General features: G+C 43.2%; 2 protein-coding genes across 10 annotated transcripts; one reads left to right on the forward strand and one right to left on the reverse strand.

Moving 5' to 3' along the window:
• The first annotated feature begins 1154 nt into the window (after window positions 1-1154).
• On the forward strand, window positions 1155-48271 carry PDE6C (phosphodiesterase 6C). Its single transcript, XM_058671592.1, has 22 exons — window positions 1155-2303; window positions 9780-9932; window positions 10031-10120; window positions 11001-11141; window positions 14817-14891; window positions 15998-16062; window positions 16163-16229; window positions 19078-19125; window positions 23436-23585; window positions 24111-24254; window positions 25694-25762; window positions 29132-29278; window positions 29522-29629; window positions 29986-30095; window positions 34044-34131; window positions 40774-40874; window positions 42380-42487; window positions 42571-42638; window positions 44030-44100; window positions 44188-44271; window positions 44883-45039; window positions 48210-48271. The coding sequence occupies exons 1-22, from the start codon at window positions 1824-1826 to the stop codon at window positions 48269-48271; spliced, it is 2586 nt and encodes an 861-aa protein (XP_058527575.1). The 5' UTR covers window positions 1155-1823.
• Window positions 48272-52300: 4029 nt separating this feature from the next.
• On the reverse strand, window positions 52301-100388 carry LOC101531161 (protein FRA10AC1). 9 transcript variants are annotated; one of them, XM_058672055.1, is made up of 14 exons: window positions 83566-83673; window positions 82761-82830; window positions 81216-81292; window positions 79560-79655; window positions 79396-79441; window positions 77036-77112; window positions 75963-76046; window positions 75429-75513; window positions 70300-70345; window positions 68336-68449; window positions 63469-63587; window positions 58286-58321; window positions 55111-55192; window positions 52301-52755 (listed from the first exon to the last, which is right to left on the reverse strand). In XM_058672055.1, the coding sequence occupies exons 3-14, from the start codon at window positions 81290-81292 to the stop codon at window positions 52589-52591; spliced, it is 1029 nt and encodes a 342-aa protein (XP_058528038.1). In that variant the 5' UTR covers window positions 82761-82830; window positions 83566-83673; the 3' UTR covers window positions 52301-52588. The 9 variants fall into 9 exon arrangements, with proteins under 9 accessions (XP_058528038.1, XP_058528039.1, XP_058528037.1 ...); XM_058672060.1 differs by lacking the exons at window positions 82761-82830; window positions 83566-83673 and adding exons at window positions 66576-66618; window positions 81508-82047 and having other exon boundaries at window positions 52594-52755; XM_058672059.1 differs by lacking the exons at window positions 52301-52755; window positions 82761-82830; window positions 83566-83673 and adding exons at window positions 54728-54885; window positions 66576-66618; window positions 81508-82053.
• Window positions 100389-108779: the final 8391 nt, after the last annotated feature.

Consider the following 108779-nt stretch of genomic DNA (forward strand, 5'->3'; position numbering starts at 1 on the left):
TTAGCACGCTGATCTGATAGGAGGGGTGACCTGATTTCTCCTGTGGGTAGGAGGGACCCAAGACCTTGAACCATCTTCCGCTACCTTCCCAGTAACATTGACAGGAAGCTGAATTAAAAGATGACTAGCTGAGGCTGGCACTGCCCAGAATCTACCCTGAGGTAAAACTTCTAGTTAAGAAAATTAAGTGAAACACATGGGGTTGATGGCTTCCAGGTAAACTTACATGAGGCTATAACAATGTTTCAGAGTCACTATCACGTGTTGTGTGTTTTCATTTAAGAGAATTTGTCTTATTAGGTGGGAGCTTTCTTAAAATCTTGAAAAGATGTTTATTAAGTTTGAAATCAGCCTTTAAATATTCAGGGCAATTGGTTCATGAAATGTGTAGTTTGACTTATTAGTTACTTAGCGGTGTTTAAATATTTGGGGGGAAATCTGCTTAATCAGAAGTAAAAGCTTAATAAACTGAACATGAAGCAAAGCTAAACAGTAGCAAGTGTTCTTTCCATGCCAGTAGCCCTGAGATGTTAGGAATCCTAGCAACGGCCAATGCAGCTGTTATCCAGGGGATTTAATTGACCATATCTTAGAGCAAAAATGCATGATGTCTGGCTACTACTATTGAAAACAAAATCCAAATTAATATGCTTAGCAGGAAAACCCAGTTAGCAACTACATGGGCTGCCTTTGTAATTATGTCTCCTGACAAGGGTCAAGGTTCAATTGGTTGCATGGGTCATAGGCAAGGGGTTTTCAGTGTTTGTCTCTCAAGTAGTAAGCCTGAGATATATTCTTTTAAAAATGCTTTCAGGACTGGCATTGTGGTGTAGTGGGTAAAGCTGTCACCTGCTACATTGGTGTCCTGCATAGATGCTGATTCATGTCCCGGCTGCTCCACTTCCTTTCCATCTCCCTTCTAATGTTCTGGGAAAGCAGTGGAAGATGGCCCAAATATTTGGGCCCCTGCCACACATGTGGGAAGCCCAGATGAACCTCCTGGATCCTGGTTTCAGCTGGCAGGTATTGGCTGTTGAGGCCATCAGGGGAGTGAACCAATAGATGGAAGATTCTCTTTCTCTCTCTCTGTAACTGACTCCCAAATGAGTAAATAAATCTTTTATGAAAATTTAAATGAAAAGTGCTTCCAAGGCCAAGCTTTCTAAAGTGAGGGGAGTTGGGTGGTGAGGATTTTAGAGAAAGAATTAGCTCTTAGCTAAAACCTAGGTGGTCAGATTGGTTTCTGTTGTGTTCGTGTGACCCGCTTCCAACTCTCCCCAAATGCTTGTTAGAGATGCTGTATAAGCAAATGCTGGGTGAGGGAGGGGGAAGCCCAGGTGTTCTGAGCTCTGAATAGTGCCGCTTTATATACCTGTCCTGCAAGAACAATTCCAGTTGCCAGTTCTTGCTGATGCAGTGTACCGAACATGTGTGTCAGTGACTCTTGGCTGCTGGAACCAGTGGCTGACAGTCTGTCCTTTTTCTGGAACAGACACTTGGACTTGACGCTTGCCTGGCTGATCTCAGATGCCCCAAAGATTCTCTGAGGACTTAGGAGCTAATAATGCTCAGGGATTTGGTGTCCTCTTGAATTCCTTAATCCTCTGCTTCCTGAATCCCACCCTAAGCCAAGGCCTTCTGTCACGTCCCAAGAGTTACAGGGCTGGTAGACTCCACTCTACCTCTGGGGGTCCTGAGGAGGTACCCCTAGGGTTTTCTCTGACATTTTCACCAAGATGTGTTTCCTTCTTGGCTCTCGGCCTCAGGTGACGCTCTGAAGATTTTGCTTTTTGACCAGCTGCCGCAGCACAGCAAACCATATCATGGGTGACCTCAGCCAAGACGCCGTGGAGAAATACCTGGAGCAGAACCCACAGTTTGCCAAGGAGTACTTCGACAAGAGGCTGCGGGCAGAGGCACTGGGTGAAATGTTCAAGAACAGCCAGGCTCCAGTCCAGACCAGCATGTCATTTGCTGAGCTGACACAGGTGGAGGAGGCAGCCGTGTGCCTGGAGCTGCTGCTGAGCGTGCAGGAGGAGGCAAGCAGCATGGAGCTGGCAGCCCACAGGGCCCTGCAGAGGCTGGCCCAGCTGCTGCAGGCCGAGCGCTGCAGCCTGTTCATATGCCGAGCCCGCAATGGCACTTCGGAGGTAGCCTCCCGGCTGCTCGATGTGACTGCCACCTCCAAGTTTGAGGACAACCTGGTGGTGCCTGAGAGAGAGGTTGTGTTCCCACTGGACATCGGGATAGTAGGTTGGGTTGCTCACACGAAGAAAACCCTTAATGTTCCAGACGTGAAAAAGGTAGGTGGCTTTATAATGGGAGGGAGTGTGGTCCATGAGGAACCAATGGGACAGACAGAGATGGTGCCATCCATGTGGCACTGGTTTGGTTTGGCTCTCACCTGAAGAATGCAGGCACAGGGGAAGAAAATTACCCAGGCTTAACATTACTACTTTCAGAAAAAAAAAAAAATACAAGGTGCTCAGTTAAACTTGAATTTCAGATAAACTTTTTTAAAAGATTATTTATTTGAAAGGCAAAATGATTGTGTTTGAGAAAGAGAGATCTTCTATCTTCTGGTTCATTCCCCAAATGGCCGGAGCAGCCAGGGCTGGGCCAGGCTGAAGCCAGGAGCCAGGAGCTTCTTGTGGATCTCCAAAGTGGGTGCGGTGGCCCAAGCACCTGGGCTGTCTTCAGCTGCTTTCCCAGGTGCTTTGGAAAGCTTGATCAGAAACGACACAGTATCGCTTCTCGGCCTTTTGGCTAAGATCAAATGCAGAAATGACGCAGCTGGGACTTGAACCAGTGTCCTAATGGGATGTTGGTGCCGCAGCGGCTTTAACCACACACCACAATGCAAAGTCCACTGCACCTCCCCCCACTTTTAAGTATCAGTATGTCCTGTGAAATGTTGGGCATTTTGTCAGGCGGTCTTGCCAGAGCCTGGTGCATGCCACACCCTCTCATGGGTCTGAGGACTTGTCTTCTGAAGAAGCTCATCAAACAAGTCCCCCCCAGAGGAGCTCAGCTAACCTGCTCACTGCCAGGACTTCTGAATTGCTCGCCAGGCCTCCCAAGCCCACTCCCCTGGAGACTTTGGGTTCTCGGGGACAGTCTGGCTCACAAATTAATATATATTATCTACCAATCAGATGTGCAAAAAGAAATATTATATCATCTGAAGGTTCAGGTATTTTAAACTTGGGCAGTTACAGATGTGACCCTGGGTGATGGCAAAGGGTGACTAACTGCCCAACATGTCCATAATGCAGATTTCTCAGGAAGGAATTCCAGTGATGCAGATGGGACACTCAGACCTTTCCAGAGACCAGGAGCACACTGTCTCAATATAAGGCATCACCCTTTTTAGGAGCAGAAGAATTAACTTTTCCTTCTTTTTTTAATATTCATTTATTTATTTTTATTGGAAATTCAGATATATAGAGATGAGTAGAAACAGAAAGATCTTCCATTCGTGTTGATTATTCCTCAAGCAGCTACAATAACTGTAGCTGAGCTGATCCAAAACCAGGAGCTTCTTCCTGGTCTCCCACATGGGTGGAGGGTCCCAAGGCTTTGGGCCGTTCTCTACTGCTTTCCCAGGCCACAGGCAGGGAGCTGGATGGGAAGTGGGGCAACTGGGATTAGAACCGGCACCCATATGGGATCCTGGCACATTCAAGGTAAAGACTTTAGCCACTAGGCTACACGCCAGGCCCAAATCTTCCTTCTTAATTATGAGAATACACACACACTTTTAGAAAGACTGTAAGATGCAAATAACATTATAAAATGAAATGCAATAAAAATATATATAGATATATAAAAAGATGCAAATAAGCGAAAAAGGAAGATGGATGATTCACCTATAAACACTCCACTTCACAATAGCCGGGAGTAGCAGCCAGTTTCTCCTGGCAGCCCTGTGCCTCTGTACACATCACAGCAGTGCGATTTACTACTAACAAAAGGGCGAGCTGGGCTGTGAGGCACCAGAGGGGGATGGGAGTGGTTGCTCATGGGCTTTCTGAGCAGGGATCTGTGGCGGTCTTGGGAGCAGGGGCACTTGGAGAGGCAGCAAGATAATCTCCTAAATGCCTCCTAAAGCTGATTACAGGAGGAGGCTGACACAGACCCTGCAGGTGCCAAAGCTGTCAAACATCAGTCAACACTTGACAAATAACTGCAGGATGCCCCGTGGGTGCAAGGGTTGCTGTGGGGCGCTCCTTGTCCTTTAGCTTTGCCTTTAAGGCCGCAGCTGCTTCAGATGCTGAACTGATGCTTGCCCTTTCCGCAAAACTCTTGGCCCCCAGCTGGAAGACTCTGAAGTTTTCTCTTGATGGCCTCAATACAGACTATTTTAAAAATTACTAGAATATCAACCTTAAGGTAAAGGACAAGATTTTTTTATGGAAAATGTTTGAAGGAAAAGATAGGAAAAATAACCTGTGTAAGAGTTCATGAGGTAGGGCCCGGCGGCGTGGTAGCCTAGTGGCTAAAGTCCTTGCCTTGAAAGCCCCAGGATCCCATATGGGCGCCGGTTCTAATCCCGGCAGCTCCACTTCCCATCCAGCTCCCTGCTTGTGGCCTGGGAAAGCAGTTGAGGACAGCCCAATGCATTGGGACACTGCGCCCCGCGTGGGAGACCCGGAAGAGGTTCCAGGTTCCCGGCTTCGGATCGGCGCGCATCAGCCTTTTGCGGCTCACTTGGGGAGTGAATCATCGGACGGAAGATCTTCCTCTCTGTCTCTCCTCCTCTGTGTATATCTGGCTGTAATAAAATGAATAAATCTTAAAAAAAAAAAAAGAGTTCATGAGGTAGACCCAGCACAGTAGACTAGTGGCTAAAGATCTCACCTTGCACGCACCTGGATCTTACATGGACGCCAGTTCTAATCCTGGCAGCCCCACTTCCCATCCAGTTCTCTGCTTGTGGCCTGGGAAAGCAGTCAAGGATGGCCCAAAGCCTTGGGACTCTGCACCCTTGTAGGCGACTCGGAAGAAGCTCTGGGCTCCTAGCTTCAGATCAGCTCAGTTCTGGTGGCTGTGGCCGCTTGGGGAGTGAATCAACACGGACGGGAGATCTTCCTCTATGTCTCTCCTTCTCTCTCTGTATATCTGACTTTCCAAAATAATAATAATAATAATAATAATAATAATAATAATAATAATAATGTCTAAAAAAAAAGAGTTCATGATGCTAGTTATTTTTGTAGAGGAGAAAAATCACAGAATGAAGCTGCTTGAGTGGGAAAATAGATTCCACCTGGTGAGATCCGAGGAGAACCTCTCTTCCTGTGTGGGGAAGATTCATTCTGAGCGGCTCCTAAGGAGGACTCCTGGCCTTGTGGTGGGACATAGAAGCATATGTGGAAGACAGATGCCCTCCTGAGCTCCGAGGAGAAGCCAAGGCCTCTGCTGGGTTCCATCCAACTCTGGCTGACTGGTAGTTGCTTTAAAAACTCTTGTCTACTGTACTCTCAATTGGCCAGTTCCACCTCACTCCTTGAGATTGGGACACCATGGGTTCAGTGCTTTTATAAAAGCTGCGGGTGATTCCCATATGCAATCAGAATTAAGAGCTTTCAGGGATGGGGTAAGAGCTTCCTGTGGCCTGAAGGGGTGGGGAATGTGATTTTCAAAACAGCTGCTGGCCAACAGAGGTGGGCAGGGCGTGGTGAGTCTAGCACTGCTCTGTGCAAGGGCGGACAGGGGGTCGTGGTGTCTTCTGTCTCCACCTGACAATGAGTGGGCTAGGCTGCGGTAGGATCAAGGCCTCACAGGGCTTTCCTGCTGACCCCACGCCCTCCCCTCTCTTCGTGTCTCTTTGCTGGGACAGCTTTGCTGTGGTCTGCACCAAGCTAGGGGGTAGAAACTAATGTTTCCGCTGAACTCTCTCATCCATTCTTCACCTTGTCATTTTCTTGGGATTGACTAAGTATTCTCTCATTTATAATCTTATTTGGTTCTGCCAAAGACCTGGACAGAAGGCAGGAGTCACAGTTTTGTTCCCTCTTAAGCAGGACCCTGTTTAAGGTTATGTAGGCAGAATGTGGCTGGCCCGGGATGAGAACTGGATCGTTTAAAAACAAGGCTTTTTTTGGGGGGGGTGGGGTGTTGTTTGTTTGTTTTAACTTGAAAGGCAGACAGATTTTCCATCCACTGTTTTACTGCTCAAATGTTTACAACAGCTAGGGCTGGGCCAGACTGAAGCCAGGAACCCAGAACTTCATCCATATCTCCCACATGGATGGCAAGAACCTAATAATGACTGAGCTGTCTGCTGCCTTCCAGGGTACACATTAGCAAGATGATGCATTGGAAGTGGAGCCAAGGCTTGAACCCAGCACCCCAATATGGAATATGGGCCTGCCACATGGCAGCTTAACCACAGTGCCACCTGTATCTGCCAGGACTCCCTTTCCTCCTCCCAGACCACTAAGCACCCTTGCCTGTTCTCTGGAAAGCAGTGTTGGCACAGGCGAGGAAAGGACTTCTTCACCAGGGCAGAGTCAGCCGCATCTTCCCAACGGTGGGGGTCTGTGAATGTGGCGATGGGGAGCCACATGGGATGGGACGAGGGCTTTTGCTTCAGCCACACCGGGCTGGGTCTGGGTCTGGGTCTGAGGCTTAGTAACTGTGGGCTGTGTTGACTTTCTGCATCTGAGACACGGAGAAAAGCCAGGACAGAGACTAAATGAAATTAAGGGCCTGCCTCACCACAGATGGCTTTGCTAAGGTGCAAAGGACCCTGGGCACGTGTCCAGGGGCTTGGACCCTGGACACGGCAGGAGGCGGACAGAGTCGGGCTGTTATGCTAAAGGCAGGAAAACTGTGACAACAGGAACACAGATGTCCCCTGAAGTTAATGGTTTCTTCTTCTGCTGGGGGAAAGCTGTTCATTAACTGGGTGGCCCTGGTTCTGACAACAGGTTCTGAGAAAGCCACGGGAGAAGGTTGAGGCTTTCAATAATTAACTGGTGCCTAGGACACCTCTTCCTTCCACCTGGCTCTGCTCTGACCCCCAAAGCCAGTGGGATTGGATCAGATCAGCAGGGAGCAGGCTCCTGCCCGCTCTGAGCAGTCTTCTCCAGGGACTTTCAGGGGCTTCTCTGGAGAGAGCCACCAAGGGAGTTTGGGAGTTGGAAAAGCAGGGGATTTACTCAGAGAAGCTGCACTGAGGTCCGTTTGAGCTAGTGGGAAAATCTAGAAGGCCTCATCTTCCTACCTAGGAATCTATGGTATGGTTTATCCAGGGTTTCAGAAGCTTCAGTAAGCAAGTATTGAAGTTTTAAACAAGGCTTTTTTGCTTTTTAAAAAGATTGATTGATTTGAAAGGCAGATTTACAGCGAAGGACAGATCTTTCATCTGCTGATTCACTCCCAAAATGCCCACAACAGCTGGAGCTGGGCTGGTCTGAAGCCAGGAGCCTGGAGTTTCTTCCAGGTCTCCCACATGGAGGCGGTGACCCAAGGACTTTGGTCATCCTTCATTCTTTCCTAAGCATATCAGCAGGAAACTTGAAGTGAAGCAGCTGGGACTCAAATTGGCACCCACATGGGATGCTGATGCATCACAGGTAGAAACTTAACCTACTATACCACAGTCCTGGCTCCATGAGTATCTTTATTTATAATGAAAGGCTTACTTATTTAACTGGTGGAGCAACAGAAAGAAAGGGAGAGGTCTTCTGTCATCTGGTTCATTCTGCCAAAGACCCACAGTCAAGTCAAAACCAGAAGCCTAATCTGGGTCTCTCATATGGGTGCCAAGGCCCCCACAGCTTGCTCTGTTACCTGCTGTCTCCCAAGGTGGACATTAGCAGAAAGGAGTAATTGGGATAGAGGTGGGACTCCAACCCAGCAACTCAATGTGGGATGCAGTTGCCTGTAGTGGCATCTTAGCCTCTACACCAAATTCCTGCCCACAAATATTTAATTTTGAAACTTAAAGTCATTTTCTCAAAATATCCCACTGACCTTAAGGACATGTTTGTATGTTTAGAATCCAGAATAAAATGGCACCAAGTGTTGCAGGTGCTGAGAGAAATGTGTTTGGAAAGCAATGCTGCCTGACCTCACACCAGGGTGCCTGTTTCTGGATTCCTGTGGATGGAGGTGACTCCTCCAAGCTGCAGTGCCTAACAGGAGGAAAATGGAATCAGTGGCCTAAGCAAGGAGTGAATCCTTGAGAAAACATCTGAAGATTCTAATGGCATTCTGTCCTAAGGGTCAAGATGCTGCAAGAAGCAGAAGTAATAGGTTGTGGTTGGGAAAGAAATACCTCCATTGGTGGCAGAGGGGGTAAGTGCTGGGCCTCGAGGGAAACATGCACAGGGGGCCTGCATCTGGCTCAGGGCATCTCACTTATTCGGTGATGGGAAATGTTTAGAAACGATAGAATGCAGAGGAAGATGGGAGTCATGCAACGAAGCTGCTTTTATTTCGATGGGGCTAAACCCACCTTGGGCTTCTCTTGCTGATCCTTTCTGAGCATGCCCACTGTGTCACTTCCCTAAAGGCTCTTCCCTTCCCATGCTGTCCTTTCCTCACAGCAGGAACTCTACGCTGGAGGAGATAGCCTCCTTCCGCCTGTTTTAAGGTTAGAAGATGAGGATACTGAAGATAAGGAACACACCCAGGACCACATGTTAGTGCACCAGGCCTGGCTGTAATCCAGGAAGAGTGTGAGTCCAGAATGTTTTTTTTTTTACCATCGCATGAGGCTGCCTGAGAAGGATCTAGTTTTTAGTTTGGCAAAGACATGGGGGAGAGCTGGTATGCAGGGTTGCGCTTGGCTCCCGTAGCATCACAGTTTCTTTGAGAAAGGTCCCGTTTCTAGGATCTGTCTGTCCGTCTCTCTTTCACTCTGCCTTAAATTAGTAAAATAAGTCTTCAAGAAAATATCTGATGCTGGCAAGAGGTGGTCCTCTCACACCAGCTCAGTAAGAATTTCAATCTTTTGTAAAACTATGCTATGTAAATAAGAATTGCTCATACGTGTGGACCAAGGAAAAGAGATCTATACTTTGGGGATGCCGTCATATGAAATGAAAGCTAAGGAATGATGGTTAAGGTTCTACTGCTTGTCAAAGGGAGAACTATAGACAGCTGAATGAACAGAGATTTGTGTGGATCACTGAGCACTCACAGTGTGGAGCAGATGTGGGCATGTAAGAGGTGGGTTCTCATCCATAGCCATTGGTCTGGAGAGAAGGACATAGACTCTGGTAAGTGAGCAAAGTATCATATAAAATGAGAAAAGGACTCTGCATCTAGAAAAACCTACACAAGGGCATGGAAAGAGGGATATCAAGCAGTTAAGGCTGATCTCACATTGGTGAGTTAGGAGTTTGGCAAGAAAAATAGTGATTTTCATTACATTGGGATGTGTAGATGACCAGTAATAGCACTTGCATATTTTCTTTTGTAGTTAAAGATAGGAGCTCTTTGAACTACGTGATCTCTGCTTGTTCCTTCCCTCACACACTTTTTGTCCATTATAGCCCCGTTTCTTCCCCACCCTTCCTTTAAACATCTCACTTTGTACCTGGCCATGACATCACTTCTGTCCACTTGATTCATCAACCTAAGCTAAGTGGACCATAGCTCACATGAGAAATGCTCTTCTATGCAACTTCATAATGGTGGGCGGTATGGAAATATAACCCTTGCACTAGGGCCCTAGTTACCTGCTGATATGATTTGGATTAGAAAATATTTTGTCCCCATTTCTACGTCTATTGTTCCCTGACTCTATGCCACTTTTTCTTCAGAACAGTCATTTTTCTGACTTCATGGACAAACAAACTGGATATGTTACTAGAAACCTGCTGGCAACCCCGATTGTGATGGGCAAGGAAGTTCTTGGTGTGGTTATGGCAGTGAACAAAGTAAAAGCACCTGAATTTTCCAAGCAGGATGAAGAGGTAAAGCTAACCCTGAGCATTCCATCACAGGCTCTGGAAATGTATGTGTTTTACAACTAAGGGAAAGGCATAATTATTTTCCTTTCTGCCATCTGTAGGTCTTTTCCAAGTACATCAATTTTGTTTCTGTCATCCTAAAGCTTCATCATACTAACTACCTGTACAACATTGAATCCAGGAGAAGCCAGGTAAGGGGAAGGTGATGTCAACCTTTGCTGACCTATCCTGACAAAGTGACCCAGAGGGAACAAACTCAGACTGTCTCCCAGCCCTAGTGAGTAAGCCACATGGACCAGGGTCCAAGATTTAGTGCAGGTGTTCCCTCATGGTATCCCTTCTTCCTCCTCCCCATCCTGCATCAGTGTGTGTAACTGCTTTGGTTTTCTACACTCTACATCCTGGGCAGCCTTATTTTTTCCCTCTATGAAATGGTGATGATGATGATGGTACCTATGTCACATGATTGGCATAACTATTAACTGGTCATTAGCTCTTACGTAAAGCTCTTAGCAATTTCTGGGTAAGGGAAAAACTGTCGATGTGATGAGCAAATCACACCTCTGAGAATGGCATTCATAGCCAGAATACTCTAGTCTATACCGCTGGGAACCTATTTTTTCATCAGTGCAGAAGAGTGTTTCCCCCAGCCCTTTGCATGCTGTCCGAATGGGCCAGGTCATCTGTGACTAGCTTAGGACATGTGAAGGAGTCATGTAGCTCTTCCCTGTGAGGGTCAGTGGAAGCCAGTAGGCCACCAACACTGGACCGTTTGACCGATGGTCTGCTTCTGCACCCACATTTTGGACATCCTTTAGATTCCAAACATTCAGAGATGGGAAACAATTTGGGGCTTTTTCCTCCCACAAACTCATAGCTTTGCATAGGTCTTCTCATCAGCACCCTTGAGAGTCTGGGTAGTGGTTGGATACAGACGTGCCCAAAACTAGATTGCATATCTAGTAATGTGTGCACATTAATTTCATATGCTTCCTATCTTTTTTTGGCCAATGTTCTATCTCCCTGTAGATAACTTTCTATGTTCTAATGGTTTTCAATCCTGGTTTTCAGATCCTCATGTGGTCAGCCAATAAGGTATTCGAGGAGCTCACGGATGTAGAACGACAGTTTCACAAAGCGCTCTATACAGTGAGAACGTACCTGAACTGTGAACGGTACTCCATTGGCCTTCTGGACATGACCAAGGAGAAGGTCTTGTTATCCCATATGTCCTGTCTCACCTAAAACCTTCTATCAGATACGCACCACCTGAGACATGATTCAGTGAGAAATAGATGCACAGTGAGAGTGAGTGAGCCATCAAAGCCAGATTGTGCAGGAGAGTTGCAGAGAACTGTAGACAGAAATATCATGGAATGATTACATCAAGATAAGTAACATCTAACATCTTGTATGATTTTTTAATAGTGAAAACATTTAAGATATTCTTCCAGCACATTTAAAATATGCAACACATTATTAGATATGGTCACTTTTTAATGTAACAGATCTTGAAATTGTGTTTACCTTGTCTAATTGGAATGTTGGTCAACTTTTCCCCATCCCATCCCTTCGTCCACTAATCACTATTTTATTTCCTACTGCTATTTCACTGTTTCCTGGTGTTTGTCTTCAGGTACCCTACTGTTTCACTTGGCATAATATCCTTTAGTTTCATTCACATTGTTACCAGTGACAGGACTGGTTTCTTTTAAAAGGCAGAATCATATTCCACTGGGTATATAGTCTGCATTTTCTTTATTGATCCACCAAAGGACATGGGTTGATCCCTGTCTTTACTATAGCTTATTTTTAGTTGCTGAATAATGCTCCCTTATATGGCAGTTTATCCATTCATTTATTGAAGGATATCTTGGTAATTTCTCATTTTGACAGCATGAAGTAAAACTGCTATAAACATTGTGTGTAGGTTTGTGTATGTGTATAAAATCTTCTACTCATTTGGGTAAATACCAAAAAGGAGTAATTGCTGCAACATGGAAGGCTATATTGTATTTCTTCGTAAGAAACTGCCAGACTATCCAGAAGTGATGGTGCCAGCTGCATGCCTCTGGCGCTAGATGAGCACTCCTGTTGCTCCACGCCCTCACCAGCAGTTGGTGATGTTGGTATTTTGGGTTTCAGCCACTCTAACAGGTGCATTTATACCTTGTTGTTTTCGTTCACAATCCCCTAAGACATATGATGCGGAGTGTCTTTTCATATGCATGCCATCTGTATTATAGTTTTAAAAACAGATTTATTTATTTTTATTAGAAAGGTGGATTTACAGAGAGCAGAAGAGACAAAGAGCTAACATGCATTGGTTCACTCCCCAAATGGCCATAATGGCTGGAGCTGAACCAGTCCAAATCCAGCCAGGAGCCAGGAGCTTTCCTTCAGGTCTCCAACACAGATGTAGACTTCAGGCCGTCCTCCTCTGCTTTCCCAGGCCATAAGCAAGGAGCTGGATGGGAAGTTTAGCAGGTGGGGCACAAACCAGCACCACTATGGGCTGCCGTTCTTGCAGATGGATATTAGCCAGTTGTGTCATCCCCCATTTGTATTATCGCTTTGACCATATGTCTGTCTGGATCTTTTGCCCATTTTGTAATTGAGTTGCATTTGCTTATTGTAAGGGTTCTGTACATAACTTAGATATAAAACTTTTATTGCATGTGAGTTTTTCAAAAATTTGCCCCTAGTCAATGGCTTATCTCTTGATTATCTTAACAGTGTTATTTATAGCATAAAGTTTTTAATTTTAGTTAAGTCCACTTTTTTACTTTTTTGGACTGTGCTTTTGGTATGGCATCAGGGAAGTCTTAAAAACCCAAGTTTGCCTGGGTTTTCTTCTGTGCTGTCTTTTGGAATTTTTGTAGTTGTTTTAGTTTCACTTCTTGGTTCATGATCTATTTTGAGTTACTTTTTTTCTATAATTTTCTTGTCAGGGATGATTGTGTACTATTTTTAAAATTTTATTTTTGATGTTTACATAGTTATCTTGGATCTTGCATTTCTTTGACAAGAGGTATAAAATCTGTGTATAGATTTATTTTCTTTGCATGTGGATGTCCAGTTATTCCAGTATAATTTTTTGGTAAGATTGGTCTTAACATTGCCTTAGTCCCATAACCAAGGACCAGTTGATTATATTTGTATAGGTCTGTTTCTGGATTCTATATTCTGTTCTACTGACTTATTTGTCTCAGTTTTCTTGGAGGAGAAATCAGGACATCAGTTTTTTATCAGTTGTGAATTTTGGAGGTTATATGTCTATGTGCATAATGTCATTACCAGTTTAATATTTTGTATTCTAAAATTTAAAAAAATTATCTTGAAATAGAAATTATGAAATTTTTGGTATTCACACTGAAATGCTTATTTCTCATCTTGTTTCATTATTTCTGTTGTACTTCTCCCAGTTCAGTTATAACTCATGACATCATATCATTCGTATTTCTTAGGGTACCTGTGACTGGTAGTTATTTTTTCTGAGTAATGGCCACAAGGAGGAACATGGGATTGCCTGTTGGGAGGGCTGGGCTCTCATCCTGACTGCACCTTCCTGTCGGAGACAGGCTACCTTGCTTTTGGTATCTTTTTTTTTTTTTTAGCTCACAATATGTTTAACTAACAGTGAATATGTCTTTAACAGGAAGTGGTAGGACTGACTAACTCAGAGTTCAGTATATTTACCAGACTCTCAGAGGCTTTCCATCATTGGCTGGCAAGGTCTTTGGCACCTGCAGCATGTTGATGATGCTTCCTCTTTGGGGTGGAAGAGGGTTATGGAAGCTCAAACTGAAGTACGCAGAAACGTGACAAAGTTGGGAGAGGCGTTTCTTCAAATGCCACTTTCATCTGAGGGACATCTTTCCCTAATGGCCCTCCCGTGGGCTTCTCTCCCTTGCTTGTCCAAAACTGAGCCACATCCCTGCCTTTAAACCAATCCAGGCAGCCTAATGCAGGCCACTCGTGGGTCAGGTAGTCTGTTTTCCCATACAGGTTGCCAACTGATACTCAAATCAAGTTCTTCTAACAAGAAGAGAGAAAAAAATGGTGGGGTATGGCAGCTAATGCTGTTCACCATCTTGTGTGACCTTGCCCAAGCCTCTTAACCAATCTCAATCTAGTAGTTACTATACATTGAGTGCTTTGAACTGAAATGCCAGAGTAGTTTGATGTCTGTTATTTAATCCTTATGATTATACATTAGCATAAAGTTCATTATTATCCTCATTAAAATATTTATTTATTTATTTATTTGAAAGAGTTTGTAGAAAAGGAGAGACAGATTTTTCCATTTGTTGATTTACTGCTTAGTGATTGCATTGGCAAGGGTTGGGCCTGCGAAAGCCAGCCTGAAACTCCATCCTGGTCTGTGTTCAGGAGCACAAGATCCTGAGCCATCTTTCATTGCTTTCACAGGCACATTAGCAGGGAACTGGATCAGAAGTGGAGTATCCAGGGTTCAAACCAGTACTAATACAGTGCTAATATAGGCAGCAGCCTAACTCCCTAAGCCACAACACTTGTAAAATAGTATCCCCATTTTACAAATGAAAAAAAGGTTAAGTAACTTACTCAATATCAAAATTAATAAACCAGGAATTTTATGAGGATACTTCCAAAATTCTTGGGAAAATGGAATTAAAATATACTACCTGGTTTAAGAATTTTTGAAATCCATGTTTTTTCATAACATGCATCGTCCATGAACTTTATAAAATAGATCTTCTCAGTTTTAATATTCCAGAACTATATGGACAGACACATACACGTCATATACAAACATTCACATACATATACAGGTCACACAATTTCTCTTTGGAGTGGCAGGTCATGGGAGTTTTTAAAATAATGTTTAACTTTAATTGCCTCCAGGAATTCTACGATGAATGGCCAATCAAGCTTGGAGAAGTGGAACCTTATAAAGGACCAAAGACACCAGATGGCCGGGTAAATGCAAATATCTGCCTTGATGCTCTTTAAGTACAGGTGTAGCTGCAAAAACTCTTGGCTATAGGGCACAGAGCAAAGGGCACTGGCTTAGAAAGGCCTGGGGTTTCAAATCTTTTTATTTGAAAGGCAGAGTTACAGAGAGAGAAGGAGAGAGAGAAAGCTTCATCCACTGGCTCATCCCCCAAATGGCTACAGTGGTTGGAACCAACCAAGCTGATACGAAGCCAGAAGCCAGGAGCTTCTTCCAGGTCTCCAACATGGGTGCAGGGGCCCAGGGATTTGAGCCATCCTCTTCTGTTTTCCTAGCTGCAAACAGGGAACTGAATTGGACATGGAGCAGCCAGGACACACAAGGCTAGCAAACCTCTTCAGATAATCCAGTGCTGAAAGGGGTTCTGCACTATCTGTACAAGATGTGCCATTAAGTAGAGTTAAGGAGTATCATGACTTGATCTAGTGAAGTAACTAGATCTCACTCAAATATGCATAAATACTCATCTGTGTACTTGAAAGGAGGAGTGACAGGGAGCTCCTGCATCCACTGGTTCATCCCCCAGGTATCTCCAGCAGGTAGAGCTGGGCCAGAAGTAGGAGCCATGAATGCCATCTGGGTCTCCCATGTGAGTGGCAGGAAGCCAAATACTTGGGCCTCCATCTGCTGCCTTTCAGACACTGGCAGGAAGCTTAACTGGAAGCACAGAGCAGCCAGGACTCAAACTAAGGACTCTGATATGGATGCCAGCATGCTAGATGGTAGCTCAAGCTACTGTTCCACAATGCCTGCCCCAGCACACACGCTTCTGGAGAACCAAAGGAATCGTTTAAATGTAAAATGGACTTGAAAGGTATAGGCTCCCCCTCAGAAGCTGATGTGTGCATTCAACTCTTCAAAGACAGAGTTTACCTCAACCTTGGCCTATGTGCAGGAATATTTCTGATTTTATTACAATTTTGTAATCGGGTTATGAGTATTGTTAATTTTTGCAGCACATGTGTCTAGGAAGTAAGGGACTCTTTATAAGTTTTAAAGTCTTAGTTTTTCACTGAAAAAGTGTTTCCTTTGTGCAATAATACTGGGCTAAAACCTTCCCCTTCTTTCTTAGGAAGTCATCTTTTATAAAATCATTGATTACATTTTACATGGAAAAGAAGAGATTAAAGTAATCCCGTGAGTATTGCCATGGTGTCGCCACCCGAGTTGTCTCATTTGTGTGCACGGTGCATTTCTCTGTGGAGCAGTGATCTTTCCTCTTCTAATCTGCCCTAAGGTCGCCTCCTGCAGACCACTGGACACTCGTCAGTGGGTTGCCAACATATGTTGCTGAAAACGGATTTGTAAGTTGCTGAACAAATGAAAATCCTAAATGATATTGCATTAAGCTCTTACTAGCTAAGGCAAAGATGTGACTGTGAATGTAAGAATGACCAGGTAAGGGCCCAGTGCTATAGCCTAGTGGCTAAATCCTCACCTTGCATGCACTGTAATTCCATATGGGCACCAGTTTTTGTCCCAGCTGCTCTACTTCCTATCCAGCTCCGTGCTTGTGACCTGGGAAAGCAGTCGAGGATGGCCCAAAGCCTTAGGACCCTGTACCCATGTGGGAGACCCCGAAGAAGCTCCTGGGTCTGGCTTTGGATCAGCTCAGCTCTGGCCATTGCAGCCACTTGGGGAGTCAATCAGCAGATGGAAGATCTTTCTCTGTCTCCTTCTTTCTGTAAATCTGACTTTGCAATAAAAATAAATATTAAAAAATAGAAAAAAATGACCACATAAAGGTGAGGTGACCATGTCCATTAGCACAGCATACACCAAGAAGAGTCTTAGCAGTCACAAAAGTAGGTTAACCAGAAACTTCTGAACTCTTCATGAAAATAGTCAACATGAGAAGGGGCCATCCTTCCGTAAACTCCGGTTTTTAAAGTGTTAAGCTACATTTTATGAATTGTATCCTAGATAGGCAGCTCCCATCCACTGGTTCACTCCCCAGAGGTCCTCAATGGCTGAAGTTGGGCCTGCCAAAGCAGAAACTGGGAGCAGAAGCCAGGTTTCTATGTGGGAGGAAGGAGCCCGATCATGCCAGCCATCAGCACTGTCCCCCAGAGTCCACGTCAGCAGCAAACTGGAGTCGGGAGCTTGAGCAGGAAATTCAACTCCTGCATCTGATGTGACCAGTGGGCATCCTAACCTGCTTCGTATCCACTAGGTGAGGTGCCTGCTCTGTTCCTCAACTTCTCACTCTGCAGCCAGAGATTTCAGACATCTATGAAAGTCAGTGACTGAGATCCATGCTAGGTTTAATTCTCTCAAGTAACAGGGTCAGTTTTTTGAAGCATGAACTAGTCAGAGGGAAGGAGAGAGAGAGAGAGAGTGAGCTCTCTGAGTATGGTGGAAAGCAAGGTGTTCTAGGATTTCCATCCATCCGTAGAGGTTCTCTGGAGGCCCCAAGGTATGACTGCCACGACTACCTGCTGTGAGGCCAGTCAAGAAGAGTGAGTTTCTTTTGGCCCTTTTAAGACACCCAAGGGATGTCTAACCCATTGGATAATGCACAAATCTAATTCAGCTTAGATCAGGAAATCAATGAATGGCACAAAAGATTCTTGAAATTCTTAGAGTATGTATGCCTTGGTAAACTTTAGTGGGTGGGCGTGATTAGCAGTTGGGAAGCCAGGTACACCCATTGTGGAATGTCTCGGTTTGACTACGCACTCTGCTATCAGGAGTGATGGCTCAAGCGCGTGGACTCCTGCCACCCACTTGGGAAGCCCGGGTTAGTTCTTGGCTCCTAACTTCAGCTCAGTTCAATTCTAGCTCTTGTGGGCATTTGAGAAGTGAATCAGTGGTTAGGAACCACCCTGCCCCCCCCATCCCCCTTTGCCTTTCAAATAAATATACTGAGAGATTGTCACCTTTTCTTTGTACAAAACTAAGTGGTTCAGCGACTTTTGGAAAGCACGCGGGGATAAGGTGAGGTTTATTGAGGCTGCCCACTCACACCTATTCACAAGACTGGTAGACTTTTAGGAATTTAGGGAAGCGCATTTCTAAACTTTTGGCAGTCCAAAGTGCCTACTGTGGAACTTGGGCACAGACACAGATACGCACAGAGCTTTGTCCGACTCCTGGCCAGGGGTAGAGTCCGCCAGCATCCTCTCCAGAGATCACTATTCGAGCTTCTTCCCATAAATTTAAACAGAACATTAGGCTCCAATTTCCTCATGTTTAAAACAAAAACTTTAATTTAGAAGGCAGTGTTCCTTCCAGCTTTTTTTAAGGTTTATTTATTTATTTGAAAGGCAAAATAACAAAGAGAAGGGGTTCACTCTCCAAAAGGCTGCAATAAGCAGGACTGGGCCAGGCTGACGCCAGGAGCCTGCAGCTCCCTCCTGGTGTCTCACGTGGGTGCAAGGGCTCAAGCTTTGGGGCCACCTTGTTCTACTTTCCCAGACACATTAGCAAGGAGCTGGACCAGAACTGGAGCGGCTGAGACTTGAACAAGCGTCCATGTGGGATGCCAGCATGGCAGATGGCAGCTTAAGCCACTGTTTCATGACCACGGGCTCCCTGGAGTTTATGGTTTTAAGTATGTCATTTTTGTGGAGAGATAAAGCACCTTTTATGAAAACTTCTGTGGAGATGACTGAAGATCCAACTCAAAATGATTGAAAAAGGAGGGAGCAGGAATCTGTAAATTTCAGTAATACAGGTGGCATCGTGAGTCCTCACTTCTATGTTACTAAAAGGCTGCCTGGCGGCTTCCTCCTGCCCTTTGTTATAATCTTGGGCTCCCCTTGAAAAACAGTGATGCCCTCCCAGCATCGCTGCTCCTACCTGTCCCTGCCACCAGGGCTTCCCACTCAGCCTCCTCCCCTCTGCTGCCGGAACAGCCCAGCTAGCTGCTTTGAATTGGAAACAGAGCCTTAGAGACAGGGCCATTAGGGAGGAGCAGAGATGGTGCTCCATCCATCTGGGGATTCAGCCACAGAGAAGCTGCCTCCAATGAGTCCCTAGCAGGTGCTATGCAGCCAAGTGGTGCCATGCAGCCATACAGGGTGACTTGCTGAGCTGCTATCAGCGGCGAGCTGTGTCCATGGCTCTCATGCCTGGTGAACGGTCCGAGTCTCCTCTGTGGCTTCTGTGACCCCCACATGATGACTTACAAGGTCTCGTCTTGCCTTCCAGATATGTAACATGCTCAACGCCCCTGCAGACGAATACTTCACATTTCAGGTAACTGCCATTGGGCCTCCCTCTCACAGCAGGTGTGTGTGTGTGTGTATGTGTGTGTGTGTGTGTGTATCTCCCCTCATCCATCCCCAGAGTCTGCCTAACACGCAGGTGTGTCAAGGAGGCACAGGTCAAGTAGCAGATTTTTCAATGAAGAACCTGACTTGGAAAGAAAAGAGAGATAAGAGAGGAGACAGAGTGGCCCTGCCACCTGCCATTGTTTTCTCCCACTGGCCCGTGGAGGGGGCTGCTCACTGAACACTGTTTGGCATGCACTGGTCTGGCCGCATCTCAGCACCTGCTACCAGTCCTCCTGCTGAGTTTCGCAGTAGCCCTTCCCTGCAAGTCATTGCAACAAAACCTCCCTGGGGCTCGGAGGCCAGCCCGCCTCTGTCCTGATTTATCTTCTTTCTCCAGCATGCAGATTTGCTTCAACTCCCAACTCCCAGACAAGACCCCTGAACCAGCCCAGCAGGCTCACTTCTCTCCATCATGGCTGCTGTGGTTTGAATGTGGCTCCTCAACTTTGACTTGCTAGGCACTTCACCCTCACATTCCCATGCAGATGGGATGTGAAGGTGGATACTTGGGGAGGTAGGTAGATGGGGGTCATAGGATGTGTCCTCTGCGAGAGCACCAGAGGGCTTTGTAAGAGGGGCAGGATAGTGTGGAAGCGGCACGCTCTTACATTCTCTCCGTGGGATGCCTTCCACCCATTAGGACAGAATAGTGAGATAGACATAGCTCCTTGTCGTTACCAGGTGTGTCATTCTGATACAGTAGCAGAACACGGCAGCAGGAGGGCTTTCATCTTGAATTTGGCTATAAGACTTGGAAGTCCATTCTCCCCACGTCCAAGTTCATCTAGTTCATCGAAAGAGTCCCTTGCCACTTCTTCTTCACCCCTACCCACCCACCTGCTCCCCTCTTGCCACCCACCTCTCCTCCCAGTTGTTGAAGATAAGCCAGCCTCACCTCTTCTGGCTTCTGGCACATGTCGTTTTGTGTCCTGCATTTGACACATATCCAATTAGATCCCTGATCCCCATCAGAAATAAAGACTGCCCTTCATGGCAGGCAGCTTTCTGGCTTTCTGTCTCAGGCACACGCACATGCACACACACATACACACCCAGTCCTATCTGTGCTTGGACGGAAAAGCCGGCCTCCCTGGGATGTGAGTGGCTCGTTGCTAGCTACAGACTCAACCCAGGCCTTGGAGAACCTTGTCCATGCTTGCTTGGTTACCTGGGCAGTTTCCCTGGGGTTCAACTGCCCATCCCTTTGCCCACTGACATGGAAAACACGCAAACACCATATGCTTGCATTTGCTCTGGCTTCTGCTTGCAACCAGAGTCTGCAGGTGACCATGCTGTGCCTAGCACAAGCCCAAGCTTATGGTCACTGCGTGTTGAAAAGAACGCACAAACAGGAAACCGAGGGCAAAGGTTGTCTAAGTGTCTGCAGCTCCAGCAGTCATGGTCCAAACGGCAGGGGCGGTGGAACCAGCCCAGGAGAGGCCCGGGCCGCAGCCTCTGCCACTGCTCTCCAGCTGTGGCTGTGTACTCCAGGGGGCTCTGTGCTCTAACACCCATTGTTCCCTGCGCTAAAATCATTATCTCCACAGCACTCTAGGCTAGAGACTGAGCAAGAGCAGTACTAGGGAAGCAGCTCACCTCAGCAAATAACTGGACTCCACTGACACCTTGCATTGGTCCTAGGAAGCTCCAACAGCCTTGCAGTTTCCCTACTATGCGAGGATGCAAGGGCCGAATTCCAAACTTGAGTCCTTTAACCTTGCTGCTTCGCCTGGCTCAGGGCTGTACCTTGCTCTGACAGCCCTCTAGGCCCCTTCCCACCTTTTCCCTCAGGCCTTGCTCAGGTGTCCTTCCACAGGGCACACTCCCTCCCCTGACTCCACCTCCTCCTTGCCCTTTCTCTGCCTGACACTTGCTATCCCCTGTGCGCCTGGGCAGTTGCTACAAGGAGATGCTAGCAAGAAGTAGTGATTCTCAGATGCTGTCCCTTGGGGACACAGAGCATCAGCATCTTCTTGCTGCTGTCACTAACGACTAGCCTGTGGCTGATAACCACACAAATGCATTGATCTGACTCTTCTGGAAGTCAGAATTTTACAGTGAGTTGTCTTGGGACTAAAGTGGAGGTGCTAGCAGGACTGTGGTCTTTTCTGGAGGTCCCCTGCCTTTTCCAGCTCCTAGAGGCTACCTGTACTCTTCGGCTCCCACTCCTTCATTTTCCAAGCCAGCCATTCCTGCGACCTTGCTTCCATCATCTTAGCTCCCTGTCTCTGATTCCGACTTCAGTCACTTTATTGCTTTCAAGGATCCTGGCTGTTAACACTGGGTCCACCTGGGAAACCAGGTTGATCTGCCGACTTTCAGAGCAGCTGATGAGTGACATCAACTTAATCCCATATGCCAGCTTGAGTCCCTTGTCCCATGTAAGATAACACAGGTCCAGGGACTTGGAGGGGGGCGCGGGGAAGGGCACAGCTCTACCTGCCACCACATTCCTTGAAGCAAGTTAAAGGGTTCTTTCTTTAATATCAGGTAAGGAAATCTGAACACACAAGGGGAAATGTACACAGGATTTTCTGGCTTTACATTTTTTGTCCTATTAGTTTTTGTCACATCGTAGTCTTTTCCTACCACTCTGCTATCACCAAGTCCCAACAAATAGCAAAATCTTAAGTATAAAAGGGGGCAGGTGAATCTTTATGGAAAAGTTGGGGGATGGTCAGTAAATCTTATTTTGGAAACTTTAAGTAACATACACCTGTACTTATCGTTGTGAAGTTATTTTGCACATGTGATATATTTCTTGTTATTGCGCCTGTGCCCGGTCTTTGTAAGTGCATAAATATTTCTCAGTGTTTTCCATGGAAGAAGGTTTGAGAACACTGTGTGATGCACTTTGTTTTCTAAAGCTCTGAACATCAGGACACATAAACTGAGGTTCGTTTTCTCTGCTTTTCTTTCCAAATGTAAAGGCCATTACGAGATAATAAATAGGTTTCCTGCTTATGTGATAATTACTGAGGACCTATTGTCTGCTCAGCACAGGTCTATCATTTATATGAAACTTAATTTATGAAATAGGACTTATTCCTGGGTAACTTTAGGAAGAAGGCTCAGAAACCAAAATCAGCAATGCTAAAGCATTCAGAAAATGCCTGAATGGTAACTTGTGTGGTCGGAGCTGTCATTGCTGTTGGAATCTGGAGAAGAAAAGTCTCTTAGGAGCTGCAGAAGTTAGAGACAGCTTCATGGCAAGTCTTCTCATGGGCCACTGAGGATGACCGACTACGGCAGGGGAAGCTTAGTATGTGGGGTCTTGACTATGCAGGAAGCAACAACTACTCCTTGGTTCTCATGTGCAGAGGACATCCGAGTTACCTGGGCATGTACTTAGAATGTGTGCCCAGAGACCAGGAAACAAGCTGAAAAGAATCTGCACGAGGCCCTTGGGCTGCACTTTGAGAAATATTCCTGAGCTTTCATGGTCATATCCCCCTGACCACCAGGGTCCTGTAAACATCTTGAGGATAAAGTCTGTGGCTTTGTTCATCTTTGACTCACTCTCAACAATTAGTCCACTAGGGTCTTGAAAGTTGTTTTTGAAGCTCAACACACCAAAGAACGAAAGGAAATCAGAAACCATACGAAGTATTTTAGTGTAGTATTTTACTACAGAGAATTAGCTCAACCAGTGTTGGTAGAAAAAATGAAACCAGTGAAGTAATACAGGGGTCAGATGCATTCCCTGTACCTGGGACTGGGGACAGAGGGAAATTCCAATGTTTTCGGATCAAAGACCCTTGGTTCTAGGACAGCTGCTTGGCTGATGTAAGTATATATAATACTGACATCTTACGTTCTGACACTAAGGAGGAATTGTACATCTCACAATCAAAGATTGCTCTTTCTTTAATGATAAATTGAGTGGTGAGAAGTGGGGTGGTAGCTCTGAAGAGGGGTGTGAGGAAGCCTTGGAGTGAGGGAGCTACTGTACATACTGAGTATAATGGTGGCGGGAAAGGTACAGAGGGGATAAACTTGCGTGGAATCTCACATGCGTGAGCACACACAGAGGAACAAAAAGTATATGTGAATCTGGTGAATTCAGAGAAGCTCTGTGGCTTCTTCACCAGTTACTTCCTTATTGGGATACTGTATTGTTGTCACACAAGGTGTCGCCACTGGACGGACCTGGGTGAGGGTATGTGAGACCTCTGTAAGTCTATAATTGTTTCCATACTTTTTCAAAGATAACTTATGTTCTCTTGTTTTTAGAAAGGAGCAGTGGATGAAACGGGTTGGGTCATTAAGAATGTCTTGTCGCTGCCCATTGTCAACAAGAAAGAAGACATCGTGGGCGTGGCGACGTTTTACAACAGGAAGGATGGAAAGCCTTTTGATGAGCATGACGAACACATTACTGAGGTGAGCGCATTACCGAAATAATGGAGGTAAGTGCATGAAATAATAGAAGATACAGAATTGTGAATATCTTTCTAAGAGCAATTAAGACAGTTGCAATTAGTTTTTATTATGCCATTTATTTGCTGACCTCTGGCAAATGGCAACATTTTCTACCAAAAAATGCAGTTTGAGCTTAATCAAAATTCTTTATAATGAGAAAACAGGAAAGAGTTTTCTCTTGATGCTTCTGTTTCCTCTTGTTCTTGTCCTCAGCCATTTGTCTGATTCGTAGATCCTGCCTTATTCCCCTGGAGTTTGTAAGTCTTCTCCACTAAAAATATTTTGGGTGCATGATGCACTTGGAAATGCAAGGGCTTAGCCAGCTTTGCTTAGTAAGGGCCAACTATTAGTGTAATTATTTTTCTTCAGTTAAAGAACAGGGTTGTTGATGGTGGAAGGGAGCCGAGTTAAGAAGGCGTGCTGTGTTGCCTCACTAAAAGCTTTTCTTCACCTTATGGGGACTGAGTCAGCATTTTTACTTTCCAGACTCTCACACAATTTCTTGGCTGGTCTCTTTTAAATACTGACACCTATGAGAAAATGAATAAGCTAGAAAACAGGAAGGACATCGCTCAGGAAATGCTCATGAACCATACCAAGGCCACTCCGGAAGAAATTGAGTCTATTTTGGTAAGTGGAGGAATCAGGCTTGAACTGCCTAACCACGGCTCCTAGAAATCCTGTAACTGCCCAGGATGCTGACAGATGAGGTTAGGTTTAGTCAAGAAGGATGGAAGGAGAGGCAGAGAAGGATGAGGACCAGGGGTCCAGCAATACACATACCCTTACTGCACAGCCAGGACCTTTGGTTGGAAGTAGCAGCTTGTTACAAACAGCTCCTGAGCCTGCAGGGAATGAGGTAGTGACAACTCAATTCAAGTGCTTTAGTCAGTAAAATTCCTAGTAAGGGACATGTGTCAGTCAGCTACTATGATATAATGCTGTGTAACGACTGTGGCGGATATAATGAGTATCTGATACTCCTGCGTTTGTGGGTTGACCAGATGTTGATGCACCTGAGCTGGACATGGCTCCCAGCTGTGAGTGTGGTATGCTCTGTGGCTCTCTGACTTCTTGAAGCAGCAGGCACCTAGTAGCTGTTTTTGTCACAGTGATGATAGGAATGCAAGGACCCAAGCCACACCATGCAAGCACGCTTCAAGTCTTTACTCCGTCATGTGCCTTAACAGGCTGTTTGGACAAAGAAAACTCACATGACCAACACCAACATTGTGGATGATACGAAAGCATGTGGATTTTTGCTGGCAGGGTTGTAATCTGCATAAAATGAAGAGAAAATATTACGTACCCACTGTCTCTATTCCTTTTATTCTCTGGGCTTTTAGAGTGTATCAGTACGTGTAGCTCTGTGGGCTGCCTTTCCCTTTTGGATTTTGTTGGGAGGTTGGAGGCATTTGACTGGTGGAGTGGATTAAACTGCCACCTGAAACCTCCGCAACCCATTTGGGTGCTGGTTCAGGTCTTGGTTGCTCCACATGCAATCCAGCTCTCGGCTAGGGGCCCGCAGAAGCAGCAGAGGATCGCCCACATGCTTGGACCCCTGCCACCTGACTGGGATGGATCTCCTGGCTGTGGCCTGGCCCAGCCCCAGCCCTGGCAACCGTCCTGCAGTGAACCAGCAGGTGGAAATCTCTCTCTCTCCCTACCTCTGTAACTCCAATATCTAAGGAAATCTTACAAAGGCTTGAAGTATTAAAACTGAGAGATGTGGGTGGATGTAAGGGAGGAAATTGTTATGAATTATTAGAAAAATGGCTGGAGGCCCCCAGTTTCCCCCTTTGTTTCTGACATACAAACAGCCCCTCTCTCCCTCCTCTTTTTCCTTCTTTCTGAAAGACAGCTACTATTCTATTCTGGGAGCATGAATAAATTGATTATATTAGATGATTTTTTTACATAAAGCTTTTCCTAACTCATTTCTAAAGGGCATGGAACTAACTACAGTATGTTTTAAATACACGTATATCTTCACTGACCTCAGCAGAAGAAAAATCAGGTAGAACTCTCCTTGACGGGAATTTCATACCTCAGTTGCTTTTATGTTTTAGAAATTTAGGGAGAAGCTAAACAAAGATGCAATTGAAGACTGCGAAGAAAAACAACTTCTCACGATTTTGGTGAGTGCAGCCTTTCTATCCTTAATGCCCGGTTGGTCCAGTAGTTGTGTAGCAGCAAGTACTTCCTTGTTTTTTTAAGGAAGGTTGAGTTTGCGCTGTCCTGGCACCTTTCAAGGCTAGAAGGAAAGATTTCTTCTGAATGTGGACCCCTCCCCGTTGCCTGTTAGCCTTATCTTCAACTCCTCTGGTTCAATTCTTACAGAGCATTTAGAATCGTGGCTGAGCCTGACCAGTGCATGCCGGATGCCAGGCCCTGAGCCTGGGGCTGCCTTGGTCCTGGTTATTTCGGCAGCTTGGATAGTTGTCAGGCCACCCTGGATATGACAGGAGTGTAGTGGGACACAGACCTTCCCAGGCATGGCTGACTGTCCATCTTGGGCTTCCCTTCAGATTCAGGGGAAGTCACTGTTTTCCCGTAGCTGCTGTCAAGCCAACCATGGGATTTGGGGTTGACGTTTCCTGCCTCCCCAGTTTACTGATTATGCCCTGTGCTGTGTCTCACGCGCTGCCAAGCCCACTGGGTAAATTTGGGCCCAGTGATGGTCTTTTTCAGTCCTAGAATGTGCATTGGAGTCTTTAATGTTCCAGATCTATGTTGAAATTCTCTATCACTTTATTTGACTATCTTTCACTCAGTTTTTTTTTTTTTTTTTAATTCTTGGCCACAGTTGGTGGGCTCCTCTTAATGCCCGAGTCTCCCCTGGGTCTGTTTTTGCTCCTGGATTTCAAACATTTGCTCCTGCTTTATTTCATTTTTTTTAAAAAGAAATTTTTTTTGAATTTGAAAGTCAGATATACAGAGAGGAGGAGAGACAATGAGGAAGATGTTCCTTTGGCCAGTTCACTGCCCAAATGACCGCAGTAGCCAGAGCTGAGCCAGTCTGAAGCCCGGAGCCGAGAGCCTCTGCTGGGTCTCCCACATGGGTGCAGGGTCCCAAGGCTTTGGGCCATCTTCCACTGCTTTCCCAGACCACAAGCAGAGAGCTGGATGGGAAGCGGGGTCGCTGGGATTAGAACTAGCACCCATGTGGGATCCCAACACATGTAAGGCGAGGACTTTAGCGGCTAGGCTACCGTGCCAAGCTCATTTACTCCTGTTTTAAAATATGCTTCATCATTTTTAACTGAAAAACTAGAAATTTAGGTAGTTAGTAGTGGCTTTGAGTGCCGTTATCTTTCTTAAAAGAGGATGTGGCTTTCTTCTGGCAAATGAAGAGCTGGTTTTGATTTTTACTGAGTTTGGCACTTTGTGTTATTCTGGGACCCATATTTCTAGCGTGTGGCTCTTCTGTGAGTCTCTAAGCTCCTGGGGACATTGAACAAGATTTCCAGAGTTTGAATTCCACCTGATTGAAGTTTAAGTATGACATTTCATTGCCTGCCTTGCTGCCTCACTCTAGTCTCCATGCCCCTTTCCGGTTGGTAATGTAAGTGTTCCTTCACGACTCAGGCTCACTGCCTAGCTCATCTGCCTCCTTTGATGGATGGCTTTATCCCACTGGCCAGTGACTGCCCATGGAGGGGTTAGTTTCCTTGTGTTTGGGGCCCCTGAGGTGCTCCCACCTCCCGCTTTCCTTGGCTCCAGGCGTTGAGGTTGGAAGGGGAAGCAGGAGTTAGCCAGATGGAAGGAAGTTGTTGGTGGGACCGACCGTGGCTGGGGATGGGAGTGGGGAGCAAGGCCACTGCAGACCAAGCCAGATGACAGATGACAGATGGAGCATTGAATGATCAATCTCCAGAGACTAGCGTAGCTGGGGTGGGAGTGTGGCTGTAGCAGCAGGGCAAAGCAAAGCTGCCTGCAGGACCAGGCAAGGAGGCAAGACAAGGCCAGCCTAGCATGCTGGGGTCAGAAAGTCACCTGCTCAGACATTCGCAGGGATAGCTGGGGAGCAGATGGAGCCAGCTGGGCAGGCACACTCAGACTCACGTGATGTGGAGCAGCTTCCTCTGTGCCATCAGTCCTCTCCTGTATAGTTCCTGCTGGGAGCAGAGACCCAGCCCTGCGAGGCCAGAGTCCCTGCTTATCAGATCACTAAGAACCTTTTATCAGTCCTGGCGCATCACAGACTTGAAAGCTGTTCCTTTGCAGGGCTGGTGATTTCTGTATTAGAGGATTATCAGCTCACCCATAGCTGCTACTCACAGGGCCCGAGAGTAAGAATTGGAAAGTTCTTCCCTTGTTTCCTGTTAGAGCGCACATTGACAGCTGCATGTGTCTGCACCTGCCATGCATTCAGAAACAGCTCCATGGCTGTACTGGACAGAACACTCAGAGTGGGGAGGCCGGGAGGGCATGGGCACCCCACCCTGCAACTCGCATCCTTCCAGCTCATCAGTTTTACAGGTGAGAGAAACACCGGGGCTATGTCTGCATCAGCCAGTGCTTCATCCAAATCCCTGGGACATGCCTGCACGCCCAGACTATTTGGGCATGAATACATGACGAATGAATAAGAAGGAAAGGCTCCCCCTCACATTTGTTGACAAGGGTAGATAAAAGTGGGATTCTTTTTTCATTAAAACAAAGACAACAAGGCTGTTATTGTCCCATTTCATGGAGGAGAATACTGAGGCTTCTTCATGCCTCTAATCAGAACCCACGTAGCCATTACCTTGCAGGAAGAAATAAAACCATCTGTGGCTGAAGTGAGCAGTCGGAGAGTGGCAGTGCCAACAAGGAGGTGAAGGAGACGAGGAATGCCCCAGGAAGGGTCAAGGGAGGAAGCAAGCCCAGAAGCTGCAGGCCAGGTCTTGGGCAGAGCTGGCAGCGGGAAGGGAGGAGACACATCTATCGGGGCAGGGAGAACCTCAGGGGAAGCAATCAGCAATGGCTCCCGGGGGCTACCAGGTGGCCCTGAAGGGGGACAGTTCAGCTCCACTACTGGTTATTGTAGATTGTGCTGAGGAAGGCACCAAAGCGGGGATGGGCAGGTCACTCACTTCCTCCCATAAGTTCAAGATTTCCCACGGGAGACAATTCTTGCTCTGTTTTTATAAATTTCCTATCAAATGGTGTGTGCCTAATGTAAGTAAAATCATGGTTTCCAGCTTCCCACCCTCACCTTTCCCCCGCTCCTTATGGGTGTGGCCTCTTGCACCTCCTTGTGTATTGACTGTCTTACATCAGAGAGAACCTATGATAGTTGTTCTGTGGGGTCTAGCTTACTTCACTTAGAAAGTTTTTCAGTCTAGCTGAACCTCAGCTGTATAGACTGGGAGACCAACCAATATAAGCAGCTGACCCTGAGCTTTGCAGCTAGTGGCTCAGTGGCCGCAGGTGGTAGTCTTTAATGATGATTTTGTTTTACATTCCATGTTGTATCCAACATAAGCCAGTATAACCTGAAATAATCATTTTTGTTTCAACAGAAGGAGGACTTGCCTGACCCAAAGGCGGTAGAACTATACGAGTTCCGGTTCAGCGACTTCCCCATCACAGAACATGGCTTGATTAAATGTGGACTACGGCTGTTTTTTGAGATAAATGTAGTGGAAAAATTCAAAGTACCTGTAGAGGTCAGGTGGTGTTTTTGCTGAAACTACTGAGGGATTCTATTGGTGCACTTTACTAATGTTTTCCGTGGTTCAAAAGATTAGCTTCAGTTTAGATCTTAAATTATTATTAACTTTGTAAATACGGTAGCTTAACCCCTGTCAACAAGGCCAGCACATCTTTTTTAGATAAGATCACCACTAGACCGTCTAACCTTTGGCATTTGGCTCCAAAGTCTGAATGGTGTTGTCATCTTTGGGTAACAGGTTCTTACCAGGTGGATGTACACAGTGAGGAAAGGGTACCGTGCAGTCACTTACCACAACTGGCGACACGGATTCAATGTTGGGCAGACCATGTTCACCTTGTTGATGGTATGTACATAGAACAGCGAATCTTTGCAAACCTGTTGGTTTCCTGCTTGGATGTGATGAGACAGGGTCATGAGCCATCCCTGGAGATCAGGAATCTCCCTGCAGAGGATCCCAGGGAAATGGATGTCCATTGGCCCTTAGTTGGATTATCACTCACACATTCATGTACTTGACCTTGAAGCAAAATTCAGCCACTTGCTAGGTTTTGTCATTACTGAATGTTACACTGGCAGTAAAGACAACTTTCTTTAAAACGTGGTATGTCCCCTTTCTTGATTGCAGATAGATGTAGTTTCACTTGGTTTAGAAATCTATTAATTCCACTTATTAAGTCAATGTATACACCTATCTTTTAGACAGGAAGACTAAAGAAATACTTTACGGATCTCGAAGCCTTTGCCATGCTTGCCGCTGCCTTCTGCCATGACATTGACCACAGGGGCACCAACAATTTGTACCAGATGAAGTAAGTGAACACAGACACAGGGCTGGCTAGGATCAGTGGGCATTCGCAGACACCAAGTGGGGATGAAAACTTTTTCTACTCCTTTAACCCGAGCCATGAGGGACTCTGGGGAGACATCACTCTTTCTCTGCAGGAGTCCTCATCCCTCTCTTTGTTGACACCTCCACCTCTGCCTCCTCTGTATACAGCTTCACACTTTACAAGTTCACATCATAAAAGTATTGAATTCATACATTAAGTTGAATTAATCTTTAGCTTACACATGGGGCCTTCAAGCACTTTGTGCAACATGGACATTCAGAACAAGCTATGCATGGATTTCAAGAATTTTCTGGACCAGGAGAAGCTTGTATCTGAATTCCACTTTCTGTGAACATTCTGAGGTACCCTGATACATCTTTGGAACACCCCCCAGTTCAACCTAAGACATACTTCTTCAAGACTCACTACTCTTTGGTTCCATAGTCCTTTTGCCTCCAGCTAGTTCTCCTTCAGCTAGTCTTTGATTTTAACATCAACACCGTCTTCCTGTCTTGCCTGAGAAAGGAAGTTCAATAATAAGGGAATAGGTTCTGAGGTCATCAGACTTGGGGTTACTGGTCTCACAAGTTACTTCTCACAAGTTACTTTCTAAGCCTTAGTTTCCTGTTCTGAAATACAGGAAGGATAACAAGACTTAAATTGTAAGGCTGTTGGAAAGATACAATGAGATCACAAATGTAGAGTCCTCAGGTCACAGTAGGCTGTTGGCAGTGGATATGTATTAGTAATCATTATGATGTCTTTGGAATGTTCCAAAATGTATCGGCAGCATAGGCATGAGACCTATTTGTCAGGATACCCACATCTCCATCAGTGCATGGGTTCACTAGCTGCCTCCAGCTGCTGACCCCAACTTTCTGCTGATGGAAGCTGGGTTAGTAGGAACAGGTAAGGATGGGAGGGGTTGCTGACTGCAGTCTCTGACGGAGCCTATCTTTCTGCCTTTGCATGGATCTACATCCTCCGGGCAGCTTCACTAAGTTCTTTCAATTATAACACTCAACGAGTCTCTTTAGGGGTTCCTATCATGTTGAAAGAATTGCCCAGGAGTCCAAAACGATATTGTGATTGCATTGGCACATGAGCCAGTGAGACTGGATTATTAGTCTCGCACTAGGGGTAGCAGTGAGGCCATTGTGGAGTGATTGCTTTCTAACTTGACCTTGTGCCCTTGACCTGACTACCTGTCTCCAAAAGGGCTGACCTTGGTTCTGGCCTCCAATCTTATCTCCCAGCTCTAGACTGTGCCCTTTGACACTATCCCAAACACCTCGTAATTTTCCAGTTTTTCATTCTTCCTTCAAGTCCTTATATTCTCTGTATCGTTCCAATTTTTAGTATATGTGCTGCCGAAGCGAGCGCAAGTCCTTATGCTCGCTTTACTTCATTTCTCTGGCCAGTCTGTTTTATGTTTTCATAGATTTCATTTTCCCTTGCATCCACATTTCCTTATTTAGTTTTTGTTTTCTGATCTCTTTCATCTTACACTTGGAAAAATCCATTTATCAGGAATGTTAGAATTTATTTTACCATCCAAGCATTGTAGACTTTCTTTTCTACTGTCTTCATTCCTATGGTCAACATGTGATTACTTCCATCATGAAAAACCACTTGTTCACGAGGGAGAACATTCCATTTCCGAATGATTCTCACAGTTGAATATTCTGTATGATATTGACCTGAAATTGGTCTCAGTCAGCTCTCTGGATGTGCTAGAACAAGTTTACTTTCTCATCCAGAGGGGGTTCATTCATACACTACTGAGGACTATCATGTCCCCGCCCCTTAGCACTCTTTTCTGTGCTGGACATATCAAGTTGCCTTAACTATTTTTAAAATGATTTTGTCATTTTCCTGGATCCAAAGCAGAATTTTATGTCATTTTAAAAAGATTTTTAATGTTTTTTGAAGATTTTCTTTTTATTTTTTTAATTGGAAAGTCAGATATACAGAGAGAAATATCTTCTGTCCACTGATTTACTCTCCAAGTGGCTGCAACGGCCCTGGAGCTGTGCCAATCTGAAGCCAGGAGCCTGGAGCCTCTTCCGGATCTCCCCCACAGGTGCAGGGTCTCAAGACTTTGGGCCATCCTCGACTGCTTTCCCAGGCCACAAGCAGGGAACTGGATGGGAAGTGGTGCTGCTGGGTTTGGAACCGGTGACTGAAACCTCCATTAGACTGCCTGCAATTGAATTCCTTTTTTCCCCAATTTTTAAAAAATTTTATTTTATTTTCTTTGCAAAGGCAGATTAACAGAGAGAAGGAGGAGCAGAGACAAAGATATTCTATCCACGGGTTCACTCCCCAAGTGGCCACAATGGCCAGAGCTGAGCCAATCTGAAGTCAGGAGCCAGGAACTTCTTCTGGGTATCCTCTGTGGGTGCAGGGTCCCAAGGCTTTGGGCCATCTTCCACTGCTTTCCCAGGCCACAAGCAGGGAGCTGGATGGGAAGTGGAGCTGTCAGGACATGAATCAGTGCCCATACGAGATCCCAGAAGATGTAAGGCAGGCATTTAGCCATTTGGCTACCATGCCAGACCCTTTTCCCCAATTTTCTTTTTATCATCTTCAAATTAGATAGTCACTTTCTGTTCATATTCCAGTCATTGCATATTACGCACTGAGGCATAACCAAGGACAGTTTTGGGGTGCCGGGCTGGAAGCCTGCTTCCAGGGAAACAAGGTAGTCAATGAGGCATCACACTTTCCAGGCCCTGCTTTCCAGTATCTTGAGTCAATAATGAACACACTGAATATTTCAACCTGCACAGAAGGAAAATCCCAGGAGGCATCTTCCCAGTTGCCTTGCTGGAATCTAGCTGCAGGCACTGCCTGGCCGTGCTCTGCCGAGTGCTGGCTGGCCATAGCTTTTCCTTTTCAACCTATTCTGAAGTGCCTACTGCTGCTTCTGTAGGTGCTCGCAGCCATCTGCTGAACCCCTCCCGTCTCCTGGCTCTCTCATCCACAAACTGCACCATTTGCTACTTAAGTTGTAGGGAGACATTCACTGTGTCCAGTCTTGGATCATTTCAGAGTTGCCGGAGCCTGCCAGCATCAGCCCCATCCTGAGGAATTTGGGGGTTCACTAAGGTAGGCTAGAAGAACCCCCAGTGTTTTCTTACTATGGCCATCCACTGCTGTAGTTTTACTTTTCAAAAATTATTCTTAGAAAGATGGGGAAATGGTAGGTTGAATGATCAAATCACACATCGTCGCTATTTGCTTGAGGTTCTGTTCTTTGAGCGTTTTCGGAGTGGCTGGCAACTATTGTGAAGCGATTGCAGTAATTCAAGTTGGCCATTGCCAGATTGTCTACTTATAGAATATTGCTCAATGCTGTGCTTTGCTTTTCTTTCCTCAGTATCTCGTTGAAATATTTAATAATGGCTCTACAAATTACCTTTGAATGTGTTCCTATTGATTTTCAGGGCAGACACCTAAAGGGAGCAGGAGACACTGGAGGGAGAGGGAGCCTGGAATATCTTCCATCTAGTGCATTTTCCAGTCAGGGCTGGGCCACAACAAAGCCAGCATCCAGGAACTCAATTTAGGTGCTCCATATGGGTGACAGGGTTACAACTGCTCGAGCCGTCACCTGATCCCCATCGGAGTACACATCGGCAGGCAACTGGACCAGGGAGTCTAATTGAGACTCAACCCCGGGCACTTCACTGTGGGGATGGGAGGGAAAGGTGGGGATGGGGGCTGTTGCCTTTTTTCCAGAAGGAGCAAATTCTCATCTTTTAAACCTAAACATTTCCCCCCCCCAATATGTCCTTTCTAATGATTTCACAAACACTGGTTGGGGAGAGCAAGGGAGACATGAATGTCAGTAAAGATTACGTATTGAGTGGATTTATGTGCAACTTTTAAATGGCTAAAATCATGGCCATTATTTCCTCCTAGATCCACATCTCCCTTGGCAAAGCTTCATGGGTCTTCCATCTTGGAGAGGCACCATCTGGAGTACAGTAAGACTCTCCTGCAGGACGAGGTAGGGGAACCCCTTGCTAGCACAACTCACAGGCTCTGGATCAAAGGGCAAGCCACAGAGAATGCTGGGGAAGAGCCTGGAGTGAGTGCAGTTGGCAGCATAGATCTTCATCGAAGACAACTCAGAGAAACTGCTATATTGCAGTCAGTTTTGACCCATCAAATAGAACATGGTGGAGATAGTGGTCAGCAAGCATGGGAAGTCAGTGGGCTCTGTTGAATCTGGGGGGGAAGAAGAGCAAGCTTCCCACGCCAGGGCTCCGTGTGCCCTACTGCCTGGATGAACCTACAGGGACTGGAAGCTGCCTGGGCCCTGGGTTTGTGGTCCTTGACAGGGCCTGCACTAGAGGGCACAGTTGACCCTTGGTGCAAGGCAGGCTGTGGTTGTGGAGGTGGACGTGAATCAGGATAGAAAGTAGAATCAGACAGGTGCCATCAGGGAGGCACCCCCGAGTTCCCCAGGAAGGGGCCAAATTCAGGGCAGGGCTGGGGCAGGAGTAGGGTAGGAGGTGACTTCACTCAGGAAGAACTTTGAACTTGAACTCACGATGATTTGTGCCCGTTGTGTAGGATTCCCTGCCCATCCCCCCACATACTTCAATTGTAAGGAGGATGTGGGCTTGTGGAAAAGCTGTGGGTGTCATCCAGTTATACTTTAGTCCAAGCCCAGGAGGACGAACATCAGTCACTGTTAGATGGCTTAGTCTGTGGCGGAGAGCTTGCTCAGGATCACCATCACGAGGACCCCCAGCGCCCTCTTCTCCGCTTCAATAACAATGGCTCATTAAAGGTCCAGGGAGGAAATTGAATGAATCCAAGTTCAGAAATGACACTAGAGACTTTGGGGTAATGAAAAAAGTCAAAATGGTGCCTGCAAAGCCAAGGAGGGATCCCCCACAAGGCAGAGGGACTGGGCAGAAAGGTGCAAAGAGAAGAAAACGGCTGTTGTAATCAAGTGATGCGCAGCCAGGGTGGTGCTCATCCGAAGTCTGCAGCATTTGCAGTTCTGCAGTGCTCAGGGCCAAGCCCTGGATCGACTCCGTCCATTTTTGTTGTTGTTGTTGTTCTGGCAGCATAATACAGGACACGAGGGCATTTGTGAAGAACAGAAGCACATTTTGGCTGTGGTTCTGGAAGCTGTCAGTTCAAGTTCAGGCTGTTAAAACTGCTTGGTTTCTGGTGAGGCCCCATGGTGGAGGGGCAGGTGGGTGGATGCAAGAGTCAAAATGTGACGGCTGAGTGCTTTGTCACAACATGCTCTCCAGAAAAAGGCATTGAGTTGTCTTAATGCCATGATCACCACTGCAAGGCCACAGTCCTCCTCAACACCAGTGTATCGGGAACCCGAAGTCAGCAGGAGTGTAGAAGGGCACAAATCATGAGCCCGTTGTGACTCCAGATGGGGGTTTTCAGCTGTGGGTGTGTAGACCAGTTGTGTTACGAGGGCACAGATCCCAGGCCCCCGCCAACTTCCATTAACACCAATATGCTGGCAGAACTTCCTCTGCTACAGCTAATAGCATACATGCTATTTGTCCTATGACAATGAAGAGTGGAAGTGAAAATAGTTCAGGAAGATATAGCAGGAGTCCGTTTTACTGATTTGGAAAATCTCTGGTTTCTCACTAAGAATTTTCTGTGCACTCTCCCATTTCTGTGATACCACGAGTACTGATTGTAACCTATCAACAAAATGTTTACCAAATGAATCAAAATGCGTGTTAGGAACTACCGTAGCCTGGTATCTTGCTGCTTAACACTGATGTCTCGTATGTCTTGGTTGCTGGGCTTGGACTGTGTGTAATAGAGTCATGATTTTCCATCTTAAGTTTTTTTTTTTTTTTTAATGTTATTTACTTTACAGTTCAGAGCAGCTACATAGACCTAATACGCTTTCTAAACGGGCATATTGCCAGTTGGTAATCCGTAGCATCTTTTCAAGGGCCCCTCTACAGTACCATTCAGTCTGCTAATTGCAGCCCTGGAAAGCCCTGTCAATAGAGTCGCTAGGTAATGCATTCACACAGCTCTTGTTCATGAACAAACTGTGTGCTGGAAGCAATGGACACTTTGAGCCATCGGACATGCATTTTGTATTCTTTAGAAACAAAGCAGTTCTTTCATCCCATAAAATGTAACTAACTTTCTTAATTTATTTACATGAGATAAATCCTTGGGATTTGCCTGACAGTTTAGACATCAGTGGTTGCGACTCAGACATTTTGTGTTTTTATATTCTAAAACTGAACTGAAGCATCCTTATGCGTGGGTAGAGTAGGGTTTATTGCTTTAAGGAATAGAACTGCCTGAGTTCTAAACCAAACAGTGACCAGCTCCCTCACCTGAATAAATAGGTGGAAACTTTGCTAGCCAAATTTGCAGGAGTATAAATTTTAATACTAAAATATACTGTAGAAATGAAAAAAAATAAATCTGCTAAGCACAGGTAATAGAACACTTTTGTTATTCAGGATGTCTCTTTGCAAAGCATATGAAAATTGTATTCATGCTTTCTCAAACGAGCCCCACCATTCCAGTCCACCTTATACAAAGCGGTGAGAAAGAAATTAAACACCATGTGTTAGGCTGCCAGCAAGGCAGTGACGGGAACCGCTTTGAGGAGCAGAACTGCCTGTGCTTTGGCCTCGCCCACAACACTCCAACCACCATGAATTAAAGCCATGGCTACCTGTTCTACCTGAACTTATGTTTTCATGGCCTTTTTAATAGGGAAGGCCAAAAATAGATTCCTTCTGTGAGCCAGTGAAAGCAGCTGAGCAAGCAGGCCCCGCTCTTACTCAGGCACACCTGTCTCTATGTACTGTTTTCAGTACAGACCTCAGGCAAACAAATGAAATTCCATGTACTTACAAGGTTTTAAAATGAATGACCTGTGCCTGCTCTGAACATTCAAGCTATAGAGAAAAGACCAAAGACAACTCGGCCCAAGAAGCAGACATTTCACCTACGTCTGGTGAATGGCACTGCAGTCACCCTGCAAATATGCACAGAGAGCATGGCCAGCAAACGTGTTCTTCAAGTGTGACTGTCCTACTCCAACTATTTGTTTAGAGTCAGAGTTAGGTTTTAAAACAACCTCACTGAAGTCTAATACATCTACAATAGGCTGCACCCCCCTTAAAGCACAGAATTCTGTACTTTTTTTTAGATGATTTTACACACCTGGGAACCACTACCACAATCAAGATGCATGTTTTTCTTACTCCAAAAGGCTGCCGGAGCCCCTTGGCCAGTCAGCATTCTCTCCTCAATGAAAAGGGAGTTTTTGTTTGTTTTGTTTTGTTTTTAAATTCAAAGTTCTGTTGGCAGTTTTCCCTATGGGTTGACTGCCAGTGGGCCCAGGAGCCTTCTCTCTGCTCGGGGCCACCTTGCAGCGTTTCAGGCCCTAAACAACCACCTGGGCATGTCTAGATTTCAGTGACATCTCTTGTCTCTGTTTATCAGGTACTTATTAACATTAGTATTTTTACCATCATCAATATTTATAAAATCTACATTTTACTAATTTCCAGCATCATTATTATTTTTTAAATTATATGTACATAGAGAGGGAGTGGGAGAGCACTCCAGTCTGCCAGCTCACTTCCCAAACACCTGCAGCAATCTCAGTCCCGCCCCAGGGCCGCAGCTGGGAGCCAGGGAAGGCCGTCCAGGTGTCCAGCATGGGGAGAAGCCCAATGACGGCATGAGCCACCCCCCCTGCTTCCCAAGGCCTGCCCGCACCGGAAGCTGCAGTAACGACCAACACTAGCTCCACACTGCTCATTCATTTTTAAAAAATGAATTTGAAACAGAAACAGGGTGAGAGAGCTTGATCTCCCACCTGCTGGTTCACTGTCCAGGTGATTGCAACAGCCAGAGTCAGGAGCTTCTCCCAGGTCTCCCATGTGGGTGACAGGGCCCCAAGTACTTGGGACATCTTCTGCTTTCCCAGGAGTATTAGCAGGGAGCTGGATAGGAAGCAGAGTAGCCAGGACTCAGACTGGCACCCAAATGGAATGTTGGCATTAAAGGTGGTAGCTTTACCTGTCATGGTTGGAGCCCTCCATTATTGTTTGTTCTTTTAAAAATATACTTATTTTTGTTGCAAAGTCAGATATACAGAGAAGAGGAAGATCTTCCATCTGATGATTCACTCCCTAAGCAGCCTCAACAGCTAGAGCTGAGTCAGTCCAAAGCCAGGAGCCCAGAGCCTCTTCCAGGTTTCCCATGCGGGTGCAAGGTCCCAAGGATTTGGGCTATCCTCGACTGTTTTCCCAAGCCACAAGCAGGGAGCTGGATGGGAAGCAGGGCTGCTGGGATTAGAACTGGTACCCAAATGAGATCCTTGGGTGTTCAAGGCAAGGACTTTAGCTACTGGGCTACTGTGCTGGGCCCCTATTGTTTGTTCTTTATTGAACTTTTACTTTAGTCACATATTGTTGATGCTTTGCAAGTTTTCTGAACAGTTTGTCAAAAGCAATTACATATGAGCAAACTTATTATTTGTTAGAATGGCACTGAGATGAGATGAAGTGTGGAGGAAGTAGTATATGACCAAGATATATATGCAGTGAGATCCAAGTGTCTGCTGGACACTGGCTACACTTGTGGCCAGGAGTGTTCTAGGCTCACACAGAAAAAGGTACAGCATCTTTTATATGAATCTGTAAATGTAACCCTTAAAAAGAAATGACTTAGAAACTCTTTTAAGAACCTCATGTGAGAAAGAAAAGAAGAAAGAGTTAAAGAAGATGTTTTAAACTTGGAGACTTAAACAGGTTTTCAGGTGACAGTGTAATTGAGTAAGTTCAGGCGTGCTGTGTTACACAGGAAGCAATTCTGAAAGGTTTCCACTCCATTTTTATGGAACTTTTAAATTATGCCAGGTTTTTAAGATTCCAGTGTTGATTCATTTTTATAAAGTAAAATGTTTTTCGATAAACACTGTAGTAGGGTTTTATTATTTTGGATTATAAAAGGGATATGACACATAGATTATTAGTGTTATACTTTTTCTTTTACACATTTGAATACTTGCGAAATAGTAACAGGTGTCCAAGTTTACAAACAAGCAACTGTTGCATAATCACTGCTGATTGACTTGGCCAGTGGTTACATAGTCTGTCCTCTGTGCAATCCTGGCAAGAAGTTTCTGTTCCAGGACTTACTGCTTTGAATTTATAAATGATTTCCTGGTCTGTATTAATCCATCAAAGTTTAAGGCACTTTCATAAATTCCCTGGCCACCTGTTTTTTAACTTTGGTGCAGCCATCAAGGTTGGCTTTAACTGCTATTGAATCTGCAAGTAAGACACTGAGTTAGATACAGTCTTTCTGTTTAGTGTACTTTGCAATGTTCAACAGAAGGTAATTTTCTATTAACATAGAATGCTGATTATTTTAATAAAAAGAAATCACAGCTTTCTGTTGCTTCCAAATGTTTTTTACAAATACAATCGCATGCCAGTGTATATTGCTAATATTTCAGTCTCCAGGGATGGCTGAGAGCCATATTTATTCCTAGGCTTGAAATATTGCTTGAATCTGGAGCTAGCTTCAAAAACTTGTCATGATACAGCTTCCTGTCGCTTTCCAGTACACTCCCAGTCAGGATCTCACTTGACTTAACATTCCACAATGATTTATTTCAAGTTGTTGCCTTCCCATTTGAGGAAACAGATACAGATGTACAGTGTAGTGTCTGAGCTTATACCAAGTGGTGAGGCCAGGAATAGAACCTGGATCACGGCCGAGTGAGCTACTTCACCTCTCTGTGCTGTGGCTTGCTGTGGGGAGATTCAGAGCACTCACACAGCACAGAGAGCCTGGCAGGTACTAAGAGCTGAGTACATGCCATCATTACATGGTACTTGGCCCACCATTCCCCTCCATCCCCGCACCACACCCCGCCCTTGCATTTTGCTGCCTCTGTCTCTACATAGGTCAAGAGACCATATCCTCTTTGCAGGCAGTGACGTGTTCATGTTTTTTGTAAACCACCATACGTCTATCCTTTGGTCTGCATTACAAAAAATGTGGAGTATCTCAGCTTTAAAAACTCCTCCCAGTTTTATATGCTGTTTTTCGAAAGCAGCTAAGAAATGCAGCTGCTTAGTCAGCTTCTTAAAAGCTTAGTCAGACTTTTTAAAATGTAACAGGAAAACCCATAGGAGTAACATGGGAGCATTCCATTGTCTTCCCCCAGATCCACCGCTCTGCCAGTCACACTCTCCTAGCGTGCAGCTTCTAAAAGCACCGTGTTTTCTGGGATCACTTTGAAGTTACCTAGTGGATGATGCAGCACATTTGAACAACTGAACATCTCCCAGAAATACTTCAATAAATCCCAATTAATACAAATTTTTAATCTACTGATTTGCTCAGTGGTCCTGAAGGAAAGCACTTTGACTCCCCAAATTTTAACACTGGTTGAATATTTGCTCAGAGGATCTGCCCTCATAGTTTAAATTGTCCTACTCAAAGTACAATAGACGGATTTACTTAATCTATGAGATAAAAACTGAACTCAAAACAGTGTTGAAAGACCTAGATTTTCTTTTTGCTAAAGCATGGCTTAGTTTGTTTGTTGAATCGAAGAAAAGTTAATGATTGCACCTGACTGCGCATTTTCATCTTACAGAGCTTAAACATCTTCCAGAACCTAAATAAGCGGCAGTTTGAAACAGTTATTCATTTGTTTGAGGTCGCTATAATAGCCACTGACCTGGCTTTATATTTCAAGTAAGTGCCTAACTGTGCAACACAATGCTGTTATGCTCTGTATGCTTCACTTCTCCATAACTTGTCTGTCATGTTCAAGTTAAAAAGCAACATATAGCTTATGCTTTGATTTCCTTTGGAATGATCGATTAGACTCCCCTCACAGATGTCTGACACTGAACTTGTTAGACCTCGCAAGCTGTTTTGGAATTCCAGCTCCTCGCTTTAAGTGGCTGGTTGATCTGAAGTTGGAGATGAAGACTGCACGCATGCAGTGAAGTTTGTTGTTAGCAGGTGGATTTTGTCCTCGGATTCACTCCATCACGACAATCCCTTCTGTTCCCTCTCAAACACATCACCATTTGATGTGGATATGTATTCGTCTTCCCCATATGTTTTTAAATATCTGTTTAAAGGCAGAGTGACAGAGGAGAAACAGCTTCCAGACACTGATTCATTCCTCAGATGGCAGCAGTAGCTAGGTCTGGGCCAGGCCAGAACTCCATCCTGGTCTTACATGGGCAACAGAGTCCCAAATACTTGACCGTTACCCACTGCCTTCCCAGGTACATTAGCAGAAAGCAGAGCAGCCAAAACCAACGCTCCAATATAGGACCCTGGTGTCCCAAGTGGCAGCTTAATCCACTGTGCCACACCGCCAGCTCTCATCTGTGTTTTTATGTAACATTGTTAAATGTTTTATATTTTCCTATATATAGTATTACATTCTCTTTATGTACACTTCTATCAACTTGCTTTTTTTCATGCAACATTATTATTAGAGATTTAGTCTTGAGAACAAAAGAAATTCAACTTACATGGCTTAACTACAGGGCTGAATGTCATAATGCGTTTACCATTCCTCTGTTCATACGTGTAGACTGTTTCCCAGTTTTCACCCCTACCTGTGGTGTGGCAGGGTATGTGCTTGTGTACATGGTGTGTACACGGAAGTACACACCTAGAAATGGGCTCTTCTTATCTTCAACTGAGGTCAGTGTGCCGCTGCCCTCGTGCCTGCCGAGTGCTTACACTCCCAGCAGCAAGGGTGGCTGTTATCCCCCTTCTAGAATAATCTCCTTGATCTGGGCATAATGGAAATTTGTTTTTGCTAACAAGCAAACCTAACCAGCAGGAGATGGTAACTGTTCTCAGGAGATGGTACTTTCCCGCTTACCAGTGAGCCCACGTACCCACATCCTTGGGGTTCTAGCTTGTTGGTTATATGTTGTAATATCTTTCACAGCTTAAGGCGTTGTTGTTTATGTCATGGCTTCTTCTCACGCGTAACTTTGAGTTCTGATGTAATCAAGCTGCTCTGGGTTTTCTCCTGTGTTGGTCCTTTTCCACGGCGAACCCTTTCTGTGTGGAAGTTTGACAGCTGCTCCCTGTCCTCCTGCCTTCTGGCCCCTTAGATGGCTTTGAGCTCATCCCCACATCAAGTGGACACATGAAATCTGAAAAGCGTGTATCTTCTATCCCTGCTTTTCTATGCAGAAATTGTTACACTGCTGTATCTTTTTTAGGAAAAGAACGATGTTTCAGAAAATTGTTGATGCCTGTGAACAAATGAAAACTGAAGAGGAGGCTATCAAATATGTAACCATTGACCCCACCAAAAAAGAGATAATCATGTGGGTAGCCAGAATTTTATTTCTCTTTTGGTATAAAAAGCATATACTGTACTTCTGTCTTCACGGTTTCTGTTTTTCCTAAGGGCAATGATGATGACTGCATGTGACTTGTCTGCTATCACCAAGCCCTGGGAAGTGCAGAGTCAGGCAAGTCCAGTCGGTTTTGTTTCCTGGCATTCTCAGGTACTGTCCTGGGTCTTGTATCAAAGTCCATGGAAAGACTAAGGGCAACCTCAGAATTCTGTTCTGACAAATTAGAAACATTACAACCAAGGGCTACTTAAACAAGCCTCAGAATAAAGCACATAGAAACCGCTTTCATACTGAATAGGCTGAAAAACAATTACTTCACGGAGCATCTGAATTTCTTGATAGAGAACAGAACAAGATCAGGGTGTGCCTGCCAACCTAGGGTAGTGGGAGCCTGAGAGGGCTCCCTGCTCCTGGGTCACGTCCCCAGTGTCAGCCATGGCAAGGCCAAGGCATTCTAGATATCCACATGGCGGCTGGAGTGATCACCTGCTTACCAGGGTGCACATCAACAGGACGCTGGGATGAGAAGCTACCACCAGGGACCAAGAGAGGCGCGCTCGGGTGCAACTCAGGTGTCCTCTCTGCTGGGTTAAATGCCCACCCCTCAATTCAGACTTCCACATATTTTTATCAGAACCATGTTGGCAGCCTCCTCCGGACCCTCCCTCATCGTTTGCTCCCCCCACATTCCTGGGCCTGCTGTTGGGATTGTTCATAAACACAGGTGAGACGATAGCAAGGATGACACACAAAAATGGTTTTGAAATGACTAACATAAGCTCTGTTTAGCCACGCTTCTGCCTCCCAAATTCCCCATCAGCAATGGTTTCCATTTTTTTTTTCCAATAAGTTCATTTTTATCCCACGCACCTGTCGGCAGTGCACTTCAGAGGCATCCGGAGGCTCAGCCTGGAGAACCAAGTTCAAGCTTTCAAGCGAAGCTTAAAATGCCTCTCACCACCTGGCCTTAACTCCCCCTCCCAGGGTCACCCCTGCCCCTTGCTCCCAGTCACTCCTGAAGTGGGGAGCAGGTCTGGATACCCCACGTAATCTCTGCACACAGCCTTCCTTCCCTCCTTTACCTAGTGAGTTAATGTAACAGCTTTCCTTCCTTCTCCTGACCCAGGGGACCTGCCATATTGTTTTCATGACCGTTTTGCCTAGACTGTGAGCATTTTAAAGAAAAAAGTTTGCCCCTGTGCACATGTGTGTGTGAATATGTGCATACAATATATGCTTGATGCCAACAGAAGTGAAAGACAGAGGAGGCTGTGGGGAGTTACAGCTTGAGACATCCTCCTGTCCCGCTGCAGCCGCAGTTAAGAGATGGACGCTGAACCTGACGTAGGGAATCGGCCTCCTTTTCTCAGTTCAGGGTGATCCGTGGGCATCTTTGTAAAACGGAAGAGCGGATGACCTCGACTCTTAACAGCCCTCATAGTAATGAAGTGGAAGCTCTCTGTCAAGGAGCGGAGTTAGTGAAACCAGGCCTTTCTTCTCTATAGGTAGCACTCATGGTTGCAAGTGAATTTTGGGAGCAAGGAGATCTGGAGAGAACAGTGCTGCAGCAACAGCCCATTGTAAGATCATGAAACAAAATCATCTACACAATTCAGTTTTGTTCTCTGACTCTTAGAAGACAATGTTAAAAGACTTTTTCTTTCTAGCCTATGATGGACAGAAACAAGAAAGATGAACTACCTAAACTTCAAGTTGGATTTATTGACTTTGTCTGTACTTTCGTATATAAGGTAAGTAAACCAATCACTTCAAACATGAGAATGGGAGTGGTCTTTAAATGTTGATAGAAAAATCTCATTAGCTTTTTTTTTTTTTTTTTTTTTTTTTTTTTTTTTTTTTTTAAAGATTTATTTTATTTCCATTACAAAGTCAGATATACTGAGAGGAGGAGAGACAGAGAGAGGAAGTGGAGCCGCCGGGATTAGAACCAGCGGCCATATGGGATCAAGGCGAGGACCTTAGCCACTAGGCCACGCCGCCGAGCCCTCATTAGCTTTTAATTCCATTTTTAACAAACTTGTGGAAGTGCTCTTGTATATGATCATTTGAGAATTTCTTTCCAACTGTGACAAAAGTTACCAAAAAAGTCACCCACACGGAAGGCCATGAGACGTGTCATTGTGTCTGCAGCGTCTGAGGTCCTGCCTCGCTCGGGTGGAGAGCACCTCAGTGGGCACAGCTTGCTGCATTCCGTAGGTGAGCAGGAGACTGCAGGCACCGACGGGCCCGCAGCCTGGCAGCTCTGGGCACTCTATCACTTCTTACAGTGCCTTCTGCTTTTCAAAAATACTGAAAATCAGCCTAGTGCTTTAAGAAGTTTTTGACCTAAAATTTCCTCTAGGAGTTCTCGCGATTTCACAGAGAGATCACACCTATGCTGGATGGTCTTCAGAATAACAGAGTTGAGTGGAAAACCCTAGCTGATGAGTATGACGCAAAGATGAAGGTCATAGAAGAGGAGGCAAAAAAGCAGGAGGAAGGAAGCCCAGTCCAAAAAGGTAGGATGGAATTGTAGTATTAGACACAGAACTCGCTGGTCTGGACGAGGCTGCAGCTCAGTGGCCTCTCTCTGGAAGGTGGCTCCCGAGACCCCTGGGGCAGAACACTGCTTTTTGAGAAATACTGTGAAAATCACACTGGGGATCATGCCTAGCAGTTTTAGTCCTGACATTCTGCATTTGGGCAACTTGCTTACCTTCACCGAGCTTAATATATTTGATGAGATTTTTCTAGATTTCAACCTAAAGAAGTTCTACAGGGTGAGCTGGAGGACGTCACGGCTTTTTTTCTGTCCCTCAAAATGTCCACATGGTGTTACTTTTCTGGGCATGAAATTTTATTCCTGAAGTCAATCAGTTTTAACACAAAGGCTTAAATTTAAATTAATTTATCAAACTACTCAAATGTTATTGGGAAGTGAATATTGATTTTTATCTTGTACTTTTACAAGTTTTGTGAGGGATGTTTTGTTTAACAAAGAAATAATCTTTATGTTAAACAACATTCCTTTTAGACGGTCCTGTTATATTTACTAGTATTTTTTAAGTTTTATTTTTCTTCTTGAAAGGCAGTTATGGGGGTAGGAGCAGTGAGGGGGAGAGAGCTTGGTCTTCCATCTGCTGGCTCATTCCCTAAATTGCTGCAATGGCCAGGGCTGGGCCAAGCTGAAGCCAGAATCCAGGATCCAGGAAACCATGCACATCTCCCGTGTACGTGGCAGGGGTGCAGGTAATTGACCCTTCTTCGCTGCTTTCCCAGGCATCATGAGCAGGCAGCCGCACAGGAAGTGGAGCAAACCAGCGCTGCTGTATGAGACACTGGCACTGCAGGCAGAGGCTGAACCAGTTGTTTCAACATGCAGCCTCTTCCGTGGTACCTTAAAAAACTCATAAAGGGAGAGAGTACCCCCCTTAACACAGGCAAGGCTGTTCTTCAGCACTGTAGTAGGAGTTTCTGACTCCTTGACACTCATCCACTTTCATACTTCCTGGGCTGTCTATTCTGCGCAAGATCTTCACTTAGGCAGGCCCTGGGGAAAGATGGGATCCTTATTTCTTCAGGTGGAGGAGCTGGCCATGCCCCATCAATGCCCAGTGGATAAGCTAACCACAGCAGTGAACTTCTAAAAAGCACAGGTGTATGCCTGGGACATGGGAAGGGTCTTCTGAAAGTGACAGCAAGATCTGGTTCACATCAGGAAGGAGAGGCAAGCGGAAAGGAAACAAAGGGTCTGCACACAGGCCTTGAACCTGGACTATGCTTGGTGGAACTGAAGAATCTGCGGCAGAAATTGAGGGCCAGGAGGGCTCTCAGCTTTCTGAGACTGGTGATGCGGGCAGCTGCCAGCACACTGAACGATCCAGTCAGCAGAAAACTCAGTGAGGAAAGCGGTATGATGTGACCGGCAATTCAAACACAAAGGGATCAAGTGAGAACCGAGGTTACTGCTTGGTGCTCTGACAGCTTACCTCTGTCCCCTTTTTGTGATAAAGGGATTATCACTTCCTTTAAGCAGCCCTTGATATTTCCCTTTCCTATTCAGAATACTGCATATAGCTCGTCTATACCTTATTTGCATACAAACCTTTTCCTGATTTTTTTCTACACGAGGAATTCTTGGACTAACAACATTCTTTTGTATCTCTTTGTATCAAGCTCAGTTTCCCAGAGTAGACAGTCTCCGAAACAGTGGTAACTAGCAACCTATTCACTGGGATCTATATTTTTATTTAATCAACTCTGGAGCAGGTGTTTAGCCTAGAGATTAAGAGGCCCACACCCCAAATTGCAGTACCCTGGGTACACTTCCTGGCTCTCTCTTGACTCCACCTTCCTGCGATGGTGCACCCTGAGAGGCTGTGGTGATGGATGAAGTAATTGGACTCTTGCTACATGCATAAGAGAAGTGGACTGTACCATCTCCCAGCTTCAGCCTTGCCGAGGAAAAGGCAGGTGGAGGCCTTTGGGAAGAGAGCCAATGAATAGGAACTCACTCTCGCTCTTTTCACCTGTCCAATTACTTAGTTAACTAGTTTTTAAAAATAAATGGACCAGGGCTTGGTACAGTAGCCTAGCAGTTAAAGTTCTCGCCTTGTATGTGCTGGGATCCCATATGGGCACCAGTTTTAACCCTGGCCAGCCCCACTTCCCATCCAGCTCCCTGCCAGTGGCCTGGGAAGGCAGTCAAGGATGGCCCAAGGCCTTGGAACCCTGCACCTGTGTGGGAGACCCAGAAGAGGCTCCAGGCTCTTGGCTCCTGGCTTCAGATCAGCGCAGCTCCGGGGCAATTGTGGCTGCTTGGGGAATGAATCAACAAACAAGATCTTCCTCTCTGTCTCTCCTCTATCTGACTTTCATATAAAAATAAATAAAACTTAAGAAAAAAATTTTTTTTTAAAAAATGGACCAGTGGCTGCTATTTATGTCAAGCCTCAGCCTATGATGCCAGCATTCCATACTGGAAACCTGGTTTGCATCCCAGCTGCTCTGCTTCCAAGCCAGTTCCCTGTTGATGCATCTGGGTAAGCAGCTAAAGGTGGCCAAGTGCTTGGGCCCTGCATGCACATGGGAATAACAGAAGGAGTCTGTTTGCTGCAGCCTGGTCCAGCCCCAGTCATTTGGGGAGTGAACCAGCAGATGGAACAGCTCTGCGTTTCTCCCTCTGTTCTTCTTTCAAATAAATAAATCTTTAAAAAATAAAAATAAATGGATTAGCTCTGGCTATGAGTTCAAGTTTTTAAAATGTTATTTATTGGAAAAGTGGAGAAACAGACATCTTTCACCTGCTTACTCACTCCTCAAATGGCCACATCAGTTAGGACTGGGCCAGAACCAGGAGTGTAGAACTCCACGCGGGTTTCCCATAGGCGGCAGGAACTCAAGGCCACGGGCCATCTTCTGGTGCCTTCTGAGGCACAGCAGCAGGGAGCTGTCCGGCAGTAGGGCAGCCAGGACTTAAACCAGGGCTCTGATGTGGGCTGGGGTCAGCACCATGGGCAGCCTGACTCACTATGCCACTAGTCCCACCTGTGAATTCAAAGTGTCAAGTGCTCAAATCCTTAGTACCTAAATTGTTAAAACTATCAATTAGGCTGTAAAGTTGACACCAATGACCATTAGAAACACTGATCCACTAACTCCTCATACTGTTCTTCTCATTTTTTTGTAGCTGCTGAAGACTCGGAAGGTGGCACTACTGACAAAAAGTCCAAAACATGCCTGATGTTGTAATACAATCTGACTGGTCTAAAATTTCAGATATTTTACTTTTGGAGAAAAACAGAAAGTGTCCAAAAGAACTTCAGAGAATTTTACCCATCAAATCATCAAACAGAGTAACAGGAACTTGAGAAAAATTACCCTGTAACTATCAAGATTATATGTACCGCTAGCCTGAACAATCTGAGTAAAACAAAATTTAACAAAGCACAAAGTTAAAAACAAAGTGCATTTTTGGTGCTGACTTGTTTAGAAAAAAATCCTTAAACCAGGTGTTCATAAATTTTGCTAAGACCACTATAACAAAGTGTCAGACTAACTGCTTACAATCCTGGAGGCTGGGCATGCCATGTGAAGACACTGGCAGGGCTGGTTTCTGGAGGCCTTTTGACGTGGTTAGTGGAGAACCATCTTCTCCCTGTGTCATCACGCCATCTCCCCTGCGCGTCCTAACTGTCCTGGGTTATGGCCCATCCCAATGAGCTCATTAACTGCTATATAGTCACAATCTGAAGTACTGGGGTCTAGGAATTCAATATGTGTATTTCAAAGGTGGTAGGCAACTCAGCCTATGTAAGTCATAATTTTTAATCACCAAATTACTTTCTAAATGAAAAATATGCTGACAATCTTAATTTAGGATTAGATACAGTGTAACATGTAGTATGTATACATACAGTATAAAGTCAAAATAAAATGGTTTCTTTCACTTACTTGTTCCTAATAATAGAATGATAGAGATTAGGTTTTTTTTTTTTTAATTGCTAAAAACAGTATAAACTATGTACTTATCCTATGGCCTCCTGCTCAAATTCCAAAGTCAATGACTTTCTTATATATAATAAAGAAATTTTTTGAATATTCAGAATTATACTTCTCATTGACAGAATTACCAGTTTATAAAACATACCTGGATAATCCTAGAGCTAATCAATGTGCATTTAAGAAATACACAATTTGACCATGTTAAAAAAAATTTACTACTAAGTGTGGTTTGGTAACACTTCAGTTAATATTACTTTTAAAAATGATTACTGGGGCCCGGCGGTGTGGCCTAGCGGCTAAAGTCCTTGCCTTGAACGCACCCGAGATCCCATATGGGCGCCGGTTCTAATCCCGGCAGCTCCACTTCCCATACAGCTCCCTGCTTGTGGCCTGGGAAAGCAGTCGAGGACGGCCCAATGCATTGGGACCCTGCACCCATGTGGGAGACCCGGAAGAGGTTCCTGGTTCCTGGCATCGAATCGGCACACACCGGCCCGTTGCGGCTCACTTGGGGAGTGAAACATCGGATGGAGGATCTTCCTCTCTCTCTCTCCTCCTCTCTCTGTATATCTGACTTTGTAATAAAAATAAATCTTTAAAAAAAAATAAAAAAAAAAATGATTACTGGACTCTCTGATCATGTCCATGCCTACAGTGTCGGGAAACACCACAGTAACAGCATGATGAACTTGGGACTCTTCATGAAGGACAGCCATTGTAAAACCAGAGAGGAAGTCAGTGGGGAAGGAGGGACCTTAGGGAAGGGCACAGGCAACCCCAGAGCCTCTGGAACACATCATAAAACAAAATAAAATACTTTAAAATATAAAACAAAAAATTATTACTAGAACTAGCATAGGCATTCTAAATATTAAGTTGTTGGACAAAATGAAGGATAATCATTTTCTTCAACTACAGGTATATATAATTCTGGTATCAAAAGTTCAGGTTTCCTTTGCTTATCTTTAATCATGGATGTGGCTTAATGAATTAAGCTGCACATGTGATGTCACAGCATCCTGAATCAGAGCACTGGTTCAAGTCCAGGCTGCTTCACTTCTGTCCCACTGACTGCTAGTGCACCTGGGAAAGCAGCAGAGGATGGCCCAGGGACGTGGGCTCCTGCACCCATGCTGGGGACATGGACGGAGCTCCTGATGCCTGGCCCAGCCCGGCCCAACTGCCACAACCATATGAGCAATGAACGAGGAGATAAGACCTTCCTTTGTCTGATGTTCTACTCTTCAAGTGGATAAACTTTTTCTAAAATGTTTATTTAAAAGGCAGAATTACAGAGAGGGAGTGGGGGAGAGACAAATCTTCAGCTCCTGGTCCACTCCCCAAATGGCTGAAATGGACAGAGCTAGGACAGTCCAAAGCCAGAAGTTTATGGAGATTTTTCTGGGTCTCCTTCTTGGGTACAAGGGCCCAAGGACTTAAGTCATGCTGTGCTGCTCTCCCAGGCTATTAGAAGGGAGGTGAATCAGAAGTGGAGTAGCCAGAATTCAAAATAACACCCAGACGGGATGACAGCACCACAGGCAGAGGCTTAACTCGCTATGCCACACTCCAGCCCCTAAGTAAATCTTTTGCATATATGCATTATATAAATAATCATGGATGAAATCTGATAATAGGACAAATAGTTATGTCATGTATTTTGTCATATTTTTTATCAATATATGCACATAACAAAATGACTCAAAATCTGAATCTCAAGTCTTATTATATACAAAATAATGTTCAATTTTAACCAGGCCAAAAATAAATCACCATTTACTATATTTTTTAGCAAGTAAGATATTTAAGAGAGTAAGTTCTCTCACCTTACAATGTAAAGGTCATAGGTAGGAATTTTTTCTATTTTGTTCACAATGCTATCTTGACCCCCATAGTAGTGCCTGGCACAAAGTAGGCTCTCAGTAACATGAATGAATAATGGTCAAAACTGATGTGATGAATGACTCAGCCATGTATACATGCACATGAGCATTGCTTATCAAAGACACCACCACTGGTAACTGACACACACACTCTCTACTTCCACTGAAAATTACTGTGAAATTTCACTTCTAGGATCACTGTTTCAGAAGCCACAAAATAAACTATTCTTTTAGCAATTTTAAACTCCTAAATAACAGCCTGCTCCGTTTCCCTCTTTAGTCACCAAAGGCTGAATTGAGGATAGAGATATGTTGCCACAGAAACAAATTTATGAACAGCACACCTATAGAAGCAAAACTTCGACTTCCCTAAACCAGTGGTTTGCAGAAGCTCACTGACTACACTGGAACAAAGTTTGGGAAAAGTGAAAGATTCAATTTCTAAATTCATCATCATGAAAAACCCTTCTCAGACTCCCCATTATCTGCTATTATGTATGAGTGGATTAAGTATTGTGATTTTACATAATCTGAATTTTATAAATGAACTTAATGTCACAAATCATACTTAAAACAAGCACCAATTGTAAGGATCTATTTAAGAGCCTTTGTTCTTCCTAGTTATCAATTTGGAGGAATTTTCTGACATCTACTAAATTGAGTATTTTTACAAGAGTGGTTAATTACATGTATTTTTCTTTTTTTTTAATGTTTTAAAGCAATCTTTTTTTTTATTAATTACATTGCATTATGTGGCACAGTTTCATAGGTTCTGGGATTCCCCCAACCCCTCCCCATACCATCCTCCCATGGTGGATTCCTCCAACTTGTTGCAGTATTACAGTTCAAATTCAGTCAAGATTCTTTCATTGGAAGCATATACCAAGCACAGAGTCCAGCATCTTATTGTCCAGATAAATTCAATGGTTTCTTGGGGAGACCATCTCTGATCTGAAGGCAGAGCTGGCAGAACATCATCCTAATCAATTAAAAGCCACAATATAACATCAGCAACAATTTACAACATTATGGAATTAATTGACATGGAATTACATGTATTTTTCTACTAGCATCAATTTTACTGCTGAAATTTCAAAATTTTTTACTCTGAAATCAAGATTTCTTTTTATTCACCATAAGTCATGAGATAAACAATTTCTTCAAGAAATGAGGTTCTTTTCAAATAATGCTTGAAATATTTCAAATATTTCAAATATTAGTAAGCCCATAATGGTTTCCTGTTTGCTAATGGAAGCCCACCAATGCCTGCAACATCATTACCTAGGGGTTCCCTGACAGAGATGCCCACCAGGCCTCACCGGTAGAGGAACCTGGCGAATGTCATGACTAGCTGCTGTGGACACTGAGAAAAATCTTACTAAACACGAAAGTGCTCAATTTTGCAATTTAATACCAATAAGTTCATATTTAAATGTCACTATAACTATTAGATCAAAGAGTTAACAGGTGCTCAAGGAATTACAGATGACAGAGTTGTGTATAAGCAACTGAAGTCTTCAAACAGTTCATGGAAACTCATACTCTGAAAGAATATGCATGGATTTCAAAACGGTCTGCACCAAAGTAAACTTACCCTGAATTCCATTTTTCCATGAATTTTTTGAAGTCACTTCATATAAAGGACAGAGAAAAGCATGGAACTAACACACTTTAAAGCAGCTCACATGGCAAGAATAGATGTATTTTTATTTCCAAAGATAAACCACTCCAGTTGCGACCTGTAGAACTTGTATGAAGTTCCAGTGTCCTTCCACATTAACGGAGGCAGGCTTCTTTCTCCCGTCTCACAGAAACAAATCCTGAAAATACTCATCAAATTCTTCTTCCCTGTTAAAAAGAAGTATGGCTTTTGATTAAAATCAATAATTAGAACAAAACTTACTAGGCAACACATTACATGAAACTAATGAAAATAAAATGTCAACATTCTGGCTGGTGTCTCAGTCATTTCATGATATATTAAGTAATCTTTAGTTTCTAGAATAATCATGATTGTATCCAGATTGACTTAAATTACATGTTTTGTGAAATGTCACTACTTCTCAACTGTTTTTTGGTTTACTTGTACTTTCTCTGTTCATTGTCACTTACAGTCTGCTTAAATAAGAATAAAAAAAAACCTTTAAGGGTAAATACAAGCCTTCTAGGATGGAGTAAATACTCTGTAATGGTACAGATTACACCAGAAGCAAAAAGTGGAACTTGAGATACTAAATTAGATAGCAGTATTTTTTTTCATTATATTTTGGTATGTTATAAAGTACTATATGAGAACTAGGAGCCAGAGTGATGAACTGTACAACAGCACAGGCATTCAAGTTACTTGGTATGAAGTCTTGTCACTATTTAGATGTGTGAGCAAACTACTTGTCTGAACCAAGTTTATTTGCACAAGGAAGATCACACTTACTTATAGAGCTATCTGAGGATTAAATCTATACACAAACGCTGTTCTAGGGTCTTGGGAATCAAGTTTGATAATAAAAAGTAGACAGCTTAGCAGTCAGTCTCTTTAGAAAATGTTCTTTTAGGTCAGACTCCATTTGTTTTTAATCCTTGAGAAGCTGAAGCTGGTGCTGTGATGCCGTGGGTTGACAGCTACCCCCTGCAACACCAACATGCCATGTGGGCAGCCGTTGAATCCCAGCTGCTCTACTTCTGATCCTGCTCTCTGCTAATACATCCGGGAAAGAGGCAGAAGATGGCCCAAGAGTGTGTGCCCCTGTACCAACCAGGTGGATGAAGCACCTAGTTCTTGGCTTTAACCTGGCCCACCCCCAGCCACTACAGCCATTTGGAGAACCACAGGACGGAAAATGCCTCTTTCTTCCTGTCTCCTAACTCTGCCTTATCAAATAAACAAAATAAAATCTTAAATGCATGAACTATCACAACCATGTAAAAATTTAAAGAATAAAACTGGGTAAGTAGTTATCTGCAATTTCACATACTACTGTTTAGCATGGAAGCAAAATGCAGTATAACTTGCAAAACTGTATTTAGAACTTACCATGCATGAAATTGGTTGAGTCCGTGTGGGCTTGGATGACATTTGATTAATGTCAAAAGAATTGAATACAAAGAGAATTTTGTATTATGAAAGCCTTCTTTCCAAAGAGGTGGAGTAATCCACCATGGGGGGAGGGCACAGGGAGGGCTGGGGGAGCCTCAGAGCCTATGAAACGATGTCATAAAATGAAATGCAATAAAAAAAAGAGGGCCTTCTTTCATAAGATTTACTCAGATAAGCTGCTTTGAAGACCTACTGTTATTCTCACCTATAAAAGGTCTTCAAGGGGAATTGTTTAATAAATGGAATTTAGTTAATAGTTTAAGTTGGACAGTAATAGTTTATTTACAGCAATTTTTTGATAAATCTGGTCTATAATCAGTTTTGGAAATCATTTGGCTGAAAAATCATTATGGCCACAGAAAATGAAAAATATGAAAGCTGCTTTCCAACACATCTGAATTTTAATACAATGAGAACATATAATTAGCCAAATGTTTTATAATCAGCTTGTACTAATGAATTATAATTGGTTTAACATATCTCTTTCTAATATGAACCAACATGCCTGGGGACTGGCAAAGTGGAGCTAACATTTATTGAGCACTTACTACATTTGTTAGTGTAATTCTTGGTGCTTTTTCATCTTCACAGTAAACTCTATGTAGATATATTATCCTCTTTTGCTACATAAAACCCAAGTGATAAACATTCCAACGTAGTAGAGCTGCTACGATGCCACCTGTTCCCAGTTCTACCTCCATCCTACTGCAGGCGACAGTAAGTACAGGGAGTTACTGTCTAACGTAGGGTGCTGGCAAACATTTTCACAGCTGCATGAATCTTGACGGGTTTCCTTTGCGTGGATTTATGATGAGCACAGTAACATGAGGCGGACTGCTCTGGAACTTGGAAAAGAGCGTTCCCCGAAGGAATCCAGGCAAGGACTGGAAGAAGGTCATGTGTTAGCGTGAGCCGATGAAACACCTACCAGAACGAAGCTGAACACACTGGCTGTGACTGGCCACACTAATGGCTGGGAATAAACTTGCATCTTAATCTTTGGCATTAAATAGACATGATATTAAATTTTCACTGCCCTCAAAAATGGCTGTGGCTAAAGCTTCCAAGCAACCGGAAGGGAATGCATTACCCATCAGTACAGCACTTACTGGGATTTCTCATCTGTTTCTGGTAGCGGCCCCTTCCATAGATTGGCTGATTCTGAAGCACTTTCTTCCTCATCGGAGCTTGCTGTTCATTAAAAAGATTTTTTTTTTAATGTGGATATTAAATTTAAAACATTTTAAACTAATCACTAAAGAAATTAACTTAGGATTTAACCGGTTTAGCTTCCACTTTGATAGTTCTCTAGAAATTTAATTCCCTCTCCCAGATATAACAAATAGGCCAAAAGATACCAAGGCATCTCAGCAAAACAGCCAACAATTTAGTCTCACAAAAACTTAAGTTATACTCGGTTAAATAACTTCAATATTACCTTTTACAAGGGAATTATCTCTTAAATAAAGTTGTCTTTGATTTAGTCTGTTTTATCATACAAAAACCATACAAGACTTTTGTACAGAGTATATTAATATCAGGATTGGTATGTTAAGGCCAGATAATTAAATTATAAAAACATTTTTTCAGGCATTTAAAAAATTCATTACAATAATAATAAGGCTGTTCCTCAGAGAAGAATAGTCATTCTTATACATTGTTTAGAGTGATTCCACAAACTTTTTTCTTGAGGAAAATATGGCAATAGAAGTGACATTAAATTAAATACCCCATGATAAGCAGGGTTACTTTCAAATTTGATTACTTAGAATAAATAAGCACTATACATATGTGTGTACACACACATGCATACAAAGATGTACACTGTGTAACAGCCACAAAACCTAAATCCCCACTAACCAGTATCAAGGATTCGTTTTAAAAAAAAAAAGATACAACTATCAAAAAATAACTAGCAGATCTACATGCACTGCTATGGAAAGATGCCCATGTTATATGTAATTTTTACAGTGTTACACAAGTGCAGAGTATAATTCAATTTATATCAAATTATGTTGTGTACATACACATTTCTATGAGTAGTACATTTTTAAGGAATAATCAAACTGAAGAGTAATATTACATGCATGCTTGAAGATACTTTCACTTTCTACATATTTCCAAATTATTTATATTTTAAATAATCAGGTATCACCTTTAAAATCGTTAAAGGCTTTGAAAGATATAACAAAATAGACATGTTTCAAATGAACCACCTTAAGTCAACAAAAAAGTATTGAAAAAGTTATTACCAAGCAATAAAATTATGTTCTACAAAGTAATTACATTAGCAAGACATCCTCTAACAATCATTAATCTAAGAAAGAAGTGACAGAAATTTGGCCTGTCACTACAGAGTGTCCCCTGGTTATGCACAACACAAAAACCAAACAGCGTTGGCCCGTCACAGCGGCTCTCGCCTGTCACCTGCTGCTCTTTGATCTGTGAACCAACGTGTGCATCTGCACTTTGAGCTTAACTAATACTCTACTTTGGCCCCAATTCTAACAAGAATGACCAAAAAAAGTGGAGAGGGGGTGGGACATTGTATTTTTAACAATTCACATACAAATACTGATTAAATTATGTTGTGTTACCAATGAAAGCTAGTGTCCAAATCTGTTATTTTGAGAATGTCTTTTGCTTTTATTAAACAAATAAAAAAAAGCACAAATATGACATAAAGGAAGCACAGAAAAGCAAATTAGGCCTAATAAAGGTGTGTTGCTCCTCTGTCAATGTCACAGAACAAAACCCACGAGGTCTTTCAAAACTGGCAATTAACTTCAAAAGGCCTTACCACCACCTGTTCCCGTGTCCTCCTACAAGGGTACGGTCCACAAGCAAGCCTCCCTATACCAGTTTTCTGAAGCCAGACAACCCAGTTTCCCTAAAAATCATTATCAGTCTAGAATAACAAATAAACCTTTCTAAAAAGGGACCTACTGAAAAAAGTCAAATAGCCCCAGGGAGCCCAGTCCACAGGGTTGTACTAAATGACTTGTAAGGACCCATACAACCCTGTGAATCTATAATACTCTAGATCCCTGACACTGACAGTCACTGGGCATCATTTGCTACAACTTTCTAGAGGGAGGTGAGATATAACTAAGGAAATAACTGGAAGAATGGACAACACAAAGGATGTTCTTAGAACATCACTGCCACTCACACGCAGTATTTATTAGCTAGTGGGATCAGCACTTGAGTCACTGCCTTTCTGAGCTGGAAGCAGAACTTATAGGTCTCTTATTCCAAATTCTAGGAACTTAAATTTTATTCACTGATTAACAGTTACTGATGATACAGGAAAAAGGGAAGGTATTCTGGAATGATAAACATTTTTAATCCTAGCCATGCCATTAACTATTTGATCCTGGACAATTAAATTCTCTGGTTCTTGGGAGAACACAGCACAGTGACTACACAGAACTGTCACTGCTAAGAAAGTAGCAAAATATCACATTGTATATCTTAATACACAAAATTCTTAAAATTAGTTTTGTTCATTCATTTAAAATAATCCTCTGGGAGCAGACCTTCGGCGTAGCAATTAAGACACACTGCTAGAGATACCTACATTCCTCACGTGCCTAGGTTTCAGTTCTAGCTCCAGCCTTCATCCCAGCTTCCTGCTAGCACACACCCTGGGAGGAAGCAGGTGATGGCTCCAGCAGCAGGGTCTAGGCCACCCATGTTGGAGGCCCAGCATGAGTTCCTGGATCCTGGCTATGGCTTGGCACAGGCCCAACTGTATGGGCATTTTGGGAGTGAACCAGGGTCTCAAACTGGATCCTGGCAGTTACAAGGCAAGGATTTAGCTACTGATCCATTGTGCCAGGCCCTCCCCTCAATAATATTTTTTTTTCTAAATAATAATCCTCTGAATCTTAATTTTCTCATCTACAAATTGCGAATATTATAAGCCCATTATGAAAGTTAAATAAGGTAACAAACTAAAGCACTTGCTACTGTGGATGTCAGTCAATTCAAGTTAAAGTTATTTTTTCACCCATATAAATGGATTTCCCCCATCAATTTGGTTTTAATAATCCACATGTTAAACAGGTTGAGACAATATCTGAGTATTATCCAAATAGAAATGTTAGGAACAGTGCAATCTGGGCTCAGAAATTGCCAAAATCATGCAGGATCACTATATATCTGAGCAGATACACAGGGCTGGCCTATGTATGGCACTGCAAGTATCTCCTATCTTGAGAAACCCAAATTGTAAATATTGTGAATCTATAAAATGTCATGAAGTAAATAGTTGATACTTACTGTTTCCAGATTCTTCTCTCTCTGAAGATGAGTGTCCTGGGAGGGAAGTAGCATTGTTGTGTGAGAATTACGGATCCCTTTGTGGGCCAGTGCAACAGTTCAAACCAGAACCAGAATTCTTCCCAACAGACTAGTGTGCAACAGATTAGCTGTGATACCAGCAACAATTTCTAACATCTATGGAGACATTCAACATCTGGAAAGCTCATGAATACTCGTTTATCACAATACCCTTTCCAAGGTCCTATACAGGTGACAATCAGCTCTTAGTAACTGATAACATCACTATATCCTAAAGCAATAGGCCTCTGACATTCCTCGACAGGTCAAATAAGCCCAAACGTATGGCTCCTTGGAGGCCAAAGAGAGCTTCAGAACTCACGAAGAGACACAGAAATGTATTCTTTCCTATCATTCTAAAATGCAAGGACATGACACCTGTTTTCAAATACTCAGAGGTCTAAGAGGTCAGCTTTGCACTGGGCCTAAGGACATAATCAGAGCCGAAGAGCGGCAGCTGTGGGTTTCAGGAACCTGCTATCAACTGTAACTACCTAAAGCTCTAAAGGCCTGTTTCAGGTGAGGTGGTGGATGCCTTCTCCCAGGGGTGTTGCAGCAAAAGCAGAGTGAGCACACGCACAGAGCAGCACTTCTCCCGAACTGCGCTGGGCAAATGGACCTTTCTGGGAACCTGCTAGTGGCTCTGCAGAGTCCGAGGCTGCGTTTCCAACCAGCTCCCAAGTGATGACAGGACCACGCTCTGAAAGCAAAACTGCAGGACAACCTCCAATCACAAGCCCAGGACTCATCTCTGATGTTTCTTCTGATTCTGAGAAATTATGCCTGAACTTCCGAATTCAGTCACCTAACTAACAATCAATGCCTGCTACGTGAAGCAATTGTGTGGGAAACTGGAGACAGTGAACTAAGTCACACCATCTACAGCCTCACAGAAATTTTTTTAAAATTGTTCCAAGAATAATAATGCATTTCTAAAGAAAAGGGGCAAGGTGCTACCGAAATATGCCACAGGAACTTAAGTTTATGGGCAGGAGTGAGCTACCAGGTATGCCAGAAGGACCCTCTCGATGAATTAAACTAAGTCAAAACTTGAAAGATGAACTGGCCTTTGGGAAAAGGGTGATTTTGAGAGGGTTAAGATCTTGAACTTGTTGCCAGGAAAATCTACCTATATTCTGCCTACACCTGCCAAAGCTGACTGGTCCTCATGGTTTAGCGACTGGTCTTATCTTCTAGCTACCCGTTTCATTCAGCCATGTAGTTGTCCATTCATCCACTCACTTATTAACATTTTTTTGACAGTAACTTAAAACTGGGAGTAAATGAGAATATACGGGAAGAAAAAATAATTGGTAAGAATCCTGAGGAACCCAAACATGTGAGGATAAGACTAAGGAGGAAACAAGGTCAAAAGAAGCTGAGAGGGGCCTGCACTGTGGCATGGCTGGTACAGCCGCTGCTGATGCCAGCAGCCCAAATGGGCGCTGGTTCGTGTCCCAGCTGCTCCACTTCTGATCTAGCTGCCATCTGATGTGCCTGCAAAAACAGTGGAAATGACCCAAGTACTTGGGTCCTGGGAGAACAGGATGAAACTTCTGGCTCCTGGCATTCGCCTGGACCAGTCCCAGCCACTGATGCCATCCGGGGAGTGAACCAGCGGACAGGAATTACTCTCTCTGTCACTCCCATTCTCTCTGTAACTATGGCTTTGAATTAAATAATACATCTTTAAAAAGAGTGAGAGGATTACAAGAATTCAGACAGAAATAACTTAAGAATATGACTTTTGGGGCCAGCACTGTGATGGCCTTGGGCCATCCTTGACTGCTTCCCCAGGCCACAAGCAGGGAGCTGGATGGGAAGTAGGACTGCAAGGATTAGAACCAGTGCCCATATGGGATCTCGGCGCATTCAAGGTGAGGATTTCAGCCACTAAGCTACTGTGCTGGGCCCAGAACTTTCATTTTCTGGTTCACTCCCTAAATGGCCACCAAGCTAGGAGCTAGGAGCTGCTTCCCAGTCTCACAATTTTCCTTAAGTCTGCTAAAATTATTATTTCCTGTTCTATTCCACCAATATTAAAATAAAACAAAAACAAAAACCTATATTCTGGAGCTTCTGCCTTCACATTCACTCCAACTAGAGAATAACAGATGTCTCAATTCTATCCTGCTTTGCTCTTCTAGCTTCAATATTCCTGAATTTGCCCTGAAACAACTTCTGTGTTATTTATGTTGAATATGTGCTGAGCCGTAGCAGTAAACATAGCAGGCAGAATCCCTGGCCTCCTTGGGCTCTTACGTCATCGTCCTATATGTCACCAAGGAAAGTAGGGGCAGTGGCAGCATTGTGAAGCAGAGTCCCAATGTCGTTCAAGGTGGGAGATGGATCAGGGATGATCTGGCCCCTCACATCATGCATTCACATATGTGCATGTGCTCCTCGGGAAATGGAGTCTAAGATTAAACCTGAAGAAGGAAGGAGGATCTGACCAGGAACTTCAGAAAAAAGGGAAGCAGCTTCCTTCCCTATAAGCCCTAAAATAAGAAGTTTAGCATTTCTAGAACTGAAAGGCTCTTTTTGGGTGGCGTGTGAAAGTGAAATAGAGAATAGTGAAAAATAAGCTCTGTACGTATTTACTATTCTGTAAACAATGGAAATCACGAGTTCACAGAGCATTCATGAAGAGAAGGAATGCGGGATGGCAAGACTTTGGACACATCAGTCGGAGGAATACAGCAGTGGTTCTGAAAACTAACCATGGGGGACAGAGCTACTGTGTAGTGGCTTAAGCCATAACCTGCAGTGCCAGCACCCCACACGGATGTTGGTTCAAGTCCTGGTTGCTTCACATCTGACCCCACTACCTTCTAAGGCACCTGGAAAAGCAGCAGAAGATGTTCCAAGTGCTTGGGGCCCTGTACCACATGGGAGACCCAGTACAGGAAGCTTGTGGTTCCTGGCTTCAGCCTAGCCCAGCCATGAAGGTCATCTGGGGAGTGAATAAATCAAGATCTCTCTCTTTCTCTCTGAAACACTTTCAAATAAGTGAAATAAATCTTAAATAAACCTGGACCCAGCACTACCGCTCAGTAGCTAAATCCTTGCCTTACATATGCCAGAATCCCATATGTGCCGGGATCCAATATGGGTGCTAGTTTGTGTCTCAGATGCTCCACTTGCCATCCAATTCCCTGCTTGTGGCCGGGAAAGGCAGCTGAGGATGGTCCAAAGCCTTGAGACACTGCACTAACATGGGAGACCGGGAAGAAGCTCCTGGCTCCTGGCTTCAGGTGGGCTCAGTTCCAGCCGTTGCAGCCACTTGGAGAGTAAACCAGCGAATGGAGGATCTTTCTCTTTGTCTCTTCTTTTCTCAGTAAATCTGCCTTTCCAATAAAAATAAATAAATCTTCATGAAATAAATAAATAAACCTAAATCTTCAGGGAAAAGAGCCTTAAAGGATAATTCCCAGATTCTTCATATTAAGTTTTAGGTCAACACAGGTGTCATATACTAAAAAAAAAAAAAAGAAGAAAGAAAGAAATAAAGAAAGCAAGCTAAAGGAAAAATATCTAAAAGGTCAGGCATATCTATATGATCTGAAGGGACCGATCTGCCAGGTCCAGCTACCTGTCCTCTGTATTGAAGGCACCAAATGGCCTTTTACAAAGCAGGCTTTTTCTCTAATTTGGGATATGCAGAGGAAAGAAAACATGCTATCACAGCTAGGATACCAATGCATTAAAATGAACGCAAAATTCAAATATGACACACTAAATATCTTACCAGTATATTAAGGAAAGTAAATTTTTTAAAACTCAAATGAAATTTTCACATTAATCAAAATTTATTTTATAGACGAAAAATGATTTAAGAGACAACATTCTGTTGTAAATGTTATACAAAATAACATCTTCCTCTTAGCATCTGTCAATATTACCAAGTTTAAAACTTGATGATAAAAAAAACTTGATGATGTGACATTCTTGAGTATTCTAACTCTATGTATGTAGAAGATGTGAGAGAAAAATGCATGTAAGGGATGCAAAACAAAGCTACTAGTTTTCCTAACTGGACACAGGGAGCCCTCTACTGGTTCATACACTCCATTACGAGCAAGCTGAGTCCAACACAATTACCTACCACTGTAAGTCTGATTCACTCGAAGTTAGCTTAAGAGGACTCCACTTTACTCCTGCTAAGAAGAAACCAGACATAACCTTCATAATAGCTATTTATGAGTTAGGTACCATGCAAACTGCTTAATGAATTCTCATTTCAACTTCCGTAATGTGGACACTACTATTATGACCACTTTACATTTGAATAAACTGAGACTCACAAAGCCTGAGGAAAAAGTATGCAGCTGCCTGGTAAATTTGGTAATTATTTATTAAGTAAAAATGTGCAGCACCATGCTCAGGTGACAACACAGATACATAAATCAATCTCTCATTTGAAGAATCTCTTACATAGTGGGAAAAAAAACCTCACACAGGTCATTATAACCAAATGCACTAAATTACAATTTATGTATTGCCATAAACACCTGAGCCGTTCTGCAGAGTTCAAAGAGACCTTCACATTCTTAGCTGCTTCTCTGACTAGTATGGAAGCCAAATATTCACATTATCCCCAGATATAGGACAAAAGTAAAATGACTTGTCCAAAGTATACCTTTGCAATATTATACTATCTGCCAAAAATGAATCAAAATCAACTACAGTTTTGAAACTCATATAAGTCACTCTAAGTTCATTGTAAAATTGTTCAGCTTATTTCAACTGCTATAAAACGAAATTCTAATCACACTGACCAATTAACACCTACAGTTGAGATGGGGGGGGAACAGGTGCTCGGCGCTGCAGACAGACGCCTCCTGGGATACGCACACCCATAGCACAGTGCCAGGCTCGTGTCCTGGCCTGGCTGCCGAGGGGCAGCAGGTGATGAAGTCCCTGGGTATCTGCCATCCAAACGGAAATGAGGACTGCATCCCTGGCTCCGGGCTTCAGCCTGGCCCTGTGCAGCTGGCCCTGGCTCTTGGAGAGTCATCAGTGCACAAGAGATCTCTAGCTCCACCAAATTAAAAGAAAGAGACTGCAGATTATATTTCATGTTTGGAAATATGAGTAAACATTGTGGCTTAATTTCCTCTTACCTTTAGCCTTCTTCTTGGAGGTCTCCTCTGTGGAGGATAATTTGGATTTTTTATATGATGACTCATGACAACCTTTTTTGGTTTTATCCTTCCTTTTTTTTGACTTGATTTCTTTCCTCCTTTATGTTAAACACACAAAGTAACAATTAACTTTTTCTACTGACTCTTACAAAATTACAACTAATGAACAAAAGTCCAATCAGTTAAAATATTCACTTTTGAAATATGGTTTATATAATGAACAACCTTAAATAAGTCTATCTATTTTAGGTTAGTGTACTAAGACAATTCTGTAAGAAAGAAGCCTGAACAAAGAAACAAAGATTTATTACAAATCACTGTTTTACTTATTTCTTTCTTTCTAAAACCTGTCAGCCATTTAAAAGACAACTACAGCAGCTGGTGCAATGGCAGAGCAGACTAATCCTCCATCCTGTGGTGTTGGCATCCCAACCAGCTAGGTGCTGGTTCATTTCTTGGCTGCTCCATTTCTGATCTAGCTCCTGCTTACGGCCTGGAAAAGCAGCAGATGATGGGCCAAGGCCTTGGGATCCTGCACCTATGTGGCAGATTTGGAAGAAGCTCCTGGCTCTCAGCTTTAAATCAGCTCAGCTCTGGCAGTTGCAGCCATCTGGGAGTGACCCAGCAGATGGAACATCTCTCTGTGTGTGTGTGTGTGTGTGTGTGTGTGTGTATACCCATTATGTGTGTATATATATAGATATATACACACATATGTATAATTGGCCTTTAAAAATAAATCTTAAAAAACTACAAAAGCAATCTCATTTTTCTCTATATCCATGTACACACTGAAAAATACAAGGAAACTGTTTAACAGCTCAAAACATCAGTAAACAAAATTTTTTGCTGTTTTAAAGACATTTTTATCTTTATTGGAAAGGCATATTTACGGAGAGAAGGAGAAAGATCTTTCATCTACTGGTTCATTCCCCAAGCAGCCAGAACAGCTGGAGCTAAGCTGATCCAAAGCCGGGAGCCAGTAGCTGCTTCTGGGTCTTCATTGTGGGTACAGGGTCCCAAGGCTTTGGACCATCCTCTACTGCTTTCCCAGCCATAAACGGGGAGCTGGAAAGGAAGTAGAGCAGCTGAGACATGAACTGCAGCCCATATGGGATCCTGGTGCTTGCAAGAGGAGGATCAGTCAATGGAGACATTGTGCCAGGACTCTGGCGGAGTGGATAAAGCCACCACTTGCAGCGTTGCACCCCATATGCACACAGGCTTGAGTCCTAGCTTTCCACTTGTGGTCCCGCTCCCTGCTACCACGCCTGGAAAGCAGAAGATGGCCTATGAGCTTGGTGCCTCTGCATCCATGTGGCAGACCCAAAAGCAGCTCCTGGCTGCAGACTGGCCAGCCTTGGCCAGCTGCTGTGCGTTTTGGGGGAGTGAACTGACTGATGGAAGATATTTCTGTCTGTCTCTCTTGCTCTCTATAAATCTGCCTTTCAAATAAATAAATCCTTAAAAACAAAGAAATGTAAGACTAAAGGAATAGAATAACAGTTTAATGGAAAAGGCTTACTGTTAACTTACCTGTCAACTTCAGACTATTCATCATCTTATTGCTATAGCTTTACCTGTTTACAAGGCTGCTGGCACCATGCTGGCAGCATTTAACATTACTTGGTTTAGAGAAGAAACACGGGAGCCTGTATTGTGGCATAATGCTTGCAGTGCCAGCATTCCATATGGGCTCCGGTTAAGACCTGTCTGCTCCACTTGCAATCTAGATCCTTGCTAATATACCTGGGAAAACAGCAGAAGTCCTCAGGTCCTCAGGTCCCTGCATCCATATGGAAGACCAAGACAAAGCTCTTGGCTTCCACCTGACTCAGCCCTGGCAATTCTAGCCACTTGGGGAGAAAAACAGTGGACTGAAGATCTCCTCTCTTTCCCTCTCTCTCTCTGTAACTCTATCTTTCAAATAACCTTTCAAAAAAATTTAGCACGGTAATACTGCTGAAATTGAAATTGACATAGATGATGCACAAAGCAGAGGATAACTTTAAAAACCCTGTTTACCCGGCTTTCCAAATTGGGGTACCTACATCAAATGCTCTACCACTAGTTAGGGCAGTAACCTCTTTTGCCTCTTTAATCAGAATCCTATCTGTCTCCCTCTATCTTTCAACTAAATTTTATTATTTTGATGATCTTTTTTATGAAGTTTAAGGTCAACAAACATCTCTGGTTTCTTTCAGTGTCATCAATAGAAAGGGGAATAAAGGCTCAGACTGTTCCAGTAATCTTTACAAACCTGATTTAAGAAATAAAGTTATTGACTAAAGCTGAAGCACTAGAGAAGTGCTTTGTCTAAAGCTGACTTTAAAATTCACATGCTTAGGTAAATATTTTGTAAAATATCAAAGAATTTGTTTCAACTGTTATTCAGAACATGAATTCTGACTGTTACAACAGCATGCCCCAGAGCTTTTGTCTGCAATGCCAGGTGACATCTGATCTATGGCATGCTAGGTAGCATGGCAAGCACTTCACACGGCCCTTCATTCTCTGCCACCTCCAACAATCACCTTACAGCTTAATTCTCACAGATGATCAAACTGAGACTTAGAGAGGTTAAGAGCCTGCCAAGAGGCAGCCTAGCAAAAGCAGTGCCTGATGGGAATGCCCAGCCCTGGCTTGAAGCCCAGGATCTTCCTCCCAGTGCACTTTGCAGGACACACGGCAGATACACTGAAGAGCATTTAGCAGGAGCCTAGTTTAAACACCGAAACAAGCACAGAGGTTCATAATCCTAAGCACAGCCAACCACAGTCCAAGCACTGTGTAAGAGGGATACAACAGTTATTTATGAAGTCTGCACAAGTTTCTACAATATGGTGTTTGGACATCTGCTCCAAAATTAAAAACTACAACATCTATCTACCACTCTATATAGACCCTCACATTCAAAATTGCTTGGCTCTAACAGGGAATGGTAAACTCCTGACTCCCTACCTTATGTGGTCATACAATAATGCTTGCAAGCACAGTCAAGTCTGCATTGAGAAACTTGGTACAGATCAATCACCAGGTTCAAGAGCAGTGAACATTACAAGTCACATTTTAAAAGACAGTATTACCTGTGATGAAAATTTAACTTAAAGGAACATTCTTGGCATAACCCTGATAAAAAAAAAAAAGTACCACCCGATTATTGAATGGAATAATTATACCAACTACTCTAATACAAAATAATTCTACTTTTCTTTATTTCCATTACTATGTTACAGGGAAAAGCAAATAATCAATCAAACAAACAAAAACCAAAAACACTCTGCCCCTCACTACCTGAAAAACTACACACACAGAGAATTAATCCTCATTATGCAAAGACAATTACAGGAACCCTCTCTTAAACATCGCAATCGGCAGATGCTGAAGTATTTATATAAAATGGTATTCAAATCACATATAACCTACATATATCCTCTCGTATCCTTTAAAACATCTCTAGATTACTTATAAATACTGATACAATGTAAATAATATGTAATATTTTTATATCACATTGTTCAGGGAATAATGACAAAGGAAAAGTCTGTACGTGTTTGCTACAGGAACAACTTCCCTAAAATATCTATAACTGATAGAATCAGGTCTGTATCGACAGACACAGAACACAGATACAGAGGGCTGAATGCAAATGTAAACAACAAAAAACGGTATTAGAATGCTATAGAACTTGAAAATATTCCAATATTACTTTATAAAACTATGCTGTCAAGTTGTTCTAAAAAGTGTTGCATAATTGTATTAACTTGGGTCTCTCCTCTAATCTATGTACTAATACTATGGGCAGTCCAGTCATTTCCTCTGAAGTGCTCCAGCGACTTTCAAACACAGAAGAGATTTTCAAACAGTTCCCAAACGGTGACCTTCTCTTCTGACTTGAGTTCAGTCCACACGGGCTGACTATTCCTCAGAAACACCTCCAGGAGAAACCCACACACCAGGCTGCACTGAGGTACATGAGGAGCAGCCAGGGAACTCCTGACTTCGACCTGGGATGCTCGAACCCTGAGGTCTAGGACCCAGAAAAGGCCAAAGGGCATTAAAATGAGAGGAAATGGAACAGCTGACATGAAGTCTAGCTTAAAAACAACAACAAAAATTACACATTTAAGACAAATAGATTAAGGTAAACTGTTGCATTCTAGAATACTTTCCTAATCTTCTAACAGTGATAGCAAGAGTTATGCCCTCCTTATATCTTTATTAATTCTATTAGAGACTTAATTTTAGTCTCTATCACAACAATATGCTTGAGTACTCAGCTAATGTGTATGTTTACATTTACCATTAGAATTATTTTTCCAAAACATCACTATAATTTTAAGAATATAAAAATATTGCACTCAAAAATGAAGACTTTGGGCCTGGCATGGTAGCCTAGTGGCTAAAGCCCTCACCTTGCATACACCAGAATCCCATATGGGCACCAGTTCATATCCTGCCTGCTCCAGTTCCCATCCAGCTTTCTGCTGGTGGCCTGGGAAAGCAGTAGAGGATGGCCTTGGGACCCTGTACCTGCATGGGAGACCCAGAAGAAGCTCCTGGCTCCTGGCTTTGGACTGGCTCAGCTCTGGCCATTGCAGCCACTTGGAGAGTGAATCAGGAATCAGCAGACAGAACATCTTTCTGTATCTCCTTCTCTCTGTAAATCTCACTTTCCAATAAAAATAAATAAATCTTAAACAGAAAAAAATTAAGATTTTGGAAAACTGAGGAAAAAAAGAGCATTTCCAGGAAGAAATGTTAAAAAGTTTTGTAATTGGATTTTAAAGTCAAATACTACAGATAAATTTGGAAGAAACAATCCTACCTCCCAGAGTCAACTTACTTAATTTAACAAGTGCGTTTTTCTTTTCACCATGTTCAACATAACCAAAATTAACTTCCCAGCTCTTCAAACCTTCTTTTTCATCACAATATTTATTTCCACAGAAAAACTGACCTGCAAAAAATGAAAGGAATTTTTAACTATAGTAGTCGATGACAATATTTATCTACACAATCTGGTAATAATTCTGAAAATTTACTCTTAATAAATATACACTCAGCTACATAAAATTAATATTAAAATGTAGCTGACCACAAAAAAATATAGTATATCCAACAAAGGTTAAAATCAGAGTTGAACTGTCATAAAAAAAATTAAATTATAGAATTCTTACTTAAAAGATTCGATATTTATATTTAGAGTTTTAATGATTCCCTGTTAAGGGCTGGCATTGTGGCACAGCAGGTTAAGCCAAGGCATGCATTTCATATGATTCCCTGTTAAGTAATCTTACATGTGATAAAGTCAGAGTACTAAAAAGTGTACTCAACTATAACCTTGAAAGAATAAATTCATTTCCCAAAGTATAGACACACATACCTGAGTAAATGCTTTTAATATTTCATAGTAACATAATAAATTATAAAGTTTTTAAATTTTATTTATTCATTTAAAAGGCAGAGTGACAGGAAGAAAGAAACATCTTGTACCCATTGATTTATTCCTCAAATGGGCACAGCTGGGCCCAATCAGGAACTCAGTCTAGGTTTCCCATGTACGTGGCCAGCACTGACACACTTGAACTATTACTATCTGACGCCTCCCAGGCACTTGAGCAGGGAGCTGGGTCAGAAGCCGAGGAGCTGGGACTCCAAAATGACATGTGGTGTCCCAAACTAATGGCTTAACCACAAAGCTGGCCCCCAATTTAATACTTTAGATAATAACATTAATGGTATTGATTTTAAGTATTAGCCAAAATAAGCATCAAAAACATTTTAAAATTCTAGCACACTGAAATGAAGTACAGTAAGTAATCAAAGCTGATATTCTAAAGTTTAGAATTACCTGGGACTAATATTAATACCTCATTGCATCCAGAGTAGGACACCAACATTCTCACATCGGAGTTCCTGGGTTTGTTTCTGGATCTGGCCCCTGATTACCGCTTCCTAAGAAGCGGCAGTAATGACTCAGGTCTCTGAATTCCTGCCAACCTTACGGGATATCTGGTTTGTGTCGCCAACTGCTGACGAGCCCAGGCCCAGTCTGGCCATGTAAGCATGTGGGGTTTGAACCAGTGGATGAAGCTCTCTCTCCACCCCTCTACTTCTTACATAAACTTTTAAAAGGAAAAAACATAATATCACAGCTGTTAAAACCTCCAAAAAGAGGACTGATGCTGATTACATAAGAAAAATTTTTAAATATCCAGGATAATTTAATATTAAAACATTACCTGTTTCCAGTATACAAGGTCCTTAAGTTTTACACTATTTCCCTAATGCTTTTATACAGTTTTCAAAGATATTAACAGTTAAGACAATTCTTTTATAAAGAATTCATTTCATAGCCTGAGACAGTAAAGAAGTAAAACATTTTCAGAAACATTTCCTGAACAGTTTACCACAATGCACAGGCAAAGCACTTACTGACCACCCTTACAATCAGACCAGCCTGCTTAAAAATTCTGCTCCATTCAAAGTGATGTTTATTTCTAAAGCAAAAGCAAAGCATTATTCCAAAAATTGATAAAGCATGCATCTACTAAGCTCCTTGCTAGAACCCTTAACTCTCTAAACATTTCTACATATTATCAACTGAATGGTTAAAGGTACAATTCTATAGATAAAATTCACTAAAGCACGGCATTCTGGCCTTACCTAACAGTACCTCACACAGATATTCTTTAATTTTACTTCTGTACATAATTTATTATGCATGGTAGAAATAATCTTGCCCAATGATTTCAATGACATGACAAAATGAGGTATTTCCCATAAAAGAAAAGTTTAAAGAATTACCTTTTCCTGAAATTACTTCTTTTTCTACTCGCCATCTAAATCCAAACTGATAAGAATTACAATTATATCAAAAAAACTTAAATAATACATTAAAATTGTATGTAAATTTTAACAAGGCTTCAAGAGTAACACTTACGAATATAAATTTTTATTTATTTCTTTTTTATTGGAAAGTCAGATACACAGAAATGAGAGAAAACAGAGAGGAAGATCTTCCATTGATGATTCACTCCCCAAGTAGCTGCAACAGCTGAAGCTGTGCCAATCCGAAGCCAGGAGCTTCTTCCAGGTTTTCCACATGGGTACAGGGTCCCAATGCTTTGGGCAGTTCTCCATCACCTTCCCAGGCCACAAGCAAGGAGCTGGATGGGAAGTGGGGCCACCAGGATTAGAACTGGCACTCACAAGGGATCCCGGTGCGTTCAAGGCAAGGACTTCAGCCACTAGGCTACTGTGCCAGGCCCGAACATAAAAATTAAACCAGCAGCCAGCATTCAATGCTGTAGCCATTTCCTACAATGCAGGCATCCTCCATGGGCACAGGTTCATGTCCTGGCTGCTCTACTTCTAATCCAGCTCCTAGCTAATGAGAAAGCAGCAGAAGATGGCCCACTTCTGGGTCCCCGCCACCCATAAGAGACCTAGATGTAGCTTCTGGTTCCTGCTTTTAGCCTAGCATAGCTTCAGCTGCTTTGGTCATTGGGGGAATGAAGCAGTGGAAGATTTTCTCTCTCCCTCTGTGCATCTGAGTTCTTTCTCTATAACTTTACGTTTCAAATAAATGCACCTTGAAAAAAAATTAAACCCAATTCTCAGAATAGCTTTTCCTCCTGTAAGACAGGATTTTACATACCAAACATTTGAAGAATTAACCACATATATGCTCAGAACCACCTTGTCTGCTGTTTAAGATACCCTAAAACTACAAGTGTCAGGCTACAAGACACATCAGTTAATAACTACCATATTCTGATCTGCAAAACTGAAAAAACAAGAAACAGAAAGCAGTTATGGTACAGTACAGAAACAGCTATGCACAGGGAAAAGCAAAGTCTTTGGAATCAGACCATCCGGGTTTACATCTTAGCTCTTCTAATGCATGAATTGTACCAAGCAAATTACTGAATTCCTTGTATACTTCAGTTTCCTCTTACGAAGAGAGACAAATACCTACTACTTTTGGCAAAGAGATTTAAATAAGATACTATGGAAGCACCTTGACTCTACATGGAGTTACATTCTTGATACAATCATTTTAAGATGGAAATAGTTTAAGTCAAAATGTATTTACTACACCTCATCTGCTAAACTTCACAGCTTAGCCCAGTCACTGTTACTGAGGTCAGACATCCTCCTTAGCCTACAGTTGAGTAAAAGCAATGAACACAGAACATATTTTAAATCAACTGTTGAATAGCTCATGTAATTTATTAGACACCTGCATCTGTAAAATGCAGGCAACACAGTGTACCACCTTCTCGGCTGTTTACCTTCACCACCCTGTGCCTGCATGGAAGCACTCATTCTCCATCACCAAAGGAATATCTTATTGCATACGGCTAGGCCAGGAACAGACCAAACTCCAAATACAAAAGACAGTTTCTACCAACTGTGAATCCTTTTTTACTACAGTAAAGTTAAAAACAAAAAAGTTAAACCTTTGAAAATCTAGTACCATTTGTGCATATAGAGCAACTGGAACAGTAACTAACACACGACGATTATTATGACGATCTCTCTAGCTCACCGAAGGACGGAATCAGCTAGTTCCCACATTTTACCAGCGAAGACAGGGTTCAGCAGTAGGAAAAGATCATGCCAGCGATCAAGCTAATCTGAGTAATCTATTACTGATGTAAAATCCAGTATTCAGCTTCTGTCACAGAATTGGGCTCCGAGATACTGGGAAAGAGCAGTGGGGACTAGTCTGGAGCCTTAACATGGAAAGTTGTTAAACTTTCATAAAACAACTGTTTTTGGCCTAAAAATGATTGTCTTGGTTGTCTTTTAAGGTCTTTCACACGTATATTCTGATTTATCAGTATTAGCAATGTTTTGTTTTCTATTCAATTTCAGGTTATGGTTAAAAGCAAATGGTTAATTGCTTTCTAGCAATTTCTTGGCATTTACCCAGATGAATTGAAAACTTTAGTACAAAAAAACCCTGAACATAGATGCTTATAGCAACTATACTCACAACTGCCAACACATGCAAACCACCAAAGACGTTCTTCAGCTTGCAGTAGCCAGGGCAGGTCCGGCCAAAGCTAGACTCCAGGATGCCAGCTGAGGCTCCCATGTTGCTGGCAGGGACCAAGCACTTGATCCTTCACATATTAACAGGAAGGTGGATGGGAAGTAGAGTAGGGATTTGAAACCAGACACTCTGATGTAGGTGTTAACCCCTGTGCCACGCCGCCTACTCCTTTGTTTTTTAAGATTTATTTGAAAGGCAGATTTACAGAGAGGAGAGACAGAAAGATCTTCTGTCCATTGATTCACTCCCCAAGTAGCTGCAACAGCCAGAGCTGAGCCAATCCAAAGCCAGGAACCAGAAGCTTCTTCCAGGTCTCTCACGTGGGTTCAGTGTCCCAAGGTCTTGGGCCGTCCTCTACTGCTTTCCCAGGCTACAAGCAGGGAGCTGGATGGGAAGTGGGGATGCTGGGACACGAACCAGCACCCATATGGGATCCTGGTGCATACAGGTGGAGGGGCTTAGCTATTAGGCTACTGAGCCAGGCCCCAATGCCTACTCTTGTATTTCTTTTTCCCTATTTTTGAAGAGATAACAAGAAACAGACAAAAAGAGTTGTTTTCATCTACTAGTTCACTACTCCAACTGCAGTGGCCAAGACTACCAGGCCAAAGCTAGGAGCCAAGAACTCAACCCACTTCTCTCCTGTACGTGGGAAAGGACTCGACCACTGAGCTATCACCTGCTACCTCCCAGGGTACATATTTGCGGGATACTGAAATTGGGAGCAGAACTGGGACTTAATTCCAGGTACTCTAATTGGAGAGGCTGGCATTCCAACTGGAGTCTTAACCACTAAGCCATGGTGATTTTCTATTTTAAATGCCAATAAAAGCTCAAGAGATTTTGAAATAGTCTGAGTAAATCCAAACAAAATCTTTTAAGCTGTAAGAAAAATGGAATCTAAAACTTGAAAGTAACTTTTAAAAAAATGATATTTTTAAGTCTATATATGAGAAAAGTATGTAGAGCTTTCCTGCCATTAAACATATGCTGGAATGTCTACTGGAGTACAGCCAAATGTCCAACAGCAAACAACACTTTCCAGATTTTTCCTTTTAATTATCAATCTACTCAACAAATACTTACTAAGCAACTACTTATCAAGCTTGGTTTTCCCCTGAGGATAAAAAGTGATGAAAACACAGAGGTCACTCATGCACCCCATAACAGGAAAGCATCCTAACTATGATAACACAAAGTTCCATGGCCATGTACTTGTACTTACATGCAAAAAAAAATGAAATTATAGTTCATTCATGTTAGTTTTGAGGGGACTGCTTTTGGTTCTTTCCAGTTAAATTTTATAAATACTGATACTATGATCCAACAAAATTCTCAGTGATTAAAGGGAAAAATCATCAAATAAAAGTATGGGACAAATTTAGAAACTTCTTGTAAATACCAGCAGTATCTCACATATATCTAATTAAAATATCACACACATATGGCACTGAGTTAGGAGCTGGCTAATTAAACATGAATAAAATATAGGCTTGTAAATAAAACTTAGGAAATGAATCCAGCAAGGGATCCAAAGGCATTATTCCAACTTTCTCCAACACTTCAAATATAGTATGCCAAAAATCAGTCATCTCCCTCCAAATTTCTTTCAGTATTCATATTCAAAACCTATGAGTTCTGATTTAGTATTTGTATTTAGCTTCACATCCAATCACTCATCATATTCCATTAGGAAATGCATTTCTAGATTATTCTCTTTAAACTACGAATTTCTAGAAATATTTTTAATGGTAATTTTGTTTTATGAGCATTCTTCCTTCACTTAGACTGCTGCTTTCTCTGAAAGGCAAAAATCATCAGGAACTAGTCCACAGAACCCAGTTCAGTTCCAATACTGAAAAACAATCCATAAATGAGGCAGGGTTAAAAAAGCTGCCTTGTTACATGCTCTTAGAAAGATCTGGAATTTCACACTGGATTTGTAATACAGCAATGATTACAAGTAATTGCAAGGGCTGACGTGCTTTTTGGATTAGATGTGACAATTAGCTGGAATGGAGATGAACGCTGTGAACTACAGTCCATAACTAATTGGCAAGAAACTCAGAAGTCTAGGATATACCAACCACATGGGTTTGTAGAAATTATTATATAAAATGAACATTACTATTGTTTGTAAGAAATTGTGAGCAACACAAATATTAAAGGCACTACTGAAAAAAAAGTAAGCCAGTCCTGTCATAATGAGATCAGACCATTTAAACAAAAACCACAGTGCTCGCTTTGGTAGCACATATACTAAAACTGAAATCTTACTACATACAAACTTAAGACAGATTTTCAAATAGAGCTTGGTTTTATTATATAACATATATATAGTCTATAACATACATCCTTATGTAATCTTCCCTTCTCTCACTTTCCAACTTAGTCATTTGAAATCTGAGCTAGAAACAAATAAAAATAACTTCAATATAAATAAGATGATGCAAAGTGGGACAGGAAACCTGCCATTACTAATTATCACAATCTGATAATTCACCTTTACCAGAGTAGACATATTTATGTAACAGAACCTATGCAGCTGCCTCTCCAAAAATGGTAAAGAAAAATCTACCAATTTCAAACATCATCTGTAAAACAAGCATCATTGTTATCATTAGAGGCTTTAGACTCAAATCAAACAATGAAACAAGATCAAGGAGGTACTTGTGTTTAAGCTTTTTCTTGTCTTGGTTCCCAAAGAAACACCCTTCTCCTCTACCATAGGCACACTGTAAATCCCAAACGAAGCAAACAGCAACTCACAGACTCAGGGCAATTTAGACTAAAATTAGGCAAAGCTAACATAACAAAAATTAATATTGTACTTCAATAAGAATCCCCTTCTACAGGTATCTGGAAGACATACCTTATTTTCTTTGTATCTACTGAGATCTGCTATGCAGTATTCCTTGAATAATTTATCATAGTATTTCTTTGCAAGTCTCTTCTCCCTAGATTCACAAAAATATACTTAGAAATCCAACCAGAGTCTGCTGCTTGGAAGCAATGTCACATAAATAGTGCATATGATATAAATATTAATCTTTTAAAAGATGCCTATTACTTACATATGCATACGATATCTGGATATTAATTATTAATAGTGGGTCTCGCAGGGGGAGACTGCAGGACAGTAGGAAGTGAGAAAGAAAATCCTTTCTACCTCTTGTGAATTTCTTAAACCATTTTCAGGTAGTATTTTTTCAAAAATATTTTGAAAGTCTTAAAGAAGTTTATAGTAGCATGCTACAAAACAATCTACAAAATTGTAAAAAAAAAAAAAGTTTTAATGACTAAATCAAGGAATGGAAAGTCAGGAAATGTGGATAGTGACAACATCTGGCACCAAGAGAAATGGGACTAAAGCATCTGATGCCGTGCACCGGAAGTCCACAATTACCAAGTCATGTCCATTTCATCCTCTTCGTTCCACAGGAATCTATGGTTTTCTCGTATAACATCCAAATCTGTCTTGTCATTTTCCCTGGAAAATAAGATTATTTCAATCTGCTTTAAAAATAAAATTAGCCAAATTTAGGTTAAACAGTTCTGTGAGATTTTTTTTTTGAAAAATTAAATACATAAAAATAGTACATACACATGTATTTATATAAAAGCTACTTCATTACTTTCAAAAGGCCCCCAAACAGTGTGGCTACAGAAACAGCTAAAATGAATACGGAATCCACCCATCTCCTATACTGAGAACAGTTACACAAATGGTGTTAATTTAACCAAGGCTGGGATGAGAAACCTATATTAACACTGACTAGGAAAGAAGTAAATGAAAGTTTCAAGATCTAACAAAAAGTCACTCATATCTCTATATTACTTAGTTTTAAAAAGCATGAAACATTGTCCATACCTCATTTTATTAGTTTCCAAGGGGAAGAGAAGTGAGGTAGAGATCTCTCAAAACAAACGCTAAGGGTCTGAGGGCAGAATAAATGATTGTTGGGGAGCACAGGATTACTGACAAGGGAGACAGACTTGGGGAAGCTGAGATGGCACGAAGCTTTTTAGGATGCTACCAATTCAGCAAAATAAGTCAGAGGAAGGGGGAAAAATCCTCACAAAATCAAGAGGCTTTGACAAGTCGAAAATATAGGAAAGACTCATGTGTGTGAAAGAGAGGTAAGGTTTCTTGTTTGCCCTACCTTCCAAAAAACGATCCCAAACAATCAGGTCTAAAAATGTCCAGTCCTTTTCAGTAAGACACACACTAGTTCTCACACACACTGTTCTGACCAGGGTCACAAGCACAGCTCAGCATGTGAGGAGGCTGCCCGAGGCTGATGCTCATCATGAGCTACTTAGTCAGAGGCTGCGCACGGCCCCTCCACCTCATGACACAAGAGAACCGGAATAAAAGGTAGGGAAGAGCACCAATGGAATCCAAAGAGAGCAGCTGGGCGGGGCGGTTAAGTCACCCGTACACCCCTCTCATTTAATGTCAACCTCATGAACACTTACCCCAAACGCCTGAAGTCTTCCTTTTTGCCACCATAGTATAAAATATAGTCATTCACAAACTTTGTGTGCCTTTGGTACTGAAATTCAAAGAATTAAGGATGATATTCATTTAGGAGAAGTTCTGTGTCATTAAGTGAAAAAAGCATAGGGTGAATTTATTATTTATTTTACATGACTATGCAAACATGTGCTATACATGCTTATACATTCAAACATTCTCCAAGGGCATATACTGAACTGTTGTAAGTGAAGAATGTAAAGTAAGACTCTGTCTTTCCACTGAAAACAGTTTATAATGTCTGCAATACTTTTCCAGCACATGTTCTTCTTCGGATCAAGCACTTTCACAGGAGAAGAAGAGCCTCCCATTCTGTTGCTGGACTGCACGCAGCCTCACCCCACTGCTTACTCTAATAATCACAATGAAAACAATAACAGTCAGAAGCAGAATTTATCTTTCATTATTATACAATAAAAGCGAGCTGTTTCGGTAAAAAAGATTCTAAAGAGAAGATGCTACTTCCCTAATGTTAAATTCCAACATCATGTTTTTAAAAAGCAATATATCACTTTTAATATCTTACATCACTGCTCAGTTTTTTTCCAACACAATTTTATGATACATGAGCATTTAAATGCTCAATGATACTCTAAAGCTGAACACACACAGAATGCCACCTTCCACAACACTACCTTTACACTGTATTACGTTAAAAATATGTAGTGATTTAACTAATCACAATGCTTTCTAATATGGTATTTAATCAGAATATAACTCTTCCAAAATGGATTAACAACGCAGTTTCAGAGAGAAGAGACACAATCAGATACTCAAATGTAACTCTTAGGGTCAGACTAAGTGAGCATGTGACCGTGAGACGTTACCTAACCTGTAAAAGGGTCAACTGGTTCACATTCAGGGACTTGCAGACAACACAGCCTCTATGGAGCTCAGCTCTGCTGCTGTGTGTGAAGGCAGCCGGACAACGTGTAAATATATATACTGCTATCTGCCAATGCAATCTTTCTTTTTTTTAAGATTTATTTTTATTTTTATTGGAAAGTCAGATATACAGAGAGGAAGAGAGAAAGACAGGAAGATCTTCTGTCTGTTGATTCACTCCCCAAGTGACTGCAATGGCTGGAGCTGAGCTGATTCGAAGCCAAGAGCCAGAAGCCTCTTCCGGGTCTCCCACCTAGGTGCAGGGTCCCAAGACTTTGGGCCGTCCTCGACTGCTTTCCCAGGCCACAAATAGAAGCTGGACAGAAAACGGGGCTGCTGGGATTAAAAACGGCACCCATATGAATCCCGGCCTGTGCAAAGCAAGGACTTCAGCCACTAGGCTACTGCACTGGGCCCTGTCTGCCAATATAAACTTACTACACAAACAGGCAGTGGAGCACAGTTTTGTTTTCAAAAGATGGAGAAAAGATGTCCCTCTCCATTCTTCACACCAACAGCAAGTAAAAACCTGGGTCTTCACATACAAAGCTAGCATGAGCAGACTTTGAAAGGCAAAGAGAAGCAAGCACCCCGGGTAAGAACCCCAGAACTCCTGGAATGACACAGTGGTGACATCAAAGCAATAAAGGCCCAGCAATACTTTATGTCTTATTTGGCCTCTCCTTCACTTTCCAGTATTCCCAAGAGCAGTAAGGATGGCCAGTGTGACAGTGCAGTGTCATGAGACAGTGAGGGACAGCCAAAAGACAGCTGACACGATGTTTGAGAATTAAAGTCACATCAGTCAGGGACCTGGGATGGGTGGGGAGGCTGGGGGGGCTTTTCCCTTTGTTTCTCCCCTGACCCCAGATACAGGCGGAAAAAATGATATTAGTGTGGAAACAATGGTATTCCCGACTTTCCTGTGGCCCTTGACCCTTTGTACCCTAATCAACTAAGTACGATCATTTAAAAAAATAAATAAGTAAATAAATAAATAATAAAAAAAAATGTCACATCAGGCCTAGCAACAGCCCACAGGCACAGCTAATTTTAAATGCAAGTTCTGAGAAGCTTTAAATAGCTAAGAAACAGGTAGAAAGAGAATAAATTGAGATTAAAATGAATTTCAGAGAGAAATGTTGACAGCTTGGCAAAACCATGCTGGAAAAATATCTGCAGGTGTAAGGACTTGGTAAACTTATTTATAGTACACTAGCAATATGTTTCGTTACTTCTGTCTCTCTTTCCTACCCATTAGGGAAAGATAAGTGCACTCTAAAGTATGAATGGCAAAACGCTACCTCAACACACATTTACCTGTAAAAGATACTTACTTGACTTCATGAGATTTTGTGAAACAAAAAAAGCTTAATATTCTACTAGTTATAAAAAGCCAAAAATATAAAAAGGATACAGCATCCATAGCTATGAGATGAAACCTTCTATTTTTCGCTTCTTCCCTGTTAAAACAAATTTTAAGTAAACTTCAATTTATGTACCCTATTTAATACAGGAAATCCCCTAGTCTCTGAGTTTATAAAGTTCTTAAAGAATATGGTTTATACTGAAACACTATACCTATCCAGCAACTCTGCTGCAACTTGCTTATGGACCACTTTTCCATGTTTTTCTTTCTGAAATGGCTTTTTGAGCAGTAAATCGTCTTCAACCGTCCTGATGGATTAAGAAGAAAAATTATTTCAAAAGTCAATTTTTCTCCGAGGTTGTTTCCTAATTCTTTTCCAATTTTCCAATGGAAAATGTTCTTAAAAATTCAAGTTTTAACTTAGAAAAATCCACTGATCATAATCTTCAATGAGGCATAACTCCTTAAACAGTTGCATTAATACCTTTGCTTCGTTCAATAATTACAAAATGGAGAAGATGAAAACAACAAAATCTCCATCTGGTACCACATCAACTCAATTCCTAGTCCAAACTACCATTTCCTATCTTAACCTTAGTAAGGCTGTATTTCAATCTCTTTGTGTGAACTTTGATATTAGTAAAGTAGGGATAAGTCTGTGGTAATTAATGAAACAGGAAGAGCAAGGCCATTTATAGAGGATGATCATTCCTAGTTACATATGTAAATATAACCTTAAAGCAAAGCATCCAATCAGATGTGTTAACATTCTTTTTTTTTTTTTTTTAACATTTATTTATTTATTTGAAAGCCAAGAGTTAGAGAGAGAGGAAGAGATGGGGATTTTTCAACTATTGCTTCACTCCTCTGATGGCCACAACAGCCAGGGCAGGGCAGAAAAGCCAGGAGCATTCTGACAGGTCTCCCACATGCATTCTGGCAGGGCCCACACACTGGGGTCATCTTCCGTTCCCTTTCCCAGGCCATTAGCTGGGAGCTGGAGCGGGATGGAGTAGCAAACCTAACAGCCAATCCATGGGCTGCCAGGGGTGGCAGGCGGTGAGCTCTACCTACATCGTAATTCTAGCCCTTCAAATTCTATTCTCGTAAAGTAATATTTTTGAAAGAAAACCTAGGAAATGTCAAGCACTATAAAATACAATCTATTGTAATTATTACTGTTCTTTTCATTATCCACAAATACTGAGTAGCCTACAAAAATGTTCAGTCCCAGTTAGTATGCCTCACGTATTGCTCTCCGTGTGAAGCAATAAACTGACTTTTCTAAAAAAATTGGCTATGATGAATCAAGCACTCCTGAGTGAATGCACAAAAGCCAACTTTTTAAGTACAGAAAGCTGAGAATACAAGCGCACAGTCTTGGCAAGGCACGGATGCTTTATAGCGCTGTCGTCCCTTCCAACGCAAGAGAACCTTCCATGAGCTTCTCCGTGACCATTAGCACACTCATCAGGTAACGTTCAGACCTGTGCTGCATTCCAATTTCATCCTCCACACTAAACCTTCTTCAAAGCGACCACCAACCCAGCCCCTCTGGAGGGATGACAGTGGTAAGCAGACAACCCTTGTCAGCTGAATGAAACACGCAGTCAACTGAGAAACAGGAAATCTTTCCTTTCTTTCTGCTTTCCCCAAGTCATGCCTTCACAACTGTAAACACTGCACTCTCCTTTTCCCCACAACTGTAATAAAATTTTGCAATTTATTATAGCATAATAAATATAAATGCATTCCCTACAATCGTCCTCATGTGCAAGCACAGCCCAAAGACTTAACAGCACGATTGCTTTATGCCTCATTTTAATCTCAAAAGAATGGGAGATTCGGATCAATAGAAGAGTACTGACCTTTTTTTCCTTTTCCTAGATTCCCCACAGTGTTCATCATCACTGAAATCAGAGTCGTAGCCTCCGTGACCATGCATCTGCGGAGCAGTATAAAGTCAGCCATTTAGGAACTAACCTGCTAAGTCCTTAGGGAACTGCAGGGTTCAAGGATAAAGCAGCTGAGGCAGTTTTAGGGGACCAAGACAGGAGGACCAGTACTCGTTGGCTGGCCAGCCATCCAAAACACCAGGCCTCAAGGCTGCACCGCGACTGCAGAGAAGGTGAAGCCACGGTGCTCAGCCACTGCATTCACCAGCAACTTGGTTCCTGCCATGAAGCTCGGTTCTTTTCCAAAGCACGCTTCAAGTTCTGCAAGTTAGGAACTGTTATTTGTGTTGGAGGGATAAGAAGTTCAGGATCAATTTATGCCAGTGCTTATCAGGCAGGTAAGTGACTGAGCTTATCTATCAGAACCTCCAAGTTGCCTCTCTGGAATATGACTGGCTAAGCTTCCTGGGAATGACAGCACCTGTGAAAGCCCCCTGTCAACTCCTGGGAATTTTGTTATCCTTTCCCACACGTGTGGATCGCCACTTTCTCTTAAGCTTCTTCAGGGCAAGCTAGCTTGTCCCTTGGCTAAGTCTGTGTTGTCTTACTTTCTAAATGAAATTTAGAAATGCTGAAAAACCTCGGGCAATACTCCTCAGCACCAGGAGAAGCTCCAGCTTCCAGCAACACATCGAAACTGGGACACCAGTTAATGGAAGGATTTGCTGAAATCACTTGAGGTCATAAATACCCAATTTTTAGGACTAGAAGGCAGCAGTCCAGATCAACTGATACAACAAATTCTTAAAACTTTAACATCCCTAACAGCATGTCAAGCTTATTAAAAAGGCAGAAAATGCCCTAAGCTTCACCACGTTGGCCCCAGGACAGAAGTCATACTCCTGGCCAGAACTGTGTTGAATAAGTCACTGCGTCTCCTCAGACGTCACTGTTCCACGAAGTGACACCTCCTCTAACTCCACTTCCACATCCGGGTTGTAGGGTGTCGGCCTCTCCTCCCTCTTCCTCCAGATCCTGCAAGGGGGCGCTTAGAGGGTCGTAGTTCCCACCCAGCATCCTTGCTCTCACAGGACTGCCCTTCCCGACTTCCTGCTACAGCTGTTTCTTTGCATCTGTGGAGGCCTCGCTAGCCTCCTCATTCTCTTCGCATCTTGATGCGAGACGGCCGTGGAGTTCTGCCATCAGCCTACCACCGTTCCAGGTCTGGCTCTGGCCTTTTCATTTCTCTTTTGGCAGAGGCTCGTTCCTGCCGGATCCTATTTACCCATTTTACAAGTAACGCTAGCAGGAGTACCACCATCCTGTGACCGGAGACCGAGCAGGTGAGCCACCCTGGAATGGTTCTGGCACAGGGTCCGGTGCGGTAAGCATTGTGAATGTCAACTACGGTCACCACTGTGACCACAGGGCGTCTTCTCCCCTCTCACCCTCATCACCACTCCCCACCCCATACCCGGAACCTTGACAAAGGGCTGGCACTAAAAAGCTCTCACTCACTTCGGACTATGGATCAACCGATCAGAGCCGTGAGAAGCACGACAACCGAGACGTCAGGGTCTCCAAAAATCTGTCCTCAAGAAACAAAACAAAAACCACAATCAACTAGTGGCGTAGGAAGCACACGTTTCGCTGTCCTTCTTCCGGGGGACGCACCCACCGGCCGCCTCACGCACCCCTCGCTTCCGCCCAGGGAGTCTTCCCCCACGCCTCTGTAGCGAGGCCACGGCCGGAGCCAGCCGCCATGGGGCACAACCCGCCTTCGGCACGGCCACGGCCGGAGCCAGCCGCCAAGAGGCACAGCCCGCCCTCAGATCGGGCGCCGCCACCTCCGCCGCTGCCTACGGGCGCCACTTCCGCTGCGGCTCGGACGGTGTAACTCTCAAATGGCTCCATCCTCTGGCGCGTCCCGACCCTGTGCTACAGGCACAACAGTTCCGGGAAACCAGAACAACGAAAGGAAAGGGCCGGAGGGGTAAGCAGAGGCTGCCTGCTTCCCATACATTATTGCAGCTTCCAATTTTCGCCCGTGCCGCTTCACTTTACCCCTGTAAGGAATCCAACGTGTGCGGAACTGCCCGCGGCTCAGCCCACGCCCCTCATTTGGAAACATGTTTCAGGAAAAAGCGTGCCTGTCACCTGCCGCCCTCTCTCTAGTCACCTTAGTAACGCCTGCCTGGAGCCTCCTCGCGGAGCATCGCACCCCGAGAGCAACCTAGCTTCTCCCTCTTCAGCCAGTATAACACTTCTCATAATTAGAACGAAAATAACTCCCCCATCGTTTCACCACCCACACAAGAGATACCGTTCCAAAGACAGTGCTGCCGGCAGAGACGCCCTTGAAAATGGGAAGGACTGGAAAGCAGGGAAGAGAGATGTCACGGGTCGCGGATTCTCCGCCTGCAGGGACCTGGCACGTATGGGAAGGGATTCAGAATAGAACAGGGCGGTGCTGGGACAAGCAGAAAATGCCGGGTTATTTTAAGCTCCACCTGGATTTTGCCTGTTCTGCACCGCGAACCCCCACTCTGTTTTCCGGGCTCAGCTCTTGTCTCCCTCGGGCATCCGCATCTATTCATCTTTGCTTCCTGCTCAAGACCCACCACGGCGCCTCGGAAATCATAAGCGCAAATTAAATATTTGTTGGATTAAGCCTGCGTGCCTCTGGCTCGTACAGCAGGCCGTTTTTAGAGAAAACCTTGGCACTTAATGCATATTCATTCTCTGTCTTTTGCCACAAGCAGTATACAACAATATCCTTTTCAGTTCGGGGCTCCTTCTATCCCTGATGGTAAATTGCCAGAAACACCCTGTTTTACCCGAGGCAGTGACTGTGATCTTGAAAAGCTGTGAGGTAAATATCAATACTGTAAATTCAATTATTTCCAACTGCAATTGGATTATGCTCCAACAAAAACGCTTATTCGAAATTTTTAAAGCAGTGAGGGATACTCATAGTTCAACCCTGTACCATATTGAATTTCTTTGTCAAGCAGTTCCTGTCTGGATAAATTTCTGAAACAGGTATTTTGTTCTTTTATTCATCGGTAATGAAAACGAACACACTTGTACCTTGTATCCAGTTTACTTTCTACCAATATTTGGCATGTGTGGGTGTTTTCTACCATTCCTGTTATCTTTTTTCCTACACTTTTTACTCTTCCAACAACCTCCTGCTGCTGTTACTAGCCGTATTCTACACGTGGGAACACAGGCACAGAATGTAAAGCCAGAAAATCGGGAAAAAGACTGGATGGTGCTCTTCTCTCTACACGCTCCTTTATCCTCTTCTCTCCTCTCCTAATCTCCCTCCCTTCTCTGCTTCTCTCTCTTCTCTCCTTCCCCCCTCCTCCCTCCACGCTTCTCTCTCCTCCTGGATCCTGTGGGAGTTAGCTTCTGGTGGCAGCATTCTTAAGGATTTGGGTTCTATTGCTATCAGTTCATTCAGGCAAAGATTTCCATTTTCCACTTTGAGGCAGCCGTTACTGAAAAGGAATAAACAGAAAATATATGGTAGATAACTAAGAACAATTAATATAGGATAGAAAACCCACTTGTGCCTATACCTCAATAATAAAATGTACAAATATTAAGTGCATGCTCTGGGGGCACTATCCCGTCCACTGGTGTCTTGTAGAAGACACTCCTAGTTAGAAAGAATAAATAAGAAAATAACAGCATTGTATTCTGCCATATTTTGATTATGTAGTAGTGCCATGAACCTGTGGTTTCCAATATGGAAGATGTATTATTTCAAGAAATAAGAAAATTTAAATGTACACCAGAGTGTGTGAGACAAATAAAGCAATGAAACATGATAGTGGGGTAAGAGAAATTGGATGATAATGGTAGTAATAATAGTGATCAATATTTCTATTATAAAGCATGAATGTGCATTCTGCTAGATCTTTGAACAGACTGCATTATCTAAAAACAGTCACACGGTTGTAACCAGTAACCCTGCTCCTAGGATCTGAGGCTACACGCCATGGTAAACCAATTGAACCCCTCCATGCCAGATACTATGGAAGTCATGTTAACAAACTTGGTTACGCACTAACAGATAATGAGAACAGTCTTCTCTCACTTAATCCCAACAATATTTGGTGAGACCTCACTCATGTGCATGCTTACCTCTTCGGATTTCCCACTGCCTCCACCTGGAATGTTCTTCCCCTCTCTCTTTGCCTGTCGAATTTCCTCTTATCCTTTAACTCTCAACTTAAGGAAAAACAAAATATTTCATGATCAACCTTTCCTGTAGATTATATGGGGTCACTGTAACACGAACATTTTTTGTGTGTGTCATTTGGCCTCTCACAATTTGTGCTAGGCTACTTTTAAAAAGTTCATGAAGGAGCAACCATTGTGACACAACAGCTTAAGCTGCTGCTTGCGACACCCGCATTCCATAGTGTAGTGCATATTTCAAGTTGAGTCCTAGCTACTTTGCTTCAGATTCAGATCCTGTTAATGTGCATCCTGCGAGGCAGTAGATGATGGCTCAAATATTTGAGCCTCGGCGCCCATTTGAAAGACCCATGGGCCCTGCGGCGCAGCCTAGTGGCTAAAGTCCTCGCCTTGAACGCCCCGGGATCCCATATAGGCGCTGATTCTAATCCCGGCAGCTCCACTTCCCATCCAGCTCCCTGCTTGTGGCCTGGGAAAGCAGTCGAGGACGGCCCGATGCATTGGGACCCTGCACCCGCGTGGGAGACCTGGAAGAGGTTCCTGGTTCCTGGCTTCAGATCGGAACGCACTGGCCCGTTGCGGCTCACTTGGGGAGTGAATCATCGGACGGAAGATCTTACTCTCTGTCTCTCCTCCTCTCTGTATATCTGACTTTGTAATTAAAATAAATAAATCTTTAAAAAAAAAAGAAGACCCAGATGGAGTCTGACCTGGCCCCATCCTGACTGCTTGAATATCTTTAATTACTTGCAAAAATTTTTCATTTAAAAATTGTTCATGCAAAACTGGAGTTAAAACATAAACTTACTATGATGCTAATGTTTAAGTCCATGCAGTTTTTTCATAACATGCGATTTCCATGAACTTTCTGAACAGTCTTTGTACGTGTGGATTTCAACATTTTTGCACCTAAATAAATTTGTATTTTAATGCCATTTTTCTCTTTTTGGTAAAAGAGTTTATTCTTATTTAGCTGAAAGGCAGAGCCACACAAAGAGGTAAGAGACAGAGATGGCTTCAACCTGCCGGCTCACTCCCCAAATCCCCACGACAGCCAGGCTGGGTTAGATCAAAACCAGCATTCAGGAGCTCCATTCAGATCTCCTTAAGGGTTAGCATGGACACAAATTACGAGCTGCCTTCCAGGGTACACTTAGCAGAATGCTCAGTCAGAAATTGAAGCAGGTCTTGATCCCAGGCACTCCAGTTTTGGATGAGGTAGGATGAGGGCTTTTTCAATGCTGGATTCTCATCGCTCAGCCAGTTGCCAGCCATACAACAGTTGCTCAAAAACATTAATGAACAAATTAAGTAGTAATTTTATTATCCTCCCCATTTTATGATTTTGTCATTCAAGGTTTTTTTTTAATCAAAATATAGTATTATGCATTCTTATAGGGCTTAGTGCAACACTAACACATATAAGAACATAATTAAGTCAGGCAACTGTTCTTTCATCGTCCTTTTGTATTTGGAGCCTACTCACTCCTCTCTTCCTATTCTTTATGCAGAAAAAGAAAACTTGTTAATGCGAACCCAGCTTACCCTACAGTGTTGTGAAACAGAACTTATGACCCTATTCTAACTGCATTTTGGTACCCACTGTCCAATTCCCCTCTGTCCCCTTCCTCTACCCTTCCAAGCCTCCACAAATCACTACTCAAAGCTCAGATCAACTTGTTTTAACTTCCATGCATGAAGGAAAGCATGTTGTATTCGTGTTTTTGTCTGACTCATTTGACATAATGCTCTTCGGTTCCATCCATTTTGTTGCAGATGTCAGGACTTCATTATTTTTGTGGCTATGCAGTATTCCACTGTGTATATACATCGTATTTTCTTCATCCATTAATCTACCAATGGACGTCAAGTTGGTTCTCTATCTTGGCTATTATGCATTGTGATGTAACAAACATTGGCGTGCAGGTCTCTCATATGCTGCTTTGACTTCTTTCATCTAAACACCCAGAAGAGGGATGGATGGTTGGTTTATAGAGTAAATTTATTTTTAGCGCTTTGAGGAACCTCTGTTCTCCACAGTGACTTTGCTCATTTGTCTCCCTAACAACAATGTGTAAAAGTTCCCCTTTCCACATCCTCATTAGCATCTGTAATTTTTATGACTTTTTTGTTAAAGATTTATTTATTTTTATTACAAAGTCAGATATACATATATATAGAGAAAGAGAGACAGAGAGGAAAATGTTCCGTCAGTGATTCACTCCCCAAGTGATGGTTGGAGCTGCACTGATTTAAAGCCAGGAGCCAGGAGCTTCTTCAAGGTCTCCCATGCAGGTGCAGGGTCCCAAGGCTTTGGCCTGTCCTCAACTGTTTTTCCAGGCCACAAACAAGGAGCTGGAAAGGAAGCAGGACTGCTGGGATTAGAAAAGGCGCCCATATGGGATCCTGGTGCATTCAAAGCGAAGACTTTTAGCCACTAGGCCCCTCATTGAGCCCCTGTAACTTTTTTTTTAACATATATAACAGCCATTCTAACTGGAGAGGTATAATACCTCACTGTAATTTTTATTTACATCTCCCTGAAAACTACTGATATTGAGCACATTTTATGTTTTTCCCCTTGTATGTATTATGATAAATATCTTTTCTGTGTGTCTTTTGCCTTGAGTTTCAAAGCAAATTTGATGATTTTTTTTAAAACAGACTATGAAAATATAAGCAGATAACTTAACCTGGATTCCTTTTTGAAAATAAGTTTTCTGTTCCTTTCTTATTTTCAAGGTGTTGAAATAAGGATATGGTGTGCCCACTGATACCAAATTCCAGATTTCCCAGATTCTTCTAAAGGGAGCTGTGACCAACTGAGCTGACAATGGGACAGCCCAAAATCTATACAGCATTTCTGTAACGGGACATAAGGCACAGATGGATAGACTTCCTGCTGCTCGTGTGAGTTACAGGGTTTTGGCCAAAGTTAAGCAAGCAAATCAGAGCTCAGAAAGAAAGCACATCCAACGGTGATAAATTAAGAGTGGAAGTCATTTACTTTGAAGATGATGCAGATGACGCAAGAGTCATAGGAAACAATAAAGGTGAGAGGAGAGGGTCTGCCACCACAGGACTGATTGCAAAGGGTGTGCACAGTCATGGCCCAGAACTGCCTCCAGTGCAATGATTTTCCAGCGGGTCTTTTAAAAAAAAATTTTAAAATATCTGTATCCTAAGTATATCATGTTATGTTATGGATATTATGTCATTTGTAGTATATAAACTAAAATTGAACTGTGAATGGGGGGTCACAGAAAGTGGTTAAGAAATCGCATTTATTTTTAACATGTTGACTGCTCAATATCATGTCAATTAATTCCATAACAATGTTAATTGTTGCAGATGGTATATTAGTGCTTTTATTTGACCGGGAAGATACTCTGCTGACTCTGCCCTCAGACCAGAGAGGGTCTTCCCAATAAGTAGTTGGACTTGTCTGGACTATGGGATGTTGGACTCTATGCTTAGCAAATACTTGCAGGGAGGGAATTTCAACTAAACTTGAACTATGATTATGCAGCGGGGTGGAGGAACCTACCATGGGGGGAGGGTGGGGGGGAGAATCCCAGATTCTATGTAATTACAACACAATGTAATTAATGAATAAATTAAAAATATATATATCTGTATCCACTAGCATGAGAAAGAAAGAGGCAGGGGAGAGGATTGAAAACAAGATCAAAGATGGAAGCTGGAGATAGATTTAGAGCATTCTTGGATACTATGCTGTAGACTTTGGTCTTCAGCTGGTGAATAGGATGATGGTTTGGACAGGTAGAAATTTGTGATAAATACATATTTGAATCCTGTTTCTTCCTTTTACTGGTCTGTGGCCTTGAGTAATACTTTTTGTCTCTGAGTTTACTGTTTTTCTGTAAAGTGGCAGTAGTGACAGCAAATAGCCAGCAGTGCTGCTGTTGCGATCCTCTAGACATTGCATGTAAGGCATGTCGGCTAGTGCCCAACACATACATAGTAAGACTTTAGAAATGCTTACTGTTGTTTTAAAGAAGAGGCAATTTATGCAGTGTTTAACTAATGTATTATTCAGTAAACAAATGACAGGAGTGGCTGGAGGCAGGAAGGACAGTGAGTAAGTTTATTAGAACATGAAGGAGTCCTGCGAATGGAGGTGAAGAATTTGGTTCCAGAGTGCATGAAGGAAGAAATGCTAGAAGATGCGCTCACAGGGTGGAAGAGATGAAGGAAGCGGAGGTGAAAATTGAAGAGACTGAAAGAACATGGGTACCCTGATGGAAACAGAGGAGGAAACTATAAAAGGACTTTGTCTTGAGAAAATGATAAGGTGATTTTTCATGACACTCAGCAATGGTAGCCACACATGCAAAAGACTAAAATACTTCTTCTATGCCAAATTTCATTTGCATTATTTGTTTTAGGTATTTTCTCCCTCTTCATACTTTATCTGTTCCTTTTCTGTGTAGCTCTCCATGACTCTTCCCCTGCCCTAGATGTTGTAGGCGCTGATAAAGTTTAAAATGAAATAATGCCAGAAAAACAACTGCTAGTTCGTACTTAAGTATGTAATGAATACCATTTGAGGAAAGAATCAAGTTACAAACATCCTTCCGTAAGACTAAATTTAAAAATTTGCTTTTTGAATACAGCCCAGAAATAGCATGACATAGATATGGCACAAGCACATTCCTTGTCTTTCAAGGTGATGTATGAGCCACCTCAGGGCTCTGTCATCAAGGTCATAACTACATGTAGCTCCTTGACCTTGTACCTCCAGAGGAGTGAACCAAAATAAGCCTCCTTTATAATTCACTCAGTCTCTGGGATTATGTTTTTGGTAATATAACACACACACACACACACATATATACTAATATAATATGCAATAGAGCACATATTAACTAATGTAAAAGACAAAACAGACAAATATGGTAACTAAGAAGTAACAGATTATGCTAATTAGCTGAATTTAGTCATCCCACCGTGCATAATGAGAGGTCTTCAAAAGATCCTGGAAAATGCACAATGTGAAAAAATTCATGGATTGCTTTTTTTTTTTTGCATCAAAGTGAATATCTTTTCATTCCACTGTCCATAAACTTCCTGAAGTATCCACAAAGGCTTCAAATCACTATGTTGTAGAGAGCAAATTTATATAATTTTGTCTAGTTATTGAAAAGCAAATATATAAATGTAACCAATGTAGATCAGGATAGTCCTTGCCCTAGTGGAGAGAGGAAAGTGAGTGGAGCTGGCATCCAGGTGGTAATATTCAGTTTCTGGTCCTGAGGTTCAGTGCCTGAGCTATGACTAGCGCACTTTGAAGTGTGTGTTATATTCAATACAAAATTTACATTCAAAAAAATGTAGATGCAAGAGGTGTCAATTAAAGAAATTTCAGTTAGCAAAGAATAGATTTGGGAAAAGAATAAGGTCTCAGAAATTCTGCCAAACAAATGCTTGCATGCTCAAAGCCAAATTTCCCATAAGCATGGAGATGGAAGCCGGTGGGCAGTCTGTGAAAGCTGTGGAAGACTGGTCAGTATTCCAAGGATTGAAAGTGCGCAGGCCTTGAACGCTTGGCAAGGTCAGCCTGTACGTCCTGTGTGTCTACAGGCCTAGATCTGGAAGAGGGCATCACCTTCAGCTCCGTGTAAAACTCTGCCTCTGAAAACAGGGTTGGCCCAATTTGCTATCTGTTGCAACCTGGCCAAGGTCAGTCTCTTGCTTGTGCCTAAGCCTGGAGGAAGCTGCCAGTGTACTGCACTGTGGTCACAGTGAACATTGGGAAGCCAGAGAGAGGCAACAGTATACCAATGAGCCGAATGAATTGATTATCATTTTTAGGGTTGCTCCCATGAGGCAAGAACGGAGACAATAAGTCTGTGAGAGCCCTCTTTGGGGGAGGCAGCCATGGGTAAGTAGCCTTGTGATGAGAAGGTAGGGAGATACTTGCTGGGTCAGATGAAGTAATAGGCAGGAACTAGGAACACTAAAGGTCACTGGAAAACTGATGTGCTGATTCTGTTGACATGTAATACCTGTGAGTATCCCACGCCTCACTCGGATGTGCTGAGTACAGAGACCACTGTAACAATGAAGGCTGATGGGAGTTGCATCTCAGTCTTAAAACCACGCAGTCCCAACCACCAAGGCCCGCTTGTAGGTGGGACACAGAGACAATCCAGCGGGGAGGGCCAAGCTGGAGGCCTTCATATGCAGATTCAAAATATTTGGCCATGTGACTTAACTCTGTGCTCCAAAATGCACTGATTTTGTACTCAAAGCAAAGGGAGGCATGAAGCAGTCCTCGTAGGACTGCCATATTTACCAGAGGCCACTGGCCCACAGCCCTTCTGTCTACACCAAGAAGGAGTTGACCAAATTGCATGATTTATAACACGAAAGAGTATACTACTGGTACGGTCCAGAAAAATGTCCAGCAAAGTAGGTCATATATTTAAGGATATATGTCATCATTACTATGTGAGCAGGCAGTCTGACAAAAATAGCAAGCAACTTTCTCACATTATGCCTTATTAATGAATTCTTCAAAAGTAAGATCTGCTGGACCAGGCATCACAATAGTGAAAGTGATCATTCATGGTAGGAAGCAGACACATTTAAACACACAAAGGAAATGAAAATGACTGAATAGATTTAGGTGGCCATGGGTAAAAAGCAGATCAAGTATGTGTGCCCCTCCCATTTGATCGTATAACAGCAACAGTAGGCCAAGGTGATATTTGTATTCAATGACAGACCGTTTTCAATGATACAATTTATTCTCAAAAATGTTTTGGGGACGGTGTTGTGCCACAGATGGTTAAGCCACTACTTGGGACCCCTGCATCCCATGTCAAAGTGTCTGATTGAAGTCCTGACTGCTCTGCTTATGGTCCAGCTTCCTACTGATGCTCCTGGCAGGTGGCAGTGAGAGCACACACAGGAGATTCAGCTGGAATTCCTGGTCCAGCCCTGGTGGGAGGAGGGGGGAAAGCTGGAATTCCTGGCCCAGCCCTGGTGGGAGGAGAGCAGGGTGGAAGTTACTTCCTCTCTCTCCCCTCCCCTTTCTCTGTCACATTGCCTTTCAAATAAATAAATCTTTTAAAATTTTCTTGTTAAATAGTGTGGGAGGCTTACAAAAGCACCTTAGAAAGTTCATAGGAAATTTACTTATTCTGGTGCAAGAAATACATTTAAAATCCTTCCGTAGTTTCTGCATCATGTGGGTTTTTCATTAATTGAAGACTTCTCAAAGGCACACGGATTTTTTTTTTAATTTTACGCCAAAATAAGCTTGTTTTTAAATTCCATGTTTCATTAACCTTTTGAAGTGCTCTCATGCAACAGAACTCAGGCTAGAATCACCAGTTATCTATTTCTCAAAGGAAACTGGAATTCTGAGGTTTTAATTCAATATCTTGGTTTTTAATACTGGCATGTAAGTCGGGTTTAAAAATCAAAGCAAAACGTAAGAATGCACAGCACTCCTGGGAGTTGAATTAAGCCATGGAAAACGCATTCCCAAAGAGTGATGGTTTCAAAGAAGCAGTTCTGAGCTGTCTTCAAGGCATCCAGGATGGGACAGGCTGCAAGTACAGGTGTTCCTTCAAGAGCAGAGGCAAGCATCTTCCTTGCAGGAAAGGAGGTGTGGGAGGCTAGGGGCTAGGGTCATGGCTTGGGCTGCAGTTAGCAGCAGTGGGTAAGTCCTGGGCAGCAATATCTATGCACTTGGTAGACCTGATTGAGTTGCCAGCTCTCAGCGTCAGCCTGGCTCAGTCCTGAGTATTATAGGAATTTAGAGAATGAGTCAGTAGAAGGGAAATTCCTGTCTATTTCTTTGCCTTTTGAATAAATTAAATAAAGTGTATTTAAAAAAAAATAAGTGGGAAACCTAAATCATCAACATTGTGTGTGTGTGTGTGTGTGTGTGTACATAAAGCCGTAAAGCACATTCGGACCATGATCCCTCCTCACATTGAAAGAAACTTCTTAAATCATGGTAAAATAGAAGTAGCATAGTCATTTCTCGAACCGTCCACAATTCAGAGGCATTAAACCTGTTCACAGGGCCAGTACGTGGTGCAACTCCCTGTGATGCCAGCATCCCACCGGTGCCGTTTTGTGGCCTAGATACCCCATTTCTGATCCAGCTCCCTGAAAATGATCTAGGAAGAGCAGTGGAAGATGCCCTAAGTATTTGCATCTCAGCCACACACAAGAGAGCTGGATGAAGTTCCTGACTCCTAGGTTCAGCCTGGTCCAGAGCTAACTGGTGTGGCTGTTTGGGGAGCGAGTCAGTGGCTAGGAGATCAATATCTCTCTTCCTCCATCGTGGATCTGTAACTCTTGACTTTCAAATAAATACATAATCTCTGTAAGAATCACACACACACATACACACACACACAGTGTTGTGTGACCATTACTACCGCCTATATCCAAAATTTTTTAATCATCCTCAACAAAAACCTGGTGTTTATTAAATAGCAACTCTCCTTTCACTTCCACCATCCCTACTAACCTCTATTCTACTTTCCGTCTCAACGAATTTGTCTATTCTACATTCACACAGGAGGAGTAAGACACTATTTGTCCTGCTGTGCTTGGCTTATTTCATTAGTGTGTCCCGCCGTGTTGTAGAATACACTAAGGTTACATTCCTTTTGGTGACTATTTCACTGTATATATGTATATTATGAAAAGAACTATGCATATATTTCACTTTTTTTCACCAAATCTTTTAATTCCATTTCCATGAACTTTTGGAAGGTATCAAATCTTAAATATAACTTTTATTTTACATACCTTCATGAACTTTTTGAAATACCCTCGTATATACCACATTCTATTCTCTGCTTATTGTCACTCCAGCTGTCTCTGGCTTTTGGCCACTGTGAATAATGATGGCACTGTATAGACTGAGGCACAGATATCTGTTGTCAAGTCTTTCATACATATTTATGCATGTGCCAGCATCCCATATGGGCACCAGTTCATGTCCTTGCTGCTCCACTTCTGCTCCAGTCTCTCTATATGACCTGGGAAAGCAGCAGAGGATGGCTCAAGTGCTTGGGACCCTGCACCCACATGGGAGACCCACAGGACACTCCTGCCTCTGCCTCCAAGTTAGTTAGCTGTGCTTTGTTGTGGCCATTTAGGGAGTGAACCGGTGAATGGAAGATCTTTCTGTCTCTTTTCCTTTCTGTTTACCCACCTTTCCAATAAAAATAAAATAATTTTTTAAAACAATGTAAAGGTTTATTTTACTTTTATTGGAAAGGCAGATTTACAGAGAGAAGGAGAGATGGAGAAGATCTTCCGCCCGATGATTCACTCTCCAAGTGACCTCAATGGCCGGTGCTGTGCCGATCCGAAGCCAGGAACCAGGAACTTCCTCCATGTCTGCCATGCGGGTGCAGAGTCCCAAGGCTTTAGACAGTCCTCAACTGCATTCCCAGACCACGAGCAGGGAGTTGGATAGGAAGTGGTACTGCCGGGATTGGAATCAGAGCCCAGATGGGATCCTGGCGTGTGTAAGGTGAGAACTTTAACCATTAGGCTACCACTTCGGGTCCAAAAATAAATCTTAAAAAAATAATAAGGTTATCTTCATAGATGTGAAGTGATATCTCCTTGTGGTCTTGCTTGGTATTTCCTAATGTCTCCTGATACTGAGCATCTTGTGATGTGCATATGATCATAACTTAACATCTTTTACCCACTCTTGAATTGAGTGAGCATGCTCCTTGATTGCCTCCGATCTTTCAGGACCAGGATCACTACTGGGGACGGTGAACCAAGGAATAGGCGTGCACCATGCAGCCATTCCTGCTACAGACACTTCATGTCTCCTACAACTGGCTTTACGCCATGAGCGCAGCGGGGATCCAGGCAGATGTGGGCTCTAGTCACTTGAGGCTCACGTCCCAAAGGGGGACCAGAAGAAGGCAATAAACAAGGAAGTTACCAACTGGAGTACATGCAAGGACATGGAATCACCAAATGGATCTTCCATAGGCAAGACAGCAAGATCAGCTGCTCGGAAAAGACAGCATTCAAGCCGAGGCCTGAAAAATGAAGAGCTCTGCGGCCCATCCTTACTGTTGTGGATGCGAGAGACGTCACACCAGACAAGTCTAGGACTTATTAAGGAGGCTTTATTAACCAAGCTTGGTGATAACAGGGCCCACCAGGAATAGCAAATCACAAATCCATATAGCAATCCAGTCAATCAAAACCCCAAGAGGAGCACATGGCCATTACCCTGAAGTCCATCCGTTAAGCTGAAGACCTATGTCCCAGCTACCCCAATAATATAAGTTATCCTAAGAGAAATGCAACGAATAACCTGGACACACAAAGCTGCAGACATTCACCTTTCCCTGGCTTCTCTGCCCACATCCCACTACTGCTAGGCCTCACTCCTCCTGGAACTCCAGATAGTACACAGATTAGAAATACGAAACATCTTAGCATTGCTATCTTCACTGTCCCGCCCAAGCAGTGAACAGAGAGTGAGGAATACAGACACACAGGGGCCATCATGCTCAGGGTATACCTGTCCTCACAGTCCGTCCGCGGGAAGCCAGAGAGCAAGCAGGTACTGGGGAGGCCAAGAGTGCCAGAGTGATGGAGGCACAAGACCAAGAGAGTGAGCCCCTCCCTGTCATGATCCTTTATAGGGGCTTGTGAGGGGAGTGGTTACACAACAACACAATGCGGCCCCCTCTCAGGTTCCAGGTGATGACAGGTGAGCATCACAGGTGGGCAGGAGAGAACACCTAGGTCAGAAAGGGAAGGGGCGTGGCTTACAAGCTTATGACCCTGAACTAGCTGCCTACCTCACTACACTAACCCTCTGCACTCCCAGGGACAGGCCTGGAGCGGACGCAGTGTTTCATTCTGCCTTGGAGGCACCCAGTCCCGTCCTCCTAGCAGTCCCTGGCTGCTTTGGAGGCTAGCTGTGAAAAACACAAAGGGAAAGCAAAGGCCCCTTTCCACCCCAACTGTCTCCCCAGAAGTCCCAGTCTCTGCTAAATGAAGCCTGAAATGTCTACAACACAAGAACAACAGAGAGATAAAAGGCTTTAAAAATGCAAATAAGTCAGAGTGTTAACACATTAGAGCAGTAGTTGTAAACCGATCAGCTCTTTGGCTGAGTTGATTAGAAAACTGCCGACCACAGAAGGTCTTTTGAGTGAGAGGAAAAACCAAGGGCAGTGTGACGTGATGGGGCCCCAGGACCACTGTCACCGGACACACCCTCCCCGCCCCCTGGCAGCTCAGGGACGCTCCAGAATCATCACGCTGCTCCATAGTGCTCGCCTGGAGGCTGGCACTAGGAAAGCAGAGTTGGGAACCATCTGCCTGGGTTAGAGCCCAGTGAACTGATGGGCTCCCAGGGACAGGCAGCAGAGCCAAAGCAGAGCAGAGCAAGCAGTGGCGGGTGGAGCCTGGGGGCAGAAACATGCCAGCTAACAACAGAATCAGATGGATCCACAGAGCCAAAAAAAAAAAAAAAAGTTGTATCATAGCAACTGACAGAATGTTTCAAGAGAAGGAAGTGGCAAATTTTGACAATAGGGAAGGACTGTTTTTTCAAAATGTGTGTGGTTCTGGGAACACCTACAGCAAAATGACAAAAAGACCATTAAAAATTCTGATCCCAGGTAGGCATTTGGCTCAGGAGTTAAGAGCCCACTTATACCCAAGAAAGATAGCCCAAGTTCAAGTCCTTGCTTCACTCCTGATCCAGCTTCCTGTTCCTGTCCATCCTGGGAGGCAGCAGGTGATGGCTCAAATTCTTGGACTCCTACATCGCACGGGAGACCCAGTTGAGTTCTGTGTTCCCAGCTTCAGCCTGGCCCAGCCATGGTTGTGGTGGGCATTTTGGGGGAGTAAAGCAAGAGTTAGTAGATACTGTCTTTCAAACACATTAAAATATATATATATATTTAATGTACTTATATATTAAACATATATGAAATGAATGTGTTACATATACATGTATACATATATAACACATATATACATATATAACACATCTATTTACATATATGTGTGTATATATATACACACATGTAGTATTCAGATAGTCTAGACCACTAATTCAGAACCTCTGGTGCTGGAGCCACACACGGAGAGTTTATTGGGTGCCCAGGGATTCTGGTGATACTCTAGAATGCAGCACTCTGCCTTCAGCCAAGGATTCGTTTCACATGGTTCTAATTAGATGAAAATATGAAAGGAAAATCCAAGAAATCAATAATTCAAACATTTTACATTTCACACTATTTTGAGTGGTAAGAAGAAATTTCTGGCCATCCTGCTCTCCTACCTCCCCTCCAGGAGCCAGACGGGCTATCATAGAACTACACTGCCTGTGTTCATGTGGCCCTTGTTTTACATAATGATGGCCTCAAAGTGCAAGGTAGTGATGCTGGCAACGTGGGCATGAGCAAGAGAAGGCAAAGGGCCTCCCCTGAGTGGAAAAGGAGAAATTCTCAAGTTGAGAAGGAAACACAAAAATCATATGCTGAGGTTGCTAAGATCTGCAATACAATATTTTGGGAGACAGGCTAAATTTTCATGATTTCTATAACAGTATCCTGGAACTTATTAGAAATGCAAATTTCCAGGTTTCACCCTAGAGCTGGGACACCAGAAACCTTAAGTCCAGGCAATGTGCACTTTAACAAACCTTCCACGTGGTCCCGATGTTCCTGAAAGTGTAGAAACACTGGATTTGGGGAATGTTGCAGAAATAGACCTCCGAGCTACACAGGACGAGAAAGTCTATAAGTCAATGTCTAGCATAAGGACGACAGTTCATACCACTGAAAACATTCAGAGGATAGATCTTTTTTTTTTTAATTTTTTAAGGTTTATTTATTTTTATTACAAAGTCAGATATACGGAGAGGAGAGACAGAGAGGAAGATCTTCCGTCCGATGATTCACTCCCCAAGTGACCGCAATGGCCAGTTCTGTGCCGATCCGAAGCCGGGAACCAGGAACCTCTTCCTGGTCTCCCACACGGGTGCAGGGTTCCAGGGCTTTGGGTCATCCTCGACTGCTTTCCCAGGCCACAAGCAGGGAGCTGTATGGGAAGTGGAACTGTCAGGATTAGAACCGGCGCCCATATGGGATCCCAGGGCGTTCAAGGCGAGGACTTTAGCCGCTAGGCCATGCCACCGGGCCCCAGAGGATAGATCTTAAGTGCTCTTGCCACAAATGCACACAAAAGTACATACAAGGTGGTGGGGTATTAATTTGCTAGAATACAGCAATCTTCATAACATGTTGATACCTCAAATATATACTATATAAAGAAATAGACAAGCAATAAAATATGCAAATAAGTAAAACAAGTGAGATGAGATCTGGATCGTAATATGGACACATGATGAACTACTGCTCAGAGAAGCAGCACCGTATATGGAGTGTCAAGGCAAAGCAACTATGTATGGACCACATGGTAAAGGTCCAAAGAACAGGGGTAGTCAGGTGGCCAGCAGCAACATGGAGGTTTGTCAGTGAATAGGACCTGGACCAGACTGCTGGCTGTGTATCGGACAGGAAAGAGATGTGGTTTAGTTAAGTAGTTAGATAGGTCTGTGTGAGCTGGAAGCCTCTGAAAGCCCCAGATGTCATATTATGCTCGTACTTATCAATCAGAATGCACCTGCTTCATCTGGAATCTAAAGAGGGACGTCTTGGAAATTTGGAAATTAAGTGGACTTAATGCAGGTATCATAGAATTCCCAGGTGTTTTCACACTTGCAGAGGTACCACCCCCCTACCCTTTCCGTGCCAGGATGTGGCTGGAAGAGCTGCACAGGGGCACCTCTCTGCACTCCCCCACCTCTCCTCCGACCCCTCATAACAGGTTATTTCTCCATGTGGGCAACCCACACTCAATGTGTGTGTGTGCGTGTGTGTTCACTTTCTCACATTATTGAATACAATTTTATCACTTGGCTCATGTTCTAAGTGTCTGCACTGAGTAATTTTACCTTTGTGTAGAACAAGAGCTGGAGTAAGATTAACACTCTTGCTTGTATCAGAGACAGAAATGGCTTCCCTCACTCTCCACAGTCTCCCCCACTTCCTCCCAGAAGTCCTTAGAACTCAGAGCATTTACCTTCAAAATTTCATCTGTGGGCACAACCCAACACAGGCTTGAACCAGCTTGTACGTGCTGGGGGTTGTTTTATTGTGCTGTGGTGAGGTGACACTTCTACATTCTTAAGAGCCCAGGCAACACTGCTTGGGACCGAGAAGGAATCAAAGCCACTATAGACTTGGAACAGTTCTAAACTGTGGCTTTCAATGTGATATTGAAATACGAAGCCGAGAAGCCACAAGAGCTTATGCAAATGTCACTACTTTCCTGCTTCCAGCACCTCTAATACTCTCCCAGGGCAGCTGCTGGACATAGGATGGGAGCATCACCCTGAGACCATTAAGACTGAAAGGAACCTTGGAGGCCACCCGGGACTGTGTCCCCTGGGACCCAGAACCGCAAATGGCTGAGGAGAAATAAGGCCAAAACCCAAGTGTCCTATTGCCCTCTATGACATAGTCGTTCTTTCTCTGTGCTTATGGAAAGGTTGTCAAGACTGCAAAAATAAAAATGCATTTCAGTTCAATACTGCAGACAGACTCTCTCTCTCTTTCTCTCTCTCTCTCTCTCTCTCTCTAATAAAGATACAGGTATGGGAAATGAAGCAGAATTCAAACACCACATTAAATACAGTTATTGAACAACACTAATTAAGCAGAATTACTTTAACAGGAAGGAAGATAAAGAATTTTTATTACCTTTACACTAAATTGGCCCTCAAAAACGCGTCTGTGTCCATGTGTTTCTTCAGTGTTACTTCCCTGGGAATTGTATTACATTTTTCTTTGTAGTTGGTTTCCTTTCCTTTCAGGACCAAACCTGCTGGGGGAAAAAAAATCCACATCTTATTTATCTTCACGTTTGTCATGGTTCTTTGTGTCATTTTTGGCACGGAATTGGTTCCTCCTAAGGTTTCAGCACAATGTTTACTCCTTATAAACATTTATGAAATCACAGAGCATAAAATAGCTTGCCTCCCACATATCTGCAACTTTTTCACCTTCACTACTTAAAGGACAAAAGTCAGGCAGCAAAATGAATATGCTGCAGCAATTGGAGAACTTAATAAACCACTTTTTAACAGAAAACAGCCTAGGGAGCTGTGGGCTCAGATGTGCAATTCGGAAATCCACATCACACAGATGAGTCTGAGCAGTTGAATTAAATCTTTCGAAACAAATTAAAAATGCAACCCATACCAAATTCAGCAGCATCAAACACAGCATCAGGTTGCATTTAATCCATTTCCCTTTCTGTACTCAATGAACTGTTTTGAGGCTGGAGGAGGCAGAGAGGCAGAGAGATACCCACAAAACCCTAAGGATTGCATTTGTTTACAACATTGAGAAGAAAACTGCCGATTTGCCTTCCTGTAAAGTGCAGGGTGCAGAAAAGGCTGCTGGACTCTCAGATGCCTCAGCTACAAAGTGAAAGGCACACCAGTGCCAGTCATTGGAAATGAGGAGGAAATTGGCACCAGCTGCAGCAATTAGGCAGGGACCTGCTTTGCACGTCACCTGCTGTCACCCCTCCCTGCATCATTTGGGCTTGCTTCTTGGTATTTTTGAGAATAAATGGACCTCGTAGCACAAGCACACAGAATTGTCCTTTTCCTTTCTTTTTCCTTCTTTCCTTTGCTCTTGGCTATCACTAACTCAGGAAAATCAGGGGCAGGAAGAACCAAAGACCAAACAGTCAAGGTACCTCCTACATTTCTCAAATACAGGGTTTAGGTTAGATAGAACCATAGAAATCAGTTCTGATATGAGAATTTCAATCGAACCTGTTCTTACTAAGAAACAGAATACACCACCCAAGGGAGACTCTGCCGATGAAGATGGAGAGTTGATTTGTGCAGGTACAATTGCCACTGACTGAATTCTGAACCTCAGCTGTACAACACAGCAAGTTCCTCTACAGAGATTCAACCTCACCAAGGGATGCCATCAAATAGTTCTAGAGTGCTTTCAACACAGGGCTAGCATGAGCATCCGGTGAAAGTTGAAGAAGCAGAGAGAACTATGCACATGTAGGTAGGTATTAATATTAAGGATGTTGGGCCCTGCGGCGTGGCCTAGCGGCTAAAGTCCTCGCCTTGAATGTGCCGGGATCCCATATGGGCGCCGGTTCTAGTCCCAGCAGCTCCACTTCCCATCCAGCTCCCTGCTTGTGGCCTGGGAAAGCAGTCAAGGATGACCTAAAGCCTTGGGACCCTGCACCCGTGTGGGAGACCTGGTGGAAGTTCCTGGCTCCTGGCTTCGGATCAGCACAGCACTGGCCGTTGCGGCTCACTTGGGGAGTGAATCATCGGACGTAAGATCTTCCTCTCTGTCTCTCCTCCTCTCTGTATATCTGACTTTGTAATAAAAATAAATAAATCTTTAAAAAATATTAAGGATGTTTATCAAAATCCATGTGTAAGAGAAACAAGACAATGAAAGTATTCATCCACTGGCAATGAATTAGCATGTTTCAGGGCCCTGAGCTAAGGTTGCTTTTTTCTCCCTTTTATTCTGTGTATAACAGCTGGCTATTGATACCCACATCAGAGGTGACTGGGGGGGCTTAAATGAGATAGTGTATTTCAGGCATCTTGTTCCACATCTCAGATGTAAAAGTCACTTCATAAAGGTGGATTGCACCTTCAACACATTGTCCTGAGACATCTTCATCCTTGCCATTTACCAGTAGGTGTTGCACACTGAATTCATGCATTGACAAGATTAGAAAACAGAAGAGTCACACTCAACAGTATGCTGTCAGTGCAACTGGCTGCTTCTGCTCTGGAGAAATCAGAGGCGAGACAAGAGCGTTCATCCTTCAAGTGTCTCTGCAGTAATTCCCCTTTCCCAGACGGATCACTCCCACTCTTTTCTCCTGGGGAAATATTTTTTTTCCTTATTTTTTCTACAGAGAGGAAGAGAGACAAAGATCTTCTGTCCAATGATTCACTCCCTAAGTGGCCACAATGGTTGGAACTGCACTGATTGAAAGCCAGGAGCCAGGAGCTTCTTCCAGGTTTCCCAGAACACAAGCAGGGAGCTAGATGGGAAGTGGGGCTGCCGAGATTAGAGCTGGCACCTATATGGGATCCTGGCACATCCAAGGAGAGGACTTTAGCCACTAAGCTACTGTGTCAGGTCCTCCTAGGGGAATGTTTTAAAGTTGCTTTTGAATTCCTTCTAACACAAGCAAGCACCACCAAAAGAGAGCTTCTGAGAATGAGGTAGCGCTTCCAGCTACAGACAAGAAATACCCTGCGCACAGAGACTGTTTTGTCTGGCATAAATAAGCACTAAGTATATACTTATCAAATGATTTCAGTCCTTTGGCCACTTGTGAAAGAAGAAGAGGTATCAAATTCAAGGTCTTTTCTCTCAACAATTTAATTGACATACCCTGCTTCATGTGTGTCAAAATCAGGTCACATCTGTTTTCATGCTCAGACCAAAAGTAACTCGGACCAAGTCAGTCCATCTTAATCTCATAAAGTGCCTGCCCTGTGATTAAGACCAAGAGTTTTAGGGGCAGATAGTCCAAAGTGGTTGTTTGTCTGTTGTTAATTCTTCTAATATCGCCTGCTAGAAGAAATTAGGTAATCCGGGAAGTTCACCATAGTATTCGACTCTGTGCTGTTTGTTCTGATTTACAGCCCTGAAAACACAGAATTCAGGTATCTAGAATGAAACCCTAATTGTGTCAGCCATTGCTATGACATTAAGATGAACACTGAGGCCCAGCTCAGTAGCCTAGTGTCTGAAGTCCTTGCCTTGTATGCGCCGGGACCCCATATGGGCGCTGGTTCTAATCCTGGCAGCCCCACTTTCCATCCAGCTCCCTGCTTGTGGCCTGGGAAAGCAGTCGAGGATGGTCCAAAACCTTGGGACCATGCACCTGTGCAGGAGACCCTGAGGAGGCTGCTGTCTCCTGGCTTCAAATCAGCACAACTCTGACCATTACAGCCACTTGAGGAGTGAATCAACGGATGGAGGATCTTCCTCTCTGTCTTTCCTCCTCTCTCTATCTGACTTTACAATAAAAAATTGAATAAATCTTTTTAAAAAAGACAATCATTGACAGTTCTAAGAGATTCTTAGGGAATGAGAGAGATGTTGTCTTTCTCTCTCTCTCTTTGGGACCATGCCCTTCCTCGTGACCCGTGTACCAAACAGGCAGCCATCTGTTACATTACAACAAGATACAGGACTTAGAGTGTATATGAACTCACAGAGCCACTCTACTAAGCCACGTCCACGGTGTTGGGAGGCTGAGTCGGCAAGTGCAGCATTCACCCTATTTTGTTCTCAGAGCCCTCTTCTTTTCTTCTTCTTTTTTAAGATTTACTTAAATGTTTGAAAGAAGAGTGACAGAAAGAGGAAGATACTGTACATAGGCAGAGAAAGAGAGAGAATCTTCCAAATACTGATTCACTCTCCAAATGACCACATCAAATGGACCAAAATCAGGGCTGTGGAATTCTATCTGGGTCTGCCACATGGGTGGCAGGAACCTAAGCACCTGGACCATCCAGCACCGCCTTCCAGGCACACTAACAAGGAGCTGAAGTGGATGTAGTGTTGAACCAGCTAAGGGATATCAGATATGAGATGCCAGTTTGAAAATGACGGGTTAGCCTATGGTGCCACAATATTGGTCCCCAGGAACTTTTTTTTACTCGTCTCTCCACTGGGCAGCCTGAGAACTCAAGCCTCGAGTTCCAGAGGTGACACTTGAGCAGAACCTCAAGAATGGAAAGGAGAGGGGATGAGTGCCCTAGGAAAGCAAGTAGACCAAAGACAGGGCAGTGGGGGACCCAGTGTTACAAGCATTCTCCATTTGACTGCACACAGAATTCAGGCAGGAGGTGGAAGGTGGATGAGGTAAACAGACAGGGCAATTCAAGGAGTCTGATATTGGGGCCAAGAGTTAAGGAAGCCATCATGATTTCCTTAAGATATAATCAAGTTGTCCCAGAAACATGCCATTTCTACCACGTTTTAGGCCTGAGGCGGAGAACTAGAAGCCACTGTCAACACTTCTGTGTCCTACAGAGCAGTTGTGGCCCCAGCATGGGCCCAGTGAACTTCTGCAATACAGCAGGGTAGACGGTTCTCTGTATCCTTAAGGCATCATCTCCCAGGCCAGTCTCCTGCATGCCATGCACTAATCCTAATACAGAACCAGGCTGAAGTTGTTCTAAGAGCCCCTAAACATATATTTAGGTCAGTCTTGAAAAATCAGGGAAATAACAGCCTGCGAGTGACTATCCAAGTTTCTATCTTGACAAGTACGTTCACTTGTTGATCTAATCAAGGAGGGCATGCTTGGCCATGATTTCCCTGGAGCAATCCTACTTGCTATCCTCAAACCTTGCATTATTTAGAACCACCCGGGGAGCCAGAAATCAAGTCCCTGTGTCAAGATCTGCTGTGATTCTGATCCCATCTGGGATGAGCAAAGAATGAGTACAGAAGCATGGAACCACTGAACCTGGTGAGCTTAGGGAGACAATCATAGTTCTGCATGGCTGCAACATGGAATAGAAAATGAATTGATCAACTTTGGCCTCAGGAGATGCCCTAAGATCACCACTACTTTGTGCCTTCAGGTCTATACTGTGGTCGATGTCCTGCAGTCACAGCAAAGCCAATCCTAAAAAAACAAACAAACAAAAAAAGCAAAAACTTCAACAAAGGGAAAATCAAGTGCCTAACTTTCCATTACCTTGTCCTTACCCAATTTTCACTCTTGTCTTTCCAGTACAATCTTGAAAAATGAAATGCCCAAGTTTGGAGAATATTTTCAAGATGAGCAACTGTTTCTTAAGACCTGTGATTAGGTTATGGGCTCCACCCTGAACTGTGCTATTGCGCAGGAGATCTCACCTGTGACCAAAAAAATCACCTTTGTCTGTAAAATGAGGGTAAAGATGAGCAGTTATCGTAGAAATGATGTGTTTCTCAAACTCCATCTTCTTTTTCCTCCTGGTTGGACCCCTGGCGAATATTTCCCAGTCTCTCTTGTAGCTAGGTAGGCCATGGGACTGAGTTCTAGCCAAGAAGGTGAGCAGAAATGATATGCAGCACACCCGGGCTTTTAAAAAGCCACGGCATCCTTGCCCTGCAAACATCCGTCCTTCTCCTCTCATCTGCCAGCGATGCAGAAGATCCGGGGGGACCCCAAGATCCCAGTGACTGTAGCATTACTCAAAAAGGAACCTGAGTCCTCTCCCTCCTCCTGTTCACCCTGTTCATACTGACACAAATAGGAAATCAGCTCTTAGAGTATAAAACACTGAAATCTGGGGTTATTTGTTGTGACAATCGATCTACACTAACACAGAAATGGTGATGATCAAATAATTTTTTTCCCTAAACGCAGTGTGAGGTACAAGTCAGTCAAATGTTTAGCAAGAAACAGCTATTTATTCCTGCATAGGTGACCTGTGTTAGGAATACAGACTTTTCCCTTTCCGTTTCCCCAGTCCTGCGTCTTCACTTTTGTCTAGCGACTAGGAAAGGTCTAGATGTCTAATGCTGCTTTGTCTTTAAGCCTGATCACAATTGATGCACTCACCACTCCTCTCTGGACCTTACTTTTCCAAGAGAATCTCCTTTCAGACATGGGGCTAGGGCAAATATTTCTACTGACATGATAACAGTTCTGAAATGAGTCAGAAGTATGAGGCGGTCCAGCTGGCACCGTTCATCACAGCTCCGTTTTTGCTTTCCCTGCCGTTCGGGCTGAAGGCTACAGGGTTGAGAGTTAAATTAGTTTGAGAGCTGACTTGGATGAGCAGCACAATCTGCTTCATTGGAGAAAACATTTCATAAAAACTGTCCCTGCTGAATTCGCCCGAAAATTCCACATTTTAATTAGACACTGGGGGACCAGATGGATGACAAAAGGAATTTAAGGTAACAAGGGAGCAAGTGCTCAAACACTAAGGCTAAAATCATTAATTGTATGATCAGGTGGCCACTTACGCCCCAAGATTTGAGAAGCGCCAGTGGGCTCCCCTACAGCCCTCAGACATCTCCTGTCTGCATGTCAGCAACACCTGGTTGTTAACTGCAAGGTTTCAGCATTCCAGGTCCCTGCGTATGATCGCCTGCCAGGCAGGCTTGCATGTACAGATGAAGCTCCACGGAAACAAGCGATCTGCACAGCTTGTAAAGGCCAGGGCTAGAACTCACCCCCACATCCAGGCTTTGAGGTTTTCTGCCTGTATTAAAACTTCATCTCCTTGGATGAAATGCTTCCTAAGTAACTGACTATGCAAGCAAAATCCTTCTTGAATCTCAGCATGGAAGTGGAATTGTTCTGGCTGAAGTATGTTTATGGAAGATGATGTGGGGAGAAATGAAGGATGGAGAAGCAGAAGCAACATCCAAAATCAGTCTAAGATACTTTAGGTTAAAGCAGTTGTTCTTCACTTAAATGTGGATAACCTTGGAAGACCCCAGCAGCTACTCATAGCTTGTATCCCATCAGAACATGCCCCACTCTCTTAGAGGACAGAAGAGCAAACCCAGAAGAAATGGCTCTGTCAATGTTTCTGCTCAAAGAAGGAATCTAAATTCTTCTGTACGGGGTGGGTGTTTGGCATAGTAGTTAAGGAACCTACTTGGGACACCTGCATCCCATACCTGAGTGCTTGGGTTTGAGTCCCAGCTCCTCCACCTCTGATTCAGCTTGATGGTAATGTGCACCACGAGATGCAGCAAGTGATGGTTCAAGTAGCTGGTTCTTGCCACCCACATGGGAGACCCTTATGGAATTTGGGGCTATTAGTGTTAGCCTGCTGATTCCTTGTTGCAGGCATTAGAGGAGTGAGCTTATGAATGGAAGATCTTTCCGTGTGTGCGTGTTATGTGTGTGCGTCTTTCTCTGTCTCTCTGCTTTACAAATAAAATGAAGAGAAAGGGGCTCGCTTGTGCAATGGCTCAATGGCCACATCCTCACCTTACAAGCACCAGGACCCCATATACGTGTCAGTTTGTGTCCTGGCTGCTCCACTTCCCATCCAGCTCCCTGCTTGTGGCCTGGGAAAGCAGTCCAGGACGGCCCCAAAGCCTTGGGACCCTGCACCTGCATGGGAGACCAGGAAGAGGCTCCTGACCTCTGCTCAGTTCCAGTCATTGCAGCCATTTGGGGAGCAAACCAGGGGTTGGAAGCTCTTTCTCTCTGTCTTTCCTTCTTTCTGCAAATTTGATATGCCTTTCCAATAACAAAGAAGTAGATAAATAAATAATAAATTTTTTAAAAGATGAAAAATAATTTTCTTAAAAAGTATTCTATAGCTGATGGATTGTACACTTCTTGAACATTAGTGCTTTAAAACTAGTAATACTGAAACTGAGACAGTCCCAAATAAAAGAAAATCCCAACCCAAGGTAGTCTTATTTCTCCTTAAAGTGTGATTTTTATATTCTAGAAATATTAAGAGTTCCTTGCAGTTGCCAATTTTTAAAGAAGAAACATGAGTCTTATATAAATAGAGAAGGAACATGTGCTGGTGATTTATTAAACTAATTAATGAGGAATGCTAAAACTTCCCAAAGCTAATTAGGATACAAGCAGTTGGAGAACCAATGTTGGAGTAAAGCTGCTGGACCAGATAAAAGCACGAATGTTGCCCAGGTAACAGAGCCATGACCCTGAAGACTGTGCTTTGTATCTTTCAGAAGTTATTTATATCTCTACTGGGCACAAGTCTACAAGTTCGGAGTCTCTTGTCCATCAGTAAACACAAACTCAAACATCTACTTTTTGACCCCCAACATTACATAATCTTTGGGCAGATTGGGCAGATTGGGCAGAATCTTAGTGGCAGCCCACGGTGACACTAAGGGGCCATTCTGCTCCCCCTGCTTTCTTGCCAAGGGTTGAATCACAGCGGTTCAAGTTAGGTCCAGGTCAAAATTTTCCAGATAAAACTCTGGGTTACCTTTAAATATGTGAATGTGTTTTTACAATAAGGAAATGAGAAGGAAAAGGGGAAGGAAAAGGAAAGTAGCAAGGACATTTGCATACATTTTTTAGGACTACCATTCTCTGACTTATTTTGAGATTACATTCCCTAATAAACCCAGTAAATGGACCATATTGTAAGTTGATATTTAATTTAGTGCCCACAATTCCCAAACATCCAGCTTAGTGTTTCCCCTCCATATCCTCACTGCTGCTGCCCAGCCTCATGGGAGACAA

Source organism: Ochotona princeps, chromosome 13, assembly GCF_030435755.1.
Source record: "Ochotona princeps isolate mOchPri1 chromosome 13, mOchPri1.hap1, whole genome shotgun sequence".
In the NCBI taxonomy this organism is placed as follows: Eukaryota; Metazoa; Chordata; class Mammalia; order Lagomorpha; family Ochotonidae; genus Ochotona; species Ochotona princeps.

Excerpts from the sequence above, each read along its gene's own strand:
- PDE6C (XM_058671592.1), top strand. The coding sequence starts at position 1,824 with ATGGGTGACCTCAGCCAAGACGCCGTGGAGAAATACCTGGAGCAGAAC. Across the intron at positions 10,121-11,000 it reads TTGAATCCAGGAGAAGCCAG|ATCCTCATGTGGTCAGCCAA; the intron begins GTAAGGGGAAGG and ends CCTGGTTTTCAG. Across the intron at positions 24,255-25,693 it reads AAGAAATTGAGTCTATTTTG|AAATTTAGGGAGAAGCTAAA; the intron begins GTAAGTGGAGGA and ends TTTATGTTTTAG.
- LOC101531161 (XM_058672052.1), bottom strand. The coding sequence starts at position 81,528 with ATGGCAGGAACCAAGTTGCTG. Across the intron at positions 79,656-81,215 it reads TCTAGGAAAAGGAAAAAAAG|GACGGTTGAAGACGATTTAC; the intron begins GTCAGTACTCTT and ends TTAATCCATCAG. Across the intron at positions 58,322-63,468 it reads CTCCAAGAAGAAGGCTAAAG|GACACTCATCTTCAGAGAGA; the intron begins GTAAGAGGAAAT and ends CTTCCCTCCCAG.